Genomic DNA, 120,256 nt, shown 5'->3' with positions numbered 1-120,256 from the left:
AAAAAGTTTATGAGGTAATTCTATGAATACCTATAGGCAAACAAGTCAATTATAAGCTCAACATCTCTAATCATTAGGGAAGTGCAAATCAAAACTACAATGAGATATCACCTACCTCCAGTGAGAATGGCCCTTATCAAAAAGTCCCAAAACAACAAATGCCAGTGTGGATGTGGAGAGGCAGGAACACTCTTACACTTCTGGTGGGACTGCAAATTAGTACAACCCCTATGGAAAGTAATTTGGAGGTACCTCAAAGAGCTAAAAATAGAAATACCATTTGATCCAGCAATCCCACTACTAGGCATCTATCCAAAGGAAAAAAAGGCATTCTAAAATAAAGACATCTGCACTCAAATGTTTATAGCAGCACAATTTACAATTGCAAAGATGTGAAAACAACCCAAGTGCCCATCAATACATGAGCAGATTAATAAAATGTGGTATATGTTTACCATGGAATACTACTCAACTACAAAAAGCAATGGTGATCTAGCACCTCTTACATTATCCTGGATAGAGATTGAGCCCATCCTTCCAACCGAGGTATCACAAGGATAGAAAAACATGCATCACATGTACTCACCATCAAATTGGTACTAACTGACCAACACTATGGTGTTCACATGGTAGTAATACTCATTCCGTAACAGTGCGGGTGGGTGGGGGCATAAAGCAGAACACACTGTATGGGGGAGGGACACGCTTGTAGCCCTGCCTTGGGTGGGGCAAACGCATTACATGTAACCAAAATGTTTGTAGCTCCATAATATCCTGAATAAATAAATAAAACAAAAGAAATGCTGAAGAAAGTCCTGATGACTAACATAAAAGGACACTAAACAGTAGCTTGAAGCCACACAAACTGGTAAACATAACTACACAGATAAATATAAAAGCCAATATTATTGAATTTTTAATTTACAACTCATCTTTTTTCCCATATTATTTAAAAGTTCAACACATAAAACAATAATTATAATCAACGATAATAGACACACAATATATGAAGATGTAATCTGTGACAATAGCAATAAAAGGAAGTAGGGATAGGAGCAGATTTTTATAGACTTTGAAGCTAAATTGTGTTCATTGAAGCCAGGTTGATATAAGTTTAAAGGTGTAAATATATGCCTGAGGAAATCACTAAGAAAATAACTTTAAAATGCAGAGAAAAGGAAATGAGAAGGGTATCAAAATGCTAAAAAATAATTAAACAGAAAAGAAGGCAGTAATGGAGAAATTGAGAAATGTAAAGATATATGACAGAAAACAAATAGCAAAATGGCAGAAGCAAATCCTTTCTTATTAGTAATTTTGTTAAAAGTAAATGGATTTAACTCTAAAATTAAAAGAGATTGGCACAATGCAAACATAAAAACCATGAACCATCAATATGCTGTGTACAGGTGACAGATCTTAGATCCAAAAGCATGTAGGTTCAAAGCAAAAGGATAAAAAGAGATTTTCCATGTAAATAGGAACCAAAAGAGAGCTGGTGTGGTTATACTGGTACCAGACAAAATAGATTTTTGTACCAAAATGTTATGAGACATATATGTTGATAAAAGGGTCACTTCATTAAGAATACATAACAAATAGAAATATATATGCACTTAACTGCAGTGCTCCAAAATATGTGAAGGAAAAATTTGTAAAAATGAAGAAAATAATAGAAAGACATACAATGAGATTTTTAGACTTCACTACCACCCCTTCAATAATGAATAGAACTAGACAATAGATCAACAGACAAATAGTAGACTCAAACAATCATTATAAACCAATTAGACCTAAGAAACATACAAAACATGCCACCCAACCGCAGCAGATTAGACATTCTCCTCAAGTGCACATGGATCATTCTTTAGGAGAGATCTCATGTTATAGCACACCACTACGCAACAAATCTAAAGATATTAAAATCATACAAAATATTTTCTAGGATCACAAAGAAATGAAACTAGAAATTAAAAACAGGAGGAAAACTTGAAAATTAATAAATATGTGGAAATTAAATCACATACATTTAAAAACCAACTGATCAAAGAAAAATTATAAGGCAAATTGGAAAAATTTTGAAAAAAAATGAAAACATCTCAAAATTTATGAGAGCCAGTGAAGGCGGTGTTTAGAGCAAAATTTATGGCCATAATGACATACATTAAAAAAGGAGAAACCCTCAATAACCTAAATTTACACTGCAAATGACAGGAAAAAGAAGAGAACACTAAAGTCAAAGCTAGCAGAAAAAAAATTAAGTTTAGAACTGAGATAAATGAAATAGAAAACAGAAAAATACAAAAAAAAATTAACAAAAATGAAAGTTGGTTCTTTCAAAAGAATAACAAACTTTCCAAACTCTAGCTATGTTGACTAAGAAAAAAGAAAGAAGACTCAAAATACTAAAATAACAAATAAAATTGCAGATATTATTATTGATCCTAGGCAATTAGACCAGAAAAGGAAATAAAAGGAATCTAAATTGGTAAAGAGGAAGGAAAACTATTTTTACTTACATGTGACATAATCTTATATAAAGACAATGCTAAACTATCCAGAAAAAAATATACTGTTAAAGCTAGTTAATAAATTCAGCAAAGTTTCAGGATATAAGAGAAGCACCCCAAAATTATTATATTTTTATACACTAAAAATGAACAATCCACAAGGAAATTAATAAAATAATTCCATTCATTACTGCATTAAAAAAACAGAAATAAATTCAATGAAGGAGTTGAAACACTTGTACTCGAAGAACTATAAAACATTACTGAAAGAAATTAAAATATCTAACTAAATATAAAGACACCTCACATTCATGGATCACAGGACTTAATATTGTTAAGATGGCATTACTCCCCAAAATGATCTACAGATTCAATGTAATTCTTACCAAAATCCCTTCCTTTGCAGAAATATTAATAGAAAAGCCAATCCTAAAATTTGCATAGAATTTTAAGGGATCCTAAATAGCCAAACAATTGTGAAAAAAAAGAATGGAGTACTCACACTTCCTAACCTCAAAACATAGTACAAAGCAGCAGTAATCAAAACAATGTGGTACTAACATAAAAACAGAACTAAGCGATATAGTTAGGAGTCTAGCTATAAATTTATACAGCTATGGTCAATTGATTGTCAACAAGGGTGCCAAGAAAATTCAATAAGTTAAAAAAAAAAGAAACAGCCTCTTTAATAATGGTGCTAGGACACTTGGATACCAAAACTAACATGTAGAAGAATGAATTTGCACCCTAACCTCCTACCTTAAGCAAAAATTATCTCAAAATAAATCAAAGAGCTAAATTTAATAGCCAAAACTATGAAAATAGTATGAAAAATAGAGATAAATTTCATTATTGTGGATTTATTCATGATTTCTCATTAGCTTGGTGCATAACTAATTGGGGTTTTAGCATTGTTGAAATTTGCCTTTTGATTTTGGAATACATTCTTAAATAAATATGGTTATGTTATACATCATTGTAATGTACATTTCTTGCTTTATGTTTTTTGCTAATGACATTACTCGTTTATTTTGTATTTATTTTAGACTGTGGAAATAATGTTAGACAAAAAGCAAATTCGAGTAATTTTCTTACTCAAGTTCATAATTGGTTGTAAAGCAAGTAGAGACAACTCGCAACATCAACAAAGCATTCAGCCCAGGAACTGCTAAGGAACGTACAGTGCAGTGGTGGTTTCAAGGCTTGCAAAGGAGACGAGAGCCTTGAAGATGAGGAGCTCAGTGGCCAGCCATTGGAAGTTGACAACAACCAATTGAGAGCCATCATCGAAGCTAATCCTCTTATTACTACACAAGAAGTGTAGAAGAACTCAACATCGACCATTAACGGTCATTTGGCATTTTAAGCAAATTAGAAAGGGGAAAAACTTAGTAAGTGGGTGCCTTATGAGCTGACTGAAAAAAAAACAACGGTCATTTTGAAGTGTCCTCTTCTCTTGTTGAAGGCAAAACGAACCATTTCTCAATTGGATTGTGACATGCAATGAAAAGTGGATTTTATACAACAACCGGCGACGAGCAGCTCAGTGGTTGGACCAAGAAGCAGCTCCAAACCACTTCCCAAAGCCAAACTTGCACCAAAAAAAGGTCATGGTCACTGTTTGGTGATCTGCTGCCAGTCTGATCCACTACAGCTTCCTGAATTTTGGCCAAACCATTACATCTGAGAAGTATGCTCAGCAAATTGATGAGATGCACCAAAAACTACAATGTCTGCAGCCAGCATTGGTCAAAAGAAAGGGCCCAATTCTCCACAATGATGCTCGACCACACCTTGCACAACCAAAGCTTCAAAAGTTGAACAAATTGGGCTACAAAGTTTTGACTCATCCGCCATATTCACCTGACCTCTAGCCAATCAACTATCATTTCTTCAAGCATCTTGACAACTTTTTGCAGGAAAATGCCTCCACCTCTAGCAGGATTCAGAAAATACTTTCCAAGAGTTCCTCGAATCCCAAAGCATGGATTTTTACACTACAGGAACAAATAAACTTATTTCTCATTAGCAAAAATGTGTTGATTGTAATGGTTCCTATTTTGATTAATAAAGATGTGTTTGAGCCTAGTTATAATGACTTGAAATTCATGGTCCAAAACTGCAATTACTTTTGCACCAATGAAATCACTAGAACACCAAAAGGGCACACAGTAAAAAAAGAAAAAAATAGATAAATTGTTCTGTTTAAAACTTTGTGCATTCAAGGCTGGGTGCGGTGGCTCACGCCTGTAATCCTAGCACTCTGGGAGGCCGAGGCGGGTGGATCGCTCGAGGTCAGGAGTTCAAGACCAGCCTGAGCGAGAGCGAGACCCTGTCTCTACTAAAAATAGAAAGAAATTATCTGGACAGCTAAAAATATATATAGAAAAATTAGCCGGGCATGGTGGCACATGCCTGTAGTCCCAGCTACTCGGGAGGCTGAGGCAGGAAGATTGCTTGAGCCCACGAGTTTGAGGTTGCTGTGAGCTAGGCTGACGCCATGGCACTCTAGCCTGGGCAACAGAGTGAGACTCTGTCTCAAAAAAAAAAAAAAAAAAAAACTTTGCGCATTCATAAGAAGACAGAATAATGGCCAGCAAACATATAAAAAAATGCTCAACATCTCTAATCTTTAGAGAAATGCAAGTCAAAACCACAATGAGATATCACCTAACCCCAGGGAGATTGGCCTCTATCAAAAAATCCCCAAACAACAAATGTTGGCGAGGATGTGGAGAGATGGGAACACTCTTACACTGCTGGTGGGACTGCAAATTGGTGCAACCTCTGTGCAAAAGAATTTGGAGATACCTCAAACAGCTAACTATAGAAACACTGTTCGATCCAGCAATAGCACTATTAGGCATCTACCCAAAAGAGCAAAGGACATTCTATAATAAAGACATCTGCCCTCAAATGTTTATGGCAGCACAATTCACTACTTCAAGGATGTGGAAACTACACAAGTGCCTGTCAATTCATGAGTGGATTATTAAAATTTGGTATATGCATACAATGAAATATTACTCAATTATAAGAAACGACAATGATCTAGCACCTCTTATTTTTTCCTGGATTGAGCTTGAGCCCATTATCCACAAGAGGTATCACAAGATCGGAGGAATAGCCTCCACATGTACTCGCCATCAAATTGGCACTAACTGATCAACACTATGGTGTTCACATGGTAGTAATATTCTCCAGGGATTAGGGGGTTGGGAGGTATAAACTCACAATTAATGACACAGTGAACATTGTAGAGGGGAAGGGCATGCCGCTAATCCTCGCTTGGGTGAGGCAAAGACATAAAATGTAACCAAAATGTTTGTACTCTCGTAATATCCTGAAATAAAAAATAAAATAAAATAAAACTTTGTGCATCAAAGAACATTAACAGAGGTGTGAAAAGACAACCCAAAAAGTGGGGGAAATAGTTGAAATTCAGCTATTTGATCAAAGTCTAGTATCAGAATATAAAAAGAACCCTTACTGATCAACAACAAAAAAACCTAATTTAAAAATGGACAAAAAACCTAAATAGATATTTCCCTAAAGAAGATATACAAATGACAAATAATCACATGAAAAGACAGGCAACTTCATTAGTCATTGGGGAAATGCAAATCAAAAGCACAATGAGATATTACTTCACACTCACTAGGATAGAGACAATAAAAAATAATAAAGAAAGAAAGGAAATAACAAGTCCTAATAAGGATAGAGAGAAACTGGAACACTTGTACATTATGAGTTGAAATGTGAAATGATGCAGCCTACTATACAAAAGAGTTTGGCACTTCTTCAATAATTTAAACATAGCATTACCATATGACTCAATATTCCACTTCTAGGTACATAAGGAAAAGAATTAAAGACAGCCACTCAAAAACAACTTGTTTCTGAATGTTCATATCAGCACTATTCACAATAGCCAAAAGGTGAAAACGACCTATATTCCATCAACAGATTAATAAACAAAATGTGACAAGTACACACAATGGGAAATTATTCAGCCATAGAAAGTAATGAAGTACTGATACGTGCCACAGTATTGAAGAACCTTAAAAACATTATGCTAAGCAAATGTGTTCTATTGCACAGCACAGTGACTATAGTTAATAACAATGTATTATGCATTCCAAAATTACTAAAAGAGAGAATTTTAAATGTTCTCACTACAAACAAATGATAAATATTTAAGGTGATTGATAGGCTATTAGCCTGATTTGATCATTCCACAACATGTTAGTCTCATGCTCTTACTCAAGGGTTTACTTGTGCCTTGGAAAGGGCTTGGACTGTTGTGAACAGAGGGTGAATTCAATGGGCACTGCACAGAGCCATTAGACACCATGCATCACTGCTGCATGGTGCACTGAGCATCACTACTGCATGGTGATCAATGACTATGGGCTGGATGTGAGCAGAGGGAAGTCCCCATAAGCCAGCAATGTCAGGGGCAACTAACCTAGCTTCCTTGTGTAGCTAGTGTACAGTTCTCCATTGGAGTTCTCCAATGGAGGCTGCATTTTCTATGGATGTTGATGGGAATCTTACTCATTAGCAGAAGTGCTTACTTCTATGCAGAGTGGATACATAAGTGGAGGCTCAGCCTTCTCTGCCCATAATAGCTCTTTGGGTGTTTACTTCCCTCTTGCTAGGCCTGGTCCACCTGGGATCATGGAACTAGAGAAAGAGTGGCAAAGATGGGTCTTAATTCCTGAAGCTATTTCTGAGTGTGGCATATGCAACCAGCAGTTTTGTGGTTACCCTGAAGCAAAAAAAAAAAAAAAAAAAATGGCCTAAGGGAATTTCTTTTATGAAGCAGTAACAATAACAAGAAAAAAATGAGTGGTACTTAATCATAATAAATTTTTCTTCTTCCTTTTCATCTTTAGTTGAACTCCTAAAACTTGAATCTACAAAAAATGCCTCAGAATATGAAAAAACAGTAAATAGATGATGGAAGATAAAGAAAAGAGTTATCAAGAACATGTGAAAACCACCTGAGAAGAGAGAGTGGGATAGGGCCCAGTTGTTGAAAAAATAGAAGGGGACTCTTGCTCTTAAATTTCAGGTATCCATTGTTCCATCTCAATTTTCTCTTCTGCTAGCCCCAGGTCAAAAACACAGTGTAAGTGTTAGAGCATTATGTCTGGAATAGTGGCTTTCTAGCCTAGACACTCTACTGCACTTTTCATTCCCTTCCACTGATAGGATGACACCCACCTACATTAGGATGGTAATCAGCTCACTGATTGTGAAAGTTAATCATATCTAAAAAATACCTTCACGGCAACATTTAACTAATATTTGACCAAACAAGTGGACACTATAGTCAAGCCAAGTTGATACATAAAATTAGCCATCATGCCAGGGCAGCAATATTTCAGGAACAGTAAGAAAAACACTTCTGAAAATAAAAAAGAAGGTTCACGAAAAGTAGTCACAGACCTAGAAGACTCAGAGATGAATGATCTGATGGAAGTTAAAAGAGGAATGAATTTCAAGAAACAGTGCATCAAAAGTTCTTGAGGAATTAATGTAAATATTACAAGAAGAATCATTTAGCCATATGGGGCAAGTTATGGTACATATGCGATAGGGAAGATGAAGAGGGAGAGAGCCCAGTTGTAGACACAGTGAGGGAGGACCCACCCTACATTGTAAACTTTGGGTGTTCAACTGCATATCTTTATTTTCCATTCTACTACTCATCAAAAACAGTATGGGGTTAGAGCATGATGCCCACAAAAAGGTCTTTCCATCCCATACATCCTACTACAATTTTCATTCCATTCCTTTTCTATCACTGCCAATCTGTGCTTGCTAAAATCTTTTATAAGCAGACCATGCTCCATGGAGCCTGCATTATTAATATCATTCAATATACACTAGCTATGAATTTCTAAGCCCTACACAAAGTGCTTTATGCATTGCAGATTTGAAGCCTCATCTATGGCACAGGAGATACCTATAATACTTTTTCAAATGAGGAATTTGTGATTGCATGAAAAATAAGGAACTGTCATCGATCATACCTTGAAAAAAATACAACCTGTCTTTCCCACAAATGGGGTTCACAGTGATTTTGTTTTTTGAAATACCTGGTATGGCTATCTCTGAAAGCACTCTAGTGAGCAGGAAAGTGTCCAGCATGCCAGTGCTTTCCTATGCTCCAAGCCCTACTCCAAGTCTGTGTTGAGTCTGAAGTATAGTTGAGAAATGCCCTATGGCCCATGCAGGTCCTGACCTCAATATTTTTCTCTTACTGCTCCTATTAACATTTGGGAGGCTTCCATGGAATTCTCTACTTTGATACTTCTCCTGATTCTGAGAATCTTGAAATGACTTTCCTGTTGGATTTCAACCATGCTTCTTAGGTCCATGTATGGAAATCCAAAATGTATAAGCGAGATTTGCAGCAAAAAAAAATTATTTCCTATTAATACAACCATTTACACAAAATGCTTGTGTTCAATATGGGTTTTAAAAAACCCCAGGATGGAATTCAAAGGTAATAATATTTCAGGGAAAATAAAAGGAAAAAAAAAAACTCTTCAGAAGCTAGGAAAAAAGGTCCATGAACATTAGCACTAGGCACAGGACCCTCAGGGAAAGTGATATCATCAAAGTTAAAAAGAAGAAAATTTCAGGAAAAGAATGTCAAAAGCTCCTAAGGAATTAATGTAAATACTAAAAGGAGACTATTTTAGCCATATGGAACAAATTTTATACCATGTAGGTTTTAGGTTTGTCTTTCCTGCTTTAGGTATGGAAATACTTTCCCAAGGAGAGATGCAGACAAGAGAGCACAAATCTTCTGAAAGGAATCATGTATATTCAGAGAAGCACAGGATCAAAGCCACCATGTGTCATGCACTAAATATCCAAAGAACATAGCTCTCACATCCAGCTTCCTCTGCCCACCACACAAGTTGAGTGAGCAACTTCAAAACATCAGGAAAATTGCCACTAAAACTGAAAAAATTTACCTGCACTTTGTTGGGTCATAAAGTTTGCTATCCATTTCTTGTTGTTTGTTATAATAATGGTAAATATGATCTGGATACCATATTTGAAATCATGCATATTTACTCTGCAGAAATTGAGTAATCAAGATGCATTTCATAACATAGAGATATTAGAGTTCTATTCAGGGTAGACTTGTTCTTCCCTGTGCTCACCACGCTTCCAAATATCCTCAGCCCAACACTCTTTCTCAAGTTTTTACTTTTATCCTGGAATGGGATTGGAGTGTTGTGATCCCTTAAAAAACCTAAAATTTGACTCCAATTTTCTCTCTACTTTTCTGCTATGACATCATTTCCTGGAAGTCACTGAGGAAAGAATGCCAAGCTAAGAAGGATAAGACAATAGAAGATACAAAAGAAAGAACAATTCATTAATCTAATAATATTAATCAAGCCAACTGTTTCAGGATGTATATCACTCAAGATCCTTTAGTACAAACAAAAGACTCTGATTTTTAGTCAAAAAAATTAATTATTCAGATTACTAGGAAGCATGTAGAATCCCCAGGATGGGAAGAAAGCCAGACTGCATGGCCGTTTGGCAAGGAACAATGCCACCGTGGAATGAAGTAACAAGGCAAAACCCCACAGCTCCTGCTGCCTGGCACCATGTTCTCCGTGTTGACTGCCTGAAGCTCTAACTACGTCAGTGCTGAGGAAATGGACACTTCCACCTTCACATTTGCAGAAAACCAACTCCCCACGTAAAGCAGTGTCCCTGAGTTGCTCACATCTGCATCTAAATCTCACCAAGGTCAACCCACTTGGCAGAATATGAATCTCATGCTTCACCATAGCAAAGACAGAAAATTAGAATTATCTATCTTCTAATATAAAAAGTACAGACTCATAAAGCCTTTTCATCCTCATTAATGTCATCCAAACAAGTGAGGTAGAGCACTGTACTTGTTCATCTTATGGTGGGAATAAAATAAGGATTTTTTTTTACTAAATTCATATTACTAAATATGAACACACAATGAATATGAAGATGCAACAATCTTTTCAATTTTTATCTTTGCTATGGAAGCTCAATATCCCTTTTAATTTTTTTTCTCTACTGGTTTATAAGTTACACACATTACTAACATTCTTTAGGTTACTTTTAACTTAACATTAATATTTAACAAAGCTTTAAAGAACTACATGTGTACTTCATTTTATTGCACTTCACTGTTTTGTGCCTTGTAGATGCTGCATTTTTTTACCAATTGAACCTTTGTGGCAATCCTACAAGGAGCAAGTCTATTGGCTCCATTTTTCCAACAGCATGTGATCACTTTATATCTCTGGGTTACATCTTCATAATTCCCACAATATTTCAAACTTTTTCATCATTTTTATATTTGTTATGGTGATCTGTGATAAGTGGGCTTTGATGTTACTATTAATATTTCGGGGCACCACTAACTGTACCCGTAAAGGATGGCAAACAATCAATAATGTTGTGTATGTTCTCACTGCTCCATCAACTGACCAGTCCTCCATTTCTTTCCCTCTCCTGTGGCCTTGCTATTACCTGAGATATGATAATATTCTAATTAGGCCAATTTATAACCCTGCAATGACCTCTAAGTGCTCGAGTGAAAAGGAAGACTTACATCAAAAGGTAGAAAATGAGTAAGCTTAGTAAGAAAGGCATGTCAAAAGCCAAGACAGGCCCAAAGCTAGGCCTCTTGTGCCAAATAATTAGCCAAGTTGTGAATGGAAAAAGAAAGTTATTGAAAGAAATTAAAAGTGCTGCTCCAATGAACACATAAATAGTAAGAAAGCAAAACAGCCTTATTGCTGATGTGGAGAAAGTTTTATTGGTCTACATAGAAGATCAAACAAGCCACAACATTCTCTTAAGCCAAACATTAATCCAGAGAAAGGCCTTAACCCTTTTCAATTCTATGAAGGCTGAAAGAGGTAAAGAAAGTGTAGAAAAAAGCTAGAAGCTAGCAGAGGTTGGTTCATGAGGCTTAAGGAAAGAAGCCATCTCCATAACATAAAAGTGCAAGATGAAATAGCAAATGCTGATACAGAAGCTGTACCAAGTTATCCAGAACACCTAGCTAAGAGATTTGATGAAGGTAGCTACACTAAACAACAGATTTTCAATGTAGATAAATAGCTTTCTATTTAGGAAGAAGATGTCATCTAAGACTTTCATAGCTGGAGAGGAGAAGTCAATGCCTGACATCAAATCTTCAAAGGACAGGCTGACTACCTTGTTGGCAGTAATGGAGCTGACGATTTCCAGTTAAAACCAATGCTCATTTACCATTCTAAAAACCCTAGGGCCCTCACAAATGTTGCTAAATCTACTCTGCTTTTGCTCTGTAAATGAAATAATCAAGCCAGTATGACAGCACTTCTGCATACAGCATGTTATGCTGAATATTTTAAGCCCACTGTTGAAACATACTACTCAAGAAAATTCCTTTTAAAATATTATTCCTCATTAGAAATGCACCTGGTCTCCCAAGAGCACTAAGAAAGATATACAAGAAGATTAATGTTGCTTTATGCCTGCTAACACAACATCCATTCTTTAGCTCATGGATAAAAGAGTAATTTTGACTTTCAAGTCTTATTATATAACAAATACATTCATTAAGTCTATAGCTGACATAAATAGTGATTCCTCTGATGGATCTGGTCAAAGTAAATTAAAAATCTCTGGAAAGGATTCACCATTCTAGATGTCATTAAGAACATTCATGATTCATAGGAGGAGATCAAAATATCAACATTTACAGAAGTTTCTTCCAAACTTCATGGATGACTTTGAGGGGTTCATGACTTCCATGGAGGAAGTAACTGCTGATGTAGTGGAAATAGCAAAACTAGAATTGGAATAGAGCCTGAAGATGTAACTGAATTGCTGCAATCTCATGATCAAACTTGAATAAATAAAGAATTATTTCTTATGGATGAGCAAAGAAAGTGCTTTCTTGAGATGGAACATACTTCTAGTGAAGATGATGTGAATATTGTCGAAATGGCATCAAGAGATCTACAATATTACATAAACTTAGCTGATAAAACACTGGCAGAGTTTGAGAGGAATGACTACAATTTTGAAAGACTTTCTACTGTGGGTAAAATGCTGTGAAATGCCATAGCATACTTCAAAGAAATCATTTATTAAAGGAAGAGTCAATCGATGTGGCAAACTTCCATGTTGTCTTATTTTAAAAAATTTCCACAGCCACCCCAACCTATTGCACACTTCTAGACTACAGAGTAGTGTAACATAACTTTTATATGCTCTGGGAAACAAAAAAATTTGTATGACTCTCTTTATTGTGGTGGTCTGGAGTCAAATCGTCAATATCTCTGAGGTGTGCCTGTATTTACTCTGCCATTATTTAAAATCTGATTATCAAATGCATGCAGATTGAATAATCTGATGGAAATAATGAAGCTCGGGAAGATGATTTTTTACTTTTACCATTGTGTAGAGAGAAAGGAATCTTTTACTCTCTTGGCTTTGGGGCCAAGCAAAGTACCTGGGTATGTTAAACACTCTGTCTCTACTCTAAGAGACACAATGTTTGCAAAAGGATTTCATTGGTGAATACGATTAGATATAGGACCAATGTCATTCATTTTACTTAAATAGTTCACCACAGAGTCTGTTTAAGCAGAAGTAAGCTAATCTAGAAGGTTTTCTGAAAAGGGTGATAACATGAAGATGACCTTTATTTAGCAACATACAGTAATGAATTGTTGAATATGCAAAGGTAGAAGTGGAACTTTGTTTAGGGTGATGGAGTATTCACCTAAACTGCTGTTTATAAAAAATGAATAGTAATTTGGGATTCGAAGTAGAGGAAAGAACTATCTTAGAGAAGAAAGGAAGCCCTCAAAAGATGGCTGCGTTGAAAATCACCCACCATCACCAAAACTTTGAGTAGGGTACAAACTTAAACACAACTGTCCTACTTAAGAGAGACTCCAAGGTAATAAAGAAATTAGGATGGTGTAAACTGAGGGGACAAGTAGCAAAGGGGGAGCACTGGCAGTAGGTGACACCCAGGGTGGAAATGGAGAATTCAACGGATGCACAAGATCCCAGCTAACTTCAGTAAAAATCTCTTCTAACTCTTATACCTTAAATTTGAGTTTTTCTATCAATGGTTTGACTGCAGATGGAAGAAACATTTATAGGACTGCTGCCAAATATTTATCCACAGATAAAACGTATCTTTGCTGGAACTAAACACTCATATCTTTGTGGCCCTGTCTATCAAAGTGAAAAGTTGGGAAGAGAATTTTGTAGGATACAATTTACCAGACAGTGTGATTTGTTGAGGAAAAAGAAAAGAGACAAAATGCAGGGTAAAGCTACTGCTAAAGATTGATCAGTCTAGGGGGATATATCGAGAACCCTGCCTGCAGGTATATCGGAATGCATGATCAGGGTAGGCAAAACATACAGAAGAAATCAAGTGAACACAGAGTTCATCTTGAATGCTTTAGATATAGCTGGACAAACACCTCAAACCCACCTACCCAGGGAATGAGCAGGAGGTATATCTTCTATTCTTTCAAAATATCATCAGCTCTTACAAAGTGGTCATTGAAAGACTTTGGTCTTTCCTTCTCAGAATAAACCCTTCTTTTCTATAGTGTAACATTCTTTGATTGTGAAGCTGGATTTTGGTATCAATGAAAAGGCGGCGAGGGGAAAAAAATGTGTACAGGTAATTACTTCCTCACTTAATGCAGCTGGAAGTGAATCAAGGCTCACAGTTACCCCTCTGCTTTATCTTGACCAGATTTTAGTTAGATTTCTCTCCTCCCCATGATACCCTGAGCTCTGCATGCCCCCAAGCCTGAGCAAGACTTAAAACCATACATGTGCTCTTAGGAGCTTATCCTGAGAATAGGCTGACCACAATGAAACACTTCCTGTCAGATTCCATTAGTCATTTCCCCTTGCTTGTCCAAATTCCCTGTAAGTTCCTGTAAAACTTTTCTTATTTATCCCACCCTATAAAACAAAAGTCTTTTTATGCTTGATTTTGAGAAACTTGTAGATTCCTGAGATCAGAGCACTCTCCCGATTGCAATAGTCTTTCATATGAATAAAGTCTTTCCTTATCTCGGGTGGGCAAGGGCAATATATATAACCTAAACATTTGTACCCCCATAATATGCTGAAATTTAAAAAAAAATAAAAATAAAAGTCTTCCCTTCTCTAAGTCCAGATACGGATTTTTTGTGTTTTTTTTTTTTAATTTTACTTTTATTTGACAAATAATAATTGTATATATTTATGGGGTACAATGTGATGATTTGATATATGTATACATCATATATCTAATTAACATGTTGATCATCTTACATACTTATCTTTCTTTGCTGTTCAAACATTTAAAATCTACTCTCTGGCTGGGTGTGGTGGCTCACGCCTGTAGTCCTAGCACTCTGGGAGGCCGAGGAGGGAGGATTGCTTGAGGTCAGGAGCTAGAGACCAGCCTGAGCAAGAGTGAGAACCCATCTCTACTAAAAGTAGAAAAAATTAGCCCCATGTGGTGGTGAGCACCTGCAGTCCCAGCTACTTGGGAGGCTGAGGCAGGAGGATCACTTGAGCCCAGGGATTTGCAGTTGCTATGAGCTAGGCTGAGGCCACGGCACTCTAGCTCAGGCAACAGAGTGAGACTCTATTTCAAAAAAAATAATAAAATAAATAACATAAAATAAAATCTACTCTCTCAGCAATTTTGGAATACACATTACATTATTATTAATTATAGTCACCATGCTGCACAGTATATCAAAACAACCTATTCTCTCCAACTGAAACATTGTACCCTCGGAGCAACATGTCCCCTTCTGTCCCCTCCCCCCACTCTTAGCTCCAGCCTGTGTAACCATCATTCTACTCCATTTCTTTAGATCCCGCATAAGTGAGATCATACAGTATTTGCCTTTCTGTGTCTGGCTTAGCTCACTTAGCATAATTGCCTCCAGGTTCACCCATGTTGTCACAAATGATAGAACATCCTGATTTTTTAAGGCTAAATAGCATTCCTTTGTGTATATATACCACATTTTATTTACCCTTTCATCCATTGATGGAGACTTAATGCTTGGATTTGTTTTTATTAGACAAAGTTAATAGGTACATATCACACAATAAATCGAATTTAGTATATGTACATTGTGGTCATTTCTTCCTCTGCCCTATGGTCCAGTGCTGTTGGGGGGCTTCTGGGAAAACATTTTCTTCCAAGAAAATAAAGGACATTTGGGAAGGACAGTAACTTTACATTCTCAGTATGTTGATTCTACATGTGGTACCTAGAATTGCAGCTGCCATTTTGGGAACACGAAGGGGGCCAACCTAAGAAAACACAAATGAGGTAGTCAAAGAAGGAACTAAAAAGAAATTTGCATTATTGATGATACTCTTGAGCTGCTCATTTAACCAATACCTTTAATGGCCTACTTCCATATTTCTTCAAAGGATAGGTTATAATTGTTCTTAACTTGGGTCATTTTAAGTCTTCTAAATTTGCAGCCAAAACTATAACTTTTTTTGTTTTTGCTTATATTGTTCTTGTAATTTAAAAAATCTTGTTAGATAATGATAAAACATAACTAGAAAAAACTGAAAGTAAGGAAGGTGACCACAGCATGATAAAAACAACAACAACAACAACAACAACAACAAAAACACACCCCATAAACTGTTCCAATAGAAAAACATCTAGTGGTAAATCCTAGTATAATGACCTTCAGGATGTAGTAATGCTGAGTGATGATTGCCCATACATTGTTCAGGCTTATGGTGCACTCTTCCCAGACCGTGACTGTTAGATCTGTATGGAACTCATGTCTATCTTGTTTGATAAGTTTTACAAATATGTATATAGTGTATTAGATGATGTTATTCCAGAAGAAATGTTAGGCAAAATCACTTCAACAACTGTGAAAGCAGTAAATCACTTAAAAGAAAACTTGAAAATTACTCACAGAGATAACCTTCCAATATTCTTCTGGAAAGGAGTGGAAATATTAAACTCTGTGACTTTGGTATTAGTGGACAGCTGGTGGACTCCACTGCCAAGACAAGAGATACTGGGTGTAGGCCATACATGGCTCCTGAAAGACAAGGATATGATGTCTTCTCTGATGTCTGGAGTTTGAGGATCACGTTGTATGAGTTGGCCACAGGCCAATTTCCTTATCCAAAGTGGGACAGTGTATTTGATCAACTAACACATGTAGTGAAAGGAGATCTTCCACAGTTGAGTAATCTGAGGAAAGGGAATTGTCCCCAAGTTTCATCAACTTTGTCAACTTATGCCTTACAAAGGATGACTCCAAGAGGCCAAAGTATGAGGAACTTCTGAAATATACCTTTATTTTGATGTATTAAGAACATACCATTGAGGTCACATGCTATGTTTGTAAAATCCTGGATCAAATGCCAGCTACTCCCAACCCTTCCACGTATGTTGATTGACATTGCTGCTACATCAGACTCTAGAAAAGAGGGCTGAGAGGAAGCAAGACATAAAGAATTTTCATCCTGTGTTTTTATTGCTCATCCAGACAGCATGTGCAATACGATTGGTGTTCATTTCCATCATATCTGTATACTCCTGTAATCTAGAATGTGCATCCTTGTCGTAACTGATTGATCACACATTGCTAGTGCTGGTCAGAGAGACCTCATCCTGCTCTTTCATGATGAACATATTCATGAAATGCGGAAGTAAGTATGATCAAGTTGTTGACTGTGATGAGATCACATCTTAAATCCATTTCTAGACTTCAAACCTGGAGACACAGCTGCTAGAATGGTGTTTTCTCAGACTTCCAAATCCTGGAAGGACGTGGTGATGGACGTACTATGTCTGAATGTAGAGACTAGGGGTTGAGGGAGAGGAGCTTGCACAGCCTACGAGACATATTGCCTTCTGGAGCTGGGAGACAACTGCAATAGATTTACTGATTTGATATTCTGTTGCTTTACAGTCACAGTCGATGTTTGGGAATTGATGTGCTCAGCCAAATTTCCTGTTTGAAATATCATGTTAAATTAGAATGAGTTTATCTCTACCAAAAGCCATGTTGCATTCCAAGAGATGAACATTAAAACATTGAGACAGGACAGAATGTTTTCTTTTCTCGTTTGCCAGTCCTTCTACTCTTCATTGAGAAGAGTCTGGGGTCTGGCACTTGTCAAAGAAGGTGCTGATCTGAGAATTCTTCATTCTCAGCATTCAGTATGCTGCCAACTTGATGTTCCACCTGGCACAAACCAGGACTGAAAGAAAGAAAAGTACAGAGGGCAAAGCTTACAGATGTTTTCCAATTCTAGTATCTTATCTGGAAAAACTTGTAGCAGCTATACATTTTCCGTTGGCCCCAAGCTTGATATTTTAGCCATCATAACTCACTAACAGGGAGACGTAGCTAATAGCAATGTGCCTTGATTGATTCAATAAATATTTCTTGTAGGCAGCAGAAGACCAAGTCTCAGTCGTTTGCCTCTTGGCATCACTGGTCCAGGACTTCAGTTTCTGAATTTCTTCCCTCTTGCCTTCCCCTATGGTCTATTGTCCCCATGCGACTTGCTTAATCCAATATTTTGCCTTTTTTTCTATATCAAAAACCTTTATAATTACCAGGGATGCTCCTTACCAAGGATTTGTAGCCCCAAATCTCTCATATGCTCTAATGTTTAAAAGGCTGAGAAAAGTGGGGCCCAGCTGATGTGGTAGGTGATAAAGAGTTATCTTTTCTGAGAGACACATTTGAGGATCTGAAATGACAGTCTTTTAGATAAGGCCATTACCTGCTAGAATCTCTAATAGTTCACCATCATTTCTTGGAATTGGAATTCTACCAGGAAATATAAAAAAAAAAAAAAAAAAAAAAAAAAAAGGGAAAACAAAAACCCCAGAGGAGTTCTAAGAGGCCATTTAATCTGTTGTCTTTTGCTGTGTTTCTTCACTTACCCATGAGCCAGGCTCTCATTAGGTTTTGCTCTAGCCTCCCTGGCACTGAACTTTAGGCTTTGTATGACAGTTAAGCAGCACTGTGAGTGGCTCAAGCACACTGCAGTATAAAACAGCCATGGTCTGAGATGCAGGTGATGCCATTATAGAACCAAATCGTGGGATACACGATTTGCAGCAGGGATTGCTATATCGGAGTGACAGTCATAAATATTATAAAACAATAAAGGGAGAATGGTGCTGTTTAAAGTTACATCCTGTAAACTGCAGAATTCAGAGATTATTTTGGTCCACTTGCCTAATTTCCCTGTCTTCTCCCCTATGGCATCCTAAACCCTTAGACTTCCCAGTGTTCTGAAAGGAGGCATTTGTTGTATGTCTTCCTTTGACCACAACAAGCCAGCAATCTCCATTGCTCCCGGGGACTCAGGAATCTGTTTCTCTGCTGTCAACTTCCTGTCTGGCTCAGCATAGGGTCAATTTTCCATTATGCTAATGGAGACAAAAGCAATTCTGACTGTCCAAGAGCTAATCTGACTGTTTTATTATGTGAACCACATAAAAAGGCAATTTTAGTGGATTAATCATAGATTATTATAAACTATAAACTTAAGGGCAAGGAGTTTATTACAATGTATCTTTATTAAAACAAAAAGGTGTATAGTGTTCACAAACTGTGAAAATAGTGTAAGAACTGTACATTGTGAGCTCTGGCTATTTTTCTCTCTGCACATTAACTTTTTGATAATTTTTATAAAAATGTATAAAAATTATCAAAAAGTTAATGTGCAGGGATATTGCCTTATTTGTCTGTAAAAATGGAGCTCAGTAACATAATAGCTTCTTGGAGCTTTTGAATATATTATCCTGTATTCTTGTTTGAATTCCTCCTCTATTTAAGATATATACATAGAATCGAAGTGTTTATGCAATAGTTCTATCCTTTTGCCTGCAGATCAGTTGTAATAAATCTAGGATGTGATGGAAAAAAAAAAAAAAGAATCGCTGGCACGTTCTGGCACTTTTTCCTTAGAATTACACCTGATATATATATATTTTTTTTCCATCTAAAACTTGTCCTTCTTCCTGAGACAATCTTACCACCCATGTCTCTAGTCAGCCATCTTCCTCCCATCTCAGAAGACTCACATTATGTGTTTTTGACACCGTTGTTGAAAATCAATTGACCATGAATGTGTGGATTTATTTCCGGGTACTGTATTCAGTTACATTGGTCTATGTGTCTGTTTTTATGCCAATACCATGCTGTTTTGATTACTATAGACCTGGTTTTATTTTTACTATAGGAACTATTGCAATGATGTAGTGGGGGAAGATTGATTGGGCTCACCTATGAATACACCAAGGAAAAGTAGGAATTTATAGCCAGGGAACAAAGCAGCAGCATGGGTAGATAGCAAATTATTTAATACTAAGAGGATATGGTAATTCTTGCTAACTGACCTAAAAATATTCTTGAAGGAGGCAGGCCAGGGTGATCATACATCACCTTGGAGATGATAAAGGATAAGGAGGGTAATCTGATATTGAAGTGAACCGATATTGAAGGTAGGGAGATATTGGCTAACTTGATTTAGCAGGAGTCTAATCTAGGTTCTTAGAGGAAATGCCCAAGTATGGGGCCTTATTGGGCTCAGAGAAGCCCGATTAAAGTTTGGTCAAGGAACAAATCTTTGTCAAGGGGAAAGGTCCCATGATCTACTGATGAAATTAACACTTTTGTCAGCACAAGGCATACAAAAGGTTTTGGAATATGTGTAACTAATATCAGCTGAGAGGCCCTATTCTTTTTGCCACTTTTCCTTAGTTACCTGTATGACAGAGCTGACCAATCAAAGCAGAGCAAAATCCTCACCTGATATAAACGATGTTGAGGATTCAGCTGACTTCATGAGCATCTTTCCAGACATCTTTCCAGGTGTGGACCCTGAGAGATGTGACCCTAAAGCTGGGAGCAGATGGACAACCCATCACAGCACACAAATACCTGTAGAATTCTCTGAAGCTAAAGCAAGGTAACAAGTACTAATGATTGGAAAACAGAGAAAAAAATACCAGAAATTATCACTTTGTGAGCATATTCACAGTCATAGTTCCCTCTTTCTACTCACTAGGGTATTCCTAAGAAGCAATTATTGCCTAGTATATGACTTAATATGGTCAGTTTTTATTGCCATATTCTTTTGTTCATGGGACAGGTTTCTTTGCCTTTCCCTTTTTTCCTGTACTATGATTAGGTTACTTTCATCCCATATTTAGATTTTGTGATGTTATGCATAACAAAACAATATGGAGAAGGAACACATTTAAAGAAATAGTTTAAAGTGATGCATAAAAACTGGACTATAAATTTCCCTTTTTTACCTTTCTTCTGGTACTGATGTAAAAGCTAAAAATTTTAACCTCTCCTGACTCTGTATGTAAAAGTTCTCCCAAAAGAAATGCTTTGCCTCCCACCCACCCTCTGAGTGGAAGAAGATTAACCAGCTTGAGATAATACATGATGATGAGCTGAGTTGTGATTTTGTGCAATAAATGGCAAGATTCTGCTCCTACATCTTCAGCCATTCCAAGACCAAAGCTCTTTTAGGAGACACTAAGTTTACTGGACCAGCTGAGTCCTCTTTCCAATCCTTCCACTCATTATTTATTTATTTATTTTTTGAGACAGAGTCTCCCTCTGTTGCCCAGGCTAGAGTGAGTGCCATGGTGTCAGCCTAGCTCACAGCAACCTCAAACTCTTTGGCTCAAGCAATCCTCGTGCCTCAGCCTCCTGAGTAGCTGGGACTACAGGCATGCGCCACCATGCCCGGCTAATTTTTTCTATATATATTTTTAGTTGGCCAGATAAGTTCTTTCTATTTTTAGTAGAGACAGGGTCTCGCTCCTGCTCAGGCTGGTCTCGAACTCCTGACCTCGAGTGATCCACCCGCCTCGGCCTCCCAGAGTGCTAGGATTACAGGTGTGAGCCACCGCGCCCAGGCTTGATTTCCTTTTCTTTGGATACATGCTCAGGGTTGGGATTGCAGGATCATATGGCAGTTCTATTTATAGTTTTTTGAGAAAGCTCCATACCATTTTCCATAATGGCTGTGCTAATTTACAGTCCCACCAACAATGTATAACAGTTCCCTTGTCTTCTAATCCTCACCAGCATTTGTTATTTTTTATCTTTTTGATAATAACCATTCTAACTGGGGTAAGATGATGTATCAGGGTGTTTTTGATTTGCATTTCCCTGATGATTAGTGATGCTGATCATTTTTTCATATACCTGTGGGCCATTTGTATCCCTTTTTTGAGAAATGTCTACTCAGATACTTTGCCCATTTTTAAATCAGATTATTCATTATTTTGCTGTTGAGTCATTTGAGTTTCTTGTATATTCTGGATATTAGTCCCTTGTAGGTTGAACAGTTTACAAACATTTTATCCCATTCCATAGGTTGTCGCTTCACTCTGTTGATTGTTCCTTTTGCTATGCAGAGCATTTTAGTTTAATATAATCCCATTTGTCTTTTTTGCTATTGTTGAATGTGCTCTTTTAAGTGTTACTCATCAAATCTTTGCCTAGACCAATGCCCTGAAGTGTTTCCTCTAAGTTTTCTTCTAGTAGTTCTAAAGTTTCAGGTCTTATATTCAAGTCTTGATTCATTTTGAGTTGATTTTTGTATATGATGAGAAATAGGGGTCTGGTTTCATTATTCTGTATGTGGATATCAGTTTTCCCAGTGCCATTTATTGAAGAGGGTATCCTTTCCCCAATGTATGTTCTTGGCCTCTGTGTCAAAATTAAGTTGGTTCTAAGTGTGTGGATATAATTCTGAGTTCTCTAGTCTGTTCCATTGATCTATGTGACTGTTTTAATTCTCATGCCATTTTTGAAAAAAATAAAATTCAATCCATCTCTCATGAGTGACATCAAAGTAAATTAAGTATGGATAAAAGTTTCAGTGTTCCAATTTGTGATCACAGGCTACATTTTTGGTGTTCAGTGTTTCTCCTTTCCTATCCTCTGTAGTCCTCTGCTTTTATGATGCAGATGCAAGTCACTCTTACTAAGTAAGTCCTCTTTAGGGCAGTGACTGTGTCTTATTAATATTCACACACTACTTTATGCACATAGAACATTTGTTTTCTATATGTTTGCATTCATGTGGCTGATTGTTTTTCTAACTTACAGGTCTTGTCTCCTTTCTGTATGAGACTCTATGACCCCAGATGAATCAATAAATCCCTGCTGCTGAGCACTGCAGAGCACACTAACTGAATTCTTCATGTAAAAACATTCCACACTTGAAATTCAGTCTGTACTTGGGAAGCTAATATTTGGGACAATCTTTGAAACCCCTAAGCATATATACAAATATGATTGTGTCATGTAATAATATTAATTTGATCTATGACTATATACTTTAAGGGTGTAAGGATCCATAGACTGTAAACCAAGGAAACTGGAAGTGAGGAAATGTAGCTTCCTTGTACCCAGCGTTTAAAAGAAAAAGTCCCTAGAAAATTTTTTAAGCAGCCTGATGTAAAAATAAAATGTACAAATACTGCTCCCAACTCACTGTACTAAACAGGAAGGAGCTGTTTTCTTAACATCTAGTCTATTTCCCAGAAATGAAGAGCTTATTCCTGCCTTCACTTTCAGTCTGACAGGCAAAGTTTCAAATTGTCTTCAATTGACACCAGAAACTCTTTACTCATGAAAAAAAGTGAAGGAGGGGCTCAGACTTTTCATTTACAAGAGGACTAATCAGACTTCAAAGTTAGAGAGAGTAATGGGAAAGGCATATACCAGAATGTCTTAGTCCACTTCGGCAATATACTGAGCCATGAGTGAACCTAATTTGATCTTCTTTTAACACACTGACTCATATTTGAAGAAACTTCAAGTCAAGCCACTGTCAGGGCCTTGTAGCCTGACAAACTGTTATCCAAAAGCCATGGAGCATCTTTAAACAGTATTTACAGGTTTGTAAAATGTAGATAATCATACTTACATCATAAGTATGTACTGAAGAATGAATTTAATTAATAACACCTGTAAAGAATTTAGCACAATGCCTGCCATATACTAGATACCAAGTGCATTTTACTTCTAATTACAACACTAACTCAGGCTTTATCACCTTGAGGAAGCCTATGTACTATGTGATGAAAATGTGGTAAAAATTATTATGTGCATATATGTTCTTTTTTAGTAAATATCAAAAATTTCCAATTAAAAACTACCTACCATTCTCTACCTGTCAGTTGAATTAAGATTAAAAAGCATGATTCCAGCTTTTGGGGAGGATGTGAAATGTAGGATAAGCACTTGGAGGAGTGGGAAAAACAACAAATATTTCCAGAGGGAAATTTCATAAAATGTCTCAAAAATCTTGAAAAATAGCATAATCTTTAACCAACATGTTCGCTTCTACAGTTTTGATTCATTCAACCAACAAGTACACATTTTTTTTTCAATTTAATTTTACAGAATCAAAGAGTCTAACAGTATATCTTGTTAGATATAGTATGTCCTCATAATGTATACATTATTTCTTGTACAATGATATGAAATAATATGGGAAATATTCATGATAAATTATTAAGTGAACAGTGCAAGTTAAAAACAATAGTTTCATATTTTTTTCCCCACTCCCCCTTTCCCGAGTCAGCACCTTCAAGTGTTACCACTCCCCAAACGGTGCGCAATGCACTCATTGTGTAGGCATACCCCCATCCCCTCCCCCACCCCCCACCTCAGTCTGATGTCCAATTGGTGTCGTTTCCAGATTTGTATTTAGGTGATGATCAGGGAAACCAATTTTCTGGTGAGTACATGTGATGCTTGTTTTTCCATTCTTGGGATACTTCACTTAATATAATGGGTTCCAACTCTCTCCAGGAGAACCATAGAGATTCGTATCTTCATCATTCCTTATAGCTGAGTAATATTCCATGGTATACATATACCACAGTTTACTAATCCAATCATGTATTGATGGGCATTTGGGTTGTTTCCACATCTTTGCGATTGTGAATTGTGCTGCTATAAACATTTGGGTACACCTGCCTTTGTTACAGAATGACCTTTTTTCCTTTGGGTATATGCCCAGTAATGGGATTGCTGGGTCAAATGGCAGGTCTACTTGAATCTGTTTAAGATACCTCCATAATGCTTTATGTGCACAGGGGTTGCACTAGTTTGCAGTCCCACCAGCAGTGTATTAGTGTTCCTGTCTCTCCACACCCACGCCAACATGTGTTGTTTTGGGTTTTTTTGATAAAGGCCATTCTCACTGGGGTTAAGTGATATCTCATTGTGGTTTTCATTTGCATTTCCCTGATGATTAGAGATGTTGAACACTTTTTCATATGTTTGTTAGCCATTTTTATATCTTCTTTTGAAAAATTTCTATTCATGTCCTTTGCCCACTTTTTGATAGGGTTGCTTGATTTTTTCTTGCTGATTTTCCTGAGTTCTAAATAGATTCCTGTTATCAGTCCTTTATCTGATGTGTAGTATGCAAAAATTTTTTCCCATTCTGTAGGTGGTCTGTTTATTCTCTGGACTGTTTCTTTGGCTGTGCAGAAGCTTTTTAATTTAATCATGTCCCATTCATTTATTTTTGTTGCTGCTGTGATTCCCTTGGGGGTCTTCTTCATAAATTCTTTGCCTAGGCCAATGTCTGTAAGAGTCTTTCCTACATTTTCTTCTAGAATTCTAATTGTATCACGCCTGAGGTTTAAGCCTGTTATCCACCGTGATTTGATTTTTGTGAGAGGTGAAAGCTGTGGGTCCTGTTTCAGTCTTCTACAAGTGGCTAACCAATTCTCCCAGCACCATTTATTGAATAGGGATTCTTGTCCCCAGAGTATATTCTTTCCCGCTTTGTCAAAAATTAGGTGACTATATGAGGATGGTTCTATATTTGGATTTTCTGTTGTGTTCCACTGGTCTGTGTCCCTGCACTTGTGCCAGTACCAGGCTGTTTTAAGAACCACGGCCTTGTAGTATAGTTTGAGGTCTGGCAAATTAATACCTCCCATTTTGTTTTTGTTGCTTAAAATTGCTTTTGCTATACGGGGTCTTCTTTGATTCCATACAAAGTGTATAATTATTTTCTCTATGTCTGTAAAGAATGATGTTGGTAATTTAATAGGGATTGCATTGAATCTGTAGATCACTTTGGGTAGTATAGACATTTTAACAATGTTGATTCTTCCGATCCACGAACATGGTATATTTTTCCATCTATTTGCAAGTTCTGCTATTTCTTTTCTCAGTGTTTCATAGTTTTCCTTATAGAGGTCCTTTACCTCTTTAGTTAGATATATACCTAGATATTTTATTTTCTTTGTTGCTATTTTGAAGGGTATTGAGTCTTTAATTTGGTTTTCCGATTGACTGTTATTGGCATATATAAATGCCTCTGATTTGTGTATATTAATTTTGTAGCCTGAGACTTTGCTGTATTCGTTAATCAATTCCAGGAGTCTCATGGTTGAATCCTGGGGGTTTTCCAGATATAACATCATATCATCAGCAAAAAGTGAGAGTTTGATCTCTTCCTTCCCTATTTGGACTCCCTTGATTCTGCTCTCTTGCCTGATAGTTCTCGCAAGGACTTACAATACTATGTTGAAAAGTAATGGAGACAATGGGCAGCCCTGTCTGGTTCCAGTTCTAAGTGGGAGTGCTTTCAGTTTTTCCCCATTCAGTATGATGTTGGCTGTGGGTTTGTCATATATGGCTTGTATCATTTTTAGGTAGGTTCCATCAATGCCTATTTTGTTAAGCGTTTTTATCATAAAAGGGTGTTGAATTTTGTCAAATGCTTTTTCTGCATCTAATGAGAGGATGATATGGTTTTTGTTTTTGCTTCTATTTATGTGGTGAATTACATTGATAGATTTACGTATGTTGAACCACCCCTGCATCTCGGGGATGAAGCCCACTTGGTCGTGGTGGATTACTTTTTTGATAAGTACTTGGATTCGATTTGCTAGTATTTTATTGAAAATTTTTGCATCTATATTCATGAGGGAAATTGGTCTGTAGTTCTCTATTTTTGTTGTGTCCTTTCCTGGTTTTGGTATCAATGTTATATTGGCTTGGTAGAACGTGTTGGGGAGAACTCCATCCTTCTCAATATTGGAGAATAGTTTATGTAGGATGGGCACCAGTTCTTCTTTGTATGTATGGTAAAATTCAGGTGTGAACCCATCTGGACCAGGGCTTTTCTTTTGGGGAAGGTTTTTTATTGCTGTTTCAATTTCAGTTCTTGATATTGGTCTGTTCAGGTACTCTATTTCTTCCTGGTTGAGCCTGAGAAGACTATGTGTTTCTAAAAATTTGTCCATTTCCTCCGCATTCTCCAGTTTGTGTGCATAAAGATTTTTGTAGAATTCATAGATGATATCTTGTATTTCTGTAGCATCGGTTGTGATTTCTCCTTTCATGTTCCTAATGGAGGTTATTAGAGATTTTAGTTTTGTGCTCTTGGTTAGTCTAGTGAGGGGTGTGTCTATTTTGTTTATCTTTTCAAAGAACCAACTTTTTGTTTTATTAATTTCCCTTATAGTTTCTTTGTTGTCCTTTTCATTTAGTTCTGATTTGATCTTAGTAATTTCTTGCCTTCTGCTGGGTTTGGGATCGTTCTGTTCTTCTTTCTCCAGCTCTCTGAGTCTATTCGTTAGGTTGTCTATTTGCATGTTTTCTGTCTTTTTGATATAGGCATTTATGGATATGAATTTTCCTCTCAGGACTGCTTTAGCTGCATCCCATAGATTTTGATAAGTTGTATCTCCATTGTCATTTAATTCAAAGAAATTTTTGATTTCCATCTTGATTTCTTCCTTTATAGAATAATTATTCAGGAGAAGGTTATTTAGCTTCCATGACTTTGAGTAAGAGTGAGGGTTACTGTTTGTGATCATTGTTACTTTTATTCCGCTGTGATCTGAGAAGATGCATGGTATAATTTCTATTTTTTTGAATTTTTGAAGACATGATTTATGTCCTAGGACATGGTCAATCTTAGAGAATGTCCCGTGAGCTGATGAGAAGAATGTATATTCTGTGGACTTTGGGTAGAATGTCCTATAGATGTCAGCCATGCCCATTTGTTCTAGCATTCTATTTAGGTCCATTATGTCTTTGTTTATTTTCTGTTTAGAGGATCTGTCCTGTACTGTCAGTGGGGTGTTAAAGTCTCCAGCTATTACAGTATTGTTATCTATCATTTGGTTCAGATCTAGTAGGGTTTGCTTTATGAATCTAGGTGCACCTAGGTTGGGTGCATATATATTGAGTATAGTCATGGCTTCTTGATGAATTGTGCCTTTAACCAGTATGTAGTAGCCATCTTTGTCTTTTATTATTTTTGTTGGTTTGAAAGCTAAGTTATTGGAAATTAAGATTGCCACACCAGCTTTCTTTTGGTTACCGTTTGCTTGAAATATCAATTTCCATCCTTTTATTTTCAGTCTAAATGCATCTTTGCAGGTTAGGTGAGTTTCTTGAAGACAGCAGATACTTGGATTGTATTTTTTTATCCATTGGGCCAGTCTATGTCTCTTGAGCGGGGAGTTCAAGCCATTCACATTTATTGAGAAAACTGATAAGTGAGACAGTTTTTTGTTCAGCTTGTTGGGTAGAACTTCATTGTGATGTTTTCTCTCCTGGGCCATTGTGGTATCTGGAATTTGATCTTTAGCTCTTGAGTAGTTTTACATTCGTGGATCTTTCTTGTGCTGATCCGTGTATAATTCTCTTTTGAGTACTTCTTGGAGGGCTGGTCTTGTCTTGGTGAATTCCCTCAACCTTTGTTTATCTGAGAATGTCTTGATTTCTCCTTCGTATAGAAAACTTAGCTTAGCTGGGTACAAGATTCTAGGCTGGGCATTATTCTGTTTCAGAAGAGTGAAAATGGGGCCCCAACCTCTTCTTGCTTGTAAGGTTTCAGCTGAGAAATCTGGCGTAATTCTGATGGGTTTTCCTTTGTAAGTTACTTGTTTCTTTCTCCTTACAGCTCAGAGAAGGGACTCTTTAGTGGATATTTTGGTCAGCCTGATGACTATGTGGCGTGGTGTTTTCCTACTTGCTATGAATCTCCCAGGGGTCCTTTGAGCTTCTTGAATCTGTATGTCTAGAGTATTGGCAAGGCCTGGAAAATTTTCCTCGATTATGTCTTCAAATAGCTTGTCCAACCCTTGCTTGTTATCTTCTTCACCCTCAGGAATGCCAATAACTCTCAAGTTAGGTTTCTTCACATAATCCCACATTTCTTGAAGACTCAGCTCATTTCTCTTACTTTTTCGATCTATCTCTGTGACTGACTTATTTAGTTGGAAGGAGTTATCTTCAATTTCTGAGATTCTTTCCTCTGTTTGATCTACCCTGCTCTTGAGACTTTCCACAGTGTTTTGTAGCTCTCTGAGTGAATTCTTCACTTCTAGGAGTTCAGTTTGGTTTTTCTTCAATATTTCAATTTCTTTAGTGAATTTTTCCTCCAAATCCTGTATTTTTTTGTGTTTTCCTTATGTTGTTTATTCATTGATTCTTGTATATTATTCAGCTTGTTTATAATCCATAATTGGAATTCTTCCTGTGACATGTTGGTGTTTTGAGTCTGGTTTGTGTCAAATGGTTGGGAGCTGGTATTTCTCTTTGGGGATGAGCTTTCCATTTGATTCTTTGTGCTCTCCGTGTTTTTTCGCTGGGCCCTTCCCATCTAGATTTATTGTTGGATCTTTACTTATAGGTTTAGTCTGGTTAACAGGACTCTTTGTGCTCTATTCTTAGGCTGTGAAGCGGTCTAGGTATGTTGCTTCTTTTGGCAAGAGGGGGAGACTGTTGTGTATTGTTCAGAGATTTTTCTGTTTCTGTTGGGGGACTGCTTCCGATGGGTCCAATCCTAGAGGATTGGAGTTATCCAGGACCGCTTTGGTGAGTTAGGACACTGTGTTGTGGTCTTTCAGAAGGCAGGCAGGGTCCACACTAATAGTAGACCGAAATTCTCTTTGTTTGTTTGTTTGTTTCCCTTTGATTCTTCCTCTATAGGGGAGGTTTCTGACTCTATCTGCCGGCAAGATACTAGCTATGGGGAGAGGACGGTGACTTCGCTTGCTCAGCGCCCCAGTTGCTGTAGCTCCCACGGGCAAAAGTCTGTCTTGGCCCAATGTCCCCAGGGATCAGGTTCCACACTCTCGCTTCTGGAGAAGTATTCAGTGTTTACACTTGGGCAGGGATCCTATATAAGGTCCGTGGACCAGGGGAGAGGGCCGTCCGGGGAGCCTCTTGGTACCCTATTGCTCCGCAGTGACTTGGCTGTGGGCCCTAGAGTGGCGATTGCGTGCCCGCAGATCTCCGGCCCTGGGGGTGACTGCTCAGGATCCGGTATGTACCAGAGCCAGGGACCTGGCCCGTTCCGAAGCTCACCGTGGGTCCCCAGTTAGAAGGCGAAAAGAGAGGAGAAAGAGAAGAGAAAAAAAAAAAAAAGAAAAGAAAAAGAAAAAATAAAAGGAAAGAAAGAAAAGAAAGAGGAGAAAACAAAAGAGAAAAGAAAAAAAAGAAGAAAAAGAAAAAAAAAGAAAAGAAACGCAAAAAGCCAAACCAAAAAACACCAAAAACGCCAACAAAAATGAACAAAAACAAACTACATAGCACTTTACCACACCGCAAGGCAGAAAGATACACAAATCTGAAGTATATAATTCAGCGACTCAATTTTTTTTGTTTGTTTCTTTGTTTTACGCCTTAGCACAGCTCTGCCCCTTCACTTCCGCTCGGCTGGGTCCGGAGCGGCCATTAGATGTTTTTGCTTTTACGCCTTAGCGCAGCTCCGCCCCTTCACGCCCGCCCTGCTGGGTCCCGGGCGGTTTCGCAGTGGATTTCAAGATGGCATCTGCGCGCCCGCACAGCTCCGAGGGTGGTGGGGATCCAACCTCCGCGCTCAAAAAGGCGCAGCAGCCAGAGGCCCAGAGGGCAAAGGTGCCCGCCGAGGCTGTCCGCCGCCGGAAAAAAAAAAAAGAAAAAGAAAAGAAAAGGAAAAAAAAAAAAAACCAAAAAAAACAAAAACAAACACAAACACAAACACAAACAAACAAAACCCAGAAGAAATTTACCAAGAATAAAATATACAGTTCGGCGAGCCTATTCTTCTTGTTCGTGTTTTTTTTTTTTTTGCCTTAGCGCAGCTCTGCCCCTTCACCCCAAGCGCGGCCCCGGCATATCCCGCACTCCTGGCGTTGGTTCAGAGACCAGCGGAGGGCGCCGGGCAGAGAGAGCCGCTCGGCACTTTATGGCTCCCGAGCGGTTTCGCCCTCGCTTTCAAGATGGCGCCTGCAGAGCTCCGGGGCTGGAGGAGACCGGCTCCCCGGCAGGCAGAGGCCGCCACTGCCCGGGGGCTGGCGAGCAAGGACGCGCACTGGGGGTCACCGGCTGGAGAACCGCCGAAAAAGGCAGCACGGGCAGAAAGAGCCGCTGGGCACTTTTTGGCTCCCGAGCGGTTTTGCCAACAAGTACACATTGAAGGCTTACTATATGTGTCAGACACTGTTTTGAGGTACAAGGAATTAAGCAGTCAGAAAGAGGCTAAAAATTTTGCCATCATGGAGATAATATTCTAGCAAACAAAATTGTACAACATACTGAGTGTCAAATCACCACAACTTCTATGCATAAAATGAAGCAGAGATGAGGGAGAGCAAGAGCTGGCAATATAGAACATAGCAATTTAACACAGAAAAGCAGAAATAGCATCAATGAAGTGGCATTTCACGCCTAGTCAGAGAAGCGGGGCAGAAGTCAACAGGATATCTGGAGAAACAAACAGCATAAGAGTCAGAAGGAACAAGTACAAAGGCCCTAAGGCAAGACCATGCCCAACATGTATGAGAGAGGCCAGGCAGGGCTGTCACAGGGTGGGAACCCCAGTGCCATAACCCTGTAGTCACTTGTGAAGACAGAGGTTTATACATCCTTAAGCAAGAGGTTATGAGCCTAAGAAGAGTCCAGGCCTCCTTTGAGCTGTCCAGGACAGCCACAGGTGGGATGAGAGGAGAGATTGACAGGATGAGTACGTGCATCAGATGCACCTGATACAGTCCACCCTTTTCCCACTCTGGTCACTGTGTCATACCTTGAATTCAATCCATTGCTAAGTCTTCCCATTAGAGACCAGTTGCAATTCTATAAAGTGCTTAATACACAGGAGACAGCAGTACATATCCCACCCAGACTTTGGTCCTGCAACTTGTCCCAAGGTAGTAATCAATATTCATTACTTCCATCCTCCACCATCCATTCGAGATTTTCTTTCCTTGTCATAGCCAAAAGAAAGCATTATACTTAAACTATTAAAAACAAAAACAAAAAAATTTGAGTTGTATTCTTAAAACACTCCTTCTACAAGACTCATCCAAAAGAAAACATAACCTGAAAGAAACTAAAGTATTCAACAACTTCAGGTATAAGAATGTTGGCGTCTTCTCTGGTTAGCAACAAAATGAGCACCACACAGCACGTTCTACTTAATTCTTAATGCTTTTTAAAGAGTACATGCAGCCCTTTGTCTTTGCTTTTCATAATAATTATGTTGTAATATGATAAAGTAATATTACTGCCCACAAATACTGTTCAGTGGTATGTTGTAATAATTCAGAAATTGTTTTACATTATTGAATAAATTTACAGATAGATGGTTTTCAGGTGGCAAAAAAAATACCAACGTTCTGGGTTTTTGATAACTTCAGCTTACAGTTATCGCTATTGATTAGTATTTGTCCAATCTCATGGAAAACTTACAATACTGGAGTAATATTTGGAGTCTGATTTATTATTTTCCATATTTTCTTATTTTGATTAATTTATCCTAATCTATTTTCCATACAGATGCTACATTTGTGGGGTTTTTTTAATTTTGGTATTTTTTCAAATATAGTCACGCAAAAATGGATTAAGTTCAGCAAGTAGTTACATGATTCCCATGAAATTTCCATTATTTGAAAAATGTCGCTTTCAGTCATGACCTCTAGTAAAGAAAGCCTCATTTAAAATGTATTAACTGCGACTTCTCATTCAAAATAATAGCAAATGGTCTTTAAGACTTTGGTAAGTGTTATTATTTGATTTACATAGAATCCAAATAAACTCAAGCCTTCTTATGCTCTGTGAAACCTTCAACTTTCTTGATATATTCAATCACTTGGAAAACTCTATGTTGTAAATAAATCTGTCTTAATGAAAATTTTACTAACTAATACATGCAGACTTTCAGTTCTAGAATAGACTAGCCAGGACCTTATAATAGTTTGAACAGTTTTAAAATTTTGAACAGTGTCTATTAATCTCAGGAACAAATGCAGACCTAAGGAGTCCCAACATAAAGTGGCTCCAATCCCTCACCTCAAAGAGCTTGAAGAACGAAACTGAAGGATTCCACAAGTCCTGAGTCAAATGTCTATCATTTCATGGTAAAGAGGATAGGCATAGAAAATAAGATATCAACTATTTGATTCTTAGAGCCACATGTCCATTTTACCAATCCATTTGCAATAACTGGTTTAAAACATCAGTTACATGTCAGTGTTCCCTCCCAAGGAGGAGGGGCAGAATTCTACCTTTTAGAAAATAAACTATAAAAAAGTGTATGGCCTAACAAGAACTTTACATAAATATACTGTGATTCTGTAAGAGAATTTTTTTCCTTTTTTATAAAAAATGCACATTGAACTATTCAGGAGTAAAGAGGCATTATATCTGTCACTAACTTTCAGATAGTTCTGATAGAGGAAAGAAACTAAATGTAGTAAAACGTTAACATCTGGGGAATTGAAGGAAAGATTGTATAGAAATTCTTTGTAATATTTTGCAACTTTTGTGTAAGTCTGAAATTATGTCAAAATAAAATGTCAAAGGACATTATCAGGTTCAGAATTTCCCTTCTGTTTCCAGTTTGTTGACTGTGTTTATCATGAAGCGTTATTAAATTTTGTCAGATGCTTTTTCCATGTCTACTAAGATGATCACATGGTTTTTGTTCTTTATTCTGTTGATGTGGTGTTTTACATTAATTTATTTTCACATGTGAAACCAAACTTGCATTCTTGGGCTAAATCCCATTTGATCATGGGTATAATCCTTATTATACATGGCTGGATTTGATTTGCTAGTATTTTATTGAAAAATTTTACATCCTTTTCCGCAAAAGATAGTGGCCTGCACTTTGACTGTCATGTCTTCGGATTTAGGCACATTTTAATACTCACCTCATACTGAGTTGGAGGAGAAGAGTTCCCTTCCCTTCTATTTTTTGTCAAGTGTTTGAAGAATTTGTATTAATTCGTCTTCAAATGTTTAGAATTCACCAGTGAGGACATTTGGGCCTGAGCTTTTCTTGGTGATAGTTTTTTGATTAGTAATTCAATCTCTTTACTGATGATAGTTTTATTTAGATGCTCTCTTTCTTCTTGAGACAGTTTCAGTAGTTCCTGTCCTTCTAAGAATTTTTCCATTTTGTATAATTTAATTTGTTGGCATGCACTTGTTCAGAGTATTACTGCATAATCCTTTTTATTTCGGTAAGGTCAGTAGTAAAGTTCCCTGTTTTATTCCTGATTTTAGTATTCAAGTCTTCTGGGATTTTTGTTTTTGTTTTTCTTTTGGCCAGTCTAACTGAGAGCTTTGTCAATTTTGTTGATCTTTTCTAAGGACGGATTTTGGTTTTATTGACTTTCTCTATTTTTTCCTATTTTCTATGGTTTCCAATAGTCTTTATTATTTTCTCCCTTCCACTCACCTCAGAAAATATGCTTCTTTTATCAGTGTCTTAGATGAAAGAAGGTTATTGATTTGAGATCTAGTGATGTCTTAGTAGTTGCACTAAGGCTTACCATATGTATAATTTATCAGAATACACCTCAAATTTATGCTAAATCAATTCCTGTGAGATATAGAATTGTTACTGTCATTAACTCCATAACTATTGGCTCTTACCTCTTTGGTGCTATTATTGTTATATGTCTTAAATCTATATATGGGTCGGGTGCAGTAGCTCACTCCTGTAATCCTAGTACTGTGGGAGGCTGAGGCGGGAGGATTGCTACAGCTCAGGGGCTCAAGACCAGCCTGAGCAAGAGGAGATCCTGTCACTACAAAAAAGAGAAAAACTAGCCAGGCATGGTGGCACGCGCCTGTAGTCCCAGTCTCTTGGGAAGCTGAGGCAGGAGGATTGCTTGAGCCCAGGAGTTTGAGTTTGCAGTGAGCTGTGACGCTACTGCGCTCTACCCAGGGTGACACAGTGAGTGAGACTCATCTCTAAATAAATAAATGTGTTACAAACCCAAGAATACATATTTAATAATTATTAATTTGTATAATTTTATGCCTTTTAAAGAAGTTGAAAGAGAAAATATAAATTTATAGAGCTTATATTAACTCCCTTACCAATTCTGGTTCTCTTTCTTTACTCCTGTGGGTTCCAGTTAACATCTGATATCATTTCTCTTTATTCCAATGCAGTTTTTCTCCCACCTATCTCCTTTGTGCTGATCTTGTTAAGTATATCACATTTCTACATGTTATATGCCCTGCAATACAATTATATACATATTGTTTCATGCAACGGTTTTCCAAAATCAGTTAGGAGGAGTAAGGAAAAGAAATATGCATTTATGCTGTCTTTTAAAATTCCCTTACAGGTGCTCTGTTTTTCTATGTGGATTTGTATTACCATCTGAGGTCACTTGCTTTCTGCCTGAAAGCCTTCTTTGCGTATTTCTTACAAAGTAGATCTGCAAGCAGTAAATTTTCTTCAAGTCTCTAGGCTTGCACTTCTCCACATATTGTTTCAAATATAGTCAGTTCCTTCGGAGCTCTCTGACTTTATGGACTGCCACTTTCCCTAGGCAAAATCTCTAAGCCATGGCTCCTTCTACCAGGCAGGGTGGTGGCCTCTGGTCTTCTCTGCTTGTCTCTCCCAGCACAGAAACTCCTCCCTGCAAGAGAACCAGAGCAAGGGTGATCAGACCAGGTGTGCTGACTGTGTACTGGCCATTAAGTGCCAAGTGCTGGGTGTTCATGAACGTGTAAAACATGTCCTTTCCCCACTTGCTACAGCTCTAAAAGAAAAACCAGCTACACATCATGAATGTGACTTTTATTTTAGAAAATTAGACCTAAAAATTGATGTGATACCTCCTTATTATAAGATTCTCAAACTGACCTCCAATCTTAAGACACATTCCATTATATTCCATATATAATGGACATCTTTTTTAAACAACTAATGGTCTCTAAGATCTCTTTCCACAGAAAAAGCTGAAGCTGCTGGTTGAGAAATATTAAGCCCTCCCAGCTGCTAGAAATTCCTTTTATGGTTGTTGAGTCACTGCCTTGAACAAAGTACTTTCGGTTTCATATTACTTAAATTCATTTCAGAGGTGGCTTAAACTCTCATTATTTGGTCACTAGAGAAAATCCAGGAAGCTCCACAACACTGGAGCGGTATCGGGATACAGAGAAGTAATAGAAATCACTCCACCTGAACCAAAGAGAAAAAGAACAGGTAAGAACCCTTACAACTTCTCCTCTTTCTTCGAGGAGCTTTCTCTGCAGCTCTAAAGGGCCTCTGCTCAGGAACATGGTGCCTATAAGGGTGGGACAGGGATGGGAAAGGATTTATAAGGGTCAGTTAGTTTTCTTAAACATAACCAGAACCAAGTCAAGTTACAGCTGAGCCTGAAGTAGGACACAGGTCAGATGAAATCCTGATGTTATGGGGGCAGCATGTCCCTAAGTGCCACTACTGTGCTTGTGTTGAATTAGGCACCAGCAGACAAGGGATAAACTGAGAGTTTGAAATGCACTAGGATTGCCTTTCTCTCTGTTGACATTGTCTGTGTTGACTAGGGACACAATTAAACTTCCATTGTCATTGATGAGGCTTGTTCTGTCCTGCTCCTACTGCAGCTAAGAAATTGAAAGGGCTACAAATAGGTTATTTTCATGAAAAAGAAAGAACAGTGAATGAGATGCAGGCTAAGCAGCCCCCACTCACACTGTTAGAGACAAAGAAAGAAACTGAAACCCAGAGTGAAAGATGAAGATTCAGGAAAGCAGTGTGCTTTTTAACCACACATTTGAACTTTGTTTCAGAGTGGATTCCTTCCTTCAGAAATAGTCCAGACTTACTAATTTAACGCCCACTCTCCCCCTCCCCCATGCAAGTAGAATTCCTTCTCACTACTTTACCAAAGGGCTTCTTCTCTAAAGAATCTCCTGTAGAGCCTCAGTAAGGGGAACATCTTTGTTTATCTTGACTTCTCCTTGCCCTCAGACAACCTTAATCCACCTTCTGGAAACTCCTCCCCTGAATGCCTTGGCAAGGCACTGGCCTCATTCCTCCATCCCTTACTCTCCTTCTCCTCCCCACTCCCTCTACTGCTCCTCTTCCTATTTATTTCTCCCTCTCCTTTCCTAACAACTAGAGAAACAGAACACAACAGAAAACCTAAAAGTGTATGGCTGGAAACAGAGAAGGTTTCCTTAAACAACTTCCATCCAGCTCTCTGGATCTGCCTCCTGACCTTTAATCCTTATTGCATAGTCTTTACTGGAAACATTCGGTATTCACAATTGTGCACCCTACCTCACCGAGTTAGAGGCTAATTTACAGTGAAGGTAATGAAGCTTAGGTTTCAGGGCCCCTCTCTTGCATATGCCCCCTCCAAGCTCTTGGAAGGGCCCCTAGTGCTGTGTTTCACACAGTCACATAATTTTATACAATTTTCAAAAGTAGGTTATATTGGTTCCACTTCCAGAATGGCAACGTGAGGGGTTTTGTGAGTCTTCATTCCCATGATATAAGCATAACTATTAATATTTAGAGGTACAGAAAGAAACACATTTTAAAATATTTAGAAATTGTGCTAAGGGCATTCATCAATGAAACATTTATTCATGAGGGTCTTTATTCAATGTAAGAATTAATGAGTAAATAGGCTGGGCACGGTGGCTCATGCCTGTAATCCTAGCACTCAGGGAGGCAGAGGCGGGCGGATTGTTTGAGCTCAGGAGTTCTAGACCAGCCTGAACAAGAGCGAGACCACATCTCTACTAAAAATAGAAAGAAATTATCTGGACAGCTAAAAATATATATAGAAAAATTAGCCTGGCATGGTGGTGCATGCCTGTAGTCCCAGCTACTCAGGAGGCTGAGGCAGGAAGATCACTTGAGCCCAGGAGTTTGAGGTTGCTGTGAGCTAGGCTGATGCCACGGCACTCTAGTCCAGGCCACAGAGTGAGACTTTGTCTCAAAAAAAAAAAAAGAATTAATGAGTAAATAAATCAATATTGAATTTATTACATATAGCCAGGATGCAAAATAAATTCTGTAAATCCTATTCTATCTTCCATTTATTGTCTAGTGTAAATTTTTAAACAAGAATCCAAAAGTAAAGTTTTTCACAATAAATTAAATGAAAGATTTGGGTTATGAGAATAGTTGAATGTTGATAAGTCATTGTCATACTAACATTTTTTTAAATGAACTACATTGATAATACTTCTCAAATTATAGAAATTTCCCCTCATCTATCTCACAGATTGATGCACATAAAAATTTTAGCTATGCTGAGAAATGGTATGACTCCACTTGTAGTTGCGAAAGACTGGAAATTCTCCTAAGCAAAGTAACTCAGGAACAGAAAAATAAATGCTACATGTTCTCACTTATAAATGGGAGCTAAACTATGGCTACACAAGGACACACAGAATTGGTATAATGGACCCTGGAGACTCCAAAGGGGGGAGGGTTGAAGGGGGTGAAGAATGAAAAATTACCTATCAGGTACAATGTATGCTATTCAGGTGGCAAGTACGCTAAAATCCCAGACTTCACCACTGTACAATATATATGTGTAATGGAATTCAACTTTTACTCCAAATATGTTTTTTAAAAAAGAAAAAAAAGACTGAAGATCCTCATTCATTCCACCCCTTCCCTTGCAGACAAGGGAACACCTGGACATGGACATGGCCTCAGAGCTCCGCATGCCAGGCCCAGTGTGCCTCATTGAGAACACCAAAGGGCAACTGATGGTTAATCCAGAAGCCTTGAAGACCCTGTCTGCCATTACCCAGCCTGTGGTGGTGGTGGCTATCGTGGGCCTCTACCGCACGGGCAAGTCCTACCTGATGAACAAGCTGGCTGGGCAGAAAAAGGGTGAGTAGCACCAGCAGAGCTCTGCCCAGTCCCTTCTGTCCACCCCCACGGTCAGCATTCAGTCTGGGGATGTGAGGAGGCAAAGTTAGAGGTGGGGATGAATACTGAAAGCTAACTTTTTATCCATTAATGAACTCTTATCTTCACTCTGTTCTAGGGGATAAGAGTCCGCTCACTAACTCTTCCCACTATGCCTTAGTTTCTCCTTTTAAAAGAATAAATTATTCTTTTCATAGGAGTAAAAAAATAATTAGTATACATAATAAACTACAAGTCATTTATTATTAATAAAATGCTCACACGGTAACAGCAAGTTTCCACTGATCTTTAAGGTTAAAAAAATTTCAGTCTGTATAGTATAGTCTTTTTATATTGTTGCAAAATATACATAACATAAAAATTTACTCTTGGAACCATTTTTAAGTGTACAGTTCTGTGGTATTAATTAAATTCACGTTGTTTTGCAGCTATCGCCACCATCCATCTCCAGAACTTCTTCATCTTCCCCAACAGAAATTCTATAAACAAAAGCTCCACATTCTCCCATCTCCCCTCCCCACTCCCCACCAATCTATATTCTGTCTGTATGACTTTGGCTACTATAGGAACCTTATATAAGTAGAATCATGACAATATTTGTCCTTTTGTGACTGGCTTCTTTCAATTTATATAATGTCTTCAAGGTTCATCAATGTTGTAGCATGTGTCAAAATCTCTTCCTTGATAAGGCTGAATAATTGTATGTGTATACCAATATGTTTATCCATTCATCTATCAATGGACACTTGGTTTGTTTCCAGCTTTCGGCCATTATAAATAATGCTGATATGAACGTGGGTGTACAAATACCTGTTCAAGTCACTGCTTTCAATTCTTTTGGGTATATACCCAGAGGTGACATTGCTGGCTCATTCAGTCATTCCATGCTTAATTTTTTAAGTAACTGCCCTACCACTATCCACACTGCACCATTTACATTCCCAACAGAAAAGCACAAGGCTTCTAATTTCTCTACATCCTCACCAACTTTTGTTATTTTCTATTTTTTTTTATAGTGGCCATCCTAATGGGTGTGAAGTGGTATCTCCTGAGGGTTTTGATTTGCATTTTCCTAATGACTGGTGATGTTGAGCATCTTTTCATGTGCTTCTTGGCCATTTGTACGTCTTCTCTGGAGAAATGTTTATTCAAGTCCTTTGCTCCTTTTTTAAACTGTTTGTTTGTTTGTATTGCATTGTAGGAATTCTTTATATTTTCTAGATATCAATTCCTTACCAGATACATGGATAGCAAAGAGTTTCTCCTATTCCATGTATTGTCTTTTTTATTCTATTGATAGTGTCCTTTGACACACAAACATTTTCAATTTTGATGAAGTCTAACTTATCTATTTTTTCTTTTATTGGCTATGCTTTTGGGTCATATTAAACAAATCATTGCCAAATCCGACATAATGAAGTTTTTCCCCTGTGTTTTCTTCTATGAGTTTTCTAGTTTTAACTCTCATGTTTAGTCCTTTAATCCACTTTGAGTTAATTTTTGTATGGTATAAGGTAACAGTCCAACTTCTTTTTTTTTTTATTATTGCATGTGGATACCCAGTTTTCCCAATGGCATTTGTTGAAGATACTCTCCTTTCTTCATTGAATTATCACGGCACCCATATTGAAAATCATTTGACTATATATGTGAGAGTTTAGTTATGGGCTCTCTATTGTATTCCATTGGCTATATGTCAGTCTTTATGCCACTCTTTATGTCTTTTAAATATCATCGTTTTGTAACGTGTTTAAAAACTAGACAGTGTGACATTCCAACTTTGTTCTTCCTTTCTAAGATTATTTTGTCTATTTGGGGGATTTCCTGAAGTTTCATATAAAAATTAGTGTGGATTTTTCTATTAATATTTATATAAAAGAAGTCATTGGGATTTTTATAAGGATATCACTTTGGGCAGTAGTGACATCTTCAGAATATTGTCTTCCAAACCATAAACACAGGGTATCTTTCTACATATTCATGTCTTCTTTAATTTCTTCAAGAATGTTTTTACTATACAAGTCTTTCACCTCCTTGGTTAAGTTTATTCAATAGTTTGTTATTTTAATGCTAGGGTAAACAGAATTGTTTTCATAATTTCCCTTTCAGATTGTTCATTGCTAGTGTATAGAAATGCAATTGATTTCTGCATCCTGATTTTGTATGCTGCAACTTTGCTGAATTCTTTTATTAATTCCAATAGATTTTTTTGTGGAATATTTAAGGTTTTTTGCATGTAAGATCATGTCATATGTGAACAGAGATAATTTTATTTTTTTGTTTCCAATTTGGATGCCTTCCATTTCCTTTTCTTGCCTAATTACTCTGGGTAGGACTTCCAATACTTTGTGGAACAGAAGTGGTAAAAGTGGGCATCCTTTTCTTATTTCTGATAAGCAAAAGCTTTTAGTCTTCATCTTTCAGTATGAAGTAGGCTGTGGGTTTTTTACATATGGCCCTTATTATGTCAAGGTATTTTCCTTGTTTTTCTAGTTTATTGGTTGTTTTTACTATGAAAGAGTTCTGAATTTTTTCATGCATTAAATATTCAAACCTTCCTATTTCTCTGATTATAAGATCAGTACTGACTGTGGTTTCGGTTATCTCTCTTAACCCTAGTTATGCTACCTTTTGCATCAATTTCCAGAATTGCCTGCTATTTAATCTCCTTCCCCTCTTCTTACTCCCTCTCTCCTTCGCAGGTTTCTCTCTGGGCTCCACAGTGCAGTCTCACACCAAAGGAATCTGGATGTGGTGTGTGCCTCATCCCAAGAAGCCAGAACATACCTTAGTTCTGCTGGACACCGAAGGCCTGGGAGATGTAGAGAAGGTAAGGGTCAAGGATTCAATTTTTCAATAGGCCCCTCATCTATGAATATTTTATGTACTTTTTAGTTTTTTCTTAAATAAGAACTTGCTCTAAACCATTATATGTCTTCTCATTTCTGTTTACATGTCATGAGGCCAAGTTTAGCAACCAGAGGTAAAAACAATTTTCATAAGGCAGAATCCTAGCAGAAGAGCATGGTGGTAAATAGACAGTATTCTGTTAACAACAGACTATAAGTTATGCAAGTTAACACAGTTGCATGAAGGTAGCACAATAAACACAATGTCATGAGTCTTAATCCTGCAGAGAATTTATTTAAGGATGTGGGTACTGAACCCCCATGACTTTGTGTTTAAATTTAAACTTTGTCACTAATTTAATGACCTTAAAAATTATTTGACTTCTTTTAGCTTCAGCTTTATAATCTGTAAAATGGATGTAATAGATCTAGATTTGCTTCATGGTATTGTTTTGAATATCTAACAAGACAAATAATGTCAGCACCAGGTGCATAATAATTATGCAATAAAATAGCCATAAGTGTTGTTAATCTTATACGAGTCAATGTTGCTATTAAAAAAGAAGAGAATTTTTTAAATTTTAATTGTATTTACAGCTTTAGAATACCACCCAACCTTGACTGTTTATTTTGCAACAATTATTACCTGCCAATGATCATAAGAGGACCTAGTGAAAATCAGTTTAAACCAAAAATACTAATCAAAAAACTACCCAAAGTCCAAGACCTATGGACAATAATATTTGTTCATATTTGAATTCCTTTTATTGATCATGCATCTAAAAAAAAAAAAACTTCTAATGTATGAACATACTTTTACTACTGATCTCTGGAAAGTTACCATGAGAATGAAATATGCTGCTGACCCAGATGTGTTCTGATTTCCAGGGTGACAACCAGAATGATTCCTGGATCTTTGCCATGGCCGTCCTCCTGAGCAGCACCTTTGTGTACAACAGCATAGGAACCATCAACCAGCAGGCCATGGACCAACTGCAGTATCCTTTTGTGGTCCTGAATAGTACAAAAGTCAAAGGGGAGACCTGTATTAATAAACCAGCTGCCTGACTGTGAGTCTTGGGGAATTTAGCTCAAAAAGAGAAAACATAAAAACAATTCAAGTACAGGGGAAAGATCCCATGTATCTACTTTAGAATAGACAGTTAGGCTAAGAACAAAGGCACAATGACGGTTTGGGAATATGTGGACCTTATATAGGACGGTGGTACTCTTCATTTTGCCATTTTTCCTTAGATAACTACTCAGCTATGTGACAGAGCTGACAGATCAAATCAGGGCAAAATCCTCACCTGATGAGAATGAGGGTGAGGATTCAGCTGAGTTTGTGAGCTTCTTCCCAGACTTTGTGTGGACTCTGAGAGATTTCTCCCTGGACTTGGAAGCAGATGGAAAAACCATCTCAGCAGACGAGTACCTGGAGAATTCCCTGCAGCTAAAGCAAGGTAACAGGGACTTACCATTGATAAATGAGAATGACAAAACATGGGAAATTATCATTTCTGAGTTTACCATTCATAGTTTTAGTACATTTGCAGTTGTCTATTTCTCCAGGTTGCTATTCCTGGGAATTAATGCTTCTTTAATATCTGAATAAATAGATTTGATTTTAAATTATATTCTCCCTTATTCTAGAACAAGTTTTCATCTTTCCCTGTGCTATAATTAGGTTAACTTTATCTCCATGCTTAGGGTTTGTGATTTAGCCATAGAATATGGATTACAATGGATATTTATGTGAAGAAAATAGATTAAAATATGAAGAGTGTACTAGAGTGTACTAGTCCAAGTGTTGGCCCACAGAAAAATGATGGCCAATCCAGCCTGCCAGCTGTCTTTGTAAACAAGGTTTTATTAGATAAATGCTGTGCCCATTCATTTACATGTTGTCTATGGCTGTTTTCATGCTACAATAACAGAGCTAAGTACCTGGAGAAGAGACCACCTGGCCTGCAAAGCCTAAAACATTTACTATTAGGCCCTTTACAGAAGAAGTGTGAAAGTCCTTATATGAGGAAAATCTCTTTTCTTATGTTCTTCCAGGTACCAGTCAAAAAGTTAAAAATTTTAATCTGCCCCGTCTCTGTATCAGGAAGTTCTTTCCAAAGAAGAAATGTTTTATCTTCGATCGGCCTACTCACCGGAAGAAACTATCCCAGCTCCAGACACTACATGATGATGAGCTAGACCCCGAATTTGTGAAACAAGTTGCAGTCTTCTGTTCCTACATCTTTAGCAGTTCCAAAATTAAAACACTTTCAGGAGGCATCAAGGTCAATGGACCTCGTGAGTTCCCTTCCCAGTCCTTTCACTCTTTGTTAAGATTATGGGAGCATGGAATAATATCTACCTACTTTCAGCTTTGAAAAATGCAAATTTACTATTATTGTTGTGTTAAATTACAGATGGCACCAACATTTCTAATAGATTTTGTTAGTCAAATTTCTTGGTGGGAAAAGAGCAAAGGCCAAAGGAAAAAGTTCTATCACTTAAAATTGCCTGCACTGTCCTATATGGTAGCGCCTAGAAAAATGTGACTATTTAAACTTAAATGTAAATTAATTAACATAAAGAAAATTAAAAATACTACATGGCTATATTTCAAGGGCTCATATCTACATGTGGCTAGTGGCTACTGTAGTTGACAGCACATAGAGAGCATTTCCATCACTACAGAAAGGTTTCCTGGACAATGCTGTGCTAGAATAAACCAAATAGAGGACTCCTTTTGATGGGGATAGTGTCAATTATTCCATAAATATTGATCAAATGCTTACTATGGACAGGCTGATGATATACATACACAAATGAAATAGACATGGTTTCTGTCCTAGTGGTCCTTAGTGTTAAATTGAATGCAAACATTCTATAAACACAGGCCTATGTAATCTAGAACAAGAATGCTCAACCTTTGGTGTGCATACATATCATCTGAGATCTTCCCAAACAGAAGGGTCTGATTCAATAGATCTGAGACAGGGGCTGAGAATCTGCATTTCTAGCAAGCTTCCAGGTGATTCTGAGAACATTGATGCTGTGAGGCAAAGAGGTGGTAATTCACATGCTCAGAATTACACAGAATATAGACTTTTCTTCACTCTACCTCCAACCAACATTATCATTTGTTCTCTATTGGTAGGTCTAGAGAGCCTGGTGCTGACCTATGTCGGTGCCATCAGCAGTGGGGATCTGCCCTGCATGGAGAACGCAGTCCTGTCCTTGGCCCAGATAGAGAACTCGGCTGCAGTGCAAAAGGCCATTGCCCACTATGACCAGCAGATGGGCCAGAAGGTGCAGCTGCCCACAGAGACCCTCCAGGAGCTGCTGGACCTGCACAGGACCAGTGAGAGGGAGGCCATCGAAATCTTCATCAGGAGTTCCTTCAAAGATGTAGACCATCTATTTCAAAAGGAATTAGCGGTAATTTTTCTCTCAATTTATCTGGATTAGTGTCTTGGAAGGCAAAGTACTGCCAGGAAATGAAATGAGAATTTATTTTCATAGAAGCAATTCTTACCAGTTTTTCAAATGGTGACAACTACATATTTGTAATCATAATAATCAGAAGGGCCACTTTTATTATTAGACTCAAAGTTTTAAAACATTTTTCTTTTCTCAGTAAAAAAGTCTTCCTTTTAATTAAATGCATATAAGTGACAACTAGAGCTTCTAATCAAATTACATGCCCACTGTTATCAGACCGATCAGATATTCTTGGCAAAAGCAAATAAAATTTTAGTCTTAGTTATTTTGAGCAGGCTTATTTGAGCCACATTTATTCCATATGCAATCATTTGCCCAATCTGAAAAAGCAGAGATTTACCTCTAAAGATTGGCATAAAGCTATCAGTCTACACATGTGAATTTCACCTCCAAGGAAGGGACTTCAGTAGAAAGATGAGGTCCGGAGGAAGAACATGGTCTTCCTAAGATACTATCAGTTTTTCTAGTGGTCATGGAATTTTCTTTTCCTTTCTTTTTTTGAGAATCTTTTCCAGAAATTCTGAGATCAAGCTAACATCCTTTTCCTGTTACTCTTTTTACTTACTATTTTTACACTAAAGGCCCAGCTAGAAAAAAGGCGGGATGACTTTTGCAAACAGAATCTGAAAGCATCATCAGATCGTTGTTCAGCTTTACTTCAGGATATTTTCAGTCCTCTAGAAGAAGAAGTGAAGGAGGGTATTTACTCTATACCAGGGGGCTATCGTCTCTTTATGCAGAAGATACAAGACCTGAAGAAAAAGTACCATCAGGAACCGAGGAAGGGGATACAGGTAACCACAATTTATCTGTTGACTATGGGAAACTGCTGACGTGCCTCCTTGAAACACCAATGTGACCAAGTGTAATTGCGCACAGATGTGCATTACCGTCTGCATAGCATTCACACTTTCATTCAATAACATGTACGGGGAGCCTGTCATACCAGATATTTCCAGGTGCTCATCAGAGAGAGTGCAGCCAATTAATAATTGAGTTATATTGAATTACCAGATCAACCACCAAGTTGTTATCATATACTATTACAGCTGCATTTTTTGTGTTGTAAGAGACAGAAACCCAATGATGGATGCCTTCTTAAACAAAAAAGGTAATTCACCAGTTTAGGCTTCAAACAGGGTTTAAGGACAGCTGGATCAAAGAGTTTACACAACATCATCCTCTCTTCCTCTGTCCACTGCTCCCCCTTATCCCTGTGCTTGCCTTACTTTCCTCTTCCACCTCCATCTCTCTGATCTGCTTTCTGAATGATGGCTTCATTCTCCAGCAAGCTCAGCGCATGTGGAACCACAGCACCAATAGCTCCAAACATAGAGCCCTCTATGTCACAGGACACAACATCCCTTTTTTCTCATTATCTATATCGCCCTTCTAAAAATGAGGGCAATATCACCCTCATTATCTATATCGACTCCACTTAGTGGGATGCTTTGGCTGGCCTGTCTGGAGCATGTGTCTGCCCCTGTGATGGGGAATCTTGACCAGCAGGCCCAGGAGGAGCAATTTCTTGATGAAAAGATGGTGGGCACACAAACAGGACCAAATGTGTACAGCCATTTCCTGATACTCACTCTGTGTTCTCTGGGTTTTAAGGCTGAAGAGATGCTGCAGACGTACTTGAGGTCCAAGGAGTCTGTGACTGATGCAATTCTACAGACAGACCAGACTCTCACAGAAAAAGAAAGGGAGATTGAAGGTGAGGATTGAATCAAGAGGTTTGATGGTCTCAAAAGCTCTGGAAAGTTTAAATAATTTGTGTAAAACTGGGATCCTTGAAATAGATCAAAAAGAGCAAAGACGCATCATACTCGTAGAAGCGGTTTCTGAGCAGGGCTTATTGCTTAGCAGCAACATTGATAGGTAAGTGTACAGGGAAGAATGAGGCAACATGATAACCCCACACAAGTTTTTCTTCTTCCTTTTCCTCCACAGTGGAACGTGTGAAGGCTGAATCTGCACAGGCTGCAGCAAAAATGTTGGAGGAACTGCAAAAGAAGAATGAGCAGATCATGGAAGAGAAGGATAAGAGCTATCAGGAACATGTAAGACAATTGACAGAGAAGATGGAGAGAGACAGGGCCCAGCTGTTGCAAGAGCAAGAGAGGACCATCGCTCTTAAACTTGAGGTATCCAATGGCATCACCTTGAGGTTGCTGTTTTTCTGTTTGCTTTCCTTTCCCCCCCGATCACAAACTCAGTATGGCGGGGAGAACATAAGCCCAGGAAAGGACCTTACTTGCTCACTTATAGTTTTCAGTTCCTGCCTGTCTGGCCTGGCCTGGCCTGGCTGTTGCCTATTTCTAGTTACTGAAAGTTTTTTATTTGCATTTTTATAACATTCAGTCCTTTATCAGTATATCTTTCAATTAATGGCAGCTATTATCTGCTAGGCATCATAAAAATATCTGTATCTCTTGCTTAATACCATATGAAGCAAGAACTATGTCCCTATTAATTAGGAGGAGAAACAGTTTCCAAAAAGACTAAATAACTTTCATAGGGTCACATAGCTGGTAAATTGTCTTCATCACTTAGTAGAATTCACAATGATTTTTTCTGTTGCACCTGGTATGAATTTAGCTATAAGAGAACTTGTATGAGCAGAAGGACTACTCAACCCTCACAACTATGTGATAATCCACCTCTCCTGCCTGTTTTCTATGCCCTGCTCCCAGTTTGTGTTGAGTTGGGAGCTATGTGCAGAAATTCATTATGGTTAGTCTGGGCCTCTGATTTCCTTCCCTACCTTCTGCCACCCCTGCCACCAAGTTGAGGAAGCTTAGATCAAATTTTCTGATCTAAGACTGAGACACCTCATCAGATTTTGAGAATGTTTATTTCTGTGTCATGTGTAAATAAATTTACGTAATAGTATGTGTGTAGGTGGGTATATAAAAGAGTCTATAATACATAGATAAAATTAGAAACCAAATATATGATTAAGATTGCCCACAAAGGTTGTGTACAATTAATGAGGGAAAAATCAAGACTGGTAATTTAGGTTCATAGATGTATCAGGACATATAAGCTGAAAGTCTTTCTTAGCTAAAGGAGACCCAGCAGAAGTAATCACAGAACTCAAATGCCCAAGAAAAGGTACAATGAAAATTAAGGGTAGAGAAAATCTCAAGAAGAAATTAAACACTTAAAAATCAATGAATGTGGAAACTAGATAGCATACAGAGACTTAGTTAATGCTACAGTTTATTCAGCTTCCATTTGTCCCTTTTTAGGAACAGGACCGACTGCTCCGGGAGGGATTCCAAAATGAGAGCCGAAGACTTCAAAATGAGATACAGACTCTCCAGAGGAACATGAGCAGATCAAGAAAGAGATGTATCATAAGCTAAAGACATAAAGAATAGAGCTTTCCTGTCACCCTTACCCAAGGCATAACTGAAACAATTTTAGAATTTAAAACAAGTGTCACTGACTTGACAATCACTAGGTCTTGCATTGTAACACCAGAGGTTTGCAAAGAGAGGCAGTACAATAACTGAAATCATGTTCATGTTCTAAAACGATTGTCAATTGTGTAACAAGGATGAATTTCACCTCTGTAGTAGCACAGGGGGGATCATGAGCTGGTACCACTCAGGAGAAGTGTATTCTTCCAGATAATCTGCAGTAGACAAATGGGTACTTATCCAAGTCTTAGGTAAAAGTCTTGGGGCACAGTTGAGTACCAGTTTGGCCAGGTATACAATGGGTCAGGGACAACTCTCCCAGCTTCTTAGTGAAGACAATGTACAGTTCTCCATTCTGTCAATGCCAGTCTATGAACAATAATGTGTTTTCAGGACATTAGCAATGGATAATCCTGACTTACGGACTTTAAGCTAAAGCAAACCACTTTATATTATATAAAGATCTAGAATCTATATATAATCTCCACAGACAGATGGAAGAAACCATTAGTATGAGTTGGAGTTGGGTCATAAACTTAAAAACTTTTGGGTCATAAACATAAAAACTTTTCCTTCTTGTTCAGTTCATCCAGATTATAAATTTAATGGGACATTTTAGATCTTTAAGCAATTGACATTGGATTAAACATAGTAACATGATGACAATTGTGCACTGTCTATTTATAATAAGGTATAATTCGCAAAGATGGACTTGAAATGATAGACTTGAAATGAAGATGGATAATGTGTTAGAAAACTGAACTAATTTAATTATTTGATTGTGTATAATCCTAAAACTTAGGCTGGTCTTTTCCTAATTCTTAACAGTAATACTTGAAATCCTACTGATTATCCCCAAAGAGAATGTGGAATGTTTTTGACATTTTTTGATCAATAGAATAATGTTCTTATTACTTACTTTATGTAGACTTCATCCTAATTGTCAAAAGTCCTAAGGAAGTGGTTGATGTTTCTTGTAGCAATTAAGAATTAATTTTGAGCTAGAAATAAAATGTGCTTCACTAGGCCTTTTATTTTTGATCTTTTTTTCTTTTTTCAGTTTTTCACCAAAAAATAAGCTTTTAGTCTTCATAGCAACGGTTGGTTTACCTTTCTGTAAAATACCAGATACTAGGTATGCATGGCTTTGCAGATCACACAGTCTCTGTCTCTACTCAACTCTGCATAGTACAAATGCAGCCATAAATAATACAGAAATACATGAGCATGGCTGTGTTCCTGTAAAACTTTATTTTTTAAAAAAAATGGCACCCATAAGCCATAGTTTGCAGACTTCGGCTTTATAGAAACACCGGTGAAGTTTTATATGCCTGCCTTATGTTACTTACATTTATAAGAATAACATGAATTAGAGTGTATATATTAGAATCTTGAAGTAATTATATGGTGTTTCAAAATATTACATCATGAGAAAAAAGCAACGAAGCAGTTAGTGCCATTAAATCCACATTAATAACCATGCCTCTTCCGACTGCTTTGGGGCCTTTTCTTACCTTGAACTCCCTCTGTCCAATCAGATAGCAAACACCTCCTTTCACAGTTGAGCACGGTGCTGCCAAGCAGTATTTCTTCACTCGAACTGAAACTTCACAGGGGACCAGGTGAGACTACAGCATATTAGATGGAATGTTTACGCAGATATGCTTTATATTTTCTTTTCCAAGCTGCATTGCCACAAAGGAGTAAATAAAATACATTTTTGTTAGTTGAAGAAACTTCATAGTAGAAGAGAATAACTCTGCTATCAAAACGAAATAATGATTTCTTTATTAACCATTTAAAAATAAGAAAATCGAAACTCCTCAAAATTAAGTTCCTTCCTTCCCAGCTTCGTAGCACCAATGTCCAGACCAGATTCTAAATCCTCTGACTTCTGGTTTAGGGCTTTTCTATAATATCTCCAGGAATAAAACAAATCAAATCTCTCTCTCCAGGGAGGCTACTTGCCTTCATCAGTGATCCTCAATCCTACTGTGCATTAAAATCAACTTATTAAATATAAAGATTCCCTGGCCCCTTCCCTTCCTCAGACTTTCTGACATAGTAGGTCTGGGAGTGTCATTGGGTGCAACGATGACAAGAAAATGGCAGTGCAAGGTTATACACCTTCAGTCTGCTGCAGCTACCACAGGTTAAGACCTACATTTGCTGACCCTTATGGTGTTCCTGTGTCAAAAATCTTCTTAGTTTAGAGAAGTATATCTTCTCTTGTTTGTATATCTTTGTATATCTTCTCTTTGTATATCTTCTCTTGATAAGTTGCTACTTTTCCTTCTCTGAGTTTAGCGAAAGGAAATATAAGATCCCCTGATCTAGAGGGAGGGAACACATTAAGCACTGAGATCCTGACAAAAGAACAGAAATCCCCCCCCCCCCAAAAAAGAACAGAAATCCCTCAGCGAAACTGTCTTACAAATAAAAATGTCCAGGCTCGACAATCAACTGAGCCAAAGAAAGTGCATCTACCAAACAATTACAACACACATAAAGACTTAAGAATACACTTTTAACCTTTGGTACATCAAATAGGCAAACTAAAAATCAACATTCTGAAACTCTATATGCATAATTTCGACAACTCAAATTAATGGACAAATTTTTCAAAAAGCACAAACTACTAAAACTCACCCACAATAAAGTAGATAGCCTAAACTGTCATATAACTTCTAAAGAAATTGAGTTTTCAGTAAAAAAAAAAATCTGAGAAGCAATTCTCCAGATCCAGATGGCTCCTCCTGACTGTCAAATTTTACTAAGCATTTACAAAAGAAATAATGACAATTCTACACAATTTCTTTCAGAAAATACAAGAGGAGGGAACATTTCCCAATTCATTTGGTGAGCGCACAGCATTATCCTGAGACCCAAATCAGAAAAAGGCAGTACAGAAAAAGAAAACTACAGGCCAATATTCCTCATGAACATATATGCAAAAATCCTCAATATAGTATTAGCAAATCAAATCAAGCAATATACAAAAATAATGCACCTCAATCAAGTGGTATTTTCCTGGGAATGCCAGGCAGTTCAAGAAATCAATTAATGTAATTCACCACACTAAAAGTCTACAAAAGAAAAAACACATGATTATATAAATAGATACCCAAAAAGCTTGACAAAATATGACATCCACTTGTAAGAAAATTCAGCAAACTAGCAGAAGTCAAATTCTTCAAACTGTTAAAAAGCATCTACAAAAACACCTACAGCTAATGCCATACTTGATGAAAGACTGAATGGTTTGCCCCTCAGATCCAGGAACAACACAAGAATGTCCATTGCCACCACTCCTATTCAACATTATACTGGCAAGAAAACGACATAAAAGGCATACAGATCAGAAAGGATTAAAAAAAACTGTGCTTATTTGCAGATAGCATAAATTGCCAATATATAAAATCCCAGAAAATCTAAAATAAAACTCTTAGAACTAGTAAGTGAGTTTAATAAGATCAAAAGATACAGGTCAACAAACAAACATCAACGTTTAACTGTTTCTACATATAAGAATTGAACAACTGGAAACCAAAATTTAAAAAACAATACCATTTACAATAGATTCCAAAAAAGATGAAATATTTATCAATCTAACAGCATGCAGCAGATCTCCATGCTAAATGCCATTCTAAGACCAAGAGACTGTCAGGATAGATCACAGTCCCTGAATCTCCTTAGATTCCATCACCCTAGTAGTTCTTATAATGTTCCTTCCATGCACAGGAGAAAAAAGAGATCAAGACCCTCTTTCTAGAATTAACCCTAACAAAGGTTAACTTTCACATTTTCCCAGTTTTTATCATAGAGATTTCTTTTACCCAACCTAACTCCAGAACAGTTCCCCTAGGAAGTTAGGTGAGACTACATAGAACACAACAATTGCTTAGGCTAGAGGAATTTATTCATTCAAGATATTTGTTATCTACAAGGTACTCCACCAAGGACTGGGAAACATGATTGTAGCTTCTATCATAAAGAGCTAAAATTAGCATGGGCAACATAGCAAGATCTCATCTCTACAAAAAATTAAAAAATAAAAAATTTAGCCAAGTGTGGTAGTGTGTGCCTGCAGTCCCAGCTACTCAGGAGGCTGAGGCAGGAGGATTGCTTGAGCTCAGGAGTTCAAGGCTTTCAAGGCTTTCAAGGCTGCAGTGAGCTATGCACTCCAGCTTGGGTGACAAAACAACACCCTGTCTCTAAAAGAGAAAAAGAAGAAAATCTAAAAGTCTATGCTGAATACAGATATTAAACAAATAAAAATCTAAAATTAAATACCCAGGAAATTGAGAGGATAGCATATATCTATGATTTAGGAAGGAGTTGGTTTAATCCCTACACCAAGACTGTTCACACAGCTCCTTAGTATGTCTTAACCCGCTTTTGCCTTATGAGTCAATTAGTATAAAAAAAGAAATTCAAATTGGGAGGAGAGAGATAAAGAGAGAAGCTTTCATGTTGACCCAAACACAACTTTTTTTTAAATTTATTTTTATTCTTATTTCAGCATATTGTGGGGGTACAAAAGTTTAGGTTATGTACATTGCCTTTGCCCCCCTCCCTGAGTCAGAGCTTCAAACGTGTCCATCACCTAGACAGTGCACATCACACTCATTATGTATGTATACACCCATCCCCTCTCCCCACCCACATCTGCCTGACACCCGATCAATGTTATTCCTAAATGTACTCTTAGGTAATGATCAGAGAAACCAATTTGATGGTGAGTACCTGTGGTGCTTATTTTTCCATTCTTGGGATACTTCACTTAGTAGAATGGGTTCCAACTCCTTTCAGGAAAATACAAGAGGTGCTATATCACCATTGTTTCTTATAGCTAAATAGTACTTCATGGTATACATATACCACATTTTATTAATCCACTCATATATTGATGGGCACTTGGGTTGTTTCCACATCTTTGCAATTGTGAATTGTGCTGCTATAAACATTCGGGTGCAGATATCTTTGTTATAGAATGCCTTTTGTTCTTTTGGGTAGATACCCAATAATGAAATTGCTGGATCAAATGGTAAGGTCTACTTGTATCTGTTTAAGGTATCTCCATATTGCTTTCCACAGAGGTTGCACTAGTTTGCAGTCCTACCAGCAGTGTATGAATGTCCCCGTCTCTCCACATCCACACCAACATTTGTTGTTATGGGACTTTTTGATAAAGGCCATTCTCACTGGAGTTAAGTCATATCTCATTGTGGTTTTGATTTGCATTTCCCTGATGATTAGAGATGTTGAGCAGTTTTTCATATGTTTCTTGGCCATTCTTCTGTCTTCTTTTGAAAAATTTCTGTTCATGTCCTTTACCCACTTTTTGATAGGGTTGTTTGATTTTTTCTTGCTGATTTTCCTGAGTTCTAAATAGATTCTAGTTATCAGTTCTTTATCGGATGTGTAGCATGCAAAATTTTTTCCCATTCTCTAGGTTGTCTATTTACTCTCATGACAGTTCCTTTGGCTGTGCAGAAGCTTTTTAATTTAATCAGAGGCTGTGGTTATTAAAACAGCTTGGTATTGGCACAAGAACAGGGACACAGACCAGTGGAACAGAATCAAGAATCCAGATATAAAACCATATTCATATAGCCATCTAATCTTTGACAAAGCAGACAAAAACATACTCTGGGAAAAAGAATCCTTATTCAATAAATGGTGCTGAGAAAACTGGATAGCCACATGTAGAAGACTGAAACAGGGCCGGGCGTGGTGGCTCACGCCTGTAATCCTAGCACTCTGGGAGGCCGAGGCGGGTGGATCGCTCAAGGTCAGGAGTTCGAGACCAGCCTGAGCAAGAATGAGACCCCGTCTCTACTAAAAATAGAAAGAAATTATATGGACAACTAAAAATCTATATAGAAAAAATTAGCCGGGCATAGTGGCGCATGCCTGTAGTCCCAGCTACTCGGGAGGCTGAGGCAGTAGGATCGCTTAAGCCGAGGAGTCTGAGGTTGCTGTGAGCTAAGCTGACGCCACGGCACTCACTCTAGCCTGGGCAACAAAGTGAGACTCTGTCTCAAAAAAAAAAAGAAGACTGAAACAGGACCCACACCTTTCACCTCTCACAAAAATCAAATCACGGTGGATAACAGACTTAAACCTTTGGAGTGAAACTATTAGAATTCTAGAAGAAAATGTGGGAAAGACTCTTATAGACATTGGCCTAGGCAAAGAATTTATGAGGAAGACCCCAAAGGCAATCACAGCAACAACAAAAATAAATAAATGGGACCTGATTAAATTAAAAAGCTTCTGCACCAAACACAACTTTGTGTGTCAGGTATTCAGTATCCCTACCCACCTCAATGAACCTGGCCTGTGAAAGAAGTTAGGAAAGCAATGAGCTCCATCTAGTGGCCAGAATTTTGATTTTTCTTCACAATATTTTATCACTACTTTGTATTACCGATGAATTTGTTCAAATGTATTGCCTGTCTCGCCTAGTAGAATATAAGGGCCAATGGGCAGGGTCTTTGTCTTTTTTGTTCATCACAGCATCAACAGTCTAGAATGGTTCCAGGCACATATTACACACTCCACCCAATAAATATTTTTTAACAAATAAACATTTTTTTTTTTTTTGAAACAGGGTCTCACTCTGTCACCTAGGCTACAATGACGTGGCATCATCATAGCTCACTGCAACCTCAAACTCCTGGGCTCAAATGATCCTCCTGCTTCAGCCTACTGAGTAGCTGAAACTACAGGCGCACGCCACCACGCCCAGATAATTCTATTTTTTGGTAGAGATGGGGTCTCGCTCTTGCTCATACTGGTCTCAAACTCCTGGCCTCATGCAATTCTCCCATCTTGGCCTCCCAGAGTGCTAGGATTACAGGTGTGAGTCACCACACCTAGCTGTATAAATATCTTATATGCACTGTTTATCACCCTAACTCCATTCCTGATGCTTCTCCCTGAACATTAACCATTTAATTATTAAACATTATGTTGAATATTTGAGGAGTTTGATAATTACTTAAATTTTTGTGCTATTTAGAATAGAACCTTCTCCCTCTACTCTCCACAAAGGGTTGCATCATTATCTCTCCCTTAAGGACCTAGAGAACCTGGTGTTGACTTATGTTCTTTACATTGCTCTAGGGATCTATCTGGCATGAAGCATATAGCACTGACTTTGGACTGGTAGTGATGCCAAGAGGACATTGCACACTGTAACAGACTCAGGGAACAAAAGGGCAGTCCCCATAGAAACTCTCCAGGGGCTGAGAACTCACATATAGTCCGTGAGAGGCCTCTGAAAGCTAGAAGATCCATTATAAATGTAGACCAGGAATTCCAGAAGCAAAGTCATACTGAGAAAGGAAACATGACACCTTCCTTACACAAGCAATTTCTACCGGGTTCTAATGCACTGATGCTCATCTGTGCATTGACATTTTCTAACACTATTAGCCAGAAGCTGCACAACTGGTCCATGTTTTGAAGGGCACAGAACTTATCAAAGTTTTCACCAAGTACACTTTTTATTATTATATTTTTATTATTATAGTTTATATATGGATCTCATATTTTGAATAAATTTTTTCCTACCAGACTGATTTTTAAAGTCAAATTTATTTTTCCTTCTTCAAAATTGTTCAAAGATTGTAAAAACTATCTCAGCAGTCCCCAATCTTTTGGCACTAGCCACCGGTTTTATGAAAGACAATTTTTCCACAGACTAGAGGGTGGTGGGGCGGGGGGGATGGTTTTGGGATGATTCACGCATATTATATTTATTGTGCACTTTATTTCTATCATTATTACATTATAATATATAATTAAATAATTATACAACTCACCATAATGCAGAATCAGTGGGAGCCCTGAGCTTGTTTTCCTTGAACTAGATGGTCCCACCTAGGGGTAACAGGAGAGAGTTGATTTATTATGGTCTCTGTGGAGTCAAACCTCTCTGCTAATGATAATCTGTATTTGCAGCTGCTCCCCAGCGCTAGCATCACCACCTCAGCTCCACCTCAGATCATCAGGCATTCGATTCTCATAAGGAGCCTGCAACCTAGATCCCTTGCATGCACAGTTTGCAGTAGGGTTCGAGCTCTTATGAGAATCTAATGTTGCTGCTGATCTCACAGGAGGCTGAGCTCAGGTGGCAGCAATGGGGAGCAGCTGTAAATACAGATGAAGCTTCAGCTTGCTCATCTGCTGCTTTCCTTCTGCTGTGCAGTAGGGTTCCTAACAGGCCACAGACTGGTACTAGTCCATGGCTCCAGGGGTTGGGGACCGCAGGACTATCTGATTGGTTCAAAAAACAAATACTAGCAATTAAGTTGCTATCAATTCAGCCAAATGTGTATGTAGATAGATAGAGAGAGAGAGAGAGAGAGAGACAAAAGATGAACAGATACATAGTTACCTTAGCCATTCTATGGGTAAACTTACAATTCCTGTTTTGGTTTTTGAAATATTTAAACTAATGTTTGTAAAGCTATTATTACCTGGCCGAGAAGCATTAATTTACTGTAATATTCTAATATATATAAACACACACACACAAATATTGCATTTAAAATAGCTACTGAGACTGAAAGGTGAACATAATTCTTCATAGCAGTAATGTAAGGTGCAAAAGTCTTTAGGAACTTACAAATCCACACTTAATTGTCATGTTTCCTAGAGCAGGTCTGTCTTAGCACTGCTCTAGGGTTATGGGATAAAAGGAAGTGTAGTTCTGACTGTTTGACCTTTATTAATAGTACCTAGAAGTCACAGGCACCTCTTCAGCAGCATTCGCAGATAATAAGGCATTGCTAGTATCTTCTACCTTGTTCTTCTTCCTGTCACTCTTCTATTGTCACCTGGAAGGCCCATGTAGAAGTAAAGTGGAATGGCTTTGGGAATCAAACTAGAAGAGTTGGTAAACCATTACAGGCATACTATGACTAAATGTAGAAAACAAATACAAAAGACTTAAACAAAATCAAAGTTGATTTCGCTCTTATATAAATATAGATAGTGAGTCTGAAGCTGGAGTGGTGGCTCCATGATGTCAGGGCTCAGGATCCTTCTCTCTCATTCTATTGCTCTAGACCATCTTCAACTTGCAGATTCTATGTGGTGGTCCAAGAGGGCTGTAGCCATGAAGACTGCACTTAAACCAGCAGGGAGACTGCAAACCAAGGGAATGAGAAGGGCCTACTGCTCCTTTAAGGCATTTCACAGCAGCTGCACATACAGCTTCCACTTAACATGCCATTGGCCAGAATTTGGTCATATGGCCAACCTAGCTATAACAAAGGCCAGAAATGCAGTCTTTATACCATGCACCCATGTACTTTGCTGAAATTTGGGGGCTCTATTACTACAGATAGAAGAAGAGAATACCAAATAGTGGGAGATAACTAGCAGCCCCGTCCTAAAGATTCTCTTTCCCTTTTTCTTAAGGAACAATTTTGCAGTACTCACTAAGGGCTGAGCATTGTCCTAAGTTTTGTTTGTTTTTGGTTTTTGTTTGTTTGGTCTATTAAATCATTGAGTCCCCACAAGAGCACTATGAGTAAGGTTCTATTATCCACATTTTACAGATGAGGAAATTGAATTGCAGAAAAATGAAGTAACTTGCCCAAGGTCACACTGCTAGAAAATTGAAAAGCTGGAATTTAAACCAGGTAACTTGGCTTATCCACTATTCAAGACTGCCTTCTCTCTGCTACATTTCAGGAAATTTTCAATCCTTTAGATGAGGCAAGGGAAAAGGGCTTATCTACATAAGGACTATATCATCTTTTATTCAGAGAACAAATAAGCAGAAGGTATAAGGGTAAAACACCTATTAGCTAGTCATTTCAGGGAGTCACTTTACAGCCCCTTTTCCCACATTTAGGGCCTTTTCAACTGCTGTTTTCCTTTCCAGAATCATTTTTGCAAAACCTTATTATTGAATTCTGGGTTCAAATACCACCCTCTCAAAGAAGGCTTTCCTGACCATCCTATTTAAACAGCCAGCTATCTCCACCCATCATTGTTTCTTTCATAACACTTACCACCCTCTGAAATCATTTTATGTTTACTTGTCTATCGCCTTTCTTCCTATCAGAATGTAAGATTTAAGACATAACTTTCTCTGCCTCATTCTTCCCAGTAGCCTAACCATCTCTGTATTCAATTCATATTTGGTAAATGTGAGAAAAAGAAAAGTAGCCCCTGGAATCAGGAACTGAACTGATACTTAACCTAAGCATTGTTAGAAACTGGCTGTGGTACCCTTTGTGAAAACATAACAATCTCACAGAACACCATCAGACAAGGTCATTCTGTGATCACGATGAAGTGCAACAACAAACAAGATCACTTAATAATCTTGCTTAAACACAGACAAAAACAAGGTCACTGTGCAAACTACAAAAATATCAAACTATCCTCCTCTCCCAGCTAATAAGATTGTTGCTTCTTTGCCAATTACAGCTTTAGCCTTGCATTTTCCTCCCTCCTTCTAAGTAAGATGGATTATGATACCAGATCTTAGAATTAGCCCCACTTCCTGACAACACCCAATAAATATAGATCAAACCTCCATTTCCTTGAACCCTTCCCCCAAATCACCTAATATGAGCCCAAATCGTGAGTTATTTCTACCCTGTACGGAGATGACCCATAATTCCCCAGGATGTGTGTTCTCCCTCGTTGCAACAAGTAATAAACCCAACTTTCTAATTTACAGATATGTTCCTGGTGGTCTTTTGGCTGGAAAGCGTTCGCAATGAATGACCTTCACAATAGCTCACAATCTCGGGGTAGATTCTCTATCGTACGCAATAATTTCTCCACGCACCTAATTGTCTTCTGAACCTCCTTGTATCTAGTTCCTTTTAACCAAAGATTATTTTTGTTCTTCTCTAGGCCTGAATAACAATGCTAACGCTACTCCGACTCCCTCTCCTCTCATCCTTTTAAAATAGAAGAGGAAGAAAATTTAAACATAAAACTCGATTTTTAACAGAAACTCTCCTTTTGCTAACACCACCCTCCCCAAAGAAGTAACCAATGGTGTTCTTCCTCGTCCTAACTTTTAAAAGTGTCATTTATCTTTCTCCTTTAGTCTCACATTCCCCTTTCCCTCTCATTTCGCTGATCAAACTCATTTTACTCTTCAGGAAAGTAAAGTTTTTCTCCGCTTTTTTCCCCTCACCCGCATCTCAGGCGACAAATACATCCACAATCCCTTTTTCACATTCTCTTTAGCCTCGCCCTCTCTCTGGCACCTTCCGAAGTAATTCCAACTGAAGCTCTGCCCTCGTACAAGCCCAGCGGCCTTAGCTTGCCCATCCTTGCAAACCAGTCGTCATCCTCTAACCTGCCCCAACCCAGTCACACACAGCCAATTCCAGCCCTGGGTCTAAATTCCATTCCAAATCCTCATCCGTACCCAAGTCCCCGCCCCATTCCGCGCCGTCTCTCGGGTCTGGGACCTCCCGTCTGCCTCATCCAGGCCGCAATCCCTGCAGACCGCAGAGCCAATGCGCGCGCTGGGTCCACACCCCTTAGCCAATCCCCGGCCACATCCAGGCCCGGCCGATCCCGCCCCCTTCCTCCTCAGGCCTGCACCCTCCCCTCATTCGCTCTCCTCCTGTGCGGAGATCCCGGCCCACCCCGCAGCCAGTGCGCGCCCCGAGTCAGTCCCCGCCAGGCGCCACGCCCACGTCCGAACCCTGCCCGGCCGGGCCCGCCAGCCCCGGCGGGACTCGAGCCTGGGACGCGAGGGTGTTGCCTGTGGCTGAGGTGAGTGCGGCGGGAGGCGCGGCACTTCCGCGCGGAGGGACCGTGAGGGCCCGGGCGGGCGTGAGGAGCTAGGCCGCCAGGGAGGTGTGTGGGGCGCACTTGCCCGCGCGCGTGGCGGGGCTGGGGGAGGAGCTGGGCCGGACTTCCTGCGGGACCCGGACTCGCCCTCCCTAGCCGAGGCGCCAGCAGGTGGCCGTGCCCCCTGACCCCTGGCCTGGGAGGACTTCGGGAGCCGCTGCAGAGGGTCAGCCCTGCCATTAACACAGTTTCTTTTGGACAGGGAATGGCACAGAGGTGACTGGCCTCCTAGGAGGGAACCCCTGGACCGCGGTCATCGTCTTGCCCTTTTGCTCTTGGTTTTTGCAGTTTTGGCGTTTAGAAAGCAGTCTAGGAAGGGTAACTCTGGGATTCTTAATTTAAAAAATAAACAAAGGCTGTTAACTAGTCATATAAGTGAATCTTAGTGGAATCCAGAATTTTTAGTTAAAAGAGAAAAGCAGTCCAGTCTGCTGCTTTTGGAGTCGGAGAAGCTCTAGCAGTCCAAGCCCCCAGCCACTACGGGAATCTGTCATCCACATGTCCGACCTGCGGGCTCCTCTCCTGCTACCTGAGGGGAGAGTTGGTCAGCTGGCCCCTTGGCACCAGGCACCCCGTTGCAGATCGACGTTTGGAAAGTTTTACTTAATGTGCTAAAAACCTAATTCCTGCTAACTTCCAGCCAGTGAGCCATATTCGGGAGGAATTTATAGTTACACGAATTCCATTTTCACAGGACAGCTTTTCAGCCATTTCAAGATCTATCTCCTTAAATCTTGGGCGGACTAACTGGCCAATTTTTCCCACTCTTGCTCCAGTGTCATGGCTTTGAAGCCTGTCCTTCCCGCTGTATTTCCCCATCCAGTACCTGTTCACCTCCAGATGCCCTCTGTTGTAACAATGAACCTTACCAACATTTTAGAAGTGGACTAACATCATGAAAGGAAAATAATCTTTCCGTCAGCCGGACTCTTGTAACAGTGTGGGCTGTGCGTTATTTATTAGTAGTAGCCCTTTTTGCCTCATGTTAATATTCCTGGAGCTGGCGGTTAACTCAAATGTTCTGGACTTTGTCAAATTAACTAAATCGCTTCCTACCTCTCTTCCCCATATGTAAAGCATTTATAAATTGATAAATTAAATATAAGTCCAGAACTTAATTCATTTTGACTGCTTTGTCTGCCTGTTAGCTTTGGTTTCTTCCCTCAACAATTTACCAACCTTCTCACCTTCAGACCATCCCCAAATCTGCCAGGCATACCTTCTGAATCTTCATTTTAAACCGTCTACTCCATTGATAACAAATCGACAATTTAATTGTCTATTAATCATGTGTATTTGAATATGGAGTTTACCTAATGTAAATATGCTATAATTAAATCAACCAGATTCACGATTTGCCTGTTTTTCTTCACAGAAATTGTTTTTAGGGAGAAACTAGCAAAATACAGTGACAATATTGTTTAGAATTAAGAGCCATGTACCTTTTGATTTTCTCCAACTTTTCCGACATCCAAATTTATTAATGTATTTAGCTTATTGGTGAATATACATATGCAGTTTTAATTGTATTAGAAAATGCTGCTCAAATGTGTTTAAGGTACACAAGAAAAATAGCTTGCTTCAAAGGGTCTGAATCTGCATCTGTCAACCTGCTTACATTTCTTTCGAGCAGTTTTTTCACTATTACTCCCATGGTTCTTTCCACAATGAGATTACCTACTGAAAGAGTAATGAGTGAAATGGGAAGAGAGCCTAGATCTGGGTTTTGAGGCATTCCATCATTTAATGGTGGATTGTGGTGAGGTAGAAAGAAAATGAGGGATTGCAATATGTCACAAGCTAAGGGAACATGGTGTTTCTGGGGGGGAGAAGGCTTGGCCGGCAGTATCTGCAGCTGCAGAGAGCTCACAGAAAGTGAGAATTGCAAAATGTCCACAGGATTTAACAATATAAAGGTCGAAACTGACTTTACCAAGAGCTGCCTCTATGGAGCAATGGGGTGCAGAAGTCAGATTACTCTGGGTTATGGAGTAGAGATTGAGGAGAAGGAGACAGCTAGTAAAATGAGCAACAGGGAGAAGGTAGAGTCAAGAGTTTTATTTTTGTTTATTTGTGTTTTTGTTTTGTTTTTGTTGCTTTTTAACCAGAAAAGACTTAAGCAAGGAAAGTTGAATATGCAGGAGAAAGGTGAGTGTGCAGTTGAGCAAGATCTCTGTAGAGGTGGGAGGAAATGAGATCTAAATCGTGGGAGAATTATGACCTTCCTTCAAAGTTTCTCCTCCGTGACTTTCTCCAGCAGTCCACAGCTGCAGGGACCTTAGGAAAAACAGACACTGCTGTTGGGTTTGACAGACAGATGGAAAGATGGGCAACCAGGGATAGGGCATTGTCAGAAGCGTTGTTGAAGTGGTAGAACTTCATCTAAACTGGACAAACAAGGAAGGTAAGGGCTGATTGGGAAAAAGGCAGCCTCCTGGAGATGTTGATGCTACTGAAGAATACTGATAGTTGGAATAATTAAGCAAATCGAAAGCATAGATAGTTTATGGTCAAAGAGCAGAATGTTTCAATTAATTATTTTGGAATTAGACCAGATTAGGGGAATGGCAATGTGCAGGTTATGACCGTAGGAGAGAATGACTGAGGCAGAATGGAAGATGAGAGCAATGACATGGGGGAGTTGCCAGATATTTGATGGTTCATCTCTGAAGGCATTATAATTATCTAGGATGATCACAGTACTTGGGGTTGAGAAGAAAACCATAGGCTGCCTAATGATAAATCCTTAATGAATGACAGGCAGTCAGGTGATCAGCAGGTCAAGAGATAACATCAATGAGGGTATTGAGGGAAGTAACAGTCTGGCAGTGGTGAAATAGCAAGAAAGAGGTAGGCAATACAACATGGGCACAATAGTTAATAACAATGTATTGCATACTTGAAAATTGCAGAGAGAGATTTTGTATGTATCAAGGACCTAGTATCGATCTTTTCAAACAACTTTCTAAATAACCTGTTTCTAACAACTTTAATTTACTGTTATAAATTGTGCTTTTACTAGTGACCATATCAGATGATTTTGAAATTCGAGTAGTTCCTAGATTGAAATATTCTGGATTTTATAGCTGCTAGAAAATGGAACTTTTGCTTACTGAAATTGAATATTCTTCACTAAATTAAAGATTTATTTTTAAAATTCAGATTATTCTTACAGATCTCTAGTTTAAAATGATGTATTAGTCATAAAAAAGAATGAAATAATGTGTTTTGCAGCAAATTGGATGGAATTGGAGACCATTATTGTAAGTGAAGTTTCTCAAAAATGGAAAAACAAACACCACATGTACTCTCTAATAATTGGGAGCTAATTGATGGGCACAAGGGCACAAACAGATATAAAAGTCATAGGAAATCAAGAATGGAGGAGGCGGAAGAGTGGGGATCAACAATTTACCTATCGGGTACAATGAACACTATTCTGGTGATGGGCCCACTAAAAGCCTTGACTTAAGCATTATAAAAGGTATACATGTAGCTAAATAAATAAATAAAAATTAAAAGATAAAATCATATAAGTATAAATTTATATAAGATAAGCAGGAATAAATTTATTAGAATGATACCAGTGATTAGAGATTACATCGTAGAAAGAAAACTTAAAAGAAAGAAACAAGCTCAGTTATCAAAAATTTTTATTTATATTTTATGTAAACTTCTGTCAGCTAGCTATAAGTATCTGATAGTGATATAACTGTAAAATATTTACTCTTCTTTTCAATTTTTCTTTTATTTTTAGCATGTTTTTGGCTCTTGGCAGTGGAACAAGATTCCTGAAGACAGTTTATTCTTCAAAAATCCTTGGATTCTCTACTTCTGCTGTAAGTATTATTTATTGCTTACAGATAAATATTGTACATATTCAGCAATGTCCAAAAAAAGATGTAATTTTCAGGTACTTTCTTATAAATATTTTATTGGAGTGAATATTTCTCTTTTATAAGCCAAAGGCATCTCTTGTCACTGACAAGAACTTATGTTCACTGAGCAACTGCTTGCCTGCCTGTGGGCCAGACCGTGTGTTGGGTACTGTATATTCATTATCTTATTTTATCTTCCCCAACGTCAAGTTATGAATTGTTATATTCCTATTTTACATATGAGAAAGTAGAGGCTTAGGTAGGTATAGTACCCTGCCCAAGGTCACACAGCTTTTAAGTGCCTAACCAGAATACCACACTCACCCTTGTCTACTTCCAGCGTGCTGAAGGGCATGTGCTTTCTACTCAAGAAGGAATAATTTAAAAAGTACAAAAAGTACAGGCTCCTTGACTTCCAGTTTATAGGAAATATAGCAGATAGAAGAACAAGTGAAGTGTCATCATGGAAAATCAAACAGAAAAGTCCAGAATGTGGGTCACATCACAGGATTGATAATTGACCTAGTTACCTCTACAAGTTGGTGGCATAGGAAAGAAGTAGGAGGTGTATTTCAGGGGGACTGCTTGGGAAAGAAAGAGGTTTAAGAACCATAAACACCAAATACAATGCATGCATCTTGTTTAGGAACTTGATTCGGTCCACCAAAATGTAAAAAGACATTTTTAAAGAGAGATATGAATGTGGACTGGGTATTAAATGATAACAAGGAATTGTTGTTGATTAGGTTTGGTAGTAACATTGCAGTTACATAAGAAAGCATCAATATCATTTAGATATATATGTCAAGTGTGTAGGGGTGTAATGGCTTAAGGTTCAGGATTTGCTTTAAAATTACTCAGCAATTAAAGAAAAGAAAGGAAAAAGAGATAAGCAAGTGACTAAAAATCTTGATAATTTTTGAATCTTGGTAATGTGTACATGAATGTTTTATATTAGGTTAAATCATATGAAATCAGCGTTTTCATAGGACAAAAATGGTTGAATATTGGCAATTTCATGTTCAACCTAATTCTAATCTCTCAACTTTTAAGTAGGCTTGAAATTTTCATAAAAGCTATCATACGACTTTATAAATGTAAGTACTGTTAATTTTACCTCATAAACGCCTTGAATTCTCTCTCTCCTCTTTATTGCCACCATGACTACCTTAGTTCAGGTCTCTTCTCCCATACATAGCAGTTGGCTGAAGCCAAGGAAGTGGGTGTGGTCACCCAAAGGGATCCTAAGTAGCCATGGTACCGAAAGGGTGTTTGTGTGCAGAATTATCATTCGTGGACCTTTTGTGAGACCACACATATCCAGGACTCTTCCTGAGGTATTCTGATTCTATGAGTCCAGAAAGTATTTTGAAAAATCTTTCCAGGTGATTCTGTGTACATTCCAGGCAAGAATTGCTGACAATGCATTATTCAAACTTGCAGATAATTTGTAATAGAATTCAACCTGGGTGTTGTGGTAGCTTTGTGTTTAATTTTCAAGTAACTGCCAAACCACTTTCCAAAATGGTTGTATCATTTTAAGGACAATATTTTAAAAGTCCCTACAGTTCATCAGAGGCTTTGCATTTAAAATAGGCACAACAGATAACAAGATGAAAAAAAATCTTCCATTGAAGGGCAAATGAAAAAAGCAGACTGGTCAGTGTTATCAAGAGCTGTGGTGATAAGTTTAAATTAAGAAAAACTTACCAGAACCAGCCACACTATTTACTGTAAACCTATTTAGAAAATTCTTTTCATCTATACCTTCGTTAATATCATTAAAAACTCACTATGAAAGTTACCTCTGAGGAATGGAAGAGAATGGAGGAGGGGATGCACTTTTCTGGATTATTTGCTTTTTTTACAAAAACATTTTATTCATTACTTCTGTAATTTTACATAATATTTTGGCTATACAGCAAGAAAAGAAACAAGAGGAACTCAGGATGAAAATCACTTTTAGTCCCCTGTTTTAGCGTCTAGATATTAAAGCTTTAGAAATTAGAAAATAAAATTTATGTATCCTCAGGTACCAGAATGCCAGAGAACATACTGATCCATAGGTGATCGATCAACAGAGAATGAGAGAAGGCAGGGAAGAAGCAAGGAAGATTTAACAAATGAATGTTGACAAATGTGTGACAGGTATCCATAGTATCATGCAGAATTAACCTGAGAAGTCCTGTTTTAGGAAGGATATGTTAGGGATAAGCAGTCAATAGATTATTAATGGAAGAAGAGTAGGAAAACAGATGGGGTATGAATTACAATCTGAATGACTAAACCTTAAATGAAGGTTGGTCTAACAAAGGGTGAAATGTGATGGTAGGAGGGATTGTGGGGATAACGAGGGGGTATGTGGGAACTCCCTGTACTTTCTGCTCAGTTTCATTGTGAACCTAAAATTTCTCTAAAATATAAAGTCTTTTTTTTTTTTTAAAAGGCTTCTGTGATTTAAATGCCCACCAGAGAAGCACACAAACAAAATCAATATTTAATTTATAGCAACTGGACAAAACCTTTTCCCTCTCCTTAGATCTGTCCTTCCATAACGAAATCAACCCCCTTTTTGATGTGAAAGTAATATCTGTTGTACACAGATATTGTCCATACCCAACATCTCCTTGTACCATTGGTGTAAAGTTACTAATCCTACTTGTATCTAAGAGAATCTTTTCTACTTTCTGAGTGGGCATTAGTTTTTGACTATATATTATGTGGGATGAACTATGTTTTTCCAGTTATACATTTGCCTCATTTAATCGCCATAGCATTTACACGGAGCAAATATTGACTTTCCTTCTTAACAAATGAAGAAACTGAATTTCAGTAACCAGCCTACTTCACACATTAGTTTAGTTGTTGTTTTTTTTTCCTAACCATTACGCCTTAAGAAGTAACACTAGTAGTTTTGATGTTTAATTTTGAGCTAAGATCTATCTGGCTTGAAAGCTCTTTGCATTAAACAACCTTGGAAATTGTGCTTAAAAGGTAGGTGTATATTCCAGGGCACAGAGCCTGGCATGAATGTGAGGGACTGAGCACAGGCTGGCCCTAGGTCCAGATTTACCACTCTTCCTGGCAGAAGTACCCGACAGAAATGACCTGTGTCTGAGCCTCAAACCCAAATTTCCAGTTTGCCTTATTGGTTTAGCCTGACTTTGCCCGGCCCGATCCAATTAGCTATGGCTGGAGGCTGGGGTTGCATAATGTGGACAGGCAGAAGGGCTCAGGGCTGTTGATATGGGTGGGGACAGTGCTCAAACACTTGGCCCTAGTTTTTTAGGAGATTAAATCAGGCTTTTTGTTCCTGGCTTGACTTGACTCTCCATTTCCTGATATTCCAACTATATATTTACCTAAGCTATCAGCTCTCAGATTTAGAGAAAGCCTGTTTCCAATAGGCCCATTTCTCTAAAGTTATTGTTAAAAGATGATTTTCAGAAAAAGGTTAAATCACGACTCATAGAAATATAAAAATGAGCATGTGTTAAAGGTTTTTATTTTACTCATATGAGGGAACCAGAAGTATAACCAGTTTAAAGGGAAAGTCAAAAAGCATACATGTATATGTAATAAAGGAATTGAATTGTAAATGAAGGCAGAACTGGGTTTTTCACAGGATGGAGGGAAGCCAATCTAAATTCTAGACCCAGTGCTTGCATCCTTATCAGTTTACCTTCAATTTACAAAAGTACAAAGTAGCTCAAAGGCACTGTCTAGCCCTGCATCAACCCCAAGGTTGTGCTGTATTGTAGCCAGTGCATAGTTTTCCATTGAAGTACAATTTTTTTCCTGCAGTATGTTATCTTTGGGTTGGGGCGGGGAGGTCCACATGGCTTCCCTTTCACTCATCTGTTCAGTCAGCAAATATTAAATAGCTACAACATGTCAGGCACAAATAATTCTTTAGAAAATAAAGTAACTAAATATGTGTTTTTTAAAAGTTTCAGTTAAATATGCACACTTTTGTGTTCATCATGACTGGATCTTTTTCCTTGTACATCTGTAAGTCATCTTTCCCTACTTTGCTTTTCCACTTCTGAGTTTCACTTTCAGTTCTTCCACCATTACAGGAACATTCCATTATTTTCCTCTGCTATCTAGTGGCAGAAGACAGTAATTTGTCGGGTTTTTGAATGGATGGTTATTATACCTTGGAAAACATCTAAAATCTGTAAGATAATTTTGTCATTGTCTGCTTGCTTAAGGGGCATTTTGTCCAGAAGGCATGATTTTAAAATACCCTGGCAGCTTTTTAAAATCAGCGTTATCAAGGTAAAATAGGCCGGGCGCGGTGGCTCACGCCTGTAATCCTAGCACTCTGGGAGGCCGAGGTGGGCGGATCGTTTGAGCTCAGGAGTTCGAGACCAGCCTGAGCAAGAGTGAGACCCCATCTCTACTAAAAATAGAAAGAAATTATATGGACAGCTAAAAATATATATAGAAAAAATTAGCCGGGCATAGTGGCGCATGCCTGTAGTCCCAGCTACTCGGGAGGCTGAGACAGGAGGATCGCTTGAGCTCAGGAGTTTGAGGTTGCTGTGAGCTAGGCTGACGCCACGGCACTCACACTAGCCTGGGCAACAGAGAGAGACTCTGTCTCAAAAAAAAAAAAAAAGGTAAAATAAACTGCATCCTTTTGAAATTACAACTAAGTGATCATTGGACAGATGTATATGCCAGGAAACCACTGCCACAATCAACATACGGGACATTTCCATCATCCCTAAGAGATTCTTCATGTTCTTTTGCACTCCATCTCTCACTCTGCTGATTTGCTTTTCACCACCATAAATTAGTTTGCTTTATTTTTTTAGTATGTTATATGAATGATACTATGTGTCATGTACTGTTTTGTTTATGGTTTCTTTCTCACGCATAATTTTGAAATTTACCAGGTTGTGGTATATCAATAGTTCATTCCTTTTTATTGCTGAGTAATATCCCATTATATGGATATAGTATCATTTGTTTTCTTGTTCACCTGTTGATGGACCTTTGGATTATTTCCAGTTTTTGGCTACTGTGAATAAAGCTGTTATGAACACTGGTATGCAAGCCATTGTGTGGACAGTCATTTCTCTTGGGTAAATACCAAATAGTAGAATGGTTGGGTTACATGATAGATTTATATTTAACTGCCAAATTGTTTCCCAAGTGGTTATACCACTTTATATTTCCCCCAAGCTTGTACAGAGTTCCAGCTGCCCACCATCCTTGACAACACTCGGTATCTACAATTTTAGCCACTCTGATGGGTATCTAGTGGTATCTCATTGTGATTATAATTTTCATTTCTTGCTGACTAATGATGGTGAGCATCTTAGAATGTGTTCTTTGGCCATTTGTATATCTTCTGTGAAGTGGCTGTCAAATTTTTTGCCCATTTTTAATTGAATTGTTTGCCTTATTCAGTTGTAAAATTGTTTATGTAGTCTGCATAAAAGTCCTTTGTCAGCTATATGTATATAAATATTTTCTTCCATTCTGTGGCTCACCAGGCAACTTTTTAAGAGATATTTGAGCCCATTGAATGATGTAATAGATTTTATAGGTTTTTTTAAAGTCAGGCAATTATAATAATTATCATTTTTGAGTGTTCAATTCTCAGTCCCTCAATGATAGTGAAGTTGGTAGATATGATTGTATTTAGTCTCATGTAAAGAAAAGCAAATTGAGACAATGGGTAGAAAGGAAGATGAACCAAAGCCCTCTAAGGTTCAAATTCCTGGTTTCAGTTCCTTTCAGCCTGGCTGTATCTCTGCCCTTCCCCAGGTAACGTGAGCTTTCTAATAAATTCTTTTTCACCTAAACTGTTTCAGATTGAGTTTCTGTCTCATTTAACTAAGAGATCTGAGTGAAGCTTTGGAGCTGCAAAGGCATCTTATGCACTGATCTCTTCCCCACTGTCCAACCTGGAACATGCACACTGCCCGGCAGCACAAGTTACAACTCTGCCCTGAGAAGTAACAAAATCTCCTGGAAGCGTGAGCTACCAAAACAGTTAGACGGCACAAAAGAAAAGGAAGCAAGGAAGCTAGGAAAGGATATAACAAAGTTTCTTTTTAAAATAGATCTATATTTAAACAAAACAGACATGTAGGAAGAGGTGTAAGTGTTAAGGAACGAAGAAATACTAAGTGTCATCACTGTGGTTGTTGGAACATCAAAATATACATACAAATGTGTGTGTGTTTATATGTATGTGTGTGTTTATACATACACACACAGTCATGCCTTGCTTAATAACAAGGGATACCAGAGAAATGTGTCGTTAGGCAGATTTGGTTGTTGTGCAAACATCATAGAGTGTACTTACGCAAACCTAGATGGTGTATCCTACTACACACCTAGGCTAGTGTATAGCCCAGGGGTGGAGAACCGTTTCATGTTGGAAGCCCACATTAATTTACCTGTAATCAAATAAGGCCTCATTCAAGAAACTTCAATTAGATATACTTAAGAATATATATTATTTTGTAAAAATCTAACTGCTGCGTGCTTAATTATTTCAAAAAATGAAACCTATTTGTTAATTTTAACGATAACTAACCTTTTAATGACTTTATTGTGTCTGTTTTTTGTTGAAAAGCATTTGAATATTTGGTTGCAGCATGGAAGTCTGCAGTTTCAGTTGATCCTCTAGATGAGCGGTGCCCAATCTTTTTGGCACCGGGGACCAGTTTCATGGAAGACAATTTTTCCACCTATGCAGGGGATGGGTGGGTGTGGCTCAGGCGGTGATGTGAGTGATGGGGAACGGCTGTAAATACGGATGAAGCTTCACTTGCTGGGGGTTGGGGACCATAGCTCTAGATAGGCATCAGTCATTTGTGACCTTAAGGGCATCTTGACTTGGGTGAGGTAGGAGAATGTAGATTTGCAGCAGTAGGTGGTTGAAAAGCAAGAAAGCATTTTTCTGGCGTATTGCCGAAGACGTGAGTATTCTGCATTTTTCCATATTTCATTTGGATCTTTCTTAGCATCAGACAATGACCTTAAAATATCATCTACTGAGAGCTCACTCAATTCCATCCTGTAGTTCTTTAGGTGCCTTGGTGGTATCAACTGGGAGAGGCTGAGATGCTAATTTGAGTGTGATATAATGATTCTCAAAGTCAGTGAAACGTTCATTGTCTTCTCTATTTAATAGGTCTATAACGGCTGTGTATTCTTCAAATGATTTGCATATATCATCCTGCTCATCAGTGACCTTTGCTAACTGGGGAAAATGTTCATCTGAAATTTCCTTTTGAAGAAGTGTTTTGAAAAAAGATAGTTTTTTCCAAAATGCTTAGATTTTTTTTGCCACATATCATATATAGACTTAGTTTTACCTTGCAAAGAAATATGCAAGTTGTTTTGATTTGACATATCACACAGAAATGCTGCATTCCTATAGAAATCTTTCAATAATTCACATTGCTGATTCTGTTCTTGATAAGATTTCAGTGTCTGTTCTCACAGCGATAAAGTTTTGGCCAACACCTGTCCCTGTGATAGCCAATGGACTTCAGAGTGATACAGCAAATCCACAATGAATACGTCTCATTCAACTGTAGCATGTTATGAACCTGATAATGCCATGTTGCATTTGCACAAATATAGTTAACAATAGTTATAATTTTTTCCAAAGTGTCACTTAAAATAGTAGCTTTAGCACAGAGATTTTGCTGATGCAAGATACAATGAAAAGAAATGAGAGCATCTGGATCTGTTAATACTTTTTTTTATCTGTTTAGTAAACCCTTCATGTTCTCCTGTCATGGAAGGTACACAGTCTATACATACACTCGCTAAATTTACCAAATCCAGTCTGACTTCACAACCCTTATCTTGAAAGTTGTTGAAGATATCTCTTCCCCATGTTCTCTTCACAAGAATGCCCAAAGCAAGTAACTCTTCTTAGCAAAGAAAACCTTCTGTTGTGACCCAAATGAAGTATAAAACCTGCACCAAGTCAGTAGTATCAGTTGATTTGTCCAAAGAGATTAAATAATATATATTTTCCTTTTGAAGTATTGCATAAAGTTGTTCTGTTAAGTTGAAGGCTAATTCATGCTGCCTATTAGTTATGGTTCTCCTTGAAAGAGGCAGTTCTCTGTATTTTTAAACGTTATCAGAGTCTAAGCATCCTACAACTTTGACAATACATTCTTTCACAGTTTCTACATCACTGAATGGCTTCCCTTTTTTTCCTGAGTATATAAGCTACTTCATAAGGTGCTTCAGTGGCATTATTTCCAGGTGTTATTGCTGCTTGAAAGAATTGTCTTTGCTTTTGCTTTTCACCTTTTAATTTCTGCAAATACAACCTTTCATGCCTCTCCCTCTAATTTAAAATATTTGTGGTCCTTATGAGTGTTATAATGCTGATGAGCATTGACTTTCTTTAATGTTGATATTGCAGTATCATAAAGCAAGCAGATCATCTTGTCTTTAGCAGAAACAAGATAATATTGCAATTCCCAATCCTCATTAAAAAATCTGTTTTCTTACTTTGGCGTTCTTTTGGTCTTCTTTGATATGATGGGCTACTAAGCAGACAGAATTAAAAAGTATTGTTGAACTGTGCAACTATTCACAAATTCCACTTCAGACAGAAACACAATGCACTGCTGTCAAAAGCTGGTAACAAACTGAAGTACTTGACTCCCATAAACTCTTGCCAACCAGCCTCATGTGGTAGTGGTGCCAGTCAGGTGGGAGAAGTTAGAACTAAATCATGAGCGTAACAGTCGTCAAGTTAGCCCCTATGGCTCACTAATGTTCTAATTGTGCTGGTCAATCTGGGAGGATTATTTCATTGAAACTTATTTTGTTCTTTGGTATTTTAAATATGTTCATTTTAAAAATAAAATAAAATATAAAAAGACAAACAAAAATGTATTAATAAAAATAAAGGGATTTGTTCATAAAATTTGGATTCATTCAAAAGGCCGCACTTAAGGACCTAGAAGGCCACATGTGGCCTTGAGGCAGCAGGTTCCCCACCCCTGCTATAGCCTATTGCTCCTGGGCTATAAACTTGTATAGCATGTTACTGTACTGAATACTGTGGCTAACTGTAACACACTGGTAAGTATTTATGCATCTAAACATAAAAAAGATACAGTAAAAATACAATATAAAAGATAAGAAATGATACACCTGTACAGGGTACTTACCATGAATGAGCTCTTGCAGGAATGGAAGTTGCTTTGGGCCAGTCAGTGAGTGGTGAGTACATGTGAAAGCCTAGGACATTACTGTACACTACTGTAGACTTTATAAACACTGTACGCTTAGGCTACCCTAAATTTATAAAATTTTTTTTGAATAATAAATTAATCTTAGCCTACTGTAACTTTTTTTTACCTTAAAAATGTTTAATTTTTTAAATTCATTGTTTCTTTTGTAGTAACACTTAGCATAAAACACAAATTGTACAAAATATTTTTATGCAAAAACTTTCTTTATGTCCTTATTCTATAAGCTTTCTCTTTTAAATTTTTTTTTTTTTACTTTTTAAACTTCTTTGTTAAAAACTAAGATACAAACATACACATTAGCCTAGGCTTAGGCAGAATCAGGATTATCAATATCAATGTCTTCCAGCTCTACATCTTGTCCCTGTGGAAGGTGTTCAGGGCAATAACACACATGGAGCTGTCATCTCTTATGATAACAAAACCTTCTTCTGGAATATGTTTTGAAGGACTTGCTGGAGGCTGTTTTACAGGTAACTTTTTTTAAGAAGTAGAAGGAGTATACTCTAAAGATAAAAAGTATAATAGAATAAATACATAAACCAGTAAGTCATTTATTATGATTACCAGGTATTATGTGCTGTGCATAATTGTATGTGCTATACTTTTGCATGAGTAGAAGTGCAGTAGGTTTGTTTCCGCCAGCATTGCCACAAACATGAGTAATGCATGTGCCATGATGTTACGGCCGCTAGACATCACTAGGCAATAGGAATTTTTCAGTTTTACCATAATCTTATGGGGTCACCATCATATATGTGTTCTGTCATTGACCAAAATGTCATTATGCAACACATGATTGTGTGTGTGTCATATATATAATATAAAGCTTCCATAAGCATAAATCAAAAGTTAATGTGTTTGGTTAGTTTAGATAGAACTAGATGACTATAACATTGAGGATATTTCTTATCTTTATTGTGATAATGAATAGTTTTGTTAGGGCACTCACCCTCCACATCAAACTTTAAAACTAAGGGAAGCAGCAGAGACCATACAATTAAATGGACAGGATACCTTACCTACAATTGTAAACACTGGAAATAACAAATGCCCACCAATAAGTAAAGTAATGAATAAAGTATGATGCATAAACAACTTCAAATATACCTAATAATTAAAAGTGAAAATTTTATGATGACTAAGAAAATTCATAAAATGCTTAAGATACAGTACTCTGTTCAGAGACAATGAAAAATATTTTAAAAATTACACATGATTGCAACTATAAATGCCTAGGAGAGTAACTGTTTTGGCCACCCCAGCAGCCAGGCATCACAGGAAAGGAATGCCTATTATGCATGGTGCTCACTCTCTGCCCCTTCCTAGTCCTGGAGTGCTTATGTTCATCTGATTCTCAAGCCTGATTTTTTAAAATTTATTTTTTATTTTTATATACTCATGGGGTACATGTGCAATTTTGCAACATTGATATGTTGCATTGTGGTGAAGTCAGGGCCTTCAGTGCATCCATCACCGGAGCAACACACATTGTACCCACCGAGACAAGCCTGATTCTTACTGTTTTCACTTTTCCAACCATTAGCTTTGCTGTTTCTACTTCTGGCCTTTTTTTGAACTTATTATTAATATTGTTATTAATATTCATTCTTTTTTTCTGTGACCTTGGCTTCTCTGGATGATGACTTGATTCACAGCCAGTACAACGCAGATATCAACAGGTCTCAGAATCACTGGCAATTTTTTTTCATCTTTGCAAACTTTGCTTGTTCCTGCACATTTGCAGTAAACATTTTAAAGATGGGCTAATCTTTTCTTTATCTTTGCCAATAGCGTCACCTGGTGGTCAATCTGTACAACTGCATTTTTAGCTTCAAGTTAAAGAAAGTAAGATTAAAGGTGCTGCTTATGATTTCACTAGCAGTTTTGCACTAATAACATAGTATAGGCCTGGCGTCGTAGCTCACCTGTAATCCCAGCAATTTGGGAAGTTGATACAGGAGGATAGCTTGTGCCCAGGAGTTCAAGACCACCCTGGGCAATATAGCAAGAGCTCCTTCTCTACAAAAAAAGTTTAAAAATTAGCCAGGCGTGGTGGTACCTGCCTGTAGCCCTAGCTACTCAGGAGGCTGAGGTGGGAGGATCACTTGAGTCCAGGAGTTCGAGGTTACAGTGAGCTGTGATCATACTGCTGCACTCAGCAAGACCCTGTCCCTAATAGTAATTACATGGCAGTACGGTATAATTATAACAGACAGTATCACTATGATAGCATATCTACCTGGTAGCAAAAGTCATCTCACAGGATTGGCAGGTCCAGAAATTATACAAGCCTTATGGATGTTCTCTCATATACCTGGGGCTCATGCCTAATTCCCCATAGCATCCCAGGTTTGTTTTAATTTCCTGATACTGTATCTACTCTGGACAGCAATTCTTAAACAGTGAGCATTTCCGTCTACTGCTGAATCTTGGTGTCTTTGGACATTGTGGGATATATTGTAAACTTACACCACTGTATTAGTTTCCTCGGGTTGCCTTCACAAAGCACCACAAACTAGGTGGCTTAAACAACAGCAATTTATTCCCTCACGGTTTTGGAGCATAAAAACCTGAGATCAAAGTATCAGCAAGGTTGGTTCCTTCTGAGGGTTACAGGGGAGAGTGTTTTGTACCTTTCCCATATCTTCTTGTGATTTCCTGGCAATATTTGGCATCCCTTGGCTTGTAGAAACATCGCCCCAGTCCCTGCCTTCATCTTCACGTGGTGTTCTCCCTGAGTCTGTCTCTGTCCAAATTTCCCCTTTTTATAAGGACACCAGTCTTATTGGATTAGGGCTCACCCTAATGACCTTGTCTTTAGCTATTCTATCTGCACTGACCCTATTCTGAGGTCCTGGGAATTAGGACTTCAACATATGAAATTGGGAAGGACACAGTGCAGCCTGTAACAGCCACCCCAGCTATCTCTTTATACCACCAGACTTTATTTCTGCCACATTTTTCATAATTATTTGCTGCTCCTCCCGGCCAGACAGTTATATTTCCTTGCCCCATTGATGTGAAGCTTAGCCATAAAATTGCTTTGGCTACTAACATGCGAATAGGAGTGACGTTGTGTACCTCCAAGCAAACGTTTGAGAGCTTTTTCCCTCTGTCATGAAACAGACGTATTCCAGATAAAGGCTGTTTTCATCAGCCTGTGTCTCAAATGACAATGACATGGAACAGAGCAACAGCTGAACTTCAGTGGATATGTATGTGAACAAGACAACCTTTATGATTTTAAGTCACCAAGACTTTGGGGTTATTTGTTACTGAAGGATAAATTCACTTAAGCTGACTGACACGATTAACTGACACTGTTACTTTACTTCTAATGTGAGTGGGTTTTTTTTGCTCATTCGTCAGATATTTGTTGGAAACTTGCCGTGTGCTAGGCATAGTGCTATGTGTTGGACACTGATGATTCAACTTGACTAGATCATGGTACCCAGATATTTGCTAAACACCAGTTGAGGTGTTACTGTTAAGGTATATTTCAGATGAGATTAACATTTAAGTCGGTGGAACTTTGAGTAAAGCTGATTACCCTCTGTAATGTGGGTGGGCCTCATTCAGTTGAAGGCCCTAGGAGAAATAAGATTGAGGTCCCCCGAGGAAGAGGGAATTCTGCCTTCAGACTCTAGCTGCAACATAAGTTCTTCCCAGGTCTCCAGCCTGCCGCCTGCCCTGCAGAGTTCAGACTTTCCAGCCCTCATGGTAGCATGAGCCAAGTCCTTAAAATAAACATCTCACATGTTCTGTTGGTTCCGTTTCTCTGGAGAACCCTGAGTGATAAAGACACACATCAGAGAACAACTTATTCTCACAGTCTAAAGAAGATGCAGACAAACAGAAGATTATAACATTATGTAAAAAAGGCTGGGAAGTACAGCAGGTCCTCAAATAACATTTCATTATAATGTTGATGTGAAAAAAAAAAAAATTGATTCCCAGCCAGAGTCACTGTCTGTGTGGAGTTTGTACCGTCTCCCTGTGTCTGTGTGGGTTTGCCCCGGGTGTACTCGGTTTCCTCCCATGTTCCAAAGATGTGCATGTTGGGTTAATAGGAGCCCCTAAATTTTCCCAGTCTGATCAGGTGTGGGGTGAGTGTGAGTGCACCCTGTGATGGGACTGTGTCCTGTCCAGGGCTGGTTCCCAGGATGGGCTCCAGCCACCTGCAGCCCTAACTGGAATAATTGGGTAAATAGTCATCTTACTCGTTTTTATTAATCTTTCTTAAATGTGTGTACAGCTCATGTTTATTTCAATATTTAATATTAGAAGTGTTTTAGTCTTTATTTAGAAGTTTGGTGATGTTTTTGTGACCAGAAATATGCCATAGGAACTTACCTCTTGTTTGTATCAATTATCCTGTGTGAAATTGGTCTTATTATATGTCGTTTCGCTTAAAGTTTCCAAGAACCTATCAACACAGTAAGTGCGGACTTATGTAGTGCACATAGTGGGAGAACACAGGAGCACTTGACCTTGACTTGTGGAATCAGAGAAGGCTTTCCAGAGGAAATGAAGTCAAATGTGAGGATGGTAGATGGCAGGTGGACTAGGAGTGAGCCAAGTGCAGGGACAGTGTGGCTGGTACCCGAGATTGGACTGAGTAGAGAACACGCATTCTCAACAAGAGTATTTATTACAATGGTTTGTGGCCATCCAAAGCTCAATAGTAGCTGAGAAAATATTATTCCTTAATAATTGAGGGGTGGGGAGATGATTAGGAAAACATGTCTAAGAAGGCTTCATAGGGGGGCAGTGATAAAAAAGAGATTGAGAAACATTGGTGTAGAAAGACCCTTTGGGTTGAGGAAGGATCACATATGAAGCTACAGAAGTGAGAGACAATGTGTACTAGTTGAGAAAATGGAATGGTTGGGCATAGAGTTGGCAGGAGGGGGAGGCAGGGAGAGCGGCGAGAGAAGAGGCTGGTCTAGATACAGGTTTTAAGGAAAATTAAATCAGAAAATGCATTTGGACCTCAATTATCTAAATAATTTTAAGTAAAATTGGACTTTGTATTAATTACAGCACAGCATGCTCATATATGATTCTGTCCTTCGTGTTTGTGGTCACGTACTAAATGATTCATTAAGCTTCAAACATTGTTTTAGAGATAGCAAAGGGTATTTGTTAAAATGTCTGTTTCAATCTATCGTGCTGGCACCTTTTAGTTTTACAGCTGTAGCCTCTAGAACAGCATCATGTTCAGGTGGGCACTTAATCATAATGCTATTCCAGAAGATGCTTTAACCTCTGGGGAATTTTCATGTGATTAGCTTCACTGGAGTTTCAAAGATTAAAAATTTGAGACAAAAAGAGGTTTTATTCTTGGTCCCATTATTGGGAATAGAATGAGAACAATGGTCTATTTAATAATCATTATCATTATCTTCCTCCCAGATTGAATTAAAATTACTTTAATATTCTATTAGAAAATTCTTTGCAAAAATGCTGTCAATCACTTTTTTTATTTCCACCAACTCATTAACAATGAACTCAAAGCTAATTCAATACTTTTGAGAGACAGTATAAACTTAATTTTATTTAGAATCTAAAGAACTAAAAAAATTATATGCTATGTGATTATTTTAACTCTAATATTTTTCTAGCACAGCCTTAGCTTACTTGGTGTAAGTAGACCTAATCTAACTTTCTAATATACTTTTAAGAGGCAGCATTCCGGTAATCTTTTTAGAAGGTGTTATAATGTAAAAGACAGTGTAAGATAACAGTTCTGCGTATGGGTTCTGGAGTCAGACTGTCTGGGTTCAAATCCTGCTTTAAACCTGTTTGTGTTTAAAGATTACCGGCCTTTATAAATTTGAGCATATGTGAAAAGTTGTGTGATCTTACCCTCTCTTTACCTCGCTTTCCTTGTATGTAAATTGTAGCTCATGATAGAACTACTACATGGAGATATTGGGAATATAAGTTAATGAGTTAATTATCGAAAGTACTCAGAACAGTACCTAGTATATACTCAGTACTCAGTGTTAGCTGTTATTATTTGAGACCCCTTATTGAACAGTTTTAAAACCATTGTTGACTGCTTCCTGTATGCCATACAAGGAACTTACTTAATACATCTCACCTAAAGTGATCTTCAGAGCATGGCTCAAATTTTCTTTTCTTTTTTTTAGCATTATTATTGTCCTTTTTAGTACATGTCAGGCTTTTGAATTGATTAGCTTTTTAGGCTAGGATGATACTTTTTGTCTGTAGGTGAGAAGATGAACTTGTTACGATGGGGGCCTGTTCATTGTGGCAAACGTATCTTGCTCTTGCTCTGTAAACCTATCTTGCCCTTCTTCAATAAACTTCGTTTCATGCTTGCCTTGCTTTGGGCGTATCTGGTCATTCTTCGGCCAAGAGCACACCAAGAACCAAGGTCAGACAACTGCCTACCCTACATAAGGAGATCACAAAAGAGTGATTCTAAGAAGAAGAATGCATATTCTTTTAGTAATACTCTACAACTAATCAATGAAGTAAACTATATTTATAAAAAAATAAAAATAAGTAAAATACAATTCATTTTAAAAACCATTCCTTCAGGCAGTAGGTGGGAGATGGATTCTTCTTCAGAATTTTGTATTGGAGTCTAGAATTTATCTTTACGGAACTATTATTTACCTGGTGGCAATAAGGAAAAGGAAGAGTTACCCACGATTGACTGGAAGTTTTGAGTTTTTATTAAAGTAATTAAAATTCTTTTAATATTTATACCTTTCAGAAAATGTCTTTGAAATTCACAAATGCAAAACGAATTGAAGGCCTTGACAGTAATGTGTGGTGAGTATCTTAGAATAAACAATAATAATTTGGTCAGGTTTTCCTACATATTTTTATATCCATAGTTGGGAATTTTTAGCCTCATCCACAGTCTATAAATAAAGCTGCTCATTTAATATATCCATTAGGTGGAAATGGAAAGACTTTAGCGATCAATATGCTGAATTATTCATTTAACAAGTGTGCCAAGTCCAGTGCTAGGCACTGCACACCTGGCAGAGAAAAAGACAAATGTGGTTGATGCCCTCATGGAACTTACCTTCTAATCCATGAACTTTTCTTATTAGTTCTATTCTCTAACAGTTGCTAAGCCGACCTAGCAGCACCTAAGTTGAAAAAAAATATATAGATATAGCTATATTACATATGGTTAAAATATGGGTAGCATGGAACTGAGGTTTATATGGAGCATGAAGTTCATTACTTCAGTCATTTTATTAGGTAAACTCATGAGTGGCAAAATGTTTGTTGGGAACTCACTGTTTTTTTAATTCATAAGACTAAGCTAGGACTTATTTTTCAATTTTGTAATGAGACTGTAGGTAATGAGAAGTAAAAAGAAAATTTTGTAATTATCATTATTATTAATATCAGTATTTTTTTTTTCATTTTAGGATTGAATTTACCAAGTTGGCTGCAGACCCTTCTGTTGTGAATCTTGGCCAAGGACTTCCAGATATATCCCCTCCCATATATGTAAAAGAAAAATTATCAAAGATTGCAGCCATTGATAGCCTGAATCAGTACACCCGGGGCTTTGTAAGTATAACAGAACTTTTTGGGGCATGAGCTTATATTTTATATTGTATTGTGTGTGCACTTCTATCACTTATATGTAATTGACTTTCTGGGATCCACTGTCCCAACCTGGTAACCACAGAAACTCCCGCCCTTGCCCTTATGTGCTAGATGAGCCTTCCCCTACTTCCAGCCCCTCCGTAGTTCTGTTTGGCCCTTACTTTACTGTTGTTCCAACATGGGCTCCTATGGGAGCAAGGGAAGGAATAATATTCTCTTGAGACATGTCTTTTCCATCTTGTTAACACTTAAGCAGCCTTAGCACTGACCCCTTAATTAATACGCTCTATTTCCAACTAGTTACTTTCTTCCTCTCTACCCTAACTCAACTCCCATCCTTCTGTGATGAAATGCCTAGGATATCCAGAGATTTCCTAGATATAGATTCACCTTTGAATTATATCTTATGTATCTGTTGACAGACTTAGATCTGTTATGCCTCAAGCCATCCAATTATCATACATCTGAGCATGTCTTTTCCTTTTATGATAGTGTGGAAAATGGGGGAAGGGTATAAGAGGAAGCCTATTCACTCTTTGTCATTTATAGTAGTCTAACTATAAAAATCCAACAAAGGGCTTTGCTTTGGGAATGAGAGCACAGAGAAAAGTGGTGAGACTGATGTGTGTCCCAGGGTTTGACACTGGTGGGAATCCCTGCTCTCCATAGACTCTGACTCCCTGGCCCACCCTACAGACCCACATCTCAGATACTCCACATAGCTTCCTCCCTGGCCCATTCAAGTCCATAATGAAAGGCTAGAAATGAACAAGCAATAGATAAAATTAATGAAACCAAAAGCTGATTCTTTGAAAAGATCAAGAAATAAAAGTTTTAGCTAGATTGATCAATAAAAAAAGAAAAACACAAAGTACCATATAAAAAATGAAAGAAGGAATACCATTACAGATCATACAGACTAAAGCAATAATAAGATAATATTATGAGTAATTTTATATCAATACAATGACAACTTGGATGAAATGAACAAATTATTTAAAAGATAAAAATTACCAAAACTGACACAAGGAGAAATGAAAACCTGACTAACCCCATGTCAAAGAAAGAAAATGAATTTATAATTAAAATCTCTTACAAGCAAACCTTGATACCCAGATGACTTATTGGTGAATACTATCAAGCATTTCAGGAAGAAGTAATACCATTTTTCTCCAAATGCGTTCAGAAAATAGAGCAGGATGGAAAACTTCCCAACTAATTTTATGAGACCAGCGGTATCCTGATGCAAAAGCCAGCCAAAGAAAAACAAAGAGGTGAAGAAAATTCAAATATCATTCAAGAACATAAAAACAAAAATCATTCGAAATTTTAGCAAATCAAATCCAGATGTGTTTGTAGATATGAAACATCATACATCCTTACCAAGTAAGGTTTATCGTAGGAATGTAAGATTGGTTTAATATTCAAAAATCAATTATTGAAGTTCAGCATATTAACTGAATATAAAAGAAAAATCATACGATCATCTAACTATATACAGAAAATGCATTTGACAAAATTCAGCACTCATTTATAATAAAACTTTCAGCCAATTGGGAATAGAATGGAAATTTCTCAATCTGATAAAGGGAATCTGAGAAACCTAGAGTTTACACTTGTAATCCGCATAAAGTAGAAAAATTGGAAACACAATAAGGATGCCACTCTCACCATTGTTATTCAACAGTGTACTGGAGCCCTATGAAATGGAAACATATAGAGAGAAGAAAGAGAAAAAATTAAAACTCTCGCTTGCAGAAAACATAATCACATACGTAGAATATCCTAAAGAGTTCTACAAAAACCTACTATACTACTATAGCTAATAAATGAATTGAGCAAGTTTGCAGGACAGAAGGCCAATATACAAAACCAATTGTATTTCTACATATTAAAAACCAACAGTTGGAAAGTAAATTTTTAAAATACCATTTATAATAGCATCTAAAAACGTGAATCATATAAGACTAAATTTTAAAAAATATGTGCAAGATCTGTATAATGAAAACTACAAAACATAACTTGAGAGAAATTAAGCAATACCCAAATAAATGGAGTGATATATGATGTTCATGGGTTGGAAGACTAAATACTATTAATATATCAGTTCCCCCAAATTAATCTATAGGAGGGTTTGGCAAGCTATGGCCTACAGGCCAAATTTGACCCACCTCTGATTTTGTAAATAAAGTTTTGTTAGAACACAAACATGCCCAATTATTTACATATTTTCCAGTTTTTGTAAATATGTAGGTACCTATATGTGTGTGTGTGTTTTTATATTGGTATAAGCACTGGGAATGGCGATACACTATCACCAGGCTGTGGACATCTGTCACCTCAGGGGGATGGGAATGGAGTAATATTGAGGAGAGAGTGTAATTTTTTCTTTATGCATCTTTGTGTAGTTTTACTTATTATATAAAGCATAACTTAATATTGTAATTAAAAATTTAATTTAAAAAGCACAAACCCTTATCATTCTAAGGAAACATGTATCATGTTTATAGTTGCTTTTTGGATCACCTTTTGCTCAAATTTGTTAGACCTAGTATTATAGTGAAATTCAAAGGGACCCAGTTTATTCCTCATGCGTCCAAAGTGCTTTCAAACAAAGGTACATGACCTACATACATTTGCACTGTTATTTGCAAGTGACAGAAAATCAGGGTAGTTCCCCAAAGCAAAATGGGGAAGTAGATGCTAGACAGAAAAGAATAAGAAATATTGACTTTAATACCAATAAAAACAAGGTGGGGGGTAAGAAAGAAAAAAAAGAAGAGGAAGGAAGGGAAGAGAGCATAGAAGAGAGGAATTGAGGGAGAGCTAATCCAGGGTTTTAAGACTCCCTGCATGTCTCAGATGTTGTGCATTTATAATCCCTTCACTCCTCTTATGAAAGCAGTTATCCTAGATAACTACTACTGCTCTCTTGGCTGTCAACGTGAATAATGTTTTGCTTCCTCCTAACAGTTGCTATCCCATCAACAGATGCGCGCGTGTGTTTGGTGAATTCGTGTTTGGCCTCTCTCTCCAGTACATTGGTTGGCATAACCTTCCTCCCAACAACTGGAAAGAGCAGATTCAGGGGATGTGCAGTTAAATTATTTTAACTGAGAAACAAATCCAGTTTTATTCACTATTATTTAAGTATACTAGGAGTTCTTTTTAGTTCAAAGCAAATACTTTGAAGTTACATATTCCCAAACTCTGTATTTAGTAGGAAGTTTTAATCATTGGCAAGTCTTCATGACCACCCATGTAGGAACCCTCTGAATGTAGGAAATTTTTTTTTAGTTATTGCCATTAAAAAATACAAATTTTCTTTGAATAATTGTAAGCATCAAACCCAAATTTTAAAAATTATTCTATTTTACAGCCATATTACCTCAAAGAAGTAGTTCCCAGAATCAAGTTCAAGTTTTTTCTTATATTTTTTATCCAACAGGGTCATCCATCACTTGTGAAGGCTCTGTCCTGCCTATATGGAAAGCTTCATCAAAATCAAATCGATCCAAATAAAGAAATCCTTGTGACAGTAGGAGCATATGGATCTCTTTTTAGTGCCATTCAAGCCTTAATTGACGAGGGAGATGAAGTGAGTATATTAACATTATTGTAATACCTATGTTAATAATTATCATTTGTCCCACCTTTGAATCTTTTACTTATTTTACATTGTTTTCTCTTATTTTTAATTATTTTTGAAGTCTAATTCCTATACAGTAAAGTTGGCAAATCTTAAATGTACAGCTGAATTAATTTCTATGTAACTGTAAGAGATAGTGTGATGAAGAGATAGTACATTTCCAGCACCCCAGAAGGCTCCTTTGTGCCCCTTCCTAGTCTGTATTCTCCCAGAGGTGACTGGTCTTCTGTCTTGTCTCATCATAGGTTCGTTTTGACTGCTCTTTTGCTTCATATAAATAGAATCATACCGTATGTACTCTTGGGTCTGACTTCCTTCATCATTATGCCTGTTGGACTCATCCATTTTGTTGCATGTAGTTTTAATCTTCTTATTTTTATATCCTATTTAAAAATAAATAGAAAGAGAAGGCACTAGCACTAAGGGGAAAAAGAATCTTTTGTTTTCATTGCTAAAATAACCTTTAATCTGAACTCAATCAACAATTATTTGATTAATGGCTTTTTATGCCCAGTATTATGTTAGCAGTACAGTGTGGGGATATATAACATAACAAGAAGAAAAAATGATTTTTGCATTTTATTCCTGTAATATCAGACCAACTTGGGTATCTACCTCAGTCATCTCTACCCCTACCTTCTCCATTATCATTCTAATACACCTGCTTTAATATTTTTTGACCTCTTTCATTTATTCAGAAATTACTAAGTACCACCTGTATGTTAGGCACTACTAGAGAGAAGATTTTTAACACATTGACTACCATACTAGAAAAAAATTTTTCCCTTGGGACCATGGTGTTTTATTACAAAATAGAATAAAACCTTCAAAAATAAAACGATTCTTTCTAATTTAATGCAAAACAAAATTTATTGACTTCTATTCATTTAAGCCACATTTTAAGAATTAATTTGTCAATATTAATTGTAACAGTAAGAACATCAATAAGCTTAAGATTTTCATGAACCAACTGCAGAGTTTTGTCCAGGTTTTGCTTCACAAGGCCCCAGGCTCAAAACTAGCTTGAATTAAATATAACTCACATGTCAGTTAATGTATTAAAAGATGGTTTCTATGCAGAAAGAGTTCCCTGTCAAGTAAAGGAGATAGATTTCCAAACAGAATAAGAGGAATGTTGTATGTTAGTCAGTAGTGGAGGATGTATCATTTATGGCAGTGACAAAAGAAAGAGGTGATCAACTATGCTAATGTAGGTCTGGAAAGCTCCAGAGAGGCATTGCTTAAGCTGGGTCTATAGAATGAATATTTATATCTATACTGTTAACTTTCTTTGAACTCTCATAGTCCTTTATCATACCACTTTTATAAAAGTTACCACCCTCTACTTTGTATTATGTTATTCTTTTACATCTCTAATTCCCTCTACTATGCCAGGCAATAAGCTATTTAAGGAAATCTGTTAAGGAAGTACAGTCACACTTTCATGTACATAATCTCCTTTCAGCCTATAATGTAGTGCAGAGTTTTGTCTCATGCTTTGTTGTTGTTAAGCCTTTGTTGTTTCCGCCTCTGCATTCTGTTGGAATATCTTTCCTTTCTTCTTTCTTCCCTGATCACCTCATCTAATATTTTGAAACAGCACACATCACTTTCTATCCTACTTGCCTATTTTATTTTGTTTACAGCATTTTTTACTATCTGAAATTATCTAATTTCCTTACTTGTTTTCTCATTCATCATAAGTCTCTCCCAGTAGGATGTAAGTTCCAGGAGAACTTGTTTATTGCTGTATTGGCAGCACCTAAAATAGTGAGGGCTCAATAAACACTCTTCAAAAAAAAAAAAGAGAGAGGAATTATTCCCATCATAAAAATAAAGAAATTAAGCAAAGCATATCAGGTATATTCTTTCCACTTTCCTGCCCGTCTCCCCAGTTTATTTTCCTTTATTGAGCTCTCACTTTGTCCTGGACACTATATTTCTTCCCACTTGGGTTACAAAAATGGGTCATCTTAGTCCCTGAGAACTTCACAGCTGATTGAAGACCTTACAGTCCATGTGAGGGAAAGATCTACTCTTTGTTCATTTCTTTACCCTCCCCATACCACATTGTCCTTAGTAGGCGCTCAGTTTGAATTGAAGGACTAGTGCAAAGAAATGGGCTTTTAGAATGTATAACTCCATTAAGAAAGGCCTCAAACAAGTATTTACATTCTAAGAAATACAAACAGTAAAAAGTATACATTTAAAACAATAATTGGGTGCCATAAATTTAACCAACAAAAAGTTAATGAGACAACTAAATGTAGACTTGTAAAATTATAAGTTCTTACCAGATTTTCAAAAGCAATTTGGCTATATATATATTTTCATATATATAAAACCATAAAAATGTTTATACCCTTTAATCTAGAGATGGTAATCATGTGAATTTATTCAGCAAATTATTTAAAAATAAAGACACTACATCCTCACAAATAAACATAGCACTGTTATTTATATAAACAAAAGATAAGGAAATTATTCTAGAAATCAATAGACTCATATAGCCATTAAAATAATAAATATGAAAACTGTAATAGCATGAAATTTTCATGAAATATTGCTAGGTTCTAAAAGGTAGAAAGAAAAATTTGATGTATATGATGGTTATAAATTATGTGTTCAAACTCTCCTTATAGAAACACAAAGGGTCAGGGGAGGTATATCAGGCTGGCAGATTAGGTGTTGGGGGTGGGATAATGACCAACTAATCCCTGGTTGGTTGGGCCTAGTGCCCTGAAAGCCCTGCCAGGAGTGACTGAGACAGAGCATGGAGAGACGAAGGGACGAGAGTATATTCAAGGGGCTAGGAAAACAGACAGAATCCAGATATGAGGTACCTGGAAGGAAACTGTAGATACCATACAAGAATAGCATCCTAACCAGTCTCCCGGCATCCACTCATTGTTTGGGGATGCTTTTGAGAAGAGGGAAGCATCTTCACTCTCAGGATGTCATTTTTTCTTTTTTTTAGAGACTGGGTCACGCTGTCAGCCCAGCTAGAGTGCAGTGATGTCATCATAGCTCACTGTAACCTCCAGTTCCTGTGCTCAAACAGTTCTCCCATCTCAGCCTCCCAAGTAGCTAGCTATAGGCACACACCACCACACTCAGCTGCTTTTTTTTTTTTGGTAGAGATGGGGTATTGCTGTATTGTCCAGGCTGCTCCCAAACTCCTGGCTTCAGTCAATCCTCCCACCTCAACCTCCCAACATGCTGTGATTATAGGCGTGAGCCACTGCACCTGGCCTGGATAATGCTTTTAAATTAGCACTTCATAACAAAGAGCATTATAATGTTCTCTTTTCTTATAGTCTGCTTCTGTCACTATCTGATAGATCACTTGTATTCTAGATTCTATTTTCTAATTTGAAATATAAAGAAATTCTTAATGATTTTGGCCAAAATGTCTTTTTGAAAGTGTGATGGCCCCTTTCCCCAGATAAATCTACCTATGCACATATAAAATTTTACATACAATTTTAGGTGTAAGCTCATTGAGAGATCTCCCTCAGAGACCGAGGACTCCAATTAAAACTCTTTGGAAAAGTTTATCTCCGAGGTCTCTTCCCCTTGGATGTTAGCTTCATGAAGGCAAAGCCTACCTTTTTCATTGCTGCATTGCAACATCTAGTACACAGTAGATACTAAATATATTCGTGAAATGAAATAATAATATGTCATATTCTTACTTGCTTTTATTTTAGGTCATAATAATAGTGCCTTTCTATGACTGCTATGAGCCCATGGTGAGAATGGCTGGAGCAACACCTGTTTTTATTCCCCTTAGATCATCTGTAAGTTTGCCAATATGATTCATATGCCTTAAGAAGTTTGGAAAATAACAATTATTAGGTTATTAAGTATGAAATGGCTGATTTCCTTAACTACTAAGTTTGACAGTTGATATCTCTGACATTTCACTTTGACACTTCTTGTTTTATTTTTATTGTGAAGGTACATCCTCATTCTTTCAAACACACGGGTTGGCTTGTGATTATCTTTCAAAGTTTTTTTTTAGAGCAATTGTGAAACGATGGATAAGTCAAAAATTTGTGTTATTTCTGAGTATGAGTTCTGACATGGAACCGATGCCGCACAGACAGCTTGAAATATCAACCAAGTGTTTGGGAAGGACGTGGCTAATGAACACATAGTACGTCCATGGTTTGAGAAGTTCTGTTCTGGTGATTTTAGTCTTGAAAGTGAGCCACGTGGGTAACCTGAAACCAAGGTGGATAATGATGAGCTGAAAGCTGTAGTGGAAGCAAATCCATCTCAACCTATGTGTGAATTAGCAGCAAGTTTTGATGTTCCTATTCCAACAATATTGTACCATTTGAAACAAATCAGCAAGGTACAGAAGCTGGATAGATGGGTAACAACTGAATTAAATGAGCATCAGAAGAAAAATCGTCCAGAAGTTTGCTTTTCTTTGCTGTCACAACATAAAGGTGAACCATTTCTACACCATATTGTTATGTGTGTTGAAAAATGGATTCTTTTTGACAATTACAAGCATTCTACACAATGGTTGGATAAAGACAAAGTGCTGAAACACCATCCAAAACTGAATATTCATCAAAAAAAGCTAATGCTGTCTGTTTTGTGGTCCAGTACTGGTAGTATCCACTACAGCTTCATGAAATCTGGTCAGTTACAGTGGACATTTGGACAAAATAATGAGTTTGCTTGTGATTAAGCAGCCAAGATTGGTTAATAGAGACAGGCCAATCCTCTTACAAGAACATTTGACCACATGTTGCAAAAACAATGCTGCTCAAACAACAGAAGCTGGACTTGGAAACTCTCTGTCATCTACCATATTCACCAGATCTTTCACCAACTGTCTACCACTTCTTCCTGGCTTTGGACCTCTTCTTGCAAGGAAAAATATTCAATTCTCAATAAGCTGTGGAAAATGCCTTTTGCGGTTTCGTTGCCATTTGCTCTCCAGGCTTCTTCACTGCTGGCATAAACAAGCTACCGTTAAGATGGCAAAACTGTGTTGATAGTTTAGATGCATACTTTGATTAATTTTACTACTTTTTTGAGATCTTATAGACCAAACTTTTGATTTGAAATCAGACATTTCATATTTAATGACCTAATACTTTGTCACTGATAAAGTTTCTACTTTGATTGCATTTGATTTATTAAATATCTGCATTTGTCTAGTTGTCTTTTTAAAATCTTTTCAAAATAACTAAAACACTACAATGAGTCACAGAATCTTCTATTAGCCTTATAATATCTGACATTCTAACTATAGTTATAGCTGGCTCCTACGAAGGAATATAAGCACTTTAACAGCTGTTAATGTTGACAGGGTTCATTTTTCCATTTAACAGGTGTGAGCATAAGACTTAGGTCCTTTTGGGCTCTCAAGGCAAAACTAAAGCCTAGTTTCTTTTGTTTGTTCTTTGTTAGTCATTTATTCAGTTACCTTTGCCATGCCTTTCTCTAATTTTTTTCCTTATTAGGTTGTTTATTAGTAAGACAGCAAACATGAATTAACTGAATTAAATCACATCTTCATTCTTCATGCTTAGAAACCTGTTGATGGAAAAAGATGGTCTAGTTCTGACTGGACATTAGATCCTCATGAACTGGAAAGTAAATTTAATTCCAGAACCAAAGCTATTATACTGAATACTCCACATAACCCCCTTGGCAAGGTAAATAAGTCTTTTCTGTCTTCGTACAGTTTTCTGACCTATCGTTCTCTCCTGTGTTGGATAATAATTGGCTGTGCTTTTCCTTTAATACGTGTAGGTGTATACCAAAGAGGAACTCCAAGTAATTGCTGACCTTTGCATCAAATATGACACACTCTGCATCAGTGATGAGGTTTATGAATGGCTTGTATATTCTGGAAATAAGCATTTTAAAATAGGTACTGATTATTACATAGAGTCATGAATCTAAATGTGTTTGGGCACATGTGGAACAACTGATTGGAAACGATCCCGGACCAGCTTTAAAATAGTCTTTGTAATGGGTATCTGTCTGTATGAGCACTGAAAAATAGTATTTGAATGAATGATGCTTGAGTGAATTAATGAACAGCTTAAAGAACAGATAGTACAAATTTAGGGGAATAGATTTTGGATCACAACGTAAAGCTAGGAAATCAGAGAAGTGGTTCTTTTGCCTATATCTCTGGCTTCTTTGTAGGAATCCTGCTATTACTTGGTACTTCAAACACAGGGAGCTGACTTCTTCCCGAAAGAGGTTCTGAACTGTCTTTGCTGAGCAAGTTGCCAAAATGCCAGGTCAACAGGGAGAAATTAACGGGGCAGTAAGGTATTGCTACTCAGCCCTTGCATGAGATTTTGCCAGCACTACTGGGCCATCTCACAAATGCCGCAGTGTCTTCTAGGGTAGTCCAAACTTATGTCAAATATAGGATTATAAGCTGGGCTGCAGCCTTTGAGTCCTTGCACCTGCCCTTCCTTTGCCTGGAAACACTTTTCTGCCAGATATCCACATGGCTCAGTCCTTTGCCTCCTTTGGGTCTTTGTTCTGATGTCAGTTTTCATGACTACCACATTTGAAATAGTTACACCTCTCCCTCCAGCATTTTTGTCCTTCTGTTCTGTTTTCTCATTTGTAGTAAAACTCAGAATCTACATATTTTACTTCTAAAGTGCAAGAAGGTGGGGATTATTGTTTGTTTGGGTCTCTTCTGAATCCCCATTTTTCAGAATAGGGTCTTGCACATGGTAGACAGTCAGAAAGTAATTGTTGAATAAATGAATAGGAACGATGAAAAGATGAAGGAAGGATGACTAAAAGATATTGTGGCAGAATAGATAAATTAAAAAATTAGTACACTTAGATATAAACAATTGTTGCATTATGGTAGGTGTCATAATTGTTCCTGTAGTACACTACAAATTGCTAGAGAGCTGGGAGGAGAAAACACCACTTGAGGGAATCAGAAAAGAAGTGGGCAAAGGGTGGAATTAGCTTGGCAGAGAAATAGAAACTAAGTTCAGATAACCCAGCATGTACTTAGGCAAGGAGGTGTGAAAGACCAAGATATACTTAAGAAAGGTTAAGTGGTTTGATTTATACGGGTGTGTTACAGTAACTGGCACAGATCAGGGTAGAAAAGTAGGACAATTCTAACGTACTTTGTTTATGAGAATAAAGAGTATTACCTTTGTTGAAGAGGTCAGTGGTTCTGAAACTTACTTTAGTGGTAGATCACCTTGAAGCCACTGTATTCTGCATCATGTAATAGCAATATGATGAATTGCATCCTAAAATTAGAAGCAATTTTCCTAATAGAACTTCGTCAATTAGAAGTCAATATAAAAACCACAATTCTATCTGTGCAGAATGTATTCAGTGAAAAAAAGAAAAAAAAAAACAAAACCCACAATTCTGTTCATACTTGTCTGTAACAAAGAGCTATTAAAATAAACACATTTGGCCGGGCGCGGTGGCTCACGCCTGTAATCCTAGCACTCTGGGAGGCCGAGGTGGGCGGATCGTTTGAGCTCAGGAGTTCGAGACCAGCCTGAGCAAGAGCGAGACCCCACCTCTACTAAAAATAGAAAGAAATTATATGGACAGCTAAAATATATATATAGAAAAAATTAGCCGGGTATGGTGGCGCATGCCTGTAGTCCCAGCTACTCGGGAGGCTGAGACAGGAGGATCGCTTGAGCTCAGGAGTTTGAGGTTGCTGTGAGCTAGGCTGATGCCACGGCACTCACTCTAGCCTGGGCAACAGAGTGAGACTCTGTCTCAAAAAAAAAATAAATAAATAAAAAAATAAACACATTTGAGTTTTACTGGTTTTTGCCATGCCATTAATATGCATTTACTAAATGCTAATTTGTTTCACTGTTGGAGCATTCACTGTCAGATAAGTGGCAACAATTGCTGAAGGCTTAAGAAAATTACATGGAAGAAAACTTAAAATTGACTTTTTAAATTCTGTACATTAATTTTATCACCAGAGTGCCAGTGAACATACTTTAAGAACTAAAGGTGTGACAAAAGGGGGAATTGGTTCCATGATAAGATTTTTTTTATAAGTAAAAGTAAGACCCAGCTGCAGATGAGGGTCTTAAGCAAATCAGATGCCCGGACAGTGGAGATGGTACATGGGGGCTGCTTAGAAGTAGTAACTATAGGTATAGAGTGTTGTATTTGAAGGTGAGAAGAGAACAAGCAAGTATGATTCTGAGATTTCTAGCCTGAACTACTTGGCAGCAATTAGGAGCTTAACCAGAGTAAATAGGGCAAGAGAAGGAGCAAGTGTCTGGGAAGAGCTAAGCAGAGGAAATTCCTGCTTCTCATGCTTGAAACCTGCTTCTCGTGTCAGTTTGAGTGTCTGTGAGACGTAGAGGAATAGATAGCTGGAGACAAGTGGAATTATAGGCCTGATGGTCAGAATCAAATTATGAGGGGATATATTTTTGGTAGCCATTAAAATTCGATAATAGCTGGACCCATGGAATGAGTTTTCCCAGGGAGGATATATAAACAGAGGGGCAGCCAGGGATTTGCAGGGCATAGTACCTTAACACAGCAAATGTTATCACGTGTCTCAGTTGCGTCAGAGTCCACCATTGCCCATCTTGTTCTTGACCTTTGTCTCAGGTCATTTGAACTGTTTCTCAGTTGAAAATCAGACTAACATGGGCAAGTAATTTTTTTTTTTTGTAATTAACTCAATTTAGCGATATTTGCTCCAAAAGATCACTTTAAGTGATCCCGATATTTATTGTTTAGATTTACTATTAGTAATTTTAAGCCCTTCAGGGTAAAGTGTAACTAATGACATTATTTGCTAAGCATATGCAAGACATATATTTTTAACTCAGATTTTTTAGTTGTTGTAGTAGCCCATAAAACTAAAGGGGAAAAAAAAAAAGAATTCACTATTTCATTATTTAGAAAGTACAGCTTATTTGCATAAAAACTTAGGTATGCTATCAAATACAGTGATCTTTGTTACATGAACAATGCAAAATGGCTATTATATCAATTTGAAAAGTGCTACAGTTCTTTAATATAATACAATAAGGCTACATCATGAAATTAGCATCATCTTCTCATGTTCACGTTGTCACAGAGGCAGTTTTCCCTGCTGCAGCACTCCTCGTGTCTCTAATCTTTATGGCTTCTACTGAGGCCTTCTTTGCCTATAAATAATGGCTATAGCTGCTTTGGCTGAATTAAGGATTGTGAGTCATAAATGAGCAGTGTAAAGACCAGTTGCCATTCAGATGTAACTGTAATCTAAACTTACAATATAATGAATATTGTTTTCTAAAATCATCAGACTTGGAAAGATTTTTTTTTGCCCGTAAGTTACCACATTCATATACAAAGCCGTGGTCATCTCTTCTACCTATCCACATTAACTTCTGTGGTCCCCAAATCTCCAAGATTGAGAAGATATTTTAATATTACTTAAGGCTCTTCTTATAAAATAGTAGAATTTGCTCTTATTCAGTCAGATTTTTTATTCAAATGATGTTACCTAAGTTGGGTGTGGCAGCACACGCCTGTAGTCCCAGGTACTTGAGAGGCTGAGGCAGGAGGATCACTTGAACACAGGAGTTTGAGGCCAGCCTGGGCAACATAGTGAGACCCTGTCTTCTAAAAAAAAGAAAATAAAAATAAAATTAAAAAAATTTTAAAAAGAAGCAAATGATGTTTCCTGGTCAGTAAATTGATATTTCAATCAACAAAAAAAACTTCTCCCCCATTTATATACAAATAGACTGATTTTTGTAAAATTAATATAAAATTCCTTGTAAGTTATTCAGCTGATCAGCTTACTCCTTAAAAAAAAAAGACATCCACATTTATGACTAAAATAGTCATCAGCAAATTACTTAGCTCTTCTTTTAAATAGTGCTATAATAGATTTGATATTTTATGAATGAAACCTATGTTTGATATTTGAGTAGTTTTGGTTTCTCTTATGTATAACTTATAGTGAAAACATGTTAGGATTGTATTAGTTTCCCTGGGTAATCCTTATTTTCCAAGAATTTATTTCTAAATATTGTTGTTTCTAATAGGTCTTCCTGATTTTGAATATATGCTATTATTTTAAAGGAAGTGATACTCTGCATTATCCATAGTTTGGATGTTCTCAGGTCAAATGGAAAAGTGGGGCGCGTGTCATGGTTTTCTTTTGGAGTACTTTGGAAGACTAGAAATGACGCAAAACTTGAAGGGATATAATGACTTATATCAAATATTAGAATAGTCCTTCTTCAAGTGGACCTTCTAAATATTTTCCAGGCTTATCTCTTTGGCTTTTGTTATAGTCCACAGAGAATACAATTATAACTTTTCCGATTTATATCATTTTCCTACTATTACAAGTATTGGCAGGTATTCCATGCTAGACTGAAATTACTTATATTAATTTAATTTGATTGCATTAATTAAAATTAATTAATAAGTATTTCATGGGTGAATGGATGAATGACTTTATTAAAAATGTTAATCAGCTTGAAAACCTTTATACAGTCAATTCTTATTTGCAAGTTCTATATTTGTGAATTCACCTACTCTCCAAGATATATTTATAACTCCAAAATCATACTCATGGAGCTTCATTTGAAGAGGGGCAAAAACTTAGAGTCACCCTACACACACATTCCCAGTTGATGTCAAATAAGTCAACACTGTGCTCCTTGTTTCAGCTGACACCATAAACAAATATTTTCACTGTGATTCTGCTGTTTAGAATGGCCCCCAAGCATAGTGCTGAGTGCTGTCTAGTGTTCCTAAGCACAAGAAGGCTGTAATGTGGCTTATGGAGAAAATATGTGTGTTTGATAAACTTCATTCAGGCACAGGTTCTGGGGCTATTGATCATGGGGACATTAAAGGGTGATAGCTAAAAGGTACAGGGCTACTTTGGGGGTGAAAAAAATGTTCTAAAATTTACTGTCATGATAGTTGCACAAATCTATGGATATACTAAAAACCACCAAAATGTATACTTTAAATTGGTGAATTATATGATACGGGATTTATATTTTCATAAAGTTGTTAGGAAAATAAACACACACTCACACACACGTTCTTGACCCTGCACCCAGAGTTTCTGAATCAGTGGTCTAGGATGAGGCCTTTCTTACAAATTTCCCAGTGATGCTGATATTGCTGGTATGAGGTAACATTTTAAGAACCATTGCTCTAGGAAGCATGGAGAAATAGCCTCAGAAAATGGGAAGAATAAAGGGGACTGAAAAACAGCCAAAGCTATGCCACAGAATTATTGTGTTGAACATACTGTCACTACAAACACTGAACACAAGATGCCACAGCTCCTGTGACAGCTGCCACGTGAGCCAACCTGAAACACTGCTTGCTCAAACCACTGTTACTCCTGCCCAGGAAATAATTTTGCTCCTTGAAATTATTAAATCTATTTCTATATTATTTTGATACATTATAGTGTTGCAGTGTTTTAGCTGTGTTTTGAGTTAAAGACATATTATCTTAAAACCCTACTAAAATAATCATACTGACTACACTATAATACACTTACTTTCATTGAATGCATATATCTTTTTTTTTTTTTTTTGTTTTGTTTTGTTTTGTTTTTTTTTTTTTGAGACAGAGTCTCACTCTGTTGCCCAGGCTAGAGTGAGTGCCGTGGCGTCAGCCTAGCTCACAGCAACCTCAAACTCCTGAGCTCAAGGGATCCTCCTGTCTCAGCCTCCCGAGTAGCTGGGACTACAGGCATGCGCCACCATGCCCGGCTAATTTTTTCTATATATATTTTTAGCTGTCCATATAATTTCTTTCTATTTTTAGTAGAGGTGAGGTCTCGCTCTTGCTCAGGCTGGTCTCGAACTCCTGAGCTCAAACGATCCGCCCACCTCGGCCTCCCAGAGTGCTAGGATTACAGGCGTGAGCCACCGCGCCCGGCCTTGAATGCATATATCTTTGTTACGTTTTTATTATACTGAATGTGGATTGATATGAAAGTAATTATTTAACTTTTTCTTTTTTCCTATTCAGCCACTTTTCCAGGTATGTGGGAGAGAACAATAACAATAGGAAGTGCTGGAAAGACTTTCAGTGTAACTGGCTGGAAGGTGAGATGACTAAAAATCTTATTGTTTAAAAGTAGGCATCTATTTCTTTTGTAGACTATTTTGCGTTTTAAATGCATACATATTCACTTTATACAGTTTTTATACTTAATGATCTTTTGCTTAATTTTTCATTTTATAGAATCAACTAGTGACACATTTTTCTCTGCACTACTTTCATAGTGTGAATACTTTAGAATTGCATATATTTAACAATTGCATTAAGTTTAACTACTCTCTTAGATTTGGTATATATAATTAGATTATTTTTTGAAATATTCTTTTATTTTTTCCTTTCCCAGATTGGCTGGTCCATTGGTCCTAATCATTTGATAAAACATTTACAGACAATTCAACAAAATACCATTTATACTTGTGCTACTCCTTTACAGGTAGGTGTAACTCAGGGTTGAAGCACGGTCTTTTGGTGAAGGTGTTACTTTTATAATATATTGCATATTTGAATTGACTTAGTTTTTCTCTTTATGTCCTCCTTTAGCAGGGCCTTCTAATATAATTTAGGATTTCAGGAGTAGACACATATTCTCTGCTTCAAGAGTAGTTGGTGTTTTTAATACACCAAGTTTTAGCTTTGAAGAATCATACATTGTTGGTGGGGAGTACAAAGTGCTACAAACTCTGTGGAGGACAATGGCAGCACCAAGCAAAATTACAGATGTGCTTGCCCTAGGAAACAACAGTCCATCTTTTGAGAATTTACCCTAAAGCTATTATCTGCACATGTAAGAAGTTATGTATGTACGTGGCTATTTGTTGCAGATGATTGGAGATAGTCTGTTATCCATCTTCAGACAATTGGTTAACTAAACCATGATCTATCTAAACGTTGAAATATTATATGACTGAATTAGTTTCCTATTGCTGCTGTAACAACTTACCACAAACTTAGTGACTTAAAACAACACAAATTTATTATCTTAATCTTCTACAACTGAGAAGTCTGAAATGGTTCCTGAAAGGTTAAGATCAAGGTGTCAGCATTGCTGTGTTTCTTCCAGAGGCTCCAGGGGAGAATCCATTCCTTGCCTCTTCTACCTTCTGGAGGTTGCCTGCATTCCTTGACTCATGGTCACATCACTCCAACCTCTGTCAACACATCTCCTCCTGTGACTCTGACTCTCCTACCTCCCTCTTTCCCTTAGAAGAACTCTTGAGATAACATTAGGCCCACTGGATAATCTGCCCATCCCAAGATGCTTAATTTAAATCACAACCATGAACTTCCTTTTACCATGGAAGGGAACATATTTATAGGTTCTGCATTACAGGTTCTTAAAGATATGGACATCTTTGGGGGCCATTATTCTGTCTGTTTAAAAGAAAAGAAAAAAGAAAGAAAGTGAGGAAACTCTTCAATTACTGATATGGAAAGATTTCCAGAATATATTATAAAGTAAAAAAGCAAGATACAGAGCAGTATATATTTATGCTATAGTTTATGTAAGAAAACTGCTTGCGTTTTCTTAAAGGATCTCTGGAAGGATCCAAAAAAAGGAGTAGGTGAAATTAACAGAAAGAGACAAGGATAGGTTCAAGACTTTTTAATGTGTATCTTTTTAATATTATATATGTTTTAATATATATCTTTTTGTATTGTTTTAAAATAGTATTAAAATATTTAATATTTTATATATTTACATATTTATAGAAATAGGGATCTATTTTCCATTATTCTATGAATAATCAAAACCCTGAAAAAATATTATTTTTCTAGAAGGCAGTTAAAAGGGCAAAAGAATAAAATGTATTGGCTATATGGAACTTAATTTTTTTGCTTCCTGTCAACAATACCTACTGAATGAGAAAAAATTCTTATTTTAAAGTACTTTGTTTAGTGACTCTCTAAAATAATCCATGATAAATGCTAGTTCTGACTTTAGGTTTTATTATATATTAAACTCATTTCATCCTCCCAAAATAAATCCATTCACTTATTCAACAAATATTTACTGAGTATTGGACATACAGCAGACAAAAATTCCTGCCCTCATGGAGCTTACAACCTAATGGGGAAACACAGATATTAATAATAAACCAATAAATATTTTTAAAATATGTCAGATATTGATAGATATGAAGAGGGAAAACAAGTAATGAAGAGGAAGGATATAAAGTTCCATGGGGGTTAGGAGGGACAATATGCAATGTTAAACAGGGTGATCTGTGAAGGCCTCACTAAGAAGGTGACATTTAAACAATGAACTAAAGGACGTTAAGCAGTCACATGGTTACCTAGAGAACAAACTGAGAGAACACCACGTGGGAAGGCCCAGTGGTGGACAGCCTGGCTGGCATGTTTATAGCAGAGGGCAGCACAGAGGCTGGAATGGCATGAGCAAGGGAGAGGAGTAGGAGCTAAGAGCAGAGAGGAGCTGGGAGTCAGAGTGAGCGGGACCCTGTATGTCGCTGTAAGGACGGAGTGCGATAGGAAGTGAGTGGAGAGTTTTGAGCACAGGAGGGACAGGGTCTGACTTGTGTGATCAAAGGAACTCTGGCTGCTTTGTTGAGTGCGAAGGCTGCTGCAGTGGTCCCGGAGAGAGATGGTTGTGGACAGAACCAATATGGGGATGGTAGAAGTGGTTGGACTCTATTTTGAAAGTAGAGCCCACAGTATTTGTCAATGGATTACATATTGCGTATGAGAAAAAGAGAGGTGTTTGGGGTAATGCTACAGTTAAGATGGACGTTTATGTCTCCTGCACTTGGAATTTTCTAGGGCAATATCTCCTCTATAGTAAATGAACAAGTTGCTAAGGAAAAGAAAGCTATAGCTAAGAATCTGGAACATCTTTTCTCTGAACCATCTTCTTCCTCATTTCAGCCACATGCCTGGTTTTGTCCTCAGACTACCAAGCTTGGTTCCAGGGGAACCACAGATTTCTAGGCTAAAGCAGCTGATCCTCATTTATCTAAGATTTTTTTGGCACTGGGGAATTAGTATTAATTCTGTTTTACTGCTGAATTCTTTTGGCAGGAAGGCATCTCTATGATATTGCCCTCTCTTGCAGTCTCATCTCTTGCCTCACTGTTTCTCTTGATACCCCCCAGCCACACTGGACCTCTCTCAGTTCTTCCAACAGAACAAATTATATCCTGCCTTTTTCATTTATTTGTTTTCTGTCTCATCCCTTTCCCTCCTTCCAATATGCACTAATTGGAAACTTCATGAAGACAAGGACCATGTCTATCTTGTTAATTACTATTTCCCCAGCACTTATCAGGATGTCAGGCTTAACATAGGTACTCAATGTATATTTACTAACTCAATTAATGTAGACTTTGGTTGTTTATATCTTTTGCTTCTGATGCATTTCCTTAAAATTTGACTACTTTGCACTGTCCCTCTATCTCTTACCTATTCCAAGTTCTTAATTATTTTCCTGGAATTCCTGGTTTGCTCTGAGTAGCATTATTTCTAAGTTGCCTCTGTTCACATTTGCCTATCAAGCTTCTGCCCTTCTGCTTGTACAGGTCCTTTTTCTTTATAGATGCACTGATTCTGACTTGTTTACCTATTCCTGACCTGTTACATTCTCAGATACCTGCTTGATCCTTAATGTCTTAGTTGGCATGGCTGCAATAACAAAGTACTATAGACTGAGTAGCTTATAAACAACAGAAATCTATTCCTCACAGTTCTGGAGGCTGGAAAATCCAAGATCAAGGCACCAGCAGATTCAGTGTCTGGTGAGGGCTCGTTTCTTCATGAACCGTGCCTTTTTGTTGTGTCCTCCCATAACAAGCTAGCTCTCTCTTGTAAGGGCACCATTCCTGAGGGAATCACCTGCCCTAATTACCTCCCAAATGCCCTACCCCCTAATACCATAACCTTGGGGATTAGGATTTTGACATATGAATTTTTGAGGGGATATAAACATTCAGTCCACTGCACTTAACAGCACCGGCTTTTTCCTTGGCCCAATTTCTCTCTTGGCTCTTCTGACTTGCCTGAAGACTGGTAGAGGAGTCACTCTATGTGCTCCAGAAACTCATTTCTAATCTCTGTTACACTTACACCACCTTCTTGGCATATGAATGATTATGTCAAGGATTTGCACATCTATGGGGAAGGAAAGAGGTACATTTCCCCCTCTACACAGTGGGTCAGCTTTCATTTCCACTGTGTCCTCCAAGGTAATGAGCAAAAACTGACTACTTCATCACTTCTCTGGTCATTTTTCTGACTCAGATTTAGCAAGTCATTCTATAGCTTACCTCAGTAGAAAATATCTTACTGTCTTTTTGTTCCCAAGTATGCCATCTTTATATAATAATACCTTTTTTGATTTGGATTTCATGACTCATTCTCAGTTCTTCACATTAGATTTAATCATTTAGCTATAACTGGTTCCTCCATTAATCTATAGAGTTTATAAGTTTACAGTAATTCAACTGTGATTTTCTGAGTGACCTTTTTGCCAATAATGTTACTCAAATAATCTTTATTTATTATACCAATAAACTAAGCAATATGTAACATTGGCCATATTTCCTTTCCACATTTTTCAATCTTACACACAGGAAGCCTTGGCTCAAGCTTTTTGGATTGACATCAAGCGCATGGATGATCCAGAGTGTTACTTTAATTCTTTGCCAAAAGAGTTAGAAGTAAAAAGAGATCGGATGGTATGTCTACTTGAGAGTGTCGGCCTAAAACCCATAGTTCCTGATGGAGGATACTTCATCATCGCTGATGTGTCTTTGCTAGGTTTGTAAAGGTTTTTATTGTTTCAAATATATGGAAACTTATGCGTAAAATTATAGCAGAATTATGGAGAAAAGATTGGTGTCAAAGCCACAGCAGCATTTTATCTACAGAAAAGGATGAATTTTCACATTGTCAATGTTTTTCTACAATTATCTTTACTTTTAGGTCTTTCACCTCTTGTTAAATGGTTATGGAGTTGGTGTTGCTCTAGGTATTCTATTAAACATAGAATTTGCTGTCATTCTGTTCCAGTGTGTAATTTAAAACACAGGTACATGACATGAGACATGTACTCTGTGTTCATTTGAGTAAAATTTTAGTGTCCTTTTCACTTAACATAAAAACATACTATTTTGTTAGAAAAATAAGATTTCTAGAAATTTTGAAACCATCAGGGAATATTTTCCTCTTTAGAATATACTGAAATGAAGTAAACAAGGAGAATAACTATTAAGGATCTACTATGTACCAAGCACTCAAACGCCCTTCTGAAGAAAACATTAGTTGCATTTTTGCAGACAAGAAGATTTAGAAAGTTTTAAATAACTTGCCTGAAGTCACACAGCTAGATTCGAAATAGTTCTATCTCCAAAAAGCAAGGGTCTTTATATTACCTAAAGCTGTTATATGTAATTCTGACAGGCCGTACAAATCTAAGGTTAGAAGCAAGATAGTGTTTTATATATAACTTACTTTTCTTAAAAAAAAAAAAAACCATTAATTGTAGTGAACTTTAAAGCCTAATTTATTCTGACAGAAATTACAGCCATTCTAAATACAGCTTTAAATGTTTTAAAATCTTATTACAATAAAGTTGTATGCCAATGAACTTGAAAAACTGAAGTTTTTTTATTTATACTAAATTTTATAAAGCTGGAAAGAATAAAAGAAAATTTTTGTTTTATAACAAAACAGTGATTATTTTTTAACATTATATCCTTCACATAGAAATTTTCTAATACAAGTGTTTGATGTTGGCAGTTTCTCCTTCTTGTAATATTTTATTGGCATCTTCACAGATTTCAGGAAAGTAAGGTGTTATGATTTTCCTGTAAGTAGGTTTTGAGGTCCCTTTCTCTGGAAAGTGACTGTAAACTCTAGCCCTGCCCTGGTGGGGCTCCAACGGAGGTGTTCGTGGATGTTCACAGTTTGTCTTTCATGGGATACTTCTTTATCCTGGTGAACAGCCTAATGCCTAAGTCTCACCCATGACCAGATGTCCCTCTCACAGGAAACTTGTTTATACTGGCAGACACCCTTGTGGCTGTTGTCTGACTGTGTCCACATTATTCCCACCAAGATCTTTATCCACTCTCTAGGAGAGCCCTGACCAGGGGGAGAATTAGGTTCACATGTGTTGGTCAGGTGAGATACAGAAGAGGCAGAACACCTCCCAGGGCCAACAGGAAGTAGGAAACCATATGAATTCACGACATAAGGCTCAAACTGAAGCAAACTTTTCTTTCCTGTCTCATTGGCTTATTTCTTCATTTGTTATGAGAGAAGAAGAGGCTGTGCTTAGCAGAGGCTCTTGGAGTCCTATTGCCAGAGAGCTGTACTGGCAGGCTCCCAAGCTCCATTTGTATATAAAACCCCTTAAGATGTTCCATACTCTGAGGTTTGGAAAGCACTTTTCCCATATTGGGTGTCAATGTGAAGCTCATTTGATGAAATGATAAAAAGAAATAGCACAGTTGTCATCATTTATATTTTTGCCTTTGAATCAGAAATCCACAAGCTTTTCCACATGAATTATTTTGCTTATTTATAATAAAATGATTTATACTTTATATGCTTCCAAAAGGAATTTTAGCCTATTCATATTAAAAGTCTTCTATGCAATAATATATAAATAGCAATGATGATATATAAATCAAAAATCAATGACACATAGGGTGAGGAGAAAGCAAACATTTCATTCACCGAGGTTTACATATTATAATTAGTATTATCTTGAGACCAAACTTCCTGGGACCAAAGGCAAATAGAAATGGAATTAGTTACATAATTCTTGGATAAAAGGAACTTAACAGCTTTTTAAAGAAGAGTTCTTTCCTGGAACCAAACTTTTCCACATAGTAGACTCTAAAAGAGATTTATCACATTGCGACAGTAAATATCAAAAGGACAGTGATGCAACTTGGAGTATTACACTAAACTCTCAATTAGTTTCCCACTCTTTCCTCAGTCAACCCATCCTTCATGCAATACTATTAATAGTTTAGGACTTAGATCTTGAACTAGTGGTTATAATAGGAGCAAAAAGGATTTCAGTTAGAAAAACTTTTCTTCTTTCTTTCTTTCTTTCTTCTTCTTCTTCTTCTTCTTCTTCTCTTCTTCTTCTTCTTCTTCTTCTTTTTTTTTTTTTTTTGGTAGAGACAGGTCTCACAGTGTTGCCCAGGCTGGTCTTAAACTCCTGGCCTCAAGATATCCCTCCTCAGCCTCCCCCATCACACCCAGCCAGAAAAACTTTCCTGATGATGGAAAAAAAGAAAAAGAGATATCCTTTATGGTCTTCCTTCATCCATGTGGAAAAATGTTAATGTCTATAAAACCTTCCTACATATGAAGAAAACTTTTATTTTATTTTACTCTTTTGTCTGCTTAGATTAATTTGCAATGTGGGAATTCTTCCATGTACTAGAGGTTGGTCCTATCATTTGCTAAAGATAAAAACAAAAGCGTCCATCTAATGGTAGCTTAAGAATAAAAGTAGACCATAATATTCATGAACATAGTAATTACTTCTCTGTACAATTAATAACAATGGCTAACTGGTTAATATTTTTTGAGCATTTATGATGTAGTATGTATTAAGAGCTTTACAAATATCACACTCTCACAAAAGTCATATGAGATTGGTGCTATAATATTATATAACTATTAATAAAGATGAGATACAGAGAGACTTAAGTAATTTACTGAAGTTAATCAACTACTAAGTAGCAGAGCTGACCTCTGAATCCAGAGATCCATTTCCTAACCAATAAATTTATCCATTTTCTGCTCTACTAAGTACCTTTCCAGACCAGTGAGCTTCATCCTAGAACTCAAAAGGGAAACATTTGATTAGAAGACAAGATGACAAATAAGGAGATTATTACAGTTTTTCTAGTGAGATAATGGGATCCAAAATTATGGAGGTGGTAATGCAAAAACCAATTTGGGTTTTCACAGATTACTTAAATATGCTAATGCATGTGGTTTAAACTCTTTCCTTCAATAAAGAACAACGTTGTTTAGTTCCTTTGAGGATCTCTAGTTCAGGCATTTCAAAAGAAATAGATTTCAGCTACCTTCTGACTATAAAACTTTTATAATTGTATGTATTCCCTTCTTTCCTTTTTCTGCACCATAGCAATAAATTCCTTTTTTCTAAGCTTTACAAGAACAAATGAGTAGTACAGTGTCAATTACAGTTAGTTAATAACCTTCTGCTCTTCTTTCTACTCGTGTAGGTAATCGCGCCTTTCTCTGGGCTGCTTTTGTACTTTGAATACACTACTATTGTGTACTTGTCACATAGAACTTTTTACATAGTTTACAATTAGTCTCTTTTTTTAATTTTATTTTTTTACATATAATTGTACATATTCATGGGGGTACACAGTTTCAATACATATAATGTATAATGATCAGATGGGGTAATTAGCATATCCGTCATCTCAAACATTCATTTCTTTGTGTTGACAAAACTCAATATCCCCCTTCTAGCTATTTGAAACCATTAATATGTAATATATTATTGCTAACTGTAGTCATACTACAGTGGTATGGAACACTAGAACTTGTTCCTCCTAGATTCTCACTTTTTTAAGCTGTCAGTTTTTGTTAGGGCCAAACCTGAATTAAGCACACATACACACATATATCTTGTTGTTTTTTTTTTGTTTTTTTTTTTTTTGAGACAGAGTCTCACTTTGTTGCCCGGGCTAGAGTGAGTGCCATGGCGTCAGCCTAGCTCACAGCAACCTCAAACTCCTGGGCTTAAGCGATCCTCCTGCCTCAGCCTCCCGAGTAGCTGGGACTACAGGCACGCGCCACCATGCCCGGCTAATTTTTTCTATATATATTTTTAGTTGTCCATATAATTTCTTTCTATTTTTAGTAGAGACAGGGTCTCGCTCTTGCTCAGGCTGGTCTCGAACTCCTGACCTTGAGCGATCCACCTGCCTCGGCCTCCCAGAGTGCTAGGATTACAGGCGTGAGCCACCGCGCCCGGCCCACACATATATCTTGAAATAGTAATTTGAGTTTCTTACCTATAAAGAGAGGATTGTAACTACCACCCAGAATTGTGGTGACAACTAAATGAGAGGATTGTGTAACATGCTTAATAGTAAGCATATGGTAGTATTTTATTAGCATTATTATGTGAAAATTTTACATTCTCCTGAAAGTATAAGGGAAAATGAAGATAAAATCATTAGGTATAGTAAAAACATTCTTAGACTTGGTTTTAAAAGTGCAGGTGACGTTTTCTTCAGTGTCAAGGTTTTCATATGGTTAATTTGAAAAAAACCACTAGTATTTACTAAATAAAAGAAAAAAGTAAGATACGTGCCTCAATTTGTTTTCAGCAATAAATTGCAAAATTTTATTGATTACAGTAACCATCAACATTAGTTGCATTGGGCCATTCAAAAGGATCCAAGAGTGTAAGTTAATGAAATTGAAACAATATGAAATATGGACTACTGAAACTGAATGCCAAAGAAATATGTTGCCCAGACTCTAAAGCAAGATTGAGGCAAGAGATTAGAATAGGAATACATATTTGAAGTTTCATCTCCAAATTTAAAATTTAAAAAACAGCATAATATAGGGAATTAAGAGATAAAAAAATAAGGATCACATTTAGAAGATCCAAACAGACATTCTTTATAAATAATGAATAATATTAATTTATTCATTCAACAAATATGCTTTTTATTATGTGCTAGACACTGACCTAGGGGTTGAGGATACACTAGGTTGCAAAACAGACACTTTACCTTTGTGGAGCTTACAATCTAATGAATGGCTATTTGGAGATATAATTATTACTGATGAATACTTTGTAAATAATTTATTTGTTATTTCATTAATAATGATCATAGAGTCTGATTTATAGATAAAAAGGCAACAATTCTCTTCCTTCTCCTTTCCTACTCTCTTCCTGTGCCAAGAACTGCATGTACAAGCATGATCAACCAGGCGTATGTGTGAGTACTGCCTTAGCATATCAGTAAAGCTTCTCTGTGAGTTCCTCACTTCCCACCACACCATGCAGTATGAGACTCCAGCATATTCTGTGATTATCTTCTGAGAAAATTTGAAACCAGTCTAATTTAAATCAGAAGAAAATTCTGAATCCTGATAGACTTAAGTGAAATACATATTGCCTCAGATATAATTCATAGGCCACCTAATTTTCATTGTTGTTCTAGATGCAGACCTCTCTGATATGAAGGACAATGAGCCTTATGACTATAAATTTGTGAAATGGATGACTAAAAATAAGGTAATGTTTATTGGCCTTTGCAATACTGTGTCATATTTTATAGTTAATTTATGAGGGAAACCTGCTAACGTGGTTGGAAAACATTAAATGTAGTTTTGTTACATGATGTGCCACTTGTGGCTTTTGAGGGAATTTTAAAACTATTTTTCTCTTTGGAAATTGTTGTGACTATTTAAAAATATCTATTAGTTTTTAATATCTACAGTCTCAAAATTAATATTGGAAGTGTAAGTAATTTTCTTATTATATCTTGCTATTTATTTTTCAGAAACTATCAGCCATCCCTGTTTCAGCATTCTGTAATTTAGAGACTAAATTACAATTCGAGAAATTTGTACGATTTTGCTTCATTAAAGTAAGTTCCCTGTTCTACTGAAAAACACATTTATAGTATCCTCATTTCAATTGATAAAGCACTAGGGTTTTTTTTTCTGTTGCTAAAAATAATATGCTCATAGGCAGTGTTTAAATTTTGGCTTGCTGCCATGAAATTAACTGCCTACCAGATAAAACCCTCTTTGAAGGAAGACAACATAATACAGATTCCTTACCATATAATAAATATCACAAGGTCCAGCATACAATTAAAAAATACTTGATATGGGAAAACACAAGAAAATGTGACCCATGATAAAGAAAAAAAGTAGTCAATAGAAATAGACCTAAAGGTGTAGCCAGATGTAGGAATGACTAGACAAAGACTTTAAAGCAAATATTATAAATATGCTCAAGAAATTAAAGGGAAATATGGTCATAATGAGTAAACAGAAGAATTAGAACTATGAAAAAAGAACGAAATGGAAATTCAAGAACTTAAAAGTATAATATCTGATATGAAATATTTATGGGGCTTAACAGAGGACTGAAGATATCAGAAAAAAAAAGTTAACTTGCATACAGATCCATAGAAATTATCCAATCTGAAAAAAAGAAAGAAAACTATTTTTTTTAATGAACAGAACCTCAGATCTAAAAGACAATATCAAGTGATAATATACATGTCATTGGAGTACCAAAAAAAAGAAAATATTACAGAAAAAAAGTTTTAGGAAATAATGGCCAAAATTTTTCCATATTTGGTGAAAAGCAATTTAAGGATCTAAAAAGCTCAGTGAACTACAACAAGATAAATATTTAAATAAAACAAAATAAAACAAAAAATAGCTACGCACATTATAATCAAACTGCTGAAAACCAAAGGTAAAGATAAGATCTTGAAAAGCATCCAAACAAAAACTGCATATTGCATGCACAGGAACACAAAGTAGAATGTTAACTGACCTCTTATCGGAAACAATAAAGACCAGAATACAATGAAATAACATCTAAGCACTGAAATAAAAAAAAATGCAAGCCCAGAATTCTATATCCAGGAAAATAACCTTTAAAAAAGAAAATGAAATAGACATCCCTGACAATTGAAAGATGAGAAAATTTATCACCATCAGACCTGGACTTTAAAAGATTCTGAATGTATTAACTGCTGTTTTTAAGATGTTCTTGCTACTGAAAATAGTTTTACTGAGATCAAGACACTATCTATACCAACTCACTCATCTGTAAACCTAATCAGAATAATGTAAACACTATTTTCAACTCTTAGAGACAATCTACAGACACACTATGGAAGACTTGTTCAAAATAGAATATAAATGTTAACAATCTAACAATGTAAACACTCAGTTGACTGAAACTTTAAAGAAAGGGTAAGGCCATTAATATTCTTATCTTACAGTAGATTGAGAAATAGAGGTATATTATTTGAAATTTTAAACATAACTAGCAGAAGGAATAAGTAACATAAGACTTGTAGTTTTGAAATGGTAAACACAGCTCTTCCCTCTTCTCTTTTTGGAAATTATTCAGAAACAACTAGGAGAATGGAAAGCAAATTCACAAATTCCTCAGGGTATGAGGAAGAGTTGCCAAATACAGTGCAGTTGATGGTAGAGGGAAGATAATAGAAGGGATCCTGCTTCTACGTCTTCAAATTATGTATAGACAAAGCCAGCAGGTGGCATGCTCATTATTGATGACAAGAACAGTAGATGTGCTGGCAGTGGGAACTTCTCTAGACTCTTTTGGCATCATGGAAGAAACAGAGTAGAAACATACAAGAAACTATACGAGACACAATGGAGAGGAGATACTGGCTGGGCTATAGATTTCCTTACTCACCCCTGTCATTATTGCTAAGAGCTGTGTTGAGACAATGTGGAAGAAATATAATAAATTGGGGGTAGCCAATTTAATTATTTGGGAAGAAATAAAGTCTAAGAGAACTTCCCCTCACTGTACCCTACATCGATTGTATTAATAGTAAATTTTACTGTGAGCCAAGGAGAATTTCTGCTCTTTTCTAGTGCTGCCCCAGCTCCTCCCTATAGAGATCTGCAGATGCATATTCAAATCATGGACAATAGCCGGTAGCACACACTTTACCCAGAACAATAGCAACAGTACGTGCGCTGGCAGTGGGGGCTTACAAAGAAAATTCAATAAAAAATAATTAATAATCAAAAAGGATCCAGCTATGAATCTATAAAAGGACACTATAAGGAAAAGAGAAAGGTATAAGGAAAAACAAGTGTCAGAGAGTATTCACAGAAAAATGTTGCTAAGGAGGAAATAAAAATTTTGAGATTTCAAATTTAAAACCCTTAAAACAGGAGATTAAAACAGAGATTCTAAAAGTTCAGGGAAGATGGAGTAGGGTAATATAAGAAGATGAAATGGGAGCTGTCAGAGCTCAGGTAAGAAATTAAAGGGAAAAAATAAAGCTATTGGAAATTATGATGACTTTGGAAACACCATAAAGGACACTAAATACTTCAGTAAGCACGTTAAGGATTGAGAAAAGTGAACAAAAGGAAGTGGAAAAGAGCAAAGAATTTTAAAATATTAGAAAAATTATAGATGTGCAAGAAAAATGAAATATGTAGTGTCTCTGGAAAAAAAAAAAGTCGAACAAGTGGAACCTGGAAAGAATTTTAATAGCTTTATTTTCAAAATGCTTCCATTAAAAAAAAAAAAGACAGAAATCTAAAGATTGAAAGGAAAAATTTTCACACAATGATGAACACTGAGATATACCTTATTTGATATATTGGACTTCAGAGATAAATCCTTTGGGCAAATTCTAGACAATAAGATCAAGGGCTCCATGCAGGCCAAGAGAGGAGGACCAGCATGGACTCAAACTCCTTTACATCAACATTCAGTATTGTAAGATAGTGTAGCAATAGCTGGAAGTCCTTAGGGAAAGTTAACATACCTAATACAATGTCTTGAAAAGGCTAAAAATAAAAGGATGGCAAAAAACATGCCAAGGAAATGGAAATCAAAAGAAAACAGGTTGAGTTCAGAGCAAAAGAAAAGTAATAAAGCAAACACAGCCCTTCACAATTTTATGGGTAAAATCTTCAGGAGCTGCCAAACTTATGAACAGATGTTCAACCTCACTTATAATAAAAGAAACAAAAATTAGAACTCAATGCCATTTTATCTATTGAGTTGCAAACAACCCAAATAACTAAAAAGTTCCATAGAACACTCTCTCACACATTGAAAGTGGGAGTATAATTTATAACATCTCAGTGGTGGTTAGTGTGAAAATTTCCATCCAAATGTAAATTCCCATATCCTTTGACCCAAAAATTCTACTTCTAGGATTTTATTTCCTGCGGATTTACTTGCACATTTTGAATGACTTGTATTCAAGGATTTTCACTGAAGCATCATTTGTAATAGCAGAAGATTGTAAACAACAAAAATATTTACCAGTGGGGGCCACTTGAATAAATGATAGTATATTCAGATCAGTAAAAGAATGAAGCAGCTCTCCATGTAGTGATAGCGCATAAGCTGAAATCATGGAGCAGAACAGTTTGTATGGAATGCCATCATTTGTATACAAAAGGAAAACATAGGTAGGTAGAGAGATAGATGCTTATAAATGTCTAGAGTATCTCCAGAAGGACACATAATATTAATAAAATCCCAATGTTGCCTTTGGGGAGGAAACCTGAGTTACCAAGGGAGATAGGTGGGATGCTAACTTAAAAAAAAAAAAATTGAAAAGCTCTCAATATAAAAGTTTCAATAACTTTTTTTCTGAACCATTTCAGAGTAAGTCATAAACTTAATTACTGATGATGCTGCTAGCACCTCCAAATACTTTATTGTGTATTCTTCATAAACAAGGACATTCTCCTCCAAAACCATAATATAACCCTCAAAATCATAAAGTTAATGTTAATATATCATTCCATCTAATCCTCAGATCTAATTCAAGTTTCACTCATTGTCCCAATAACGTCCTTTTTCTAACAAACAAATCAATAAATAAATTCAAGCCATAATCATGTCAATCAATCCAGACCAGAATCGTGCATTGCATTTAGTTGTCATATTTCCTGCAACCTGGAATGGTTTCTCATTTTCTTTGACTTTCATGATTTTGATACTTTTGAAAATTATTAGCCAATTATTTTGAAGAAAGTCTTTCATTTAAAGTTGACCTTTCCTCCTGATTAGATTCAGGTTATGCACTTTGGCAGGAAAAAACTGAAGTGATGCTCTATTCTTTCCCTTGCATCAGGTGGCACACAATTTCTATTTTTCCTAATGCTAGTGATGTTAACATTAATCACTTGATTAAGGCAGAGTTTGCCAGTTTTTTTCTACTGTGAAGTTGCACTTTTTTCCTTGTAAAATAATAATATTTTATGGTGAGGTACTATGAAAATATTCCATATCTCATCAAAAAAATTATTCATTTTACTAATTCATATATATCAGTAAGGACTCGTGGATTCCTATTTTATTCAGTGGGCTATAATTTATTAGTGCTATTATTACTTATTTTGATACTCAGATTTTCCTAGATTTGGCTACTAGGAGCTCTTCTTACATCTAAATGTATTGATATTTAGATATAAATACACATATTTACATCTTTATTTATTTCTACCCAAATATATTAAAAACCACCACAGGGTTTATTCTAGTTTTCTCCCTTTCCATATTTGTAACTCCCTTCCTCAACAGTGGAAAGCCTGGCTCCTATTGTGTGATCATTAATTTAATCAATACCTCTGAATGGGATCGGTCTCCTGTCAATGCCACTGCTCCCCCCACCCTCCCAGTCCCTGAGTAGTTACCCTTGACCCCACTCAGACTTTGCCATTTTTTACCGGCTGCTGCCATTGCGTCCTCGTGCCCCCTGGGTTTCATCACCACATGTCGACCTGCCCTGTTACCCTCTTGGGTAGGTGCCTTCCTCTGAGACTCCAATACTCCACACCAGGCCACCACTGTCACCCCCTGCACAGAAGCTCTCCTCGCCCCTCCTGGGCTCTGACATCCATGCCAGATGCCTGCATGGGGCCACCCTACCATACAGGAGTCTCGTTTAGCCCACTGAGGCTCTGACACCCTGTTCCAGGTCAGCACCACCACTGTTGCCACCACCACGTCATGCCACCCACACTGGCCACCCTGCTTCTCCACTCTGGCTGCATGATGCCCTGGCCCCCTACACATGGACACCCACTTTGCTCAGCCCTACCTATAGGCTTTCAGACTGAATCATTTCTGTAGAGAGGAAGTAGAAAGAAAAGGTAGAGAAGCAGAAGAAGAAGAGAAGGCTGGATTTTTACTGTTTACCCTTCAGTTTAATTTTATACCATATGCATGTATTACCTATTCAGAAAGCAGATGGATTATTTTTCAGTAATTATGACTGAAACTTTGAAAGGAGGAAGCAGAGTAGTATGAATGAACTAAATTTTCCTTGTTTGGAGCAAAGTACAGGTATAGTGGTTAATGTGTGAAGTTCACAAAGAAGGAAATAGAAGCATAACCATATTTCTTAGATTTTAGTGGTAGCCATTAGAACTAAAATCAGAAATTGCCATAAAAGGTTATCTTGGAGGATGGAGGGGTTACTAGGAAGGGGTGGGAGGGGGCAGAGCAGACAACTATTATTTTTCTGTACTCTTTGACTTGTTCCTGAAATTATAACTAATTTGATGAATTGTTTTCCTCTTTGGGGTTCTGCTTTTGCATTTTCACTTCGAAAAATTTTCTATACCTGAGATCAGATATTCACTTGAATCTTCATATAATGCTATTATGATTTGTATTTTTTATATTTAAATCTTTGCTTCATCTTGAATTTATGCTGATATGTAAAGACGATGATTATTTCATTAATTTACAGAAAGATAGCACACTGGATGCTGCTGAAGAAATCATCAAAGCATGGAACGTGCAGAAGTCTTGATGTGTGCAGAATGGGTCAGTGTTTCTATTCTGTTAGATGACCTAGTATGAAATTTCTACTTAGTGCTGCCACCTGCTGAATGTTGAAAAATAAATATTTCGGTACAAATGGCATTTAAATAAATATTTCCATTGTTTTTCCAAAGAAGTTAACCCTACTCCTAACAATATTCAGGAGGTCTGATTTTATTTTTTAGTTGACATGTATTAAAACACTTGCCACTATCATTTTATGAGAATCAGCATAGCATTGTGGATAAGAACTGTGAGATGCTTAACCTCTCTGTTCCTCAGTTTCTTTGTTATAAAAGGGGAATAAAAATACCACCTGCTTCATAGAAGGTCATTTCTGAGGATTAAATAGACTGATATATATAAAGCCTAGCAAATAGCACTCACTCAGCTGATGTTAGCCAGTTTCACTTCTCCACAGTTGTGTGAAAACTCCTAACCAGTTATACCCCTCTACCCCATATATCTGCTTTGTCTACCCACTTGTACTTTCCTCTCCTTCATTTTCCAATGGCCTTGAACTTTGCTCACAGGTTTGCCTCTCTATCCCAAGTGCTGCTTTGAAGTGGCTTCAAGGTCCACATGGATGATCTAAGGTTTTCCATACCTTGACCTCCTCACCTCTGGTGATGTTCACCTCCACTCCACTTCAGCCATGCACTCCCCTGGGCACTCCCTAAGACTTTCACCACTCAAGTCTATTTCTCTTTTAAGATAAATTCCTCATCTCCCAGTTTAGCCACCTATCCTTCCAGCTCATGCTTGCTCGCTTGCTCGCTCACTCGCGCTCTCCCCCTACCCCAGCTCCTCTCTAAATATCACTTATTCAAATCCACTATTTCTCAAAAAATAGTCCATGGCCTCCTTATATCAGAATCAACTAAGATCCTTGTTGAAAATAGAGATTTTAGTCTTTACGCAAGACCTAATGAATAAAACTTTAGGATCTGGCCCTTACCAGGTGATTCTTACACACATTAAATTCTGTTGATTATTGCTATAGCTCATAGAACCCTCAATTTTATTCCTATTGGTTCTCTTGTATCTTCACTCCCTTCCTCATCTAGCATTGACTTCATTGTCCATCACTTCAGCCAAGATGCTTTTGCTGCCTTGAATTACTTGCCTCATTGTTCTATCTTATCTGGTTTAAAAAAAAAAAAAAAATTCAACTCTGGGGTTGAAGCTCCATGCCTGCCCCTGGGCTGCCAATTGCACAATTGGGCAGGTTTTAGCAACCATGAATGCCTATCATTGACCTGAACTTGATACAATTCTTCAGTGCTCCCCTAATGAGATTTCTGTACCTTACTGCAGCAGCAATTCCTAATATTCTCCCATTTTCTCTAATAAAAATAACCAACCTCCATTCTCCTCATACCTGAAAGCCCACCACCACCAGCACAACTAAATCATAGCAAATGACCTCATCTCCTACTTCTGTGAAAAATAAAACTAAACACAAGCTACCAGCCCGGCACTTCCAACTGGGATCCTACCAATAAGCCTATGACTTATCTGCAACAGCATCCATCCTTTCTTCATCCTTCCAGTTACAAGGGGTGGTGGCAGATTGGGGAGAACTGGTAGTTAAACATTACCAGGCCCAGCCATCCAGAAGGAAGCCCGGGACCCTAAGAGCCAACTATTGCATAGCATTAAAAATCCCATGGAACATGTTTAGCTTGTCCACTCTGGCTGGGGACTTAATAAAATTTTCACCAGGGTTTAAAGCTGCTTTCTGCAGTTCTGGACTTGTCTAGAGCTAATCCCACCACCTGTGCTCTGGATCTCATTTCTTCTCATACTCTCAAAATTGGTTCAGTCCATTCTCTTGAACCTTCAGCCTCTACTGGCTCTCTAGCTCGGAAGAGGGACATGTTCAAATCTCTCCCATCTTAGAAAATCCTTTCCTTGATTCTATCTGCTATCTTGTTACCTCTTCCTCTTCAGGGCAAAATTCTTCCTTCCTTCCTTCTTTCCTTCCATTTTTCCTCTCTTTTTCTCTCCTCTTCCATCCCTTCCTTCTTTCCTTTCTTCTTTCCTTCCTCTCTCCTTCCCTCCCTCCCTCCTTCCCGCTTTCTCTTCCTTTCTTTCTTCCTTCCTTCTTTCTCTCCTTCCTTCCACAACCTCCTTCATTGAGCTTCTATGTGCCAGGCACTGTTCTAGGCACTTAATATATATCAGTGAACAAATAAAGATCCCCGTCCTCTAGGGCTTTCCATCTAGCCAGGGGAGGGAGACTAACTAAATCATAAACATAATGAAATATATAGTATGTAAAGTAACATAGGACCTCCAGGACTATTATAAGAATGATGATTTAATGTAAAAAATCAGAGTGACATTCCATTTTTTAATATGTAAAATAATGTCTATTGCAGCATTGTAAATAATTACTCCAAACAGGAAATCAAAATGTCCATCAACAGTCTAATATTTGGACAGCATAGTAATACAGTGGAATGCCATACTGTTTTCATAGGATTTCTTCACAATGCCTTCAAAGAGTCAGCTGGAGTTCTTAGTAGACAGTGTTATACTGTCTGTAATGACTGTAATACTAGAATCCGGTACTGTGCTCATTGAAGTCTCGTATGTCAGCCCCAACCTCAGGGAATCTAGAATTTCCAATTCCTTAAAATAAATTTCTTTCTGTATATCTGCATACCCTATTGGTTCTATTTCTCTGGAGAACCCTAATAGCAGGGAATTAGCAAAAATAAAGATAAGTTGTCTACAAATTTCCAAAGTGAGATAAGAAGTCATTCTATGACATCATACTACACAATAACTAAGAGATACAGACTTCAGACAGTAAACAAGATGAACTTTTAAAGAATTTAGTGGAAGAGAGGGTTTGTGGCTATCCAAAATCAATAATATCCACCTTCTCCTTTGACTACTTCTATATTAAGGATAAAAAGCCAAAGTGCCCAATTTCTCAGCTTCCTTTGCAACTGGTCAAAATTGCCTGAGAAGGGCTTCCCTTCATGGAGAAAGATAAAAGACAAAATCCTCCTCAGCCATTTTTGTCTTTTTTGCCCTTTTCACCCTTTACCTTCTTCCTGCCTGGAATGTAGAAGTGAGACCTGGAGGTGCAGCAGCCGTCTTGGATTCGTGCAGCAACTAGCATGAGGGCGAAGGCTTACATCCTAAGGAGGGCAGAGCAGAAAAATGGAAACAGACTGGAACCCTGGAAGCAATCTGAAGCCACTGTACCTAACCCCCTACACTTTGTGATGGGTGAGATGAAAGGAAAAACACCCTATTTGTTTAAACCACTAAGAGTTTTTGTTATTTACAGATAAATGTATTACAATCTGATATAGGTTATATGGCACAAAGATCAAATTTCTCTTCTAGAAGATAAGTTGGCCTGAGGAAAAGGCCTGGAGGCAGGAAGAGAGGCCTATTAGAAGGCTCCTGTGAGAGCCCAGAAAAAAAGATGGTGAGGCCCTGAAGGATTTAGTATGAGAGAAGGGCAAATTATCCCAAGTTTTTGTCAAACTCATGAACTTTTCCTATAATTCCTATGATGAAAGTAATTATATAACCACACAATTACCAAATATTTTAAATTAAAAATTATTCCCAGATAAAACAAAGAGTCTCCTTGGTCTCAGTTGGATAAACCCAAGGGTAAAACAAAACAAAACAAAAACCTCAACCACGTTACTAAGACATGAGAATTTCCTTTTATTGCTGCTCTGAGAATACATCTAATTACTCAATCATGCCAATTAAATAGGAAGTTCACCTGCTGACAAACAGCTGTCTTGGGATATATCAGAATAAATTGTAGAAATAATTGGATTTTCTAATCGATATTAACTTCATCATATTATACAGCTGCTACTTTCCTTTACATTTAGGTACAGCATTTCTTTCTTATAATGGTTAAAGCCTTTCATTTGTGACAAAACTTTAATGGTTAAGAAGATAAAATTTTGTCCTTTTGTCAGTGAAAGTAGTCATCCTGTCTGAAGTATTTTTTTCATAAACTGATTAATCATACATTATAAGTATAAACATTGTACTTTAACTGAAACCTGAGAGCTATATCTTCTAAACACCATAACTCCATTTTCTGTATAAATCCCTGAGATGACTTATTAAAACACTATTTTTATAATTATTCTTACGCATTCTGCTAACCAGTACATGCATGAAAGAGTATAAAACTTACGAAAACCATTCAGCTTTCTAAAATTCTTCTCTCTAGAATGTCTTTCTCCTGGTAAAACAAAACTGTCCATGCTCCATGCTTGGAAGTGATAATTTTAAAGGACTCATGACACTTCTCTGCTGAAAACCCTTCAGTGACTCTGTCTCAGAGTAAAAGTCAAATTTGTCACCATGACTTTCGAGTCCCTGCATGACCTAACCCCTGTTCTCTAACCTCGTCTCCTACTCTCCCCCAGCTCTGGCCACCCTGGCCTCCATGCCAATCCTTGAACACCGGGTACACTCCAGATTGGCCCTTTGCACTTGCTGCCCGGAATGCTTCTGCCCCAGCATGCACCTCACTGCTTCAGATCTTACCTCCATCATCCCCTCGGGAGAACCATCTGACCTCCCGTGTAAAGTTGTAAATCCTGGTTCTCCCCGTCCCTTTTCCTGCCTTATTTTTCTTCTCAGCACCTACCATCATCTAGCTCACAATATGTTTTTCTCATTTAATTTGTCTGTCTCCATTCCAAATACATGTTCCATGAGGACATGGATTTTTACTCTTCTGTTTACTGCTGTATCCCCAGTACTTTGAGCAGAATCTGGCATATAGTAGGCACTCAATAAGTATTTTTTGGATGAATGATTTTCTGCCAATTGAATTTGGCCCTCTGAACACCATTATTTTTGTTGTTGCTATTGTTTTGTTTTTAACCACAGGTCTCTCTTGGGCCGATATCTTTCACTTATTAATGATTTCCTAAAGTGGCAAAGATTGTTCCTAAAACTGCAGACTATAGTTAGCATGTTTCAGGGTCACTTGAGCCAGGCTCCTGAAACATCTTTGCTTGGGCTTCAGTTAATCAACAATGCGAGACTCTGTCTGACTCCTGGAAGCCCAATGCTAGGGTACAGGACTCAAAATCACACTCAATCCCTGGGGCTGCAAGACAATTAGATTCAGTAGAGTAGTAGTCTGCAAGGTATAGTTAAGCCATGGAGTACATATACATATATCCATACGCACACATGTTTACACATTCACAAAAGCTCGGAATTTGCTATTTTAAAAGTCAGGAATGGTTGAAGACAATCTAAATGTCCATGAATATGAGAAGGGATAAACAAAGGTACTTCTAAAATATGTGAGGCTAAGTAGAAGTTAAAATGAATGAGGAGGAACTTTCTGTAAAGCCAATAAATTATCTCAAAGAAATATTAAGGCCAGGTGTGGCGGCTCATGCCTGTAATCCTAGCACTCTGGGAGGTCAAGGCAGGAGGATCACTTGAGGTCAGGAGTTCAAGACCAGCCTGAACAAGAGTGAGATCCCATCTCTACTAAAAATAGAAAAATTAGCCAAGCATAGTGGCAAGTGCCTATAGTCCCAGCTATTCGGGAAGCTGAGGCAGGGGGATGGCGTGAGCCGGAGAGTTTGAGGTTGTAGTGAGCTATGATGACACCACTGAACTCTAGCTGGGGTGACAGAGTGAGACTCTGTCTCAAAAAAATAAAAGAAAAGCAAAGAAATATCAAGAGGAAGAAAAACTTACAGAATAAGCTCTTGAGCATATGATAAGCTCTTAAGTATAAAATAAATGCATGACATTAATATTTTTATATTCTATTTTTCTATTGTATGTATGTATAATTTTTCCACAATTATTCATATGTAAATCCATATGAAATAGGTATAGAAGGATGCACACTCATTGAAAACAGAGGTTAACTTTGGGAAAGGGAGTAGAATTGTGGTCACTGTGGCTGAAGAGGTTGGTAAGGAAGAAATTTTGCTCATTTTTGCTCATGTATTAATATATTTTCATCTTACTTTATAATTAATTTATTCATTTATTCAGCAAATAATTATTGGACGCCTAGTATGTGCCAGTCATGGTTCCAGGTGCTAGGGATACAGAAATAAACAAAAAAGACAAAAATCCTTACCCTCACAAAACTTACATTCCAGTGAGGGAAACAAGATGGTAAACCAATAAGTTAAAGATATAGTATGTACTATGTGCTAAGGAGAAAAACAAAATAGGAAAGGAACATATGAAATGACAGGAGAGGTACGGAAATGCATTTTAGCAATGTTTTTGCATTAATGTTTGTATAAATAAATAAAGCATTCAGAATTATAAAATTAAATAAATAAAAAATAAAAGCCAGGATTGGTCATCCATCTCCCTTTTGCCTGGTAAGTAGATATTTCTAAACAAGGTCTGTTTCCAGGTCTAAAATGATATTGAGAGGATGTTTCAGCCCATGCTATTCAAACATGGGGAAATTGGGCATTTTTCTAGGAATGCTGTTGGCCTGAGAATAAATTGGTGCAACATTTCTGGAGAGCAATTTCACAATATTGAACGGAATGTAATTTGAACATGCCCTTTGATGCCCTGATTCTATGCTAGGTATGTCCCCTTTGAACATATAAATGTTCATCCTCAAAACTGGAAATAACCAATTCCTCCATTATTGGAGCGGTAATTAAATAGATTATGGTATCTAATCAAAGAATTTGGTTCAGCTGTGTTACTTGAAAAGTCCCAGATAGACTGTTGAATGTGATCTGTTTATATAAATAAAACAAAAATGGATTAAAAAAATCTTGGGAGAGAAGGGCGGAGCAAGATGGCCAAACAGAAACCTCCAGTG

General features: G+C 37.4%; 2 protein-coding genes across 5 annotated transcripts; both read left to right on the top strand.

Moving 5' to 3' along the window:
• The first annotated feature begins 36,012 nt into the window (after nucleotides 1-36,012).
• LOC138389669 (guanylate-binding protein 1) lies at nucleotides 36,013-49,227 on the top strand. Its single transcript, XM_069478181.1, has 11 exons — nucleotides 36,013-36,092; nucleotides 38,537-38,750; nucleotides 41,492-41,619; nucleotides 42,527-42,636; nucleotides 42,905-43,101; nucleotides 43,700-43,942; nucleotides 44,796-45,076; nucleotides 45,721-45,933; nucleotides 46,754-46,856; nucleotides 47,093-47,286; nucleotides 48,394-49,227. The coding sequence occupies exons 2-11, from the start codon at nucleotides 38,555-38,557 to the stop codon at nucleotides 48,508-48,510; spliced, it is 1,782 nt and encodes a 593-aa protein (XP_069334282.1). The 5' UTR covers nucleotides 36,013-36,092; nucleotides 38,537-38,554; the 3' UTR covers nucleotides 48,511-49,227.
• Nucleotides 49,228-60,210: 10,983 nt separating this feature from the next.
• On the top strand, nucleotides 60,211-116,908 carry KYAT3 (kynurenine aminotransferase 3). 4 transcript variants are annotated; one of them, XM_069478179.1, is made up of 15 exons: nucleotides 60,211-60,336; nucleotides 64,172-64,253; nucleotides 80,298-80,356; nucleotides 80,971-81,115; nucleotides 84,603-84,752; nucleotides 88,514-88,603; nucleotides 90,359-90,484; nucleotides 90,582-90,702; nucleotides 96,822-96,898; nucleotides 97,198-97,287; nucleotides 101,438-101,624; nucleotides 107,054-107,127; nucleotides 107,396-107,482; nucleotides 113,351-113,427; nucleotides 116,508-116,908. In XM_069478179.1, the coding sequence occupies exons 2-14, from the start codon at nucleotides 64,173-64,175 to the stop codon at nucleotides 113,411-113,413; spliced, it is 1,350 nt and encodes a 449-aa protein (XP_069334280.1). In that variant the 5' UTR covers nucleotides 60,211-60,336; nucleotide 64,172; the 3' UTR covers nucleotides 113,414-113,427; nucleotides 116,508-116,908. The 4 variants fall into 4 exon arrangements, with proteins under 4 accessions (XP_069334280.1, XP_069334278.1, XP_069334279.1 ...); XM_069478177.1 differs by lacking the exon at nucleotides 116,508-116,908 and having other exon boundaries at nucleotides 113,351-113,744; XM_069478178.1 differs by lacking the exons at nucleotides 60,211-60,336; nucleotides 116,508-116,908 and adding an exon at nucleotides 60,358-60,420 and having other exon boundaries at nucleotides 113,351-113,744.
• Nucleotides 116,909-120,256: the final 3,348 nt, after the last annotated feature.

Source organism: Eulemur rufifrons, chromosome 8 (genome assembly GCF_041146395.1).
Source record: "Eulemur rufifrons isolate Redbay chromosome 8, OSU_ERuf_1, whole genome shotgun sequence".
NCBI lineage: Eukaryota > Metazoa > Chordata > Mammalia > Primates > Lemuridae > Eulemur > Eulemur rufifrons.
Note: the sequence above shows the minus strand (reverse complement) of the source record. Positions and strands in the feature narration are given on the sequence as shown.

Coding starts and splice junctions, on each gene's coding strand:
- LOC138389669 (XM_069478181.1), top strand. CDS start 38,555: ATGGACATGGCCTCAGAGCTCCGCATGCCAGGCCCAGTGTGCCTCATT. Junction 38,751..41,491: donor GCTGGCTGGGCAGAAAAAGG/GTGAGTAGCACC, acceptor TCTCCTTCGCAG/GTTTCTCTCTGGGCTCCACA. Junction 42,637..42,904: donor CAGGCCATGGACCAACTGCA/GTATCCTTTTGT, acceptor ATAACTACTCAG/CTATGTGACAGAGCTGACAG.
- KYAT3 (XM_069478179.1), top strand. CDS start 64,173: ATGTTTTTGGCTCTTGGCAGTGGAACAAGATTCCTGAAGACAGTTTAT. Junction 64,254..80,297: donor TTGGATTCTCTACTTCTGCT/GTAAGTATTATT, acceptor TATACCTTTCAG/AAAATGTCTTTGAAATTCAC. Junction 96,899..97,197: donor TCAGTGTAACTGGCTGGAAG/GTGAGATGACTA, acceptor TTCCTTTCCCAG/ATTGGCTGGTCCATTGGTCC.